This window comes from Lagenorhynchus albirostris, chromosome 11, assembly GCF_949774975.1.
Source record: "Lagenorhynchus albirostris chromosome 11, mLagAlb1.1, whole genome shotgun sequence".
NCBI classification, from domain to species: domain Eukaryota; kingdom Metazoa; phylum Chordata; class Mammalia; order Artiodactyla; family Delphinidae; genus Lagenorhynchus; species Lagenorhynchus albirostris.
This window is the reverse complement of record NC_083105.1, coordinates 97342020-97469810: the sequence shown is the minus strand read 5'-3', so window position 1 is coordinate 97469810 and position 127791 is coordinate 97342020. Positions and strand designations below refer to the sequence as shown.

At 39.1% G+C, this 127791-nt stretch overlaps 1 protein-coding gene, 3 long non-coding RNA genes and 1 other non-coding gene across 9 annotated transcripts; 2 read left to right on the top strand and 3 right to left on the bottom strand.

Annotated features, from left to right (window-relative positions):
* Positions 1-18651: 18651 nt before the first annotated feature.
* LOC132529900 (uncharacterized) lies at positions 18652-27153 on the top strand. The gene is made up of 3 exons (XR_009543611.1): positions 18652-18882; positions 24710-24799; positions 26904-27153. It is a non-coding gene; the product is annotated as an uncharacterized LOC132529900 (long non-coding RNA).
* A 5335-nt stretch (positions 27154-32488) lies between these two features.
* LOC132529899 (scavenger receptor cysteine-rich type 1 protein M130) lies at positions 32489-67607 on the bottom strand. 5 transcript variants are annotated; one of them, XM_060166987.1, is made up of 17 exons: positions 67449-67588; positions 66221-66307; positions 65259-65579; positions 61964-62284; positions 59705-60025; positions 58862-59182; positions 49855-50169; positions 49443-49757; positions 48977-49069; positions 48584-48898; positions 46913-47233; positions 38748-39056; positions 38354-38389; positions 38043-38150; positions 36711-36806; positions 35618-35753; positions 32489-32762 (listed from the first exon to the last, which is right to left on the bottom strand). In XM_060166987.1, the coding sequence occupies exons 1-16, from the start codon at positions 67492-67494 to the stop codon at positions 35737-35739; spliced, it is 3342 nt and encodes a 1113-aa protein (XP_060022970.1). In that variant the 5' UTR covers positions 67495-67588; the 3' UTR covers positions 32489-32762; positions 35618-35736. The 5 variants fall into 5 exon arrangements, with proteins under 5 accessions (XP_060022970.1, XP_060022966.1, XP_060022967.1 ...); XM_060166983.1 differs by having other exon boundaries at positions 35618-35673; XM_060166984.1 differs by having other exon boundaries at positions 35618-35670.
* Positions 38015-39670, top strand: LOC132529901 (uncharacterized). The gene is made up of 3 exons (XR_009543612.1): positions 38015-38160; positions 38396-38548; positions 39380-39670. It is a non-coding gene; the product is annotated as an uncharacterized LOC132529901 (long non-coding RNA).
* Positions 67608-76188: 8581 nt separating the features above from the next.
* On the bottom strand, positions 76189-107371 carry LOC132529897 (uncharacterized). Its single transcript, XR_009543609.1, has 3 exons — positions 107320-107371; positions 105456-105495; positions 76189-76387 (listed from the first exon to the last, which is right to left on the bottom strand). It is a non-coding gene; the product is annotated as an uncharacterized LOC132529897 (long non-coding RNA).
* LOC132530134 (U6 spliceosomal RNA) lies at positions 88548-88654 on the bottom strand. Its single transcript, XR_009543691.1, has one exon. It is a non-coding gene; the product is annotated as a U6 spliceosomal RNA (small nuclear RNA).
* Positions 107372-127791: the final 20420 nt, after the last annotated feature.

The window sequence follows — 127791 nt, the reverse complement described above, 5'->3', positions numbered from 1 at the left end:
TTTATTACGAATTATTACATGGGAGGACTTTTGTAGTTTCTTCAATGCTTAGGGCATTGAGATGCCAGCATTTCAGTGCTGGCTCTACCTGGTTTCTATCAGGAGCTCTCAAGAGACATATCAAGATGGGTCTCTACCCTGGGGAAAAATTTTAAAATATGAATATTTATGTTTGGAGATAAATGTCCATGGTCATGTTAGAATTTAAAATGTCTAAAGGAGAACTGGTTTAGTAATTATCCAGACGGTGAAATATTATTAAGCTATTTAATTATATTTATGGAACAATTTCCAATGACAATAAATGCTAACAATATAATGAGAAGAAAAGTTTAGCAAACTTTTTACAGTTTTTATCTCAAGAAGAAAGTGCCTTGAAAAGAGAATAAGGAAATTCCCAGTATGTTAAATGTATCAGGATTATGTCCCCCCTTCTTTGTCATACTTCTCTGTAATTTACGAATTTTCTTTGTGTGTAATACTTTCATAGAAAAGAAGAGAAAAGAAAACGTCACGGGGAGGAGGGCATCCGTTGCCACCACCTGGGGCTCTGAAGGCCAGTGGTGCAGGGCCCGCGGGCCTGGGAGTGGGCTGGGCAGGCTGATGCAGCAGTTTCTGGAGTGGAGATACAAGAAGGAAAAAAGTCTGGCTGGGTAAATGGCTTAGGAGTTGAGCTAACTTCTGGTTTAAGCAAAATCTCCAGGTTGATCTGCTTTGTCTGTGTTTGGTGGCGTCAAGGTTCCAGGAGGATGCTTTCCTTGCATGGTCAGGTCCAAGCGCCTCTTGAATCCACATCAAATTCAGCCAGTATTTACTGAGCCCCTATCACGTGCCAGGTGCTGTCGGGTACCAGGGATGCAGTTCAGAAGGCAGACAAGGTCCCTGCTCTCACGGCTGATGTACTAGTTGAAGGAGCAACGGAATAAATAAGTAAATAAGCACCTTCAGTTAGTGTGGTCAGGAAAGGCCTTTGTCCTGAGCTGGTCAGAGTGGGAGGGGCCAGCGGGGGCTACTTTTCGTTGTGGTGCGGTGGCTTCTCGTTGCAGAGCATGGGCTCTAGGTGCATGGGCGTCAGTGGTTGTGGCATGTGGGTTCAGTAGTTGTGGCTCGCGGGCTCTGGAGCGCAGGCTCAGTAGTTGTGGCTCGCGGGCTTAGTTGCTCTGCGGCAGGTGGCATCTTCCCGGAGCAGGGCTCGAACCCATGTCCCCTGAATTGGCAGGCGGATTCTTAACCACTGCGTCACCAGAGAAGTCTCCCACTCTCTTCTTTAAATCCTCTCCCCTGCTTCTGTGATATTTTCTCTCCTAAGCTGCTTCCCAGTCTCCTTTAAGTGTCTCTCTGTCTACCTGCTCCTGAGGTGCTGATGTTCCTGAGGCTCTGTTCTTGGCCTTTCCTTGCTTTGCATGGTTCTTTGACGACCTGATCCACACCTGTGGCTGTAACTACCATTTAAATGGTGATAACAGCCCAGCCTAGATCTCTACCCCAGCTTTGGATACATTGCACACTTACCTTCTTTCTCCTCTGCTTGGATGTTTCCCTGCTACCCTAAATTCAACCAATTCAAAACAGGAACTTCATCCCCAACATGGCTCCTCATTTTGTGTGCTCCTGGAGACTTACTAGGAGAAAGCTGTGAGTGGGTCTGGATTCCTCCTCCTCATTTTCCTGTAACACTCCTTAGTCACCCAGTTCTTCAGGGTCTGCCCTCTCAGTAAAGCCCACAAGTGTCTTCTGGTTTTTGTACTTCTGCTATTACTTCTGTTTAGGGGTTTATCCTCTCGTGAATTACTGTGATAGCTTCTTGTTTTTTTCTCATTTCATTTACCCCCAACTCCTCATCATGAAACTGATACACTTCCTTAGACATGACATGCTGTCTCTTCCCTCTGACTTCTCACAGTTTGCACAATAGATGAAAGTTCGATCAATGCCTGTTGAATGAACCAAATACTGTAAGTCCCCTGCATATGAAAGAGTTCCATTCTGAGAGTGTGTTCATAAGTCCAATTTGTTTGTTAAGTCCAACAAAGTTAGCCTAGGTACCCAGCTAACATAGTTGGCTATATAGTACTGTACTGTGATAGGTTTTAATAGTTTTCACACAAATAATACATAAAAAACAGGGCTTCCCTGGTGGCGCAGTGGTTGAGAGTCCGCCTGCCGATGCAGGGGACACGAGTTCGTGCCCCAGTCCGGGAAGATCCCACATGCCGCGGAGCGGCTGGGCCCGTGAGCCATGGCCGCTGAGCCTGCGCGTCCGGAGCCTGTGCTCCGCAACGGGAGAGGCCCGCGTACCGCAAAAAAAAAAAAAAAAAGGACCTATGTAGAAATCCTGTATGTCTAAAATTCACATATCAATTTACTTTGATTAGAGTGAACTTGGATTAAAATTTAATTCTCATATTTATTTTTACCATCATAACTTATATTTTTTTGGTTTTTAAATTTTAGGACAAGAAGGTTTTAAAATATCTTTCAATTTGCAACAATATATTTGAAAGGAATTTAGACCTGGAATCTTTTGTATTTATTTTTAGTTTCTCTTCAACGTTTTCATGATCCCTAATCATTAGCTTATTGTCCATTTGCATTTCTTTTGTAGTTTTTCTGGTAACAGTGCAGGGACCCTGAGGTTATTAAACCAAAGGAATACTTCTTTTATTCTCATCCAAAAACACTTTAGATAAAATTTTTTTTAGAGAATAAGAATGTTTAATTTTTTATTAAGAATTTATTATTTTATACACATCCATATGTATTTAATTTTTTTTCCTTTTTGTCAATGTGGCATTTACTTTTAACCAAGGGATTTGTAATTCAAAGCAATTCAGTGTTTCATTTGAAAAATCCTTTGCAAGTAGAAAATCTCATCATTTTAAGATCTAGTCCTATGAACTAATAGTTCATAGGAGATGTTAATATATTTAATATATTTGGGCAAATTAGAGTGGTGACAATGAAGATTATACTTTCGTTTTCCAAATAGGAAAGTTTTTCTTAAAGAGCTAGTGTACTTAAAGCATTCAGAGTTTGGTTGGATATTTGGATTTTCTTGGGAGATGTATTAATTTTCTTTGGCTGCAAAAAAAACACCCCAAAACTCAGTGGGTTAAAACAACAACAATGCTTGATTATTTCTCATGATTCTGGGAGTTGGCAGTCTGAGTGATTCTGCTGTACTTACCTGGGCCCCCTCATGGGACTGCCAGCTGTCATCTGATGGTCCATCTAGGACTGCAGTGTCCCAGATGTCTGTATAACATGTCTGGCTGTTGGCTACACGTCCTCAATTCTCCTCCAGGTGGTTTCGTGTTCTCCAGTAGACTAGACTGGGCTTCACAGCTTGGTGGTGTCAGGGTGTCAAAAGAGAACCAGCAGGAGTTACAGGGCCTTTTATGACCCAGTCTCTGGGGCTCACACAATCTCACTTTTGCCACATTTTATTGGTCAAGGCAAATCATTTATTTTACAAACTTATAAGTGAAATGCACATTCAAGCATGTGAAGAAATAGACTTTGTCTCTTGATGAGAAGAAGTGACACATTACAGAGATGTGGATATAGGAAGTATGATTTCTTTGAGGACAATATTACAGTGATCTACCACAGTAGCCTTTGAGATTTCTTCCAGGATTTATGTAGACTGCTTAATGGTCTTTCTTACATAAACTTAAATAGGAATCCATAGCAATTGAGACAGTTTCCGGCCTTTAAATTTAAGAATATTCTAGAGACAGGCAAACTAATCTAGGTCAAAGTTTCCTCTAGTGGTAAATGCACAAATGGGTTTTGTTCAATTTATCATTTCTTTTTTTAAAATTAGAAACAAAATTTAAATTGAAGTGTAGTTGCTTTACAATATTAGTTTCAGGTGTACAACATAGTGATTCAATATTTTTATAGATTATACTCCATTTAAAGTTATTACAAAATAATAGCTATATTTCCCTGTGTTGTACAATATATCCTTGTTGCTTATCTATTTTATACCTAGTAGTTTTATCTCTTAATCTGGTACCCTTATCTTGTTTTTGATACCTGTGATTCAGTTTTTATTTTCAATTTACCCATTTCTTTTCTCCAGAAATATATAGTCGCTGCAGATGCTGCTTCTGAATCCAAAGGCTGGAGTTCCCTTGGGGTCCTGAAATCATAGATTCTCTACTAACTCATTTCTTTCAATGTTCTTGGGCCCTCATATAGGGAAACAAAATCCCAGTTGTTCAAACAATAGATGAAAATAATTAAAGTTTGGTCACATTAGCCATTACAGGCAGCCTTGTGTTTCAAAGAAAAGAAAAGAAATAGTTCAGTCAGGGGGAAAATCCCCACCCACAATCTCAGGATAAAACACTTAAACAGCTTGTCCTAGGGTTTCTAGCAAATCACACATTTATCCTACACTTTAAGGCAGTGGGCCCCTTGTCTTCAGGAAAGGCTGCCACCTAGGGTTGTACCTTTTGTTCTCCTCTAAGTTCTATTCTAGTAAAAGTTTCCTAGCAGTTTGAGAACACCTACGCCTGATGCCTGCTGGCTGGCTTAATCTCAAATGTCACAAAGAAAGAAACTGTTTGTTTCAAGTTGAATTAATGTGTATCTAACTTGATAACATTTTCAAATAATTTTGAAATATTTGAAGAGGACAGAGCTTAGATCACTTTTCCTCTAAATTTGACTACACAGTCTTCATCGGTTCAAAAAATATATGTGCTGATGCCACTGACAACATCTGGGAACTGCCACTGTGCAGAAAAAACTATGACTACCACCACTGTTATATATTTGAAGTTCTCTTACCTGCTGATGGTTGTCAAAGCCAAAGTAATTCCAAATTTTTTGGATCAGGTTAAAGGTAAGCACATGTCAGACCAGCTCCAAAACTCAAAGGAAGGTGAACTCATTTTGGAGTCATCATCCTCTGCCTTTTTATTCTTCCCAGTTTAATCAGCCAGTTCAAGGGATGATAGTTTAAGTGAGAACCAATTAATCTCAGTCTCTTTGTTTGAATAAATGATCCAACAGAAGAAGAAAACATCATATGTAGATAATCCAGTAAGAGGAATAAAAAACTGCTAGAGAATCCAGACCATTTGCTACTGCCAACCCTGGATCAACAGCAGATGGCGCCAAAGAACCTTAGTAACAGCTCTGCTACCAGCTCCAAGGTTGCATTCTGCTTCCCACACCATTCACCGAGGATTGCTAAGGAGTGGAGGTCAAGAGCACAGACTCCAGAGTCAGACTGCCTGTCTTCCCAATACTGCATTTGCTCGCTGGGTGACCTTGAATGAGTTTTTTTTTTTGCGGTATGCGGGCCTCTCACTGTTGCAGCCTCCCCCCCTGCGGAGCACAGGCTCCGGACGCGCAGGCTCAGCAGCCATGGCTCACGGGCCCAGGCGCTCCATGGCATGTGGGATCCTCCCAGACCGGGACACGAACCCGTGTCCCCTGCACCGGCAGGCGGACTCTCAACCACTGCGCCACCAGGGAAGCCCCCTTGAATGAGTTTTGAACTTGGTTTTCCTCTTTGTAGAATAAGGATGTTAATAAAGACTCTATCTCACAGGATTGTTGTGAAGATTACATGAATTCTTACATGTAATCACAGGCAGTAGTTTCTTGTACATAATAATCTTTCAGAGTGTTATTTGTTAGTGAATACATAATATAAAAAGAAGTACTGCTGTGACATCAAAAGCATAATATTTAGGAGGGAGAGCAAAAGGTTAAGCTTTTGTATAGGATTGAAATTAAGTTGTTATCAGAATAAATTGACTGTTATAAGTGTCTTTTGTAAGCCTCATGATAACCAAAAAGTAACAACCTACAGTAGATAAACAAAAGGTAATGAGGAGGAGATCAAAGCACACCATTATCCAAAATTATCAATTCACAAAGGAAGATCACAAGAGAGGAAGAAAGAAACAAGGGAACTAAAAAAGAAAAAGGCAAGAAACCAATAGGACGGCATTAGTAATTCCTTACCTATCAATAATTATTTTAAATGTGAATGGACTCAATTCTTCAACAAAAAAAGCAGAGCGGCTGAATGAATAAAAAAATAAAACCCAGCTATATGTTGGCTACAAGAGATTCACTTCAGCTTTAAGGATACATATAGGCTCATTAAATAGATGGAAAATGATATTCCGTGGAAATAGAAACCAAAAGAGAGCAGGGGTCTTATATTTATATCAGACAAAATAGGCTTTATTTCAAAAGCTGTAAAAAGAGATGGTCATTGTATAATGATAAAGGGTTCAGTTTATCAAGAGGATGTAACAATAATCAATATATATGCACCCAACATCAGAGCACCTAAATATAAAAGCAAGTACTCGCACCTCTAAAGGGGGAAATAGATTACACTATAATCAGGAGGCCAAGAATTGTCAATGGGGAAAGGATAGTCTCTTCAACAAATGTCGTTGGGAAAACTGGATAATCACATGTAAAAGAATGAAATTGCACCCCTATCTTAATCCACACACATTGACTTGAAATGTATTAAAGACTTAAATGTAAGACCTGAAACTGTAAAATCCTAAAAGAAAACAGGGGAAAACTCCATAGCATTGGTCTTGGCAATGATTTTCTGGAAGTGATACAAAAGCAGAAGCACAAAAGCATAAATCAAGTGGGACTGCATCCAACTAAAAAGCTTCCGCACAGCAAAAGAGCTATTAACAAAATGAAAAGGCAACTTCTGTGATGGAGGAGTATATTTTCAGACCATATATCTGACAACAGGTAAATATCCAAAATATATAAGGAGCTAATACAACTGAATGGCAAAAACAAAAACAAATAACCTGATTAAAAAACAGGCAAAGGGGGCTTCCCTGGTGGCGCAGTGGTTGAGAGTCCACCTGCCGATGCAGGGGACACGGGTTCGTGCCCCCGTCCAGGAGGATTCCACATGCCGCGGAGCGGCTGGGCCCGTGAGCCATGGCCGCTGAGCCTGCGCGTCCGGAGCCTGTGCTCCGCAACGGGAGAGGCCACAACTGTGAGAGGCCCGCGTACCGGGAAAAAAAAAAAAAAAAAAAAAACAGGCAAAGGGCCTCCCTGGTGGCACAGTGGTTGGGAATCCGCCTGCCAATACAGGGGACACAGGTTCGAGCCCTGGTCCTGTAAGATCACACATGCCACAGAGCAACTAAGCCCGTGCACCACAACTGCTGAGCCTGCACTCTAGAACCTGCGAGCCACAACTACTGAACCCTGTGCACCTAGAGCCTGTGCTCCGCAACAAGAGAAGCCACCACAATGGGAAGCCCGCGCACCGCAACGAAGAGTAGCCCCCGCTCACCACAACTAGAGAAAACCTGTGCGCAGCAACGAAGACCCAGCATAGCCAAAAAAAAACCAAAAAATAAAAAACTGAGTCAGAGGACCTGAATAGACATTTTTCCAGAAAAAGACATACAAATAACCAACAGGTACATGAAAAGATGCTCAACATCACTAATCGTCAGGGAAATGTACATTTAATCACAATGAGATATCATCTCACATTGTTAGAATAGCTATCATCAAAAACACAGGAAAAAAAGATAAGAGATAAGTGTTGGTGAGGATTTGGAGACAGGGAACCCTTAAGCACTTTTGGTGGGAAAGTAATCTGTTGCAGTCACTGTGGAAAACGGCATGGGGGTTCCTCAAAAAAATAAAAATAGAATGATCATATCCAGTAATCTCACTTCTGGATATATGTTCAAAGGAAACGAAATTATTATTTTGCAGCGACATCTGCAACTCCATGTTCATTGCAGCATAATTCATAATAGCCAAGACATGGAAACAACCTGGGTGTCCATCATTGGAAGGATTGTAAGGACTATATATACACATATGTGTGTGTATATGTATATGTGTATACACACACAGAGTGGAATATTACTCAGCCATAAAAAAGGAAATCCTGCTATTTGAGACAACATGGTGGGACTTTGAGGGCGTTATGCTAATGCAATAAGTCAGATAGAGAAAGACAAATACTGTACGATCTCACTTATATGTGGAATCTAAAAAAGCCAAACTTGTAGAAACAGAGTAGAATATTAGCTGACAGGAGCTGGGGTTGGGGGAAATGTGGAGATGTTGGTAAAAGGATAGAAGCTCCCCTTTATAAGATGAATAAGTTCTGGGACTCTAGCGGACAGTATGGTGACTATAGTAACAATACTGTATTATACACTTGAAAGCTGCTCTAATAGAGTAGATCTTGAAAGTTATAACCACAAAATGAAAGATGGTAGTTATTGTACTAATCGTTTTGCAATATTTACATGTATCAAGTTTTCATATTTTATACCTTAAACTTACAAATATGTCAATTATATGTCTAAAAAGCTGGAAAAAAAGAGTTCCTGGTTTTTTTTAGGATGGGGAAATGTTATATTGGGAGGAGCAGAAGCTTCTGGGTATGGAGAGCCTGGGTATTGAGGCTTCGCTGGGCTAAGTCAGGCTGCTCAAGAGGGCTGAGGACCCCATGGATTCGGTGACTATAGTTAATGATACTGTATTGTGTATTTGGACAGTTGCTAAGAGAGTAGATCTTAAAAGTTCTCATCACAAGAAAAAAAACTGGGGACTTCCCTAGCAGTCCAGTGTTTAGGACTCTGCGCTTCCAATGCAGGGGACAATGGTTCAATCCCTGGTAGGGGAACTAAGATCCCACATGCCTCACAGTTCGGCCAACGAATTAAATAAACAAACAAGAAAAAAAAACTGTAACTACAGTGTGATGGATGTTAACTAGACTCATGGTGATCCTTTTGCAACATATACATTCAGTAGTCCCCTGTTATCTGCAGTCTTGCTTTCCCGAGTTTCAGTTACCCATGGTCAACTTTGGTCTGAAAATACTAAATGGAAAATTCCATAAATAAATAATTCTTAAGTTTTAAATTGTGTGCCATTCTTTTTTTTTTTTTTTTTGGCCATGCTACACGGCTTGCGGGATCTTAGTACCCCTACCAAGGATGGAACCTACGCCCCCTGCAGTGGAAGTGTGGAGCCTCAACTGCTGGACCTCCAGGGAATTCCCAAATTGTGTGCCATCCTGAGTAGGGTGATGAAATCTTGCACCTTCCTGCTTCATCCAACCCCGGGATGTGAATCAACCCTGTGTGCAGTGTATCCAGCTGTATGTGCTACCCACCCATTAGTCACTTAGTAGCCATCTCCAGTATCAAATGGACTGTCCTGGCATTACCATGCATGTGTTTAAGTAATGCTTATGTTACTTAATAATGGCTCCAAACACAAGAGTAATGATGCTTGCAATTCAGATATTCTCTTACTGTGCCTAGTTTGTAAATTAAACTTTATCATAGGTACGTATGTATAGGAAAAAACAGTTTATTTAGGATTTGGTACTATCCATGGTGTCAGGTATTCTCTGGGGGTCTTAGAATGTATCTCCTGAGAATAAGAGGAGACTACTGTATACTGAATTATTATGTTGTACACCTGAAACTCATATAATGTTATATGCCAATTGTATTTCAGTTAAAATAAAAGAATCAGGGGATAGAGACAGTGGCTGAAGGGACATGTAGGGTCAGAGACCCTCTCTTCGTGGGTGAGACAAAGTCATTGAAGAACTGTAAGGTGAGGTGTTGGCCTTCTCCTTAAAGGTATTAAAATTGTAAATCTTCTTAGCATGGGGACCAGGGTGGACTGCTTCCTGCAAATCTCACCAGAAAAATATTCAGAAATCCTTGGGGCATCAGGAAATGGATTTGGTCCAAAGCCATGTCGGTTTCAGAAAGCTACAGCCTAGATTCCTCACCCTAGCCTCCCCCAAACTTCCTCACTTTCATCCAGTGAAGTACTCTTAGGGCAGAGCTCTCTATTCTTCACAATTAACTTGTGTTGCAGGGATGGAAACACCCCATTTCTGTAACACACAGTTTATATTATTCTTATTTCTCACTTGACACTTTTTCTACCCTCTTCTAAAACATCTCGAGCTTTTGGTATTGGTGCCATTTGGTACAGGTGTTTCATTGGTTGTGTTGTTTACCCAGGCTGCAGCCTATGGTAGGAAGGAGAAGATTGAGTTTTAGCTATAGTCTGTCCACGATATTAACCATCCCATTCATGGATCTGCCTTCCTTCTACTTGAAGAATACCACTTTCTTTAAAAAAAAATGTATGTTTTGTGATGCGAGGATTTCCACAGGCTTTCTCCTCCACTCTCTCTTATGGGAAAAATTCCTGAAGGAATCATTCTGGTAAATTCATATAATAAAGAATGGTTCTGGATTTCTAGTTGGATTCTACAAACGACTCTCCTCTGGGTTTCAGTATCTTAATCCTTTCTTCCTTCATGCATTCCTTCTCACTCTGAGAAGTTATATTTAGCACCATAATTTTTTGTGCTGCATCTTTCTGACTGCCCTCCCCAACCCTCTCAAGTACCATTCTGCTAACAGTGTGGACAGCATGGTGGTATATTCTTGGTAATTTTTACTGAATGCTTTGGCTAGGCTAAGCTGGTTTCTTGTTACTATATATATATATTACAGTTTACCAATCTTGGAAAAGTCTATATAGAAAAGAGTTAAAAGCCGCTCTGCATTCTACAATTTGGAAAGCCATGCAAATTCATTGTCAAAAAGAACCCAAACTTCCTATATTTGATCATAAGCATCTGTGAAATCCAGAGGATGGAGAAAATCAATTATTAACTTTTCTATAAGGTTGCCTTTGTCTCTGCAGTCTTACTTGGATGGATGCCTAAAAGCCCCTGTTTCTTGGTCCTCTTTCATACTTTCTTCTGATTTCTTTTCTTCCTTTCTCACAGTTAAGGCTACATCCTGCTACACTACCTGAGCTAATGTAGTAACATGTTTGTGGATGACAATTTAATGTCATTTTTAATGACTAATTTCTTTCTACTTTGGGACAGCAGCTATAAGTTACAAATCAGGGAGGACCAGACTTCTTGGGTCACTGAGTCTCCTGGGAATGATTTCTTGACCCAAAGTGGTAATTCTGCAGTTGTTGAGTCTTCAGGCTTAGTGCATTCCTGACTTCATGTGAACTTCTAAGACAGTAGTACCACAGAGCTTGAATTGTTAAACAAGGGTCAAATGAATCAAATGAATCATAGAACTTAACAACACCAAGATTTACTGAAAAGGCAGGCACAAATGGAGAATCTGTCTTTAGAGGGACGTCAAATAGGTAGATATAGCTCCCTTATAACCCTTTCTCACGTTGGGATTCAGATGAGCTTTATGTGGGTGGTACAAATTAGGTCAAAAGAATTCATTTAGATTTGAGGTTTCTTAGTTTTTACACATTGTTAATTAGTAGGTAGTTAGAGCGATTAACTTCCATTGTCTGGTCAGCCATATTCCATAAATCAATCCAGGCTTATTTTTTATCACTGATCTTAATTGAGTGTTTATAGGCTGATAAAATATTTTTAGATAAAAATTTCCTTGTGTATTTTCCAGCTAGCGAATCCCATCAGAAAATTTTTAAGGAGGTCTATTTGAGGTTAACACTGCCCTGATGTCCTGGAACAGGGAATCAGACAATTTACAGACCTGTCATTAACTCTTTCCTTGACAGAGGCATATGGATTTAGGTCAATGATGCCTAAAGAAATAGCGGATACACTATGGAGCTGAAGCACACAATCGTGGTTTTTCATTTCTTGTTTTGTATTTTTATCATATTTATGTGTTAATTTTATTAAGGAGTCAAAAGCTGAATACGGCTTCTTGCCAAAATCGCTAGTATTCTCTTCTGCCTTCTCTGAACACTCACCAAGAATGTCAAACACTTTAAAACACATTTTGTTGGTTTTTTGCTATGTTCCTCAATGTATTTATATGATATCTTTTTTTTTCTATTTTAGTCCGTTTATTTTTTGCCTTTCCACTACTGAAAATGAGGATTTAACACACTTTCTTTCAACTTTCACCTTCTCTAACTCCCAATACCTTCTCTACCTGCAGTTAAACCCTTCCCATATTCCCAGTCTCCAAAATAGTTATAATTTTGGTGGATTCATATTCATCATTTACATTATTATGATTATACACTCTATTTCCAGTTTTTAAGTAGTATATAATGAATTCTTTTTCTGCAGTTTTAATTTCCTTTTTTTTAAAATTTCCTTTTAAATATTATTTTGTTTTCTATTTGATTTGTTTGATACCTTAAACACTGATTTTACCCCCAAATCTGTGTTAATTCTTTAAGTTACTTTACAAGCTATTCAGACACTTATATGTTCTATCAATTTGATCTTTAAGAAATCTTTCCCAGACCCTACTATAATATCATGCACAGCTGTCATTCTGGGATTCTTTTATGCTTGTTCATCCAATGTCCTTGATCTGATCTATACCCTTAATACTCTTAGTTTCTGAGTTTTTAATGCAATAGAGTGAGGGTCATATTTAAATTTGGAGTAACCTTTGTGGTCTGGCTCAACTAGCGTGTCTATCTGGACATAAGACCCCCTTCTTATATGAAGGATGGAATATATTGAGTTTAATAAGCATAGTCTTTTATCAGAAAGTGTAAAATTTGTTTAAAACTTGTCTTTAGAAGAAGAGTCATGTTCTCAGTATAGACATTGGTATGTGGCTGATGAGTTACTGTTAACCATAGTCTTCATTTAACTGTTCAGTGATTCTCAGTGGGTCTTAGTGTTCTCTGTGCAGCAATGTTAATGGTCATTAAGTAGAGGGTTTTGATTTAACAGATTGATCTCTTTAGTGTGTCCAGAATTGGGAATCTCAGTTTTGCATAATTTTTCCTCTCAGTTTTTTAGAAGGATGAATCCAGTTTTTGTGAAGCTGAAGGACGCAACTGTTGTCACCTTTATTTAAATGTTCAGGATATAAGTAAGTGGGAACCTCCAGACTTTACTGAATGCTAACGCTTTTAATCGTTTGGTGTTGAAGTTTTGAGAGAGCAATTTAATCTTCAGGATCATCAATTTTAAATCATTGTTGGGAAATCTGGAAAAGGCAGAGTAATTTGTTTTTTTTGTTTTTGTTTTTTTTTTGCGGTACGCGGGCCTCTCACTGTTGTGGCCTCTCCTGTTGCAGAGCACAGGCTCCGGACGCGCAGGCTCAGCGGCCATGGCTCACGGGCCCAGCCACTCCGCGGCATGTGGGATCTTCCCGGACCGGGGCACGAACCCGTGTCCCCTGCATTGGCAGGCGGACTCTCAACCACTGCGCCACCAGGGAAGCCCAGTACTTTGCTTTTATTAATAGAGGAGATGACTTGGTAGTAAAACATAAAATTAAACTTCCCTATTGTTTATATCTAGAAATGTACATAAACATTTCTTTCTTCTTTGCTTGTTTCTTCAACCACATACTGATTCCATAGTGGTGAGCAGACTTTCTACCCTATTTACACAATCTTTCTCATTTCTCAATGGATATGAGTTATTTATCCTAACTTTTGGGCACCCACAAATAATTAACCCATTTGTAGTCAATAAGAAACCCAAATCAACACTCAGTTTAACAAGGTACATTTCTTTAGTCTTTCTACTCTTTTTACCCTGGTTCCATCACATAATTTTCATAGCCTCTTGTGAAAACTGCTAGACGTTTATTCCTGCATTGTTCTTTTCTTGACTGATAGAGGGTAGAGGGGCAAGAATTTTATCCTACAGATCTCCACTTCATTTTCTTTGATTTAGTTTGGATATTGATTTAGATTTGTAAATTATCTATTTTACCTTATATCTAAATAGAGAAAATGGATGTGGTTTTCTCTATGTTTCCCATTGTCCTAGACTGATCTACCTGACTGTGGCACAGAGATGACTATGGGATCAATGGGTTGGTTTAGACTTAGGTTGGAGGAGACAGTGACAGGAAAAGAGTCCTCACACAGAAGGTGGTGCAAAGTTATTCTTTCAAACTCTCTTCAGAGCAAAAGGATCTTCTGGATCACAATCAAACGGTTTCTCTTTGCTTTATGCTGCTATTATGCTGCAGAGAGTCTGATCCTCATTTAGTAAATAGGTCTTCCTTCTCATTTAATCTTATTGCCTCTCATTGGCAACTGAGTGTTCTCTAACCTGGGTAACTTTTCTATATAATGTAATTAGGGCCACTGCCAAGGGAATAAAACTTAGATCTGGTCCAGAGAATTATTACCACTTGGAGAGATCCAGGCAAACTTTTCTGGCAGGATACACAAAAAGGTAAAAATTGATGTGCAAGGGCTTCCCTGGTGGCGCAGTGGTTGAGAGTCCGCCTGCCGATGCAGGGGACACGGGTTCATGCTCCGGTCCGGGAAGACCCCACATGCCACGGAGCGGCTGGGCCCGTGAGCCGTGGCCGCTGAGCCTGTGCGTCCGGAGCCTGTGCTCCGCAACGGGAGAGGCCACAACAGTGAGAGGCCCGTGTACCACAAAAAAAAAAAAAAAAAAAAAAAAAAATTGATGTGCAAAAAGACTGGGCTCATCAATTAATGAATTTGTCTTAATGCTCATTTGATGGTTGAATGACATTAGAGATTCCAAAAGCTTTGTGTTGGTTAGCTGGAGAGAATGTTGCTTCTGTCTCTCTCTTGTATTTGATATATGTGGTGCACAAGGACAGAATCAACTCTAGTTTTACCATTTCTGGAAAAAGTAATTGTGATAGCAAGATCAGATAACATTCATTCAAGACATGCACCTATTAAAAGACGTAGTAAAAACAAATATACTCTTTCAAATAAGAAATTTATTCATTTTTCAATTTAATTATTTTAAGCAGTGCAAAGTCAATAATACATAGATATTTTCTAGTAGGATTCTACCTCATTAAGTATCTGATAAGTACACCAACCAAGTTTAACTTATTGAATTGATAAATGATGTGAGTGGAAATACTACAACTTATTCAACATTGAGAGAAGTGAGGGAGAAAAAGGTAAGAACTGGGGAGTACGGAGGGCCATTACAGAGATAAGAACCATGTATAAAGCACAAAATTGCAAAAGAATCTGATGTGTTTAGGGAATGCTGGTCAGGTCAATATTGCTTGTTCCTAAAATGGCTGTAAGGAAATAGTTAGTGAGGCTAAAAAAAGAAAGTATTTAAAATTCCAAACATGGAGCTCCATAAACTGAGTTAAGGGCTTTGAGCTTCCTAATGTAGCTTATTGTTCCCCAAATTTTGATTTAAGGTAGAGCATGGGCAGTTTTAAAAAATAACTGTACAGATTGTTTAGAAAATTTTCCATTTTTTCATGGATATCTTTGGTAGCAATGTATGTTTTATTTTTGAACAAAATAAGTTAAAAAGGTAGTAAATGTAAAGAAAATATTGGTTAAATGATTATACAGTTAGAATACAGGTGTGGAGATGTTCATTATGCAGTAATGCAAATAACTGAATTTTGGAAATTTTACTATAGCTAATTATGAACCAATAATGTTTTTTATGCAGGAGAATGGCATTGTTTGGCTTACCTGCCCCTGTTTCCCCAGCTGTCTCTCTCTTTTGATTCAACTCCAGTAAACGTGTGAGGATGGTTTGCGATGGGAAAGAAAATAAGGGCATCCAAATGTGAAAGGAAGAGGCAAAACTGACACTACATAAAACCCTAAAGACTTTACCAAAAAATTGTTAGAATAATAAACTCAGCAAAGTTGCAGGACGTAAAATCTATATACAAAAATCAGTTGCATTTCTATACACTGACAACGAACTGCCATAAGGAGAAATTAAGAAAACAAATCTATTTACAATTGCACCAAAAGAATAAAATATCTAGGAATAAATTTAACCAAGGAGATGAAAGACCTGTACATTGAAAACGCTAAGATATTGAAGACGACACAAATAAATGGAAAGATATTTGGTGCTCATGGATTGGAAGATCTAATATTATTAACATGTCAATACTACCCAAAGCAGTTGCAGATTCACTGCAATCCTTATGAAAACTCCAATGGAAATTTTCACAGATACAGAACAAACAATCCTAAAATTTGCACGGAACCACAAAAGACCCTGAATAACCAAAGCAATCTTGAGGAAGAATAACAAAGCTGGAGGTGTCATGCTTCCTGATTTCAAACTATATTACAGAGCCATATTAATAAAAACAATATGGTATTAATATAAAAATGGACACAGAGATCAATGGAACAGAATAGACAACCCAGAAATAAACCTAAATTTGTATGGTCAATTAGTTTTTGACAAAGGAGCCAAGAATATACAATGGGGAAAGGACAGTCTTTTCAATTAATGGTGTTGAGAAAACTGGACAGTTACATACAAAAGAATGAAACTGGACTACTATCTTACACTATTCACAAAAATTAACTCAAAATAGATAAAAGACTTGATCATAAGTTCTGAAGCCATAAAAATCCTAGAAGAAAAAATAGAAAACAAAAAGGCCTTGACATCAGTCTTCGTGATGATTTTTTGGATTTGATGCCAAAAGCAAAGGCAACAAGAACAAAAATAAGCAGGTAGGGCTACATAAAACTAAAAAGCCTCTGCACAGTAAAGGAAACCATCAACAAAATGAAAAGTCAGCCTATGGAATTGGAGAGAATATTTGCAAACTATCTTTCTGATAAGGGTTAACATCCAAAATACATAAAGATTTATCCTGTATGGGACTCTGTGCTTCCTGGACTTGATTAACTATTTACTTTCCCATATTAGGGAAGTTTTCAACTATACTCTTTTCAAATATTTTCTCAGTCCCTTTTTTTCTCTCTTCTTCTTCTGGGACCCCTATAATTTGAATGTTGGTGCATTTAATGTTGTCCCAGTGGTCTCTGAGACTGTCCTCAGTTCTTTTCATTCTTTTTTCTTTATTCTGCTCTGCAGTAGTTATTTCCACTTCCAGGTCACTTATCCGTTCTTCTGCCTCAGTTATTCTATTGATCCCTTCTAGAGAATTTTTAATTTCATTTATTGTGTTGTTCATCGTTGCTTGTTTCCTCTTTAGTTCTTCTAGGTCCTTGTTAAATGTTTCTTGCATTTTCTCTATTCTATTTCCAAGATTTTGGATCATCTTTGCTATCATTATTCTGAATTCCTTTTCCTCTTCATTTGTTAGGTCTGGTGGGTTTTTACCTTGCTCCTTCATCTGCTGTGTGTTTTTCTGTCTTCTCATTTTGCTTATCTTACTGTGTTTGGGGTCTCTTTTTCGCAGGCTGCAGGTTCGTAGTTCCCATTGTTTTTGGTGTCTGTCCCCAGTGGCTAAAGTTGGTTCAGTGAGTTGTGTAGGCTTCCTGGTGGAGGGGACTAATGCCTGTGTTCTGGTGGTTGAGGCTGGATCTTGTCTCTCTAGTGGGCAGGTCCAAGTCTGGTGGTCTGTTTTGGGGTGTCTGTGGCCTTATTATGATTTTAGGCAGCCTCTCTGCTAATGGGTGGGGTTGTGTTCCTGTCTTGCTAGTTGTTTGGCATAGGGTGTCCAGCACTGTAGCTTGCTGGTCGGTGAGTGAAGCTGGGTGTTGGTGTTGAGATGGAGATCTCTGGGAAATTTTCGCCGTTTGGTATTACGGTGGAGCTGGGAGATCTCTGGTGGACCAATGTCCTGAAGTTGGCTCTCCCACGTCAGAGGCACAGCACTGACGCCTGGCTGCAGCACCAAGAGCCTTTCATCCACACCGCTCAGAATAAAAGGGAGAAAAAGTAGAAAGAAAGAAAGAGTATAAAATAAAGTAAGATAAAGTAGAATAAAGTTATTATAAAAAATAATTATTAAGAAAAAAGTTTTTTTAAAAAGTAAAAAAAAACAAACAAAAACGGACGGACAGAACCCTAGGACAAAAACGGTGAAAGCAAAACTATACAGAGAAAATCTCACACAGAAGCATACACATACACACTCACAAAAAGAGGAAAAGGGGAAAAAATAATATCTTGCTCTCAAAGCCCACCTCCTCAATTTGGGATGATTCCTTGTCTATTCAGGTATTCCACAGATGCAGGGTACATCAAGTTGATTGTGGAGATTTAATCCTGTGCTCCTGAGGCTGCTGGGAGAGAGTTCCCTTTCTCTCCTTTGTTAGCACAGCTCCTGGGAACCAAAGCTAACCAAAGGGGTTAGCTTTGGATCAGGACCCGCCTCTGCGTGTAGGTCGCCGGAGGGTGTCTGTTCTTTGCTCAGACAGGACGGGGTTAAAGGAGCTGCTGATTCGGGGGCTCTGGCTCACTGAGGCTGGGGGGGGGAGGGAGGGGCATGGAGGGCGGGGCGAGCCTGCGGCGGCAGAGGCCGGCGTGACGTTGCGCCGGCGTGACGTTGCACCAGCCTGAGGCGCGCCGTGCGTTCATCCGGGTAAGTTGTCCCTGGATCCCGGGACCCTGGCAGTGGCGGGTTGCACAGTCTCCCCGGAAGGGGGGTGTGGATAGTGACCTGTGCTCGCACACAGGCTTCTTGGTGGTGGCGGCAGCAGCCCTAGCCTCTCATGCCCGTCTGTGGTGTCCGCGCTTGTAGCCACGGCTCGCGCCCGTCTCTGGAGCTCCTTTAAGAGGCGCCCTGAATCCCCTCTCCTCGCGCACAAAGCAGGTCCAGACTTTTCCCCGGACTCCCTCCCGGCCAGCCGTGGCGCACTAACCCCCTTCAGGCTGTGTTCACGCCGCCAACCCCAGTCCTCTCCCTGCTCCGACCGAAGCCCGAGCCTCAGCTCCCAGCCCCGCCCACCCCGGCGGGGGAGCAGACAAGCTTCTCGGGCTGGTGAGTGCTGGTCAGCCTCGATCATCTGTGCGGGAAACTCTCTGCTCTGCCCTCCGCACCCCTGTTGCTGTGCTGTCCTCCGCGGCTCCGAAGCTCCCCGACTCCGTCACCCGCAGTCTCCGCCCGCGAAGGGGCTTCTAGTGTGTGGAAACCTTTCCTCCTTCACAGCTCCCTCCCTCTGGTGCAGGTACCGTCCCTATTCTTTTGTCTCTGTTTATTCTTTTTTCTTTTGCCCTACCCAGTTACGTGGGGAGTTTCTTGCCTTTTGGAGGGCTGAGGTCTTCTGCCAGCGTTCAGTAGGTGTTCTATAGGAGCAGTTCCACGTGTAGATGTATTTCTGATGTATCTGTGGGGAAGAAGGTGATCTCCGCGTCTTACTCTTCCATCTTCCTCAACTCCCCCCTAAATTTAAAAAAGAGAAGCAGCAGAAAATAGAGGGAAAAAATCCCCAGCTCATTCAAAAAGCCTAGTACAATATTAATTTTACTTTTTATGGAGTTATAAACTTGCATAGAGTAAATTTCACAAATGTTAAGTGTACAACTAAAGAACGGATACATAACTATATACCCATATATGTATTTGCTAGATAAAGAATATTTTCTACGCCAGAGAAGGCACTCTCATGCCTGCTTTCCCTGCCTACCACTATATGTACCGACCTTTTGTCACCATAGATTAGTTCTTCCTGTGGTTGAGCAGTTTGAACAGTGAGAATTTCTTTTGGCCTGGCTTCTTTTACAAAATAGTATGTCTGTGAAATTCAAATAAGTTACTACATGTAGCAGTTTTTTAAAAAATTGCTATCTAGTATTCTAATGCAAGTCTCTATCGCTATTTATTTGCATTTTGGACATTGAATTATTTCTAGTTTTTTGCTATTATAAGTAGAACTGGTGTCAGAGCTATATAATAGGAAAGAAAAAATGAGTTTATCTACCGAAATACATATAAAAAGATATTCATATCAGCCACTATTACCCAAAATTGATGAAAGTTTTTCTTAGGAGTATACTCTTTGGAATATTCTGGGTTATAGGGTATAATATGTGTATATTTTGTAGATTTCAACAAATGATTTTTTTTTAAGTGGCTTACCAATTTCTACAGCTACTGGCATGCTATTGTTGGGTCATTTATGTTCATTCTATTGGAAATTGTTCTCTTACAAGTGTCCAACTAATTTTTGACAAGGGTGCCATGAACACTCAATTAGGAAGCAATTGTCTCTTCAATAAATGCTGTTGGTAAAACTTGATATTCACAAGCAAATGAATAAAACAGGACCCCTATATTATATCCTTATACTAAAATTAACTACAAATGGATTAAAGGCTTACATATAAGACCTGAAACTGTAAAAATCCTTGAGGAAAACATAGTGAAAATGTTCATAGACTCTGGTCTTGACACCAATTTTTGGCTGTGACACTAAATGCACAAGCAACAAAAAGCAAAAATAAACAAGTGAACTATATAACACTAAAATGTTTCTGCACAACAGTCTACAAAATGAAAAGGCAACCTATGGAGTGGGAGAAAATATTTGCAAATCATCTATCTGATAAGGGGTTAGAATCTAAATTATACTAAAAACTAAATCTAAATTATACTAAAAACAATTTAATAGCCAAAAAAAAATCCAATTAAAAAATGGGCAAAGGAGTTGAATTGTCATTTTTCCAAAGAAGACATACAACTGGCCAAGAGGTGTTAGGTTGGCAAAATGTTCGTCTGGGTTTTTCCATAAGACGTTACAAAAACCCAAATGAACTTTTTGGCCAACCCAATACATGAAAAGATACTATCACTAATCATCAGGGAGATTCAGATCAAAACCACAATGAGACATCACCTCACACCTGTTAGAGTGGCTATCATCAAAAAGACAAGAGACAACAAGTTTTAGTGAGGCTGAGAAGAAAAGGGAGCCCTTGTGCACTGTTGGTCGGAATGCACATTGATGCAGCCATTATGGAAAGAGTATGGAGGTTCCTCAAAAAATTAAAAATAGAACCACCATATGATTCAGCAATCCAGCTTCTGGGTGTATATCCAAAGGAAATGAAATCAGTATCTCAAAGAGATGTCTTCACTCCTATGTTCATTGCAGCATTATTCACAATGACCAAGATATGGAAACTACAATTAAAGTGTTCATCAACAGGTGAATGGATAAGAGAATGGAATGTACATGTAGAGAATGGAATATAATTCAGGCATAAAAAAGGTGGAAATCCCGCCATTTGTGACAACATGAAAGGACCTTGAGGGCATTATGGTAATTGAAATAAGCCAGACAGAGAAAGACAACTACTTTATGATATCACTTATTTGTGGAATCTAAAAAAAGTTAAACTCTTAAAAATAGAGTTAATGATGGCTCCCAGGGGCTGGGGGAGTGGAAGAATGGAGAAATGGTGGTGAAAGGGTACAAACCCCCAGCTATAAGATGAATAAGTTCTGGGAATTTAATGTCAACATGGTGTCTATAGTTAACAATACTATATTATGTACTTGAAAGTTGCCCTTACACACTAGATCTTAAATGTTCTCAACACAAGAAGAAAGAAAAGGTAACTATGTGAGGTGGTGGAAGCCTTTACTAAACTTACTGTAATCATTTCAAAATATGTACATGTATCAAAGCATTATGTTGTATACCTTAAATTTACACAATGCTGTATGTTAATTATATCTCAACAAATCTGGAAAAAAATTCTAAAGAAAATAAAATATAAAGAGATTCTATTTTTTTAAAACCTTTTTATTTATTAATTATTATTATTATTATTTTTTTGCGGTAAGCGGGCCTCTCACTGTTGTGGCCTCTCCCGTTGCGGAGCACAGGCTCCGGACGCGCAGGCTCAGCGGCCATGGCTCACAGGCCCAGCCGCTCCGCGGCATGTGGGATCCTCCTGGATGGGGGCACGAACCCGTGTCCCCTGCATCGGCAGGGGGACTCTCAACCACTGCGCCACCAGGGAAGCCCAATATCTTTTATTATTTTTTAACATCTTTATTGGAGTATAATTGCTTTACAATGGTGTGTTAGTTTCTGCTTTATAACAAAGTGAATCAGCTATACATATACATATATCCCTATATCTCTTCCCTCTTGTGTCTCCCTCCCTCCCACCCTCCCTATCCCATCCTTCTAGGTGGTCACAAAGCACCGAGCTGATCTCCCTGTGCTCTGTGGCTGCATCCCACTAGCTATTGATTTTACATTTGGTAGTGCATATATGTCCTATACCATTTCCTATACTACTTTAACTTCTTTGTTCCTGTATTTGTTCTTTGTTCTTATTTGTTCTTTGTTCTCCTTAATTACTTATATTTATATTTTGAATCATTAAATGAAACTCCAGATTTAAAATCCCCGGTTTGTTAAAAGAATAAAGGCAAATGCTATATTGCTTTTTTAAAGCCTCCTCACTTAGGATTATTTAAATTGCATTTTTCCTGATTTTTTCCTACACAAGGGGTTATAAACAGACTTTATATGAAAAAGAATAGAAAATTGAACAGAGTTCTGCATAAGGAGGAAAGAGCTTTATTAGGAGGAGAAAGATGTGCTGGAGCCAATGAGTGTTGTTTTAACCCAAAAACGTGAACCTTTCTGTGTGAAGATGTCAACACAAAACAAAACAACACAATCATGTAGATTTTATTACAGTGTAGTTATTAGCAAAGATAAGAGTAAAATAGTCTGGACACTTTTTCTTTGTTTCAGCTTTTAAACATTAGTTCTTACCTTGATAAGTTAAAAAAAAAAACTTAGAGAATTTTAATATCTGAGACTTAGCCAAAAATAAAGCCAATAAAGGCACGTAGGCATCTTCACTTCCTGTTTACATCCCTTAGAATCAGGAAGTCATTCTGATTCTCAACAGATAATTTCCTTTCAGTTGCATTTGCTTAAAGGTTATTTTTCTTCTCTAATGTTCCATAAAGTATTCCCCGATGGTCCAGTCCATAATGACCCTTGCCGTTTCCACCTGGGATTTTATTTCCTCAGTTGGACGAGCAGTATTTAGACCTCATATTTCTTATCCAATCCTGCACTGGGCACATTTTTTGTTCTTAGGCAGTGTCCTGGTATCAGAGATTTCCCTTGGCTGTTCTGTTGAGAAATAGGGGGTTTGTGGACCTTGAGAGGAAACACACACTCATGCAGATGGAGATGAGGCATGAGGGCTCCTGGACATGGTACATAAGAAGTCTTGGGAGCTGGCAAAGACTGTGGAACCACATTAGCATCTTGTCAGTGGGTCTGCACTGGTCAGTCACCTTAGAGAAGGTTGAGTTCAGACCAGGAATTGAGATCATTGTGTGTACGGGGGAGTGGTGGTGGGACAGTGTTCCCTGTGGCAGGGAAAATCTGTCCTTTTTTTGGTTTTTCAATTTAGACATTGTTCTGCTGAGTAAGATTGGCTCTAGGGCTGTGAAGTCTAGGGAAATAGTTTCTTCATTTTGTGAATGGATATGGTTCCGATGCAGTGAGAGGGACATTCTGAATATGTGTAGTAAAATCTACCCTCAGAGGCCCTGGGGCTGGAGCTCACAGTACGTTTTGGGCCTTCACAGAGAGCCCTAAATCAGGAAGCTTTAGGGAAAGAGACGGGCTCTCCTGGGAGTGCAGAGACGGGAGACCCAGGCTCCTCTAACTCTTAGGTCTCCTGTTGCCATCCCAGCAGCCCCTACTGCCCAGCTAAGCAGAGGAAAGTGAGTCCTCTACTTAGGGGTGGCCTTGAGGCTAGGGAGGCACAGGGTGAAAGCAGCATGGGGGGGTCAGTGCTGAGGTATCCAAGTATGGGCCCCAGCAGTGGAAGTAACCACTGAGCGGCCAGCTAGCAGGCCTGCCAGCCTCTCACTACCAGCCCTAGGAGAGCCCTGACCCCAGACCCAGGAGAGAGAGAAGCAGTTCTCCTTGAAAGAATGAAAAACTGCAAACTAGCAACAGAAGGGCTGGGTGACAAATGAGCTGGGCATGGGTGAGGGAGAGAATGAGGAGTTGAGATCTGTGCCAGGCTGGAACACAGGCCCGGGCAGGCAGCAAGGCAGGCAGCACTGTGGGCACTGGAAAGGGCCTGGAGCTGGGGCTCAGCAAGCCAGCTTTCAGTGCCACACCAGCTGCTCACAAGCTGTTTGACCTTGGCCAAGCTAATCTGATTGTCTAATATTTTGGGTTCAGTGGAGCTGTGGTGGAAGTGAAGCTCCCTGAGATTACTTGTTTCTATCTAGCAGTTACAGGACGAGGCTTGGCCAATCCCCATCCAGACCTTCATGAGTCCTATTGTGCCGGAAGCTGTGACTTCATCAGCCTCATCACCTAGGAGGTGAGAGAGCTGGGCCGAGAGTTCCGCGTCCTCAGACCTCCATGGCAGAAGTTGTACCAGGGGCCAGCTTATTCCCAAATGGTGTTCCTTGGCTCTATGCCTTGTTTGCTATGCTCTTTGTATTTTTTCTCTTTGTCATGTTTTCTTCCTTTTTACTTGAGATAGACCAACATGTAAAGAAATGTAAGTACCATGGTGGGCTGTAGGACACAGGCCAACCATAATGAGGGAACGTGTGTATGGAGCGAGGAGAAGGTGTTATTACTACATGTTATATTTTATATAATATATAACATATGTTATATTATATATAATATGTTATATATGTTATATTATATACGCATATTATATGATATATGTTATATATATAATATGTTATAATGCGGGGAACACGAGGAAAAATGTCTACTCTTCTCTGATCCCCAAGGTCTCAATGACCCAGGGCTAAAGGTCTTAGAATTATAATCTTATATGTGATAGAAGTACTTGGGTAACACGGGTCAGGACTGGGCTAAGAAGTCCATTCCTGGTGTACCTGTGGAGTATGAGGAAGTATCAGGGGCCCTGTCTGAGCCTACATAATGCCCAGGCTTAAGGATCTAAGGAACCCTGTGGAACCTGGGGATATATGGAGTTTCCAGATGACCTCTGACCCAGTGTGCTTTGTCTTAGTGTTTCTCCGATGCAGGTATTCTCTGCATAATGCTGTCCATAAGGATAAAGAAAACAATGGCATAAAGATGGATCATCTGGGAAGACCAGGTGTGTATTCTTTGCCCTTCACCTTTGGGTTCATATGGCCATAAGCTGACAGCTCTATAGTTACTCCCACAGTTCACGTGCTAGATATCCGAGAATCCCAAACTCAAATCTGGGCTCAGTGAGACATCCCCCTCGTGTTCTGTTTAGCCTAAGACTTCTGAGTCTTCTCTCTAGCGAGAACACTTTTCAAGCAGATGTCTGCTTCTGAGCTCTCATTAACTCCTCATTACCTTCATAATAAACATAGGTTTATGATGTAGGGACTCCTGTATGTGGAAAGGTTTCTCTTTCTCACCTATCTATACTTGTGATGTTCCTCTTCTTATCAAGGTTCTCCCTCTCGAGTGACTCAGTGATTAAGCTACATTTTTTTTTTTTTTTCATGCTAGACAGTGAAAAAGTGCCTCTTCTCCAGGCACTTGTTAAAAGTTGTCATTGTGATAGGGATAAGTGATGGGATAGATCATCATACAAACACCCTGGGGAGGCTGAAAGTCCATTTTTCTAGGGAACATTCTGACCACCTGTTGGCCCTAATTCCTGCAGATTTTGTATGTCAGGTGACTTGCCTCTCCAGGTAAGGGCAGTTCCTTTCTTCTTCGTGCTGTTCTATGGCTCCCTTGTGACATCACTGGGAGAGGACTCCTTCAGTTCTCTGAATCAACCCTATCACTCCTTCAATATGAACGTCAGATGTCCTACAGATAGTCTGACCAGGTTTCCCTCTCACAAAATTAAAATGCCTGGTCTGTAAAAGGTTATTTTACAGGGTTTCTCTGAGGTAAAATAAAGTAGAACATGGTTTTAATTGTAAGCAACCAGAGCGTCTAACCCAACACTGCCATTATATAAATGAGAATATATACTTTATTGTTGTAGTTGGAAAAGTTTAAGTCAATTGCCCCAAACTTCGCATGAAGTCCCTGTAACTCACAATCATCTGCATAAATGTCTCCATTTCCCTATTTCACGTTGCACTTCACTTCTGCCACTGTCCTTGAGACCCTTGTCTGCCTTCGAGTCCGAAGTCAAAACACAATTCCCCAAGTGATGATTTCAAAGAAGTCAAATTAGTGGCTTTGTCTGAAACTGTTCCTTTTCCAGCAATGAGTGAAGTGGGTATCTCCTTCGTGGAGGGGTACAGGTTTGTCACCTAGGCCTCTCTAAGTGACCAAGGAGAGTACAGCTATCCTTTCTGAGAGTAGAAAATCTGAGTGGGTTCCTATCTCTTTCATACGTCAACTTTGCCCTTTTCAAGGCATTTCTGTGTCCTCACAGAGGCTGGCTAGATCTCGGTTTCTGTGGTTACCTCCCTTCCACCCCTGTTCTCAGTCACTGATGCGGTGTTTCTATGACCATATTTCTCAAACTTGAATATTAGTTCCATGCACGGTCAAACGATTTTTGCACTAATTCTGCATGTGAACCAAAGTATAGAGTGTCTGGTGAAATGCCAGAATATGAACATTTTGTGACATTTCTTACATTACGAGGGCCATTGCCCCTAATATACTAGATTGACCTTCCTTACAGATATAGAGTTTCTTGGGTTAGATGGGGGAGAACATTAATCCAGATTTCTTTAGAAACTCATAGGACCTTAGAGATAGAAGCACGAGAGCTTCAGCCGTAATATTTTTTAATTAGCAGATTAGAAAGCTGTTGTTTTCTTTTTTCTGTGTAAGGTGAAAAGTTGTAAGCCTTCTGGTGAAGACTGACTTTTTTTTATAGCTCATGTAGCAACTCCCTTATATAACAAGCATTATAAAGTTTGGGATTATCTGCATAGATATTTCAGAAGTCAGGACAAGTCACAAAGAAAAGGTTGGTCTGTCACTGAGGACTGACTGTTTCGGAGCTGTGATTTCCTCCTTCCCATTTCTTGTATATTCACCTTGAGAAATAGTAATCTCTTGTTACAAGTTTTCCCCAGACTATGGGCGAAGAGTCATAAAGTCCTGTTGTGACAGGATGGTTCTGAGTGTCTGATGACATACAGAAATTTTTACAGTCTGCATCTCTTCCATTATTCCTGCTCTCTAAAATGAGTGTTCTCATTCTTCTGGGTCACAGGTAGAATCCAACACTTTTCTTCTTGTTTCAGGCTGTCCCCTGGAGTCACCAAGGACAGGAGTTCTTGGAGGGCAGGAAGATGAGATGAGAGAAGATGCCCCACTATTCGTGAGGGTAGCAAGAGAGCCCAGGGATTCTGAGGCTGAGATCTGTGCCCCTGGGCCATCAGTTTGAGAGTGGCTAAGCCTGCAAGGAGTCCTGTGACATCTTATCTCAGATGGGGGAGGTCTTCTGAGACCCTCATTATCTGTGTTTATACTGGAAAAAAAGATAATAAATATTTTGAGGCTCTCAGAAAAGTTCTGTGCTACCAGGAATTTTTTGTTGAACTGATAGCTTCTTACACTCAACTGTTTTTACTCAACTTAAATCTCAAGAGAATTTCCTATTTCCAGGTGAAATCCTAGGCGAGTGACTTACATTATCTTATTCTCCTAAAGCAACATATATAGTCATTCTTGCAGGGGAAGAAAAACTCATGGTCCTTATAAGACTAAGCGGTCACTTAATCCAGGACCATAGCTGAGACTTTTCTCTCTCCATCTAAGATGATCATGTAGCAAACTCATCTGAACATTCTGAAATGTTCTGTCCACATTGCGCTGTTTTCTTATATCAGCGCCATGCTTCTCTCCCATCTTGGAATGGAACATGGTTTCACAGAGACAGATGCCCAGAGAAGGAATTTCAATAGATTTTCTTTTTCTACGCAAAGCTTCATGGCCCCCAAACATTTCTTCTTTATTATCAAGTGAAACTAATTTTTATCGCTCCTCTCCCACATCAGGTTTTCTTTTCATGTAAGTTCCTAGATATAATTCTCCCTCAGCTTTACCTATCATGTTTACCTGTTTACCTCTGTTCACCTCTCTTGACCAAGTGCAGTACGTTCATCCAGATGGGTCTTTAAGGCATCTACTTGGAATCTCTAGTTGGAGAAGCATATAAGGAACTGGAGGAGGGTGGGGAGAGAGGGAGGCGGAAAGAGAAAGACAGGGAGAGAGAGATAAGGAGGAAGCGAAGGGGGCGGGGGAAGGATGGACAGGAGAAGAAAGAGGAGGAGGGGGAGGGAGACAGAGAAAGAAGGAGTTGGGGGAAGGGAAGGAGGGGAGGATAGAGGAGAGGAGGGGAGAAGAGGAGAGAGATACCTGGACTGGAGACATGAAATAGATTGTTCTGAAGTGAAACAAACTGTCAGTAGAAATATTAAAGAAAAATCCGGTGCAACCTTTCAGAACTGTTAGGTGAGGAATTTCCACATTGAGTGGGAAGTTAAAATAGTCTGGGAAAGTCCCTTCATTGTCTAATAATTATAATAATTTGTGATAAAGAGCTGTTGAAATCACAATTCATTTTGGTGTTTGTAAAACTGTGTGGATGTCTATTAAGGTGATATTCAAAATGTCTGTGGGATATTGGTCTTTTCTGTCTGCACCTGTTTCTTTGGGGGTGTGTGTCACTTTCTATGTTTGTATATTCTTTTTCTCTTCATAGGTGCTCCTGCGGTTTCTGGGGGCACATTTCTTCTTTTTTATTTTCCATTTTATTTTTATTGTTCTTTTTTAAATATGTTATTTATTGAATTTTATTGATTGTTCTTAATAGCTTGATTGTATCAAAAGTTTTTGTTTTCTTCATCTCTAGGCTTGTGCGTTTCTTTTGTAGTTTTGTTTCTTAAGTTTCTGATTATTTCTTATTGAGTATAATTTTTTTTCCCCAACCCCCCCTGAGTATAATTCCTTTTACTCTGTCTCTCTCTGTCTCTGTCTCTCTGTCTGTCTGTCTCTCTCTCATTGGTCTACCTGCCCAACAAATTCCTTGTAAATGTCGTTTTATTCTTCATCTTTCACTACTCTGGGGTGAGAGGATACAACTCTAAAGCCTGATTGTCCTGCTCCTGAAATGTAATTTTTCTAAGGGTTAAGTGAATTCAAGGAGACCTGGGGTTCTAAAATCAGGCATCAAACAAAAAAGCCCTGTAGGTATTTAAAGCAGGAAGTGGTTTCCTACAGGAAATCAAGTGCTTACAAAATCCTCATCAGAAAGTTTCAAATACCCCAGGAAACCGCTTCTGAAGGATGCACCAACACCAAGGCTAGCAATTTTCAGGCAAGTGCAAAGGCCCCTGCAAAATTAAACCTCCCCTAAATAGGAGAAACTATCATTGGTGGAATTTACCTCAGCTTCTTCCTGCAAGTGATTGTGGGAAATTGTAAGTCTTCCAGCCCCCGCCATTTAGAGCATAAAAGGAGACAGAAACAGTGAGGAACTGATAATAGGAAATGCAGCTCTGTTGCCTATGTAGTGCAAAGGGGAGCACTCTGTTTACCTTCAGCAGAAAACCTAGTGATCACACCACAGGACTCCTCTAGCTACTTCTGTTTCTTTTCTTCACTGGGATTCTTCAGGGTGCTGGGTCAGGAGGGTTAAACATTGGTCACGTACTATTCTAAGAGTTCATTCTTTTAGAAATTAATTCCAAGAATGGAAACCATCCTCTTAGCTTTCTAAAAGTATACTACCATCACAATAGTTTTTCATTCATTTCCTCCAAATCTTGCTTACTTCAACTTACATATCTTCATGTGTGAGGCACCAACATTCTAGCCTTAATTTCCTGCCCAGGAAACCATTGCTCTTCAAAGATGCTCCCTGGCAAGGAATATGCCTAATCTATTTATTTAAAAACACACATTGCTACCCAATCTCTGGGACCTAAACTGAAATGCAAGATAGCCTTGAATAGATAGTTTTCTTCATGGACAGTGGTTGGTTACTTCCCTTATATTTGTATAAAAAATTTCCAAAGTCAAAAGGAGTTGTTTCTTATGCTAAGGATGCTATGGACTAAAACTTCCAGAAACCCCTCAATTGTCACTCCCTTGATAAAATAATGCTCAATATAGAAATAAAAAATGGATGGTTCCATTGTACTATTAATGTCTTTCCCTGTGATCTTCATATATCATTTAAAATCAACAAACCCACATATTACTCCTTTAGCTACTTATATTAGTATTTTGAGTCATTAATCTTAAAGCTTCAAACATCATTTTTAAATGGAAAGGCAAATATTTATATACTTTAAAAATATCTCACTCATGATTATTAAAATGCTGTCTTCCCCTGATGTTCATACAAGGAGAAATAAACAGACTTTATATGAAAAAGGATAAAAATATTTGAACAGAGTTCTGCATAAGGAGGAAAGAGCTATTTTGGAGGAGGAAGATGTGTTGGAGTTAAGGGACCATTGAGGCTTTCATAGAAATGAAGCTATCTGATTTTACTAAATGTTTCCTTTATGATATATATAGGATCAGGCCTGGCTAATTCAACTGAGACATTCATTAATCCCATTGTTCCTGTGGCTTCATCATCCTGATAACTCAGAAGGTGACAGAACTGGGGCAGAGAATTCCTTTATCCTTATTTGCATCTTCATGTGTGAGTCTGAATCAGGCACCAGTGTACCCTTAAATGTGGCCTTTTGGCTGTATGTCCTATCTGCAATGACCATCCTTTTCAATGTATTTTTCTCATTTCCCCCCCTTTTCAGTGAGGTTAATGAACACATTGTCTCAATGTGGAGCCTAGAAAATATATATATATACAGATATGGAAGGGAGGGGTTCCATTAACATGTGAGGTACTGAAAAATATGTTCCTTACTACATGGTCTGGGGAAACAATTCCTCCTCTCTGGGCTTTAGAGACTTTTCAATGACCCTGGGCTAAGAGTTCTTAAAAATCTCACTTTCATGTATGATAGAAATACCTGGGGGACACAGGTCAGGACTGGGTTAGGAAGTCCATTCCTGGTATACCTGTGAGCATGAGGAAGTATTTGGGGCCCTAACTGAGCTGAGGTTAATGCCTAGGTATAAGGATATGGGAAACCCTATAGAATCTGAGGATCTGTGAAAGAGTTTCCAGATATCTGTCTCTGACCCAGAGAACTTTATCTTAGCTGCTCAGATACAGATATTCTCTGTGCTGTATGTAAGGATAAAGATGACAGTATTATAAAGATGGGCCATCTAGGAAGGCCAGGTGAGTATTCTCTACCCTTCACCTTTGGGTTTTTCTGCCCATAAGCTGGCAGCTCTAGTCAGGTCCACAGTCCATGCACTAGATAGTTTGAGACATCATACACAAATGTGGTCCCAGTGGGACAGCCCCCTCGTGTTCTGCATGGGACCCCCCCGCCTTCCTCTCAGCTAAGCCTCTAAGCTTTCTCTCTGGGGAGAACATATATCAAACTTACGTTTCATTCTGAGCGCTCATTAGTTCCTGTAGGTGGAAATGTTGCTCTTTTTTGTCTGTTTCTGTGATGTTCCTCTTTCTATTAGAAGTTGCTTTCAACTGACTCAGGGGTGAAATCCTCACATTACATGCTAAACAGTAAAAGGAAAGGTGACGCTGAATCTTTTCCAGTCCGTCGTTATAAATTTGATTTTGAAATAGGATTAAGGATAAAAGGACCCAAGCACGTGTAGAGGTGAGACAGCAATACACATTTAGTAGAAACTGTACTTCTAGTTTTGAATTTTGATCTCTTCCCAGGCTAGTGACGTGCTGCTGGATACTCTCGTGATGCTGGGCAGTGGTGGCAGCGAGACACAGCTCCCCATCAGTCACACCGTCACGAGGGCGAACAACCATTCTGCACCCAGACAACAATTCCATTTTTCGTTCTCAGTGCAGCATTCAATGAAGTATGTGAGATATTCAACATTACAAAATAAGCTTTGTATTAGATGATTTTGCCCAACTGTAGGCTAATGTAAGCGTTCTGAGCCTATTTAAGGTAGGCTAGGCTAAGCTATCTTGTTCGGGAGGTTAAGAGTATTAAAAGCATTTCGATTTAGGATAGTTTCAATTTACCACGGGTTTATCAGGAGGTAACCCCATTGTAAGTCGAGGAAGATCTGTCTTTGAAATTGACGAGAGGTGCAAAAGAACAGGGAAATGAGACAAATGTCATGTTTCTACATGATAGTTGCTTTGAAGCCCTAAGTGCTAGAGAAGGGCGCCTGCAGTACTCAAATACTGAGAAAGGATTAGAAATCGAGTTGCATCTAACACTTGGATATTTAACAAGTCAGTAAACTCTAAACAGTCTTGAATTACTATATACCTTTCTTTAAATGTTAACCTTTCTTTATATTAATATGTTACATGGATAAGTGATTTTTAGTAAAATATAAACTTTTACTGTAAGAGTATATATTTATATAGAAAATACATAATTTATGCATTCATTTCAGCTTTAGTTATGCTGCCCTAAGAAACGAGGAAGTGAGCCATTGAGTCTTTGTACCCTTAGCAGGCTTTGCTGTGCATTTTTTGTCAGTGATCAGAGTTACAGTGACAGAAAGAAATGAAAGAACCCAAGAGCGTTATGCGTTGTAGAGATAACCGTACGTTATTAATAAAACCTTCAAAAATCATTAACTTTCCCTTCATTAAAAAAGTATAGGAAAAATAAGTTTGATTTGGTAATAAGAAGAAAATTATTATTTAAACCAAACTAGAAAAAGATACATGCAAATGAAAACACTGTCAAATAAAAATACATATTTATAAAATCCTAAAAAAGTCAGAAAGCCCATTCAGAAATTCATAAAATCAAGAACAAGAAGTAAAGACAAATTCAAATCAGCAATATTCCTTTTTATTTATTTATTAAAAGGGTATTCCTTTTAATACCCTTGAAAGTCTTGCATACAATTTTTAGTAGTCACATTCACCAATTTAATTTTTAGAAATTCATCAGCGGTCTTTGGAATACTAGGAGACAAAGGACTGTACTGTAATCTTCAGTATACAGGTAGATTCTTGCTCATTCAATAGTCCAGGTCTTCATCAAGGTATCTTAAATGCTGAACTAAAGACATAAATAGAAAAAGTGTTACTTTTCTCTTCATACGCACATGCTAGAAGAATTACATTATAATGTAATATAATGTATTACATTACATCTGTCCCTCGGTCTCTTTCTCTCTCTTTCTCTCGCTCTCACAGACACACACACACACACACACATGCTCTCTCACTCACATATATTAAAAATCATACTACTTTCCTGAACAGAAAACTTAAATGCAAAGGTTTTCAAACTTCAGTGTGCGTAAGAATTCTTTCTATTCCAGAGAGCTACAGTGGAGAAATGCCATGTTTAAAAGCACCCCCATGTGATTCTGAAGCAGTGGCTCAGTAGTGATTACTCTTTAAGGAAAAGGTAGTTTAATCATCATTTATTACATCAGAATAATATTCATATAGTTGAGATTATCAATCAAAACTACTCAATGCTCTGTGGTGACCTAAATGGGAAGGAAATCCAAAAAAGAGGGGATATATGTATATGTATAGCTGATTCACTTTGCTGTACAGTAGAAACTAACATAACATTGTAAAGCAACTATACTCCAATAAAACTTTTTTAAAAAGTCATTCACAGTCCTTAGTTTACAATCTGTTAGAATTTTTTAATGTTTCTTTACATGTATACACAGGATAATTTTATAGATGTAAATATTATGTTTAATTGTATTCAATAACATGAACACAAAATTGGAATCATATTATTAAATTTTGTGCATGTTTTTTCCTTTCTTAGTTGGCTGCACTATAATTTTTCCAGCCACGACCCCATTGATTGGCATTCATTTTGTTTCCAGCTTTTGGGCAGTACTAACAAGGCTGCAAAAAGGAACCCTTGTATATTTGTTCTTACATACTAATAGCTTTATCTGTAAGGAAGAAATTTTTAGGGGTAGAATTATTGGATCAAAGGATCTGTGAAGTATTTTTTTTTTTAATTAATAGAAGTTTCCAAATTGCTTTCTCCAAAGGCTACCACACTTCTCATTTCCAACAGCAATGTTTGAAATTACATTTTTCTCTGTATTCCCACCAACAAGAAATATTGGTGCTGTTTTAAATTTTTGTTTGTCTGATTTATATAAAGCAATATCTCATTGTTAATCATAATTTGAATTTCCCAGACATACTGTGAACCTGAGCATTTTAAAAATATTTAGTAGTCATTTAGAATTCATTTTTTGTGAACCGTTTTTCATAACTTTGCCCAATTATTTATTAGATGTTGTCTTTGTCTTAACAATTGGTTTTATGTATATATATATATATATAATAATACTATATATGTTTTGTATACATATATTAACACTTTATCCTGTATACAATTTATAACAGCTCTATGTGTATGTGTATATAAATATATTACACTCTACATTTATATACTTTTAAGAATTCCAAATTTTTTCTGTCTCAATCTGTATTTCTCATGTCATGTAAAATATCCCTAAAAAAACCCCATACTTTTGCCATATATCATTTCCAAATGTGTAGTCCTCCCAAAATCGCTTTAAAAAATAGAAAACGTGGGGCTTCCCTGGTGGCACAGTTGGTTAAGAACCCACCTGCCAATGCAGGGGACACGGGTTCGAGCCCTGGTCCAGGAAGATCCCACATGCTGTGGAGCAAGAAAGCCCGTGTGCCACAACTACTGAGCCTGCACTCTAGAGCCCGAGAGCCACAACTACTGAGCCCGTGTGCCACAACTACTGAAGCCCGTGCACCTAGAGCCCGTGCTCGGCAACGAGAGAAGACACCGCAGTGAGAAGCCTGCTCACCGCAATGAAGAGTAGCCCCCGCTCACCGCAGCTAGAGAAAGCCTGCGCGCAGCAACAAAGACCCAGTGCAACCAAAAATAAATAATAAACTAATTAATTAAAAAAAATAGAAGATGTACCTACTAACTCATTTTACCATCTTTTATTTTTGATGTATAACTTAAATTTTTTGCCTTATTCACTTTTTTTGTTACACGTTCCTCATGAAAGCAAATTATAAAATGCAAATCTGATCCTATCTTGCCCCAGCTTTATCTTCCAAAGCCCACCATCTCCCCAACAGTTCCTAAAATAAAGTATGAACATGAAATACAACAGATAAGACCATTTGTCATTGGGCTTTACCCAGCCTTCCCCGCCTAGCTTCTCATCACTCCCCTCCCTCCACATAGCCTATCCACACTCCCACACAAAGACTGTGAGATCTTTCGTTAAACAATCATGTCATTGTCAATAGCATCTTTTATATCTGTATCTTCAGTGCTCAGGCCACCACTTGTCATCACCAATATGTTCAATATTTTTTTTAACATAATATATTTTTGAATGAAAAACTTACTGTTCCCCAAAGGTGTGATTCTCTTCTATGCCACATTTTGTACATGCTATGTCCTTTCCCTAGAATGGTCTATCTTTCAGTCATGTGATGTTTATCTTGAACATCACATCTTCACAATCTCTCCAAACTGTCTCCAAACTGTCAAGCTTTCTATACTCCTATAGTATCTTATACTATCTTTACCCTAGCAGGCATTATGCAACTGTAGATATGTCTTATCTCTTTTCTGAAATGACTCATTATATCTTTAGAAAAGTTATTTATATTTACTTACCCAGCTTCTCCTTAGCAACATGATGTACAATTGCTATTGCTTAAAATATATGTAACTAAGGGATGGACAAGAGTCATATTTATAAAAAGTTGTTGCATATTCTGAGTATGGATATACATACAAACATAAACATATATATGGAAATACATGTGTATATACATTCTTTCTTTCTTTTTAATACCAGAGGTGTTCTCAATTCTCAAAAGGAATCTGTTTTGAACAATGATGAATAAATTCTTCTCACCCACCTCACTGGGTTATAATTCTCATTTTCCTTTTCATTGTACCTCAGAGTGGTCTCCTTCTTTCATCCAGAAATAGGAAGAGATTTAGACACAGAAATTAGTCCAGCATCATTAAAACCATCTTACTCATTGGAATTTTCTGAAAAGAAGAAAATAATTACTGGGAAATAAATCAGACCTCCCCTCAAGTGCCTTAGAAGCTCTTTGTGACCACCTAGAGGGGTGGGATAGGGAGGGTGGGAGGGAGACGCAAGAGGGAGGAGATATGGGGATATATATATATATATATATATATGTATAGCTGATTCACTTTGTTATACAGCAGAAACTAACACACGATCGTAAAGCAACTGTACTCCAATAAAGACGTTAAAAGCAAAACAAAACAATGTTCACAATTAGGAAGACAAACAGTGTGATTTAAGAGGCACAGAAAGTCTTTCCTACGCCTTATATATATTTCCCTGCGTTAGTTTTGGCAAATACCAAATCCCTTGGATTGAAGAAGTGAGGCAGGTCCCTCTCAGAAGGTAAGGACTATTGAGAAGGCACTGAGCCTTCATAGAGGAAGTGGCTATTGCGATATTTCTTACAACCCAGGAGAGTTACGCTTCCTAGAGGTAGAATTGGTGCTAAATAGAAGTCAGAGGACAAAGAAAGACTTATTATGCAATGGGAAATAAGGCTAGTCCTGTGCATAAGGATGGCTTCTGATGGGATGAAGATATAGAAAGTTTAAACTTTTAGAAAAATGTAATAAATATGTTAGAGAAAGGAAAGTAGCAGGGAGTGGGAATGGAAGAAACTATGAAAGAGATATGAAAAGTTTAACTTTTAGAAGATTAATTTCTGTTTTAATAAAAAGAGGTCCAAGTCATAATATTCTACCACATGGTTCCTCTGTCAGAAATAATCATGGACCTCTTAGCCAGAGGTCTCCTCTTGACTACAGTTTTTATGTTCTCTAAGAATAATTTTTAGTTCATTCCTGCTTTTCTTCCTTTTGTACATCACAGACTTCCTATTATGTCTGAGATTTCGACTGCAGCTACTGGTCTGAACCCCAGGGCTACAGACCCTCAAAGAACTCACAGACCTGAGGAATACTGTAGGTCCAGATCATCTGCCTTCAGGCAAGAATTCATCTCCCGGTATTGAATTTGGTGGACAGAATTCTCTCCTCTTGAGGAAACTGGCAACAGAGGTTGTAGTTTAGGGATCAGAGGGCCATAATAAAACTTTCCTTCCCTATGTGTGCTTTTTCCCAGCAGTGCAAACACAGCTAATCATGACCCATGCCCTAGTCTTGTTTCCATTCCATTCTACTACCAAGCTTTACCCTCACGATGCCACAAACTCAAATGTAATAGGGTGAGGCTAAACCGGGTCTCCAGTTGCCATCTTATAACAACCAGTTTCTTCTCCCAAGGCAGCCAGCAGTCTTCTATAATTCACTGGAGATTTATCTAGCATCTTTATAAAAGTTATCCTTTCCCTTTCACTCTCACTATAAAGTCCTTTTCATCTTTCGTCTCAACAATTTCAAAATCCTATCCTTGTCAGTAACGTGGTTTTCTTTCAACCCCTCAGACATCCCATTGCCAAACAGAACTTTGTAAGAGCCTGCCTGCCTACTTTGCTCCCCTACACTATACTCTTTAATGACTATTAACCTTACTGGGCAACACAGAACTTCATGACTTGTTTCCTCCCTCTTCTTCAACCTTATCAGGAGCTTCTCTCCTTGAACTCAACTTTTACTTCCCCCCAAAACAATAAACGTTCCATCCTTTAAGCTTCTCTACACTTGTACATTTTTTTCTCTTTCCCTGGAATGCACTTTACCCAGTTCTTTGATCTCTGTCTTCAAAATTTGTCTCAAAACTTCCTAGAAGCCTCCAATACTCTCCTTCCCCTTTCAGTAAATTATTCTCTGTGCCCCTTTGCTCCTTATTCGTAATACTGTACAATAATACATTGCAATTTATTTGTTTACATATATATCTCTTCCACTAGACTGGAAATTCCACGAAGACAAAAACACTTGATTATCTGAGTCTGAACCATCTTCAGAACCTAGCACATTTCTTGATGGTACAGTGAAATTAGTAATAAGTATATAGTAGGAGCAAATAAATGTTCGGGCAATAAAGGGGTCATCCTGAACCGTACAAGCATACTCATTTTAAACTATCAATTCTATAATGTCCCAATTATACATGTGGATAATGTATAGCAATCATCAGTACAAGCAGTGCCCCTTTTCTTCTCTGAATTCTTGTTCCCTCTTTTGGGAAACTGCTTAGATCTCTACTAGGTTTCTTCTTTCTGGCCATTTGATACCTGAATCTCATTTTTTTTGGTTTGATTATCCCAAGAAACTTCTTATCCCATAGAAACCTTAGAGACAACATAATGTGGCTCAGACCTGTAAGCCGCTGTCTCTGTCTTCGCTTCTGAATCCACAAGAGGAGTACGGCGAGAGAGGCGAACAGAATGGCCCCAAGGATCCCAAATGCAACAACGGACGAGCGACCTGGGCACAGGTAAACATCACAAGAGGTAATGACGTCGTAGCTAAAAGACCTGGGTCACCAGTTACTATCCCTCTCTTAAGTCAGATACAGGATTGCTGAAGTATATTTCAAACCCTCAGAACTTCTGACCCAAAGTGTCTTAATAAGAGGGATTCTGAACAATGCAGACAATTAGCCCCGTGCTCATAATCCCCTTGGATACCTGTGGCATTTAGTGATCCTTCATTCTTTGCGATTTCTGTAGGAGAAAAGAGGGGAGACTCAGTTCTGGGAGTAATATGTGGAACCACTATGTCTGTTTCCTGTCTGAGGCTTTAGCCTCTCAACCAAGAAAATTACTCCTTCCCACCCAAAACTAGAGGTGCCTAGTTTTTCGTCTCTCTGCACACGGATACATGTAAGTTATGTGCTTGTCCTCGGTGAAGGCCAATGTATAACAACACGTGTTTTCATCATTCTTCAGACTGAAACATACATGATTCTTTCCCCACTAGATCCCTGGGTTGGTCCTTCCAGGCCTTCCATAATGCACTTCACGGCCCACCCTCTCTTTGTTGCCAGCGATTCCAAGCTCAATCGAGACTCCCTGCACTCACCTGAGCACTTCACAGAAGCGTCCTCCTTGTGGCCACAGTCACTGTGGCCCCAGGACAGGGCAGGACAATCCCACAGGGAGGACTCATTCCCCTTGCACTTCACTTCATTGAGCCATATGGGCCCCGTCCCCTGGCCAAACGCCGCCTCTTTTCCTGCCTCCAAAGCTAAGCCACAGCCCAGCTGTTGACACACCACCTGAGCATCGTCAAGGTCCCAGGAGTCATCACATACTGTGCCCCAGGAACCTCCATGCCAGACCTCCACACGTCCAGAACAATTAGTGGTTCCTTCCTGAAGTCTTATTTTGTCTGAAAAGCCAGAGAGAGACACCTAGATCATTTCTGAGAAGATAAAACTCCCAGGAGGTCACAGGGGAAAAGAGAGATTTGAAACTCTTTTAAAAATCTCTGTTTTAGTAAGCTGGGATGAAGTAAGAGAGTGGCATGGACATATACACACTACCAAATGTAAAATAGCTAGCTAGTGGGAAGCAGCCGCATAGCACAGGGAGATCAGCTCGGTGCTTTGTGACCGCCTGGAGGGGTGGGATAGGGAGGGTGGGAGGGAGACGCAAGAGGGAGGAGATATGGGGACATATGTATATGTATAGCTGATGCACTTTGTTATAAAGCAGCAACTAACACACCACTGTAAAGCAACTATACTCCAATAAAGGAGAGAACTTCAAGATGGCGGAGGAGTAAGACATGGAGATCACCTTCTTCCCCACAGATACATCAGAAATATATCTACATGTGGAACAACTCCTACAGAACACCTATCGAATGCAGGCAGAAGACCTCAGACTTCCCAAAAGGCAAGAAACTCCCCATGTACCTGGGTAGGGCAAAAGAAAAAAGAATAAACAGAGACAAAAGAATAGGGACGGGACCTGCACCTCTGGGAGGGAGCTGTGAAGGAGGAAAGGTTTCCACACACTAGGAAGCCCCTTCGCGGGCGGAGACGGGGGTGGGTGGGCAGGGGAAGCTTCGGAGCTGCGGAGGAGAGCACAGCAACAGGGGTGCGGAGGGCAAAGCGGAGAGATTCCCACACAGAGGATCAGGGCCGACGGGCACTCGCCAGCCCGAGAGGCTTGTCTGCTCACCCGCCGGGGTGGGCGGGGCTGGGAGCTGAGGCTCGGGCTTCGGAAGTCAGATTCCAGGGAGAGGACTGGGGTTGGCTGCGTGAACACAGCCTGAAGGGGGTTAATGCGCCACAGCTAGCCGGGAGGGAGTCCGGGGAAAGTCTGGACCTTCCTAAAAGGCAAGAGACCATTGTTTCAGGGTGCGTGAGGAGAGGGGATTCAGAGCACCGCCCAAACAAGCTCCAGAGATGGGTGTGAGACGCAGCTATCAGCGCAGACCCCAGAGACGGGCATGAGACGCTGAGGCTGCTGCTGCCGCCACCAAGAAGCCTGTGTGCGAGCACAGGTCACTCTCCACACCCCGCTTCCGGGGAGCCTGCGCAGCCCGCCACTGCCAGGGTCCCGGGATCCAGGGACAACTTCCCCGGGAGAACACACGGTGCACCTCAGGCTGGTGCAACATCACACTGGCCTCTGCCGCCGCAGGCTTGCCCCGCATTCCGTACCCCTCCCTCCCCCCGGCCTGAGTGAGCCAGAGCCCCCGAATCAGCTGCTACTTTAACTCCGTCCTGTCTGAGCAAAGAACAGACGCCCTCAGGTGACCTACACGCAGAGGTGGGTTCTAATCCAAAGCTGAACCCCAGGAGCTGTGCAAACAAAGAAGAGAAAGGGAAATTTTCTCCCAGAAGCCTCAGGAGCAGTGGATTAAAACTCCACAATCAACTTGATGTACCCTGCATCTCTGGAATACTTGAATAGACAAGGAATCATCCCAAAATAGAGGCAGTGGACTTTGGGAGCAACTGTAGACTTGGGGTTTGCTTCCTGCATCTAATTTGTTTCTGGTTTTATGTTTACCTTAGTTTAGTATTTAGAGTTTATTATCATTGGTAGATCTGTTTATTGATTTGGTTGCTCTCTTCCTTTTTCTTTGTGTATAGATATACATTGCTTTTTCCTTTTTCTCTTTTTGTGAGTGTGTATGTGTATGCTTCTTTGTGTGATTTTATCTGTATAGCTTTACTTTTACCATTTGTCCTAGGGTTCTGCTTTCTGTCTTTTTTGTTTGTTTTTAGTACTTGTCATCAGTGGTAGATTTCTTTATTGGTTTGGTTGCTCTCTTCTTTCTTTCTTTCATGATTATAATTTTTAATGATATTTTATTTATTTTAATAACTTTAATTTATTTTATTATTTTTTTCTTTCTTCCTTCTTTTTCTCCCTTTTCATCTGAGCCATGTGGAGGACAGGCCCTTGGTGCTCCAGCCAGGAGTCAGGCCTGTGCCTATGAGGTGGGAGAGCTGAGTTCAGGACATGGTCCACCAGAGATCTCCCAGCTCCACGTAATATCAAACAGTGAAAGCTCTCCCAGAGATCTCCATCTCAACACTAAGACCCAGCTCCGCTCAACGACCAGCAAGCTACAAGGTTGGACACCCTATGCCAAAGAACTAGCAAGACAGGAACACAACCCCACCCATTAGCAGAGAGGCTGCCTAAAATCAGAATAAGATTGCAGACACCCTAAAACACACCACTGGATGTGGTCCTGCCCACCAGAAAGGCAAGATCCAGCCTTATCCACCAGAACACAGGCACCAGTTCCCTCCACCAGGAAGCCTACATAATCCACTGAAACAACCTTACCCACTGGGGGCAGACACCACAAAAAACGGGAACTATGAACCTGCAGCCTGCAAAAAGGAGACCTAAAACACAGTAAGTTAAGCAAAATGAGAAGACAGAGAAATACACAGTAGATGAAGGAGCAAGGTAAAAACCCACCAGACCAAACAAATGAAGAGGAAATAGGTGGTCTACCTGAAAAAGAATTCAGAATAATGACAGTAAAGATGATCCAAAATCTTGGCAATAGAATGGAGAAAATACAAGAAACGTTTAACAAGGACGTAGAACAACTAAAGAGCAAACAAACAATGATGAAGAACACAATAAATGAAACTAAAAATTCTCTAGAAGGAATCAATAGCAGAATAACTGAGGCAGAAGAACAGATAAGTGACCTGGAAGATAAAATAGTGGAAATTAACTACTGCAGAGCAGAATAAGGAAAAAAGAATGAAAAGAATCGAGGACAGTCTCAGAGACCTCGGGAACAACATTAAATGCACCAACATATGAATTATAGGCATCCCAGAGAAAGAAGAGAAAATATTTGTAGAGACTATAGTTGAAAACTTCCCTAATATGGGAAAGGAAACAGTCAATCAAGTCCAGGAAGCACAGAGAGTCCCATACAAGATAAATCCAATGAGAAACATGACAAGACTCATATTAATCAAACTATCAAAAATTAAATACAAAGAAAAAATATTAAAAGCAGCAAGGGAAAAACAACAAATAACATACAAGGGAATCCCCATAAGGTTAACAGCTGATCTTTCAGCAGAAACTCTGCAAGCCAGAAGGGCGTGGCAGGACATATTTAAAGTGATGAAAGGGAAAAACCTACAACCAACATTACTCTACCAAGCAAGGATCTCATTCAGATTTGACAGAGAAATTAAAACCCTTACAGATAAGCAAAAGCTAAGAGAATTCAGCACCACCAAACCAGCTTTACAACAAATGCTAAGGAAACTTCTCTAGGCAGGAAACACAAGAGAAGGAAAAGACCTATAATACCAAACCCAAATCAATTAAGAAAATGGTAATAGAAATGTACATATTGATAACTATCTTAAATGTAAATGGATTAAATGCTGCAACCAAAAGACATAGACTGGCTGAATGGATACAAAAACAAGACCCATACATATGCTGTCTACAAGAGGCCCACTTCAGACCTAGGGACACATACAGACTGAAATTGAGGGGATGGAAAAAGATATTCCATGCAAATGGAAATCAAAAGAAAGCTGGAGTAAATTCTCATATCAGACAAAATAGACTTTGAAATAAAGACTATTACAAGAGACAAAGAAGGACACTATATAATGATCAAGGGATCAATCCAAGAAGAAGATATAACAATTGTAAATATTTATGCACCCAACATAGGAGTACCTCAATACATAAGGCATATACCTCAATACATAAGGCATATATGCTAACAGCTATAAAAGGGGAAATCGACAGTAACACAATAATAGTAGGGGCCTTTAACACGCCACTTTCACCAATGGACAGATCATCCAAAATGAAAATAAATAAGGAAACACAAGCTTTAAATGATACATTAAACAAGATGGACTTAATTGATATTTATAGGACATTCCATCCAAAAACAACAGGATACACTCTCTTCTCAAGTGCTCATGTAACATTCTTCAGGATAGATCATATCTTGGGACACAAATCAAGCCCTGGTAAATTTAAGAAAATTGAAACCGTATCAAGTATCTTTTCTGACCAAAACGCTATGAGAGGGCTTCCCTGGTGGCACAGTGGTTGAGAGTCTGCCTGCCGATGCAGGGGACATGGGTTCGTGGCCCGGTCTGGGAAGATCCCACATGCCACGGAGAGGCTGGGCCCGTAAGCCATGGCTGCTGAGCCTGTGCGTCCGGAGCCTGTGCTCCGCAACGGGAGAGGCCACAACAGTGAGAGGCCTGCATACCGCAAAAAAAACAAAACAAAACAAAAACAAAAACCTCAACAAAATACTAGCAAACAGAATCCAACAGCACATTAAAAGGATCATACACGATGATCAAGGGGGTTTATCCGAGGAAAGCAAGGATTCTTCAATATACGCAAAACAATCAACGTGATACACCATATTAACAAACTGAAGGATAAAAACCATATGGTAATCTCAATAGATGCAGAAAAAGCTTTTGACAAAATTCAACACCCATTTATGATAAAAACCCTTCAGAAAGTAGGCAAAGAGGGAACTTACCTCAACATAATAAAGGTCATATATGACAAAACCACAGCCAACATCATTCTCAATGGTGAAAAAGTGAAACCATTTCCACTAAGATCAGGAGCAAGACAAGGTTGTCCACTCTCACCACTATTATTCAACATAGTTTTGGAAATTTTAGCCACAGCAATCAGAGAAGAAAAAGAAATAAAAGGAATCCGAATCAGAAAAGAATAAGTAAAGCTGTCACTGTTTGCAGATGACATTATACTATACATAGAGAATCCTAAACATGCTACCAGAAAACTACTAGAGCTAATCAATGAATTTGGAAAAGTGGCAGGATACAAAATTAATGCACAGAAATCTCTTGTATTCCTATACACTAATGATGAAAAATCTGAAAGTGAAATTAAGAAAACACTCCCATTTACCATTGCAACAAACGGAATAAAAGACCTAGGAATAAACCTACCTAAGGAGACAAAAGACCTGTATGCAGAAAACTATAAGACACTGATGAAAGAAATTAAAGATGATACATATAGGTGGAGAGATATACCATGTTATTGGATTGGAAAAACAACATTGTGAAAATGACTATACTAGCCAAAGCAGTCTACAGATTCAATGCAATCCCTATCAAACTACCAATGGCATTTTTCACAGAAGTAGAACAAAAAATTTCACAATATGTATGGAAACACAAAAGACCCCGAAGAGCCAAAGCAATCTTGAGAAAGAAATATGGAGCTGGAGGAATCAGGCTCTCTGACTTCAGACTATACTACAAAGCTACAGTAATCAAGACACTATGGTACTGGCACAAAAACAGAAATGTAGATCAATGGAACAGGACAGAAAGCCCAGAGATAAACCCACGCATATATGGTCACCTTATTTTTGATAAAGGAGGCAAGAGTATACAATGGAGAAAAGACAACCTCTTCAATAAGTGGTGCTGGGAAAACTGGACAGCTACATGTAAAATAATGAAATTAGAACAGTCCCTAACACCATACACAAAAATAAACTCGAAATGGATTAAAGACCTAAATGTAAGGCCAGACACTATCAAACTCTTAGAGGAAAACATAGGCAGAACACTCTACGACATACATCACAGCAAGATCCTTTTTGACCCACCTCCTAGAGAAATGGAAATAAAAATTAAAAAATGGGACCTAATGAAACTTAAAAGCTTTTGCACAGCAAAGGAAAACGTAAACAAGATGAAAAGACAACCCTCAGAATGGGAGAGAATATTTGCAAATGAAGCAACTGACAAAGGATTAATCTCCAAAATTTACAAGCAGCTCATGCAGCTCAATATCAAAAAAACAAACAACCCAATCCAAAAATGGGCAGAAGACCTAAATAGACATTTCTCCAAAGAAGATATACAGATGGCCAACAAACACATGAAAGAATGCTCAACTTCACTAATCATTAGGGAAATGCAAATCAAAACTACAATGAGGTATCACCTCACACCAGTTAGAATGGCCATCATCAAAAAATCTAGAAACAATACATGCTGGAGCAGGTGTGGAGAAAAGGGAACCCTCTTGCACTGTTGGTGGGAATGTAAATTGATACAGCCACTATGGAGAACAGTATGGAGGTTCCTTAAAAACTAAAAATAGAACTACCATATGACCCAGCAATCCCACTACTTGGCATATACCCTGAGAAAACCATAATTCAAAAAGAGTCATGTACTACAATGTTCATTGCAGTTATATTTACAATAGCCAGGATGTGGAAGCAACCTAAGTGTCCACTGACAGATGAATGGATAAAGAAGATGTGGCACATGTATACAATGGAATATTACTCAGCCATAAAAAGAAACGAAATTGAACTATTTGTAGTGAGATGGTTGGACCTAGAGTCTGTCCTACAGAGTGAGGTAAGTCAGAAGGAGAAAAACAAATACCATATGCTAACACATATAAGTGGAATAAAAAAATAAAATGGTTCTGAAGAACCTAGGGGCAGGACAGGGATAAAGACACAGACGTAGAGAATGGACTTTACGACACGGGGAGGGGGAAGTGTATGCTGGGTAGAAGTGAGAGAGTGTCATGGACATATATACACTACCAAATGTAAAATAGATAGCTAGTGGGAAGCAGCTGCATAGCACAGGGAGATCAGCTTGGTGCTTTGTGTCCACCTAGAGGGGTGGGATAGGGAGGGTGGGAGGGAGACGCAAGAGGGAGGAGATATGGGGATACATGTATATGTATAGCTGATGCACTTTGTTATAAAGCAGAAACTAACACACCATTGTAAAGCAATTATACTCTAATAAAGATGTTTAAAAATAAAAGGATTATGATATAAAAAATATGTTTTAAAACTTTGCTTATTTAATGTGTATTTTAAATTTTACTTTTTTTTTTTTCTTTTTCTTTTTTGCGGTACGCGGGCCTCTCACTTTTGTGGCCTCTCCCGTTGCGGAGCACAGGCTCCGGACACGCAGGCTCAGCGGCCATGGCTCACGGGCCCAGCCACTCCGCGGCATGTGGGATCTTCCCGGACCGGGGCACGAACCTGTGTCCGCTGCATCGGCAGGCGGACTCTCAACCACTGCGCCACCAGGGAAGCCCTAAATTTTACATTTTTACAAAATTCATCTTTTATGAAAGTATATGTCCCTCCAGCAAACTGGGTGTATTTCATCCTGGACATAAGAATATTAGTGTGACATGTGAAACTAACACAGCATTGTAAGTCAACTATACTCCAATAAAATTTTTTAAAAAAGAATGTTAGTGTGACTTAGGAAATGTCAAATAGATAAAGTTAACATTGTAAATACATAATGTTAAATTCTCTCAAACTGCCAGGTAGATAGAAATCTTCTTCCAGCTTAAAAAGTTGTAGAATGGGAAAATAATTCAGGATTGATCTTTCTGACTGCTTTATATTAAGTGTAACGAGATACTATTTGAAAGAAAAATGGGGCGATTCAATAGTCAAATGCTGAATTACATATTCTCTTCTCCTCATTTGTTCACAGAGATAGCAACTGAATAAAATTTTGAGAAGACCGTCAGAGTATGATAGTTTTGGGGGAAATGATCACTGATCCTGAGTACCTACAGGCCAAATTAAATACAACCCATTACATTATCCAGGTAGAATAAGGATTAACCAAAGTTTACTCATTCTTGCTTAGTTAGATCAGAAGATGCTAGTGGAGCTACAGAACGGAAGTTTCATACAGTCCAACGGATACTCACTGGCACATGAGATCCAGGTCTCCTCTGAGGGGCTGGCCAGTCTCTTCTTCCATGGAGATGATGGGCACTGCCATAAGGTGTCAGGCCCTTTAGGACACTGAACATTGTCCACCCACATGTGTCCGGACATCGTCTTGTCTGAAGATGCAGGGATGATGCTCCCTTTGTCCGCACAGCCCAGCTGCCTGCATACCACTCCCACCGTGGCTGCAGACATGTTACTCTTGCCAACGCTGCCCCAAACTCCATTGTAAAAAACTTCCAGGTGTCCTGCACAGGTCTCTCTGCTGGTTTCACTGATGAGTCTCAGAGACATGAACTCTGGGGCGAGATAGAGAGTTAGCAGTTTTAAATCTTTTCTGAAGATTCAGAGGACTCTCTCCCTTTACTCTGATGTGAAAATGGATTTAAAAATAGGTACGATACACTAGTAATTTCATTACTAGTAATTCTTTAGAAACTTCTGGATGATTTGGTAGATTTTGTTAAAATATAGTATTTGTTCTATAAATATTTCTGGTTTTCTAGTCTTGGATTTTGTAATTAGAGACCTCTTTAGAATGCCAACAGTGATTCTAAGTTGACTTCTAAATCTTAATCAAAGGCTCAGAGCCTTTTATGAATTACATAGTTTGGATTTTTTTTCTCCCTAAATTACTGTACTTTTAGCTTTCTAACCCTATTCTGTTCATTTTTGGGCAGTTGTCCTTGATAGTTAAAATTTATTGAGATACTCAGCCACTAAAACCAATGTTTTATATACATTTCCTTAAAATGAAATATTTCCCTTTCTGACACTTCACAGTTTTGTTGTGTATGTCCTCTTACCAGATTTACGTCACTGAATGTGATCGATAGCAAAATCTCTTCTGGCGTACAGCATTTGTCACTTCCCTAAGTCAGAGCACTCTTTTTTTCCCATACACTACAACTGAGTACATTCTGTACTTCACAATGCTTTCTAAAATCTTACCATGTATACAAAACAAGAGCAGTGTCCTGTTACGGTAATTTATCTGTCATTAAAAATTACTTGGGCGTGGGGATTATCTTCTTCTCTGTAGAATGTAGCACCAAATGTACTTCTGCTGCCCTTTTTTTTTTTTTTTTTTTTTTTTTTTTTGTGGTACGCGGACCTCTCACTGTTGTGGCCTCTCCCGTTGCGGAGCACAGGCTCCGGACACGCAGGCTCAGTGGCCATGGCTCACGGGCCCAGCCACTCCGCGGCATGTGGGATCTCCCCGGACCGGGGTACGAACCCGTGTCCCCTGCATCGGCAGGCGGACTCTCAACCACTGTGCCACCAGGGAAGCCCCTGCTGTCCTTTTTAATCTACTTTATTAATACAGCTATCGTCAAGTGGTGCACTAAATCCTTACCCAACATCCAGCTCCACATATGTTTATAAAAGAACTTATGATTAGTTTTGCTGTCATTTTCATGATATGCAAACTCACTTCTGAAGTTTTCTCTTTCTGATATAATACTACCTTGCACATGAGGTAGCACTAATTCATCAAATCCACACTTCTGGCAGCCTGAATCTCACAAGTGTTCCCTCTGAACCTGTATTTTAGGGAATTTGCTCAGATTAATATCCTTCACTACCCTTTGCCCCACCTCAGTCCTTTCTTATACAATTATAATCAATTGTAATTATGCAGAACTTACCTGAGCAGATAACTCCTGCATCCTCCTTATGCCTGCAGTTATGCCGCCCCCAGCCATGGGAATGGCATTGCCAAATACGAGATTCTTTTCCATTACAGTTCACCTCATCCAGCCAGATGGGCCCTGTTCCTTCCCCAAAATGAGCAGAACCGATGGCATTAATGGCCCCTCCACAGCCCAGCTGTTTGCACACCACGTGGGCATCATTCAGGTCCCAGCTGTCATCACAGATGGTGCCCCAGGAGCCCTCATGATAGATCTCTATTCTCCCAGCACAACGCCCGCCTCCATTTACCAGGCGAAGTTGACCACTCCCTGCAAAGAGAAAATAAAATATAAATGCATTTCTAAGGATTTTGAGATCATTTTCATAGACTGGTCACTGATTCTTACCTATGCAGGGAACACCACTTTCTTCTGAAAAAAGAGAGCTTGTTGGGTCCGAGGATGATAAATTGCACGGGGGTAGCGTCTGACTCTGGTTTCCTGCAAACACCAAACGTCATCAGTCACGAGAGATACAAAAAGTTGGGGTGAGGAAAGGAGGTCGGCTGGAGTGTTAAATAGGTGAGCTAGGACAAACATAGCTTTAGAGAAAGGTGGATGGGTCAACCAGGCTGGGAATGAGTCAGGTACTCGCAGAAGGCACATGGTTAAGCACTAAATAATGATGAGGCCCATGAGAAGTAAGTTCACTTTCCCTCTAAAAAGATGAAAGAAGTTACTATTCTGGCGCACTCCTCACGATTCCTCAAAACGGATCACTCCCTTTTGCTTCTGTTCTTCGCTACAGTTACGCCCTCTCTTAAGGCACACCGCCGTGGGAGAGGCTCACCGCTGGCTGCCCTTTTCCTCTTACCTGAGCAGATTACAGAGGCCACTTGCCCCAAAGAACACAGCGACGCACCCAGAGCAGTCATGGGACAATCTCCCATGTGCCGCTCAGTCCCAGTGCAGTGAAACATGTGCCTCCAGACCTGCCCGCTTCCTTTCCCAAAAGGTGCTCCTCTTGGGGTAGAAAGGGCAACTCCACATTTAAGCTGCTGGCAGAGGACGTGAGCATCTTCCATGTCCCAGTGAGAGTTGCAGAGAGATCCCCAGGTCCCGAGAATCTTGAGCTCCACTCTTCCCTCACAGGGGGACTTGCCATGAGCCAAGCGAACTTCTGTGTATCCTGAAAGGAGACAGGGCTTTAAAAAGATGTCTGTGACTACCTAACCCTACCCTCTTCACAGTATGGGAACACGGTGAACATGTGCTCTGGGTCTCACTTGAGCAGACTACTCCAACGTCCCTGCTGTGTCTACAAGTCCCGTCTGGGCGGGGTGCTACTGGGCAGAGTGAAAGATGGGACTCGTGCCCCTCACACTGGAATTCTTCAGCCCAGATCTGTCCGTTTCCTTCTCCAAAGTGAGCTCCCCCCAGGATAGAGACGACTGTGCCGCATTGTAATTCCCTGCATAGCACGCTGGCCGCTTCCAGAGAGAAGTCAGAATCACAGACGGTGCCCCAGGTGTCGCCATGTTTCACTTCAACACGACCAGAGCAGGGAATGTCCCCTCCGACTAGTCTGGGTTCCCTGTGGGCTGAAAAATAATATTTCAGTGAGAGACAACATGATTCCAAGATTTTCCTTCATGATGAGAGTGAGGCAGGGAGTGAAAAGTGAGAAAGGGAAGCTATTCTCTCCTCTTGGCTTTTCTGCCTAGAGTTCGGCTTAGCAAATTCCAGACCTCCCCATCCTTCATTTGACCACTTCATCAGAGACAGTTCTGGAACTTTGCCTCCTGGAGCCTGTAATTCCTGGAGCATGATTACTCTTTCCTTTCAGTATTTTGCCTATATTAAGCATCACATTGGAGACCACAGATAATGGGTGTCCATTCTTTCTACTTTTTAGCCCTATATGCAGTCCTTCACCCAAGCGGTCTGCCCCAACCATTTCAAATGGTTCTAGGTAAGGATTTTTAATATATCAACACTTCCTGTTTCCAAAATGAACAGCAGACCTCTTCTTCCCTGTCACACTTGACCCGAGATGCTCCTTTTCCCTGTTTTCTCCTCCTTCCTGCCTGACAGAACCTTTCGTGTGTTCCCCAACCAAAGTTCTATCCTCCTTTCTCATCTTCTCAATGGACATCTTCTCTTACCTGCCAATAAATATGTTTTCATCTATACATTTCTCTTTAAATTTATATGTATAAGCAGATCTACTTGGACATCTGGAACTTAAGGTGTTCAAAATGGAATGAATTATGTACTGACAAGCCCATGATATTCCTTACTCAATTAATGGTATCCAGGACGAAATTAGAATCACCTGAAATTGGACCCCCTTTTTATCTCCCCATAAATCATGGTAATAATGATAGTAGTGAATATTAAAGTGAACACTTATCTTGTGTGTGTGTGTATATATATATATATATATATATATATGGCATTTTAGTAAGTATTTAACAAACATTATTTCATCCTTACAATTGCCTTAGGGTATAACTATTAATAACATTCCAGTTTTACAGACAAGGAAACTAAAACATAGAGAACTGTAGTAATTTGCTAAGGTCGCACAGCAAATTAGTGAAGGGCAAGGATTTGAAGCCAGGCAGTATACTAGAGAGCCTAGAATCGTGATCCCCTACAATACACCGCACATGAAGAAGCCACCAGTATGTGTCAGTCCTCCAGCATACTTTTCCTCCATATTTACAGTAACTTTGATGTAATTTGTCATCATATGTCATGTAGACTTTTTATGTATTTATTTAATTTATTTATTTTGGGCTGCATTGGGTCTTCGTTGCTGCACGCGGGCTTTTCTCTAGTTGCGGCGAGCGGGGGCTACTCTTCGTTGTGGTGCACGGGCTTCTCATTGCAGTGGCTTCTCTTGTTGCGGAGCACAGGCTCTAGGTACATGGTCTTCAGTAGTTGTGGCTCATGGGCTCTAGAGCGCAGGCTCAGTAGTTGTGGCGCACGGGCATAGTTGCCCCGCGGCATGTGGGATCTTAGTTCCCCAACCAGGGATCGAACCCGTGTCCCCTGCATTGGCAGGCGGATTCTTAACCACTATGCCACCAGGGAAGCCCTGTCATGTAGACTTTTGCAATAGCTTCCTAAGTGGTCTCCTAGCTTCTAAATCCTCTTTCCAATAAATCTACACCATGACCAAGAGTGTATTATTAAAGTTCAAATATTTTCACGTAATTTCTTTGTCTTCAAGGTAAGTCGGTGTTTCTTTACTACTTATATAATAATTTATCTTTTTAACAAATATTATTAAGAACCTACAATATTTTAGGCATTGGATGGGCACAGAGTTCAGTCTATCAGTGAGGATAGATAATTCTAATACTACTAATAATAATCATAACCACAGTAGCTAACATGTATTGATCACTTGCTGTGTAATTCCCATGAGGGAGTAGATATTATTATTATCACCATTTTTTTCTTTTGAGGAAATTGCAGCACAGAGAGCTTTGGCAGCTTCCCCAATATCACCCATCTATTCAAATAAGGGGGGATAATAAGCATTGTTTTCTTAGCATACTTGAAAATACTCTATGATGTCACCTGAAAAGCCTTAACATCTATTACTCTACCAATCATACTGGATACCTCAGCCTAAATGTGCTTTCTCAAGCTTCTGTACCTCTGCAGACACTTTTCTCTCTACTTATTATGTATTTCCCAACCTTATGTACCTGGGGAAAAATGACTTCTTTTCAAGGCTGCTCAGTTTCTCATTAATTGCTCTCTCCTTCAAGAACACATAATTTAGTAGAAGATACACATGTTCAAATAATAATTTGAGTCCAAAACTAGATACATATTTTAGATACAAAACTAACAAATGAAGGAGTCACCAGCTCTATTAAATCTGAACTGAGTTTGATAAAAAGATGAGGAGTTTGCCAAGTAAATAATGTGTGATACGGCATTTAAAGAATACAGTCATGAAATAGCATGATGTAATTGAGAAATTATGGATAATTTACCATGGTTGGAATTTAAAACGTAAAGAAAAGACACACCAGAAATAAAGCTGAAGAAATGGGGCTCAGGTTTTAAGGACATTCTTTGCCGGGTTGAGAGCACACTCATCAAGATAAGTGTGAGTTTCTTTTAACATATTCAGCGGTAATTCAAGTTACGTGCGAGATACAAACTATTTCCTTTAATTTATCTTAAAAGAGAGGAAAGAAAGGAAATGCATATGAAATTGGACTTTCTAAAAGGTATAAGTCTTTTAGAGATGCCTGCTGTTAGATATCACTAATTTTTACCATCCCTCAACATTACTATCAGCATGACACAGATATACTATCAGCCCTCGCCAATTTCCTAAAGTGTTCTAGATCTTACTATATTCTCTATTATAGAAGCATAAAATAACTCAGCACGCAAAAATTTCACCACTTATCCATTAAATATGTACAAAGCAAGTTCTATCCAAATTTGAGTTGAAGAACACGTTGCTTTCTAAACACAGCTAAGACTTTAAAGCAAATAATGCCTCTACAACACAAATAATGAGATTCTTGAGTCAAGTCCTTGATTTAATCTTGTTGAATCATTATTTGAGCATGAAATTCCTCCAAGATATCATTAGCTAATATTCATATAATCCTATTCCACTTTTGGACAGACCTAAACCTTGGAATAAAAACAGTTTCTTAGATTGAGCCGAATTCAGCTTTCTTTTAACCTCTTGCTCTCTCATCTAGATCAATCTCGAACAAAATAAAACACAACCAGTGAAAAAACAACCTCCCCCCAACCAAAAAAAAGCAAAAACAAATAACTTTCTCTTTAATGGTGAAAACCTGTGAAGCACTTGAAAACAAGTCCCTTCTGTAAGTATCCTCTTATTTCCTTTGTCATAAAATATTTGAGTTCAGGGCAAAAGAGAAATTCTTCCACCCAGAAATGTCTTGGAGACTGTATCCTCAGCCTTTATTTCATGAATCTGCTTGTAACACATTAATCTGTACCACAGATTGGCTTCCTTATACCATTTACTCTGTGTACATGGTTAGAATATTGGTAATTTACCCCTTTAAGGGATTTTTTTTTCCTGTTAAACCTATGAGTGCATTTTAACATAAAAGCCATTAATTGAATTTTTGTGCCTGGATTTAGCTCCTTTAATCAATAAGTTAAACTTTCCCTGACATCAGTAACTAAATCTGTATCCATTTCTTTCTGTAGAAATGAAGAAATGAAGAAATGGAGAAATGAAGAACAAATATAAGAAATAATTAATTAGAGTTACTTCCTTTCGTTTAGTAATAGATAAAATACACAATATGCTTTAAAGAAGCATTGATACATTTTCATCATTTATTCCTTTCCAGACTCTGAAGAAGTATAAATCATTCTAGTCTCAAAATTATTTTTTAGACTTTAGTAAAATAAAACACAACTCAAATGAACTATTTCTTAGGTTCAGATGTCCTCTACAGCAAATATACAGTCATCACAAACAAAATGTCCGGGATTCAAAGCAATTTTGTGGCCAAAATTCTTAGACTTCTTTGTAGCTGGCTTGTCTAAACTACGTGTCAGGGATAAATTGTTACTTTGTCTTTCTAGTCTTCCAGCTTTACTTAGTTCTGGCCCCTATCAGCCATAAAACCTTGTGCTTTATAAAAGTCTAAGAATTTGAACAGATTATGGAATTTGTAGTTTGAACTTGACAGGCACAGAGACGGTATTTCCATAATTTTTTTCCTGGAAATCTTCTGAAAGTATCAAGTAAATCAAAAAATAAAATTACAAACTCTATTTCTAGAAAAACAAGGAGAGAGCTAAAATCTAGGCCCCAAAATAAGTATTAATAGAAGAGCTTCCAAAAAGCTACAGAAATATAGTAAGAGAGTTTACAAAAGGAAGCAAAGTGCACATACGGCAGATAGCAAACAAAAATATAATTTTGTAAAGAGAGGGGCCCACCTTAAGTTGCAGATTAATGCTATGTGTGATTTCTATTATAGGCGGCTTAATCGAATCCTAAATAATTCAGAATGTGTTATCGTAAGTGAGGTACTCTAGTAATAAAATCTAAATTTTGGATGTGGTTGAATGGAATTCATGGGCAGAATATACTAATGACTCAGATATTGTAGGCCGGAAAGCTAATAAGTCATGTTATCCATGGTAAGATATTTGGACAAATGTCACCTTGAAAAGAAAACCACGTGCTTACTAAAGCCGAAAACTTTGAGAACATACTGGGAAAAGTGTAAAAAAAGAAAAGTATACTTTTATAAAGGTATAAAGAAAGAAAAATAGCAGAATGTTGACATGGCATGAATCCTCCTTGCCACTTTTAACACTTGAGAGAGAGGTAAGCTCAGTCTAGAAGAAGCTAGACTGCAAGAAGAAATGGAAGGATAAATACTAATTTTGTGAGGGAGTGGCCAATAAATTAAGAGGAAGGGCCTGGTCACAGGACAGATCAAAGTATGTAATTGATTCTTTGTTGCTACCTTCACATGGCATTGGGTTAAAGCAAACAGACTAGAAGCCTACTAAGTTTGGAGAGAATTTTTTGCTCACTTTGAGGGCAGCCGACATCGGCTAATGATTACTCAACCCTAAAAGCGATCCAAGGGTCCCTAAATCAGTATCAGCAGAGAGTGGGTTGTGAAAGCTGTGCAGCCCCCGGACAGGTATACTCTCCAAACTGAACTTAGAATTGACTATGAGAAAGACGCACTAGGAAGTACTGCCCTGAGAAGAGCACCTGGGCTCATGAAGGACAGCGCGCAGAGAGCAGTTTCTCAGAGGGCAGAACCTGGTCTATCTAACTGGCTCACCAACACATTTCGTCACTTGCAGGGCAACTCATTATCCTTGTCCAGTAGCATTTGATAAATTACTGCAGAAGAACAACTCTAGGTGTTTCTTGGTGACCACAGCACCACCCAAACAGCCTTAAACTTCTTACCTATTTGACTTATTTTAAATGAGAAAAAAAATGTTTTTTTCTTTAGCCACTCAGGTGGTATTTCTTGTAGTTGCCGCTGAACTTCACACTAATTAAATAAAATAAATTAATAGGAAAATAGACAACCCTTTCTAAATTTAGAAGGAAATTATCAGACATACAAACATGCTTACACATTCCCAAACACATGCAAAGGCCCCATAAAGGTCATAGAGTGAAATATGTTTTCAGTTGTAGCATATTACACGACAATAAATATTATGTCATATATAATTATGACAACATAATAACGCATAATATGACTAAGTTAAGGTCAAATACATCTCCCATTTCAAAAAAGTAACTCTATCAGAGTCCTTTTCAACATAAATCCCAATTCTATTATGAGTAAAAGTGATGCACCTGGAACAAAATTATTTGTAAAGGTTGAAAGTAAGAGAATAGAAAATAAAGCAACAGGTGAGATATTAACATCAGACAAATTTGATTCAGAACAAAAATTTGGGGGGAATTTCCTGGCGGTCCAGTAGTTAGGACTCCTCGCTTTCACTGCCGAGGGCGCAGGTTCAATCCCTGGTCGGAGAACTAAGATCCCACAAGCTGTGTGGCATAGCCAGAAAAAAAAAATTGTTCAACCATAAAAGATGGAAACCTTATAATACTAAAAAGAGCAATTCACAATGACCACATAACAGTCATAGGAAGTTCTGTGTCCCAGATTCACAGAGCATCAATTCATCAATTATACGATATAGCTACTGGTACACTCAGTGGAAAACCTACAACCTCAAATGGTTATATTAATAAACAGGAAAGAATCAAAATTAATTAAGCATCCAACTTGAGAAGTTAAGTCTCATATCGGGCTCCCAGCCCAGGGATCCTGCACCAGGAAGACAAGCGCAGAGGTCCTGCACCCCCAGAACGTTTGGCTTTGAAGGCCAGCAGGGCTTACTTTTGGGAGAGCCGAGGGTTGTGGGAAATAGAGACTCCACTCATAAAGGACACACACAAAATCTCACCCTCTCCGGGACACAGGGCAGAAGCAGTAATTTGAAAGAAGCCTGGGTCAGATCCACCTGCTGACCTTGGAGAGCCCCCCGGAGAGGCAGGAGGTGACTGGAGTTCACCCTGAGAACATAGACACTGGCAGCAGTCATTTTGGGGAGCTCATTCTACCACAAGGATACTGGTGTTAGAAAAAGTCATTTTTGGAATCCTCTCTTCAGCTTATTAGCACCAGGACTCAGACCCACTCACCAGCCTGTCAGCACCAGTACTGTGAGACCAACCAATTTATCAGGCAGCAACACCCCTCCCCCACTACTGCCCCTACCAGCAGGCAGGCTTCCTTGAGACATCCTGAGCCCACAGCTACCCTGGAACATGGCCCTGCCCACCAGAGGGCCCAGGACCCAGCCCCACACGACCGTGGGCCGGCACTAGCGTAGGGACCACTAGGGCCCTGCAGCCAGAGCCCCTGGGACCCGGCTCCACCCACCAGAGGGCTGGTGCTGGCCCTGGGACAAGCCTTATCCCCCAGTGGACAGACCCCAGCCCTAGGACCACCGTAGCCCCACAACCTGCCTTGTCAGGACACAGCCCACCCACCAGGAGGCCAGTACCAGCACCTCTGGGACCCTGGCCCTGTCCATCAGCAGGCCAACACCAGCTCTGGGATTCCTGGGCCCTATAGCTGGGACCCCAGGACCTGTCTACCTTCCAGTGGCTGGCATTAGCCCCAGGACATGGCTTCATGCATCAGTAGGTGGGCACCAGCCCCAGGATCCCTTGGACATTGGTCCCACTGACAAGCAGGTGGACACCAACTCTGAGACATGTTGGACCCCTCAGCCATCTGCCCCAGGAACCAGCTCCACTCACCAGCAGGCCAACACTAGCTTTGGGACACCCCAGAACCCACAGCCAGCCATGTCAGGAAAAAGCTCTACCCACCAGCAGTATGACACTAGATCTGAGAACTCTGGCTCTGCAATCACCCATTGTAGAACCTGGCTCAACCCACAGTGAAACAGCACTAGTCCTGGGACACCCCTGGTCTCTGCAGCCAGCTACCCCATGCCAAACACATCAGAAGGACTTGTGCAGTCAATATGGGGGGCAACCCTAGAGCATATAGCTCTGGTGACCAGAGGGGAGTGTGCTGCTGAAAGCATAGGACATTTCCCACAAAAGGCCATTTCTCTAAGTTTGGGAAATGTAACCAATCTACCAGATATGTAGAACTGAAAACAGCAAGTTAGGCAAAATAAGGCAACAGAGGAACATACTGCAAACAAAGGAACAAGATAAAACCCCAGAATAAGAACTAAGTGAAGTGCAGATAGGCAATCTACCTGATATCAAACGCAATGGTGAAAAGCTGAAAGCATTTCCTCTAAGATCAGGAACAAAGGCAAGGATGCCCACTCTTGCCATTTTTATTCAACATAGTATCTAAAGTTCTAGGAACAGCAATCAGACAAGAGAAAGAAATAGAAGGAATCTAAACTGGAAAGGAAGAAGTAATACTGTCACTGTTTGCAGATGACATGATACTGTATATAGAAAGTCCTAAAGACGCCGCCAAAAAACTACTAGGACTCATCAACAAATTCAGTAAAGTTGCAGGATACAAAATTAATATACAGAAATCTGTTGCATTTCTATGCACTAACAATGAACTATCAGAAAGAGAAATTAAGGAAACAATACCATTTACCATCACATAAAAAAGAATAAAATAACTAGGAATAAACCTACCTAAGGAAGCAAAAGACCTGTACTCAGAAAACTATGACACTAATGAAAGAAATTGAAGATGACTCAAACAGGTGGAAGGATATACTATGTTTCTGGACTGGAAGAATCAATATGGTTAAAATGACCATACTACCCAAAGCAATCTACAAATTTAATGCAATCCCTATCAAATTACCAATGGCATTTTTTTCACACAACTAAACAATAAATTTAAAATTTGTATGGAAACACAGAAGACCCCAAATAGCCAAAGACAATCTTGAGAAAGAAGAACGGAGCTGGAGGAATCAGGATCCTTGACTTCAGACTATACTACAAAGCTACAATCAACAAAAGAGTATGGTACTGGCACGAAAACAGACACATAGATCAATAGAACAGGATAGACAGCCCAGAAATAAATCCATGCACCTATGATCATCTAATCTATGACTAAGGAGGCAAGAATATACAATGGAGAAAAGACAGTCTCTTCAATAAGTGGTGCTGGGAAAACTGGACAGCTACATGTAAAAGAATAACATTGGAATGCAACTTAACACGTTGATTGAAAGTCTTACCTGAGCAGGTAACTCTGGCTTCATCATAGTGATCACAACTAAGTCCACCCCATTGCCAATTCTTGCAGTCCCAAAGAGAAGTTTCATTTCCATTACAGCTGCTTAAAAACAGCCATGTGTTTGTTGCCTTAATTTTGGAATAAACTTGATAGGATGTTTTGAGTGCAGATCCACATCCCAGCTGCGTGCAAACCACATCAGCTTCTTTCAGTCCCCAGCCTCTGTCACACACTTTCCCTATCAATTTCTGAATTTCCACCTCCACTGTCCCAGCACAGTGACTGCCTCCACCTTTAAGTCTCAGTTCCAGATCTGATCCATCTGCAAAAGAAACATAAACTTAGGCCATAGATACATACGGAGGTTAGCTCCCAAAGGGTATTTTAAAAATCTTCTTCCTTCCCAGATACTGAGACACTGAAAATTCTGGCTTACCCATCTCCTGGCTTTTTGAAGAGTCAGTATAAACCATGAATTTGGTTAGAAATGGGATTACAGTTTCAAAACTTAATAAAAATTGTCAGTGACTAAAAAATACGAGCAAATCAGATATAAAGAAAAGACTTATATCATTTTGTCTTTTGGAGCTCCAGGTAGATTTAGAATTTGAAATGTGGTCCCTAACAGCAGTCGGAAAAATTATTATAGAAAATAGAGTCAGACAACCCACCAAACTAGTCATATAAAGAATGTGTTAAAGATTCTTCACAACAGTAAAAGAATTCCCAACAAGGAAATTATTAGATATTTCTCTCTCTCACATCTCACACCTATTCCTACTCCTAAAGAACACAGGTCCTTCCTCCTCTGTTTTTCTTTTTGTTCTGTTTTGTTTTAACTTACCAGAACATATCACACCAGCATCTTCATTATGATTGCAATAATGCTTTCCCCATTCTTGGTGTTTACATTGCCAGAGAGCAGACTCATGTCCATGGCAGGAAACACTGTCAAGCCAAATGTGTCCAACTCCTTCACTGGCGTTGACTCGACCAATGGCAGTGACGGCAGTTGGACATCCCAGTTGCTTACATGCCACAGCGGCATCGTTACTATCCCAGCCATCATCACACACTGTCCCCCATTCTCCTTGGAATTTCACTTCTAATCTTCCTGAACATTCAGTGACTCCATCTACCAGTCTCAGGCTCAGGTCTGCTCCCTCTGTAAGAGGGAAACAAAACAAGTCAGTGATAAAGAAACAAGAACGAAGGCGCTCTAAACAGCTGTACCTGAGATGAGTTAAGGGGGGAGATATAAGGAGAGATAGAGAAAACAGTGATATATTACCACTGAAAATCGTTAAAGATGGAAGGAGGAGTGGATCAGGCAAGAAGACAGGACTTTCTACGGATTGGAAGTTTGGGACTAGCAGACGCAAACTATTATATATAGAACGGATAAACAACAAGGTCCTATTGTATAGCACAGAGAACTATATTCAATATCTTGTACTAAACCGTAATGGAAAAGATCAATCAATCAATAAAAATTAAAAAAACAAAAAAGAAGACGGGGCTTTTCACTACGGAGAGCATGCATTATAGGAAGAGCTCCTAACAGGAGGCCCAGGGACTGAAATTTATCTAGAGATTCGCTTGTTTGATCACCACAGATTTTTCGTTGGAATTGTTTGGTTTTTTCCCTTTTAAATATATGTTTGCAGGTGTCTAGGTGGGACCTACACACTCCTGTTTGCCTCAATACTCAATACTCACTTTTGCCTCTGACTTCATTGTCTACCCAGACTACCTGGTTTGTATTACATGCCTGACCCCTTTCTGACCACTTCTGTAGTTTAAACGCAAAGCAAAGAGAAAAGGGACCTCACCATTACTACTTTGAACTTCCCCCAATCAATATTCCTCAAAGAACAGAACTTGATTCTAAGTAATATCCTATAATAAATAAATTGCTTTTTTCCTCAGGCAGTTTTGGTTCTTGTTGTCACAGTGCTGTTTATTGTGATTACTCAGGATGTATAAAACACACTGAGAAGAAACGTGCTGATTGGGGACCTAGAAAGATTTTGATGGGTAAAGGGAAACAGAAGGTACATACTGCGTTTTTTCTATGCCAAATCCCTTTCACTTTCTTCAGCTAACAGAATCCATCTTTTCTGTAGGAATCCCATCCTTTGTGGTTTAGACTATAGATGGTCACATTATTCAACAAGAAAAAAGCCAATTTGGGAATTCCCTGGCTGTCCAGTGGTTAGAACTCCGTGCTTTCACTGCTGTGACCGGGCTTCGATCCCTGGTCGGGGAACTAAGATCCCGCAAGCTGCGCAGTGCTTGGATGGAGCCAACTGTACCTCCTGGATTTCCCGCTTTTCTGAGTCAGTATTATCTCATTTTAAAGTTAGTTTGGATTGAATTTCCTTCATTTGAAAAAAAACTACCTGGTGAATACAGGGACATTTTTACCCTAGTTATATTTTCCTAAATATTCCCTGGGGTTCAAGACTTACTAGGTCTTCAAACTCGGCACTCAAGTGAAGAAAGGAGAGTGACAGTCTTGTACACGCAAAGCCATGTCCCTGTCCCGTAATCAAGCGTGAAACATGAAAGTTTCTAGACAGACACAGTGCCTGCTCATAACATAGCACTAGCATAAATGAGGTTTTAATAGGAAACCAATTTTTTTAATCATTTGATTCTGTGAATTTAAGAAAAGGTGGGTTTAAGAAAGGGTGGGTCAAAATGGCTAAAGAGGAGACTTTTGTAGGTAGAGGGTGAAAAAGGGGGTGCTCTGAAACATACAGAAAGCAAAATTTTAACCTGTTTTTAACAGTTAACTTTTCTTTTTCTTTCATTTTTTTTGGAGGGATGGGGGGAGTGGACTATTCTCTAAACACTTCCTTCTACCCTCTTGACTTGGATCTCAATTTCACTGTCATCATTCCCCCCTAACCTACTTAACCTAATTACAGTTAAGGTAAAAATTCCACAGGTATCAGAACTGCATCCTGAAATGAGGTAATAATAAGGCGATAAAAGAAGCAGACTTCATTATGTTTTTAGGAGTTCAGCCTTTTGAGACTTTTGTCCCCTTTTTTTTGTCCTCTCATGGAGAACAGAAAAAGCACAGGCCAGTCCTTACCTAAGCAAATCACTCCAGCATCCTCAGCGTGATCGCAGTTATGCTTTCCCCATCCTTCATGTTTGCAGTTCCAGAGAGCTGACTCAGTTCCATTGCATACAAGGTCATCAAACCAGATTGGTCCAGAACCTTCTCCAAAATTAGCTGAACCAGAGAAACTGACAGCACTTCCACATTCAAGTTGTTTACAAACCACAGAAGCATGATTTATGTTGAAGTTATCGTCACACACTGTGCCCCACTGTCCTTGGAATTTGACCTCTATTCTTCCTGAGCAGCGGTTTCCTCCATTCATCAGCCTCATCTCCAAATCAGATCCATCTAGAGCGGAGAAAAGACTAGAATTCAGAAATAATATTGATTCAGAAGTGATTTTAGAAAATAATATTCCTCTAGTCACTTGAGATTTGATCCTATCCTTAAAAATGATGCTTCATTTTGGATGCTGCCCCTGTTCACACTTTGGAGAATTTTAATCTTTTGAAAACCAACCAACAATTAATCTGTAAAAAAATCTTTTACAGATTAAACTTCACTTTGTGCTTTGTTTTGTTTCCTTCCATTACTGAGGCATAATAAACACTTCTATGTAGAAATAGATACGTTTGCCTCAAAGTATTTATTTAAAAAGCTTGAAAAAATAAAATGTGTTCATACTACAAAGAAGCAAAAATGAAAATCCAGTCATTTGTTGAACAGTTAAAATTTTTATTTTCATCTTTTTTTATGACCATCAGTTTAGAGCATGAATGATTGTTTGAAGTTGAATTTGAAATTAGAAAACAGGAAAAAGCAAAAAAATGCATAAGCATGCACGATAGTTTGCAAAAGTGGTATACAAAAACATTAGACAGTAGGACTTCTCTAGGAGCACAGTGCTTAAGAATCTGCCTGCCAATGCAGGGGACACAGGTTTGAGCTCTGGTCCTGGAAGATTCCACATGCTGAGGAGCAACTAAGCCCGTGAGCCACAACTACTGAAGCTGTGTGCCACAGCTACTGAAGCCCGCATGCCTAGACTCCGTGCTCCACAGCAAGAGAAGCCACAGCAATGAGAAGCCCGCACACTGCAACAAACAGTAGCCCCTGCTCACCCCAAGTAGCAAAAAGCCCATGCACAGCAATGAAGACCCAATGCAGCCAAAAATAAATAAACAAATTTTTAAAAAACATTAAAAATTGGGGGAAAAAAGTTAATCAAGATAATTTATTTCTTACCAATTTTTTTCTGAATCAAAGCTTTCTTTTCCCTCCCCCGAAGCACCTGCTACCATTTTTAGCAAAGAATGGCTTTTTCATAAGGAAAATTCTCTCTATAAGCTATCCTGAGATTTTCTATGATGACTAAAATACCTGAGAAAAAGAGACTTGGGATGAAATTTTGGGACACCTAAAAACCAGAAACTGTTGGTGGTTGAATAAAATGCTTAGAAGTTCTTTTCTGAAACAGTAATTCAATTTTAAAAGCACTGAACTCCAGACAAGGACCTCTACTCAACAAGATTTTGTATCATGAATAATAATAATAGCTTACAATCAAAATGTGCATATGCTGTTCCAAACATATTACATATGCTATCTTTAGTCTTCACAACAACGTTAAGCATTATGTGTCATTACCACTATCTCTACTTCACAGATAAGCAAACTGAGGTTAAATAATTGACACAGGATCCAACACCCAGAAAACAGTAGAGACAATGTAAAAAAACCCAAACAAACAAAAAGCAATCTAGCACCAGAGTCTATCCTCTTTACTATTATGCATGTGATAATAATAGAATTTCCCAATAATAGAATTTCCCAAGTAGATGCTCTGAGGATTGAGCACTGACCAGGGTAGAGAATCTCAGAAACACAGACTCTGAAACCTCAGAAATATGAATTCAGAAACCTCATGAAACTCCTGAGTCCCTGAGTGGCTACACATCCCTTTCTATTATTACACGCCAGTTGGAGGTTTAGGTGTATAAACTTCAAAAACCAAGTTTGATTAATGTCCTCCTTATATAAAGGATCCTTATGTAAAGGTATGAAAACCAGAACATGAGTTAAAAGTACTACACTGATGTCTTAGCTTCAACAGTCAACTCTATAGACAGCAATAATTATAGTAAGAGTCTGGCAAGATTTATTAGCATTTTTAACTTTGCCGTAGATGTTACAGTTGTTATTTCTTATCTTTCCCTGCAAAATGATTAACAATAAAAGACAAGAAGAGAAGAAGGGGGAAGAGGAGAAGAATGGAGGAAGAGAAGGAAGAAGAAAGAGAAATGAGTTGTCTAGGTAACGAGAAGCAGTGAGCCAAGAGGAAACTAATGTTAATTTTTAACACCTATTACCTACCAGTGTACCAGCAGCTTTACGTGTATTATATCATTGGGTGCTCAGAAACTGAAGTTTAGAAAGATTTAGCAACTTGCTCAAAATAATAGCATTAATGAGCAGCTGAGCAATTTTCTAGATACTAGCCTGTGTTGCTCCCATTACACCACCATGCCTGGATAGAGATTAGTCCTTTCTAAAATCAGTCCTACGGAGGAGATGATCTCTCCTAGAAAGGCTGGGTGGTGATAAAGTTGCATAAAGGTCAACGACATGAGCAAAGAGAAATTGGAAGCCCGGGAATCTGAACTGGGTCAGAAACATGACCTTGGGATTTGTCAGCAGAAATGTCTGGGCTATTGTAAGGACAAGTGAGATGAAACTTTTATAAATTAAAACTAAAACTACCTTGTAATAGTAAATGAATAGCATTGTACAGTGGAAGAAGCAATTCTACTTTGCAAAACATCCTTCCTCCAACAAAAAAGGATTAGTGCTAAGAATATTTATTTCCTGATAAAGTTGATTATCAATTAATGGGCAAAAGGGTCATGATTTATGGGCCAATGCATGAAAGCTGCATTTTACGGGGAAAGGGGACAAGGAATTAACTTAGATATTATGATATTTTTATGTAGAAGTAGAAAGTTATCGTAGGATTACTTAATATGAAATTGAAGCTAGTCGTTTCCTCATTGATTGTAGTACTCAGAATCTCTTTTGATTTTTTTTAAAATATGGGCTTTGTCATGTGTTTTCTGGTCTTTTAGCAATGGATTGGGTAATTTTATACGTGGACTAGATTACTTACAGAAAACTGGCTCCCATAGATTTTTTTTAATTGTTAACCCATAGATTGTTAATTGTTAACCCATAGATTGTTAATTGTTAACCCATAGATTTTAATTTAACCCATAGATTTTTTTTCACAAAGCATTTCATGTTAAGGCTTGACTTACGCAAGTCTTACCTGAGCAGGTGATTCCAACATCCTGTTGGTGAGTACAGTTATGCTTTCCCCACCCATCATGTTTGCAGTCCCAGAGAGCTGATTCATTCCCTCGACAAGAAACATGATCCATCCAAATGCGTCCAGAGCCTGCACTGGAATTAGCCCATCCAGTGGCTTTGATAACTGTTGGACATTCCAGCTGCCTACAAACAACGGAGACTGCGGCCAAGTCCCAGCCATTATTACACACAGTTCCCCACTCCTCCTGGACTTTCACCTCCACTCTCCCAGAACACTTGTTTTCACCAGCTGTTAGCCTCAGCTCCTTCTCTGTTCCTCCTGTAACAACAGGTAAGGGCAGCAATCGGTCAAGATCCAAAGAGCAAGTAGAAAATTATTATTCTTTCGATTACTTATTTATTTTTCAAAGCCAGATTCGAGAAATATTTCTGGACCTATCCATGGTACAACAGGAGAATGTTATTTCATTCAGTATCTCAGGCTTCAAATTAAGCAGTGACATAAACCCAGTAAATCTGGGTAATCCAATACTGTACGATCTCTTTATTTAATGGCTGATATTCTTTGTAACGTCAATCTATATATTCTCATGGATAGTTTACTATAAAAAAAGATATTACAAAATTTTATAGGGATAAGCTATGTAAGTTTCTCCAGGATCCTAAGATCTGTAGAAAGAAGGCTGAGGGTGAGGATGAAAAGGCCAGTTGTAAGGAATTTAGTGCCTATTTCACACATATATGGAAAATACCATGAATTTTTCAAATGCTAGTTAAAATCTAACTGAAACTTATTGACTCAAATGGAAATTGAAATGGAGATATTTTCCTATTATCTTCTACTTTGAAACCATGAAGCATGTTTTTAGATGCTATTTAGCCTTCAGGAGAATTATTTGCTTTTTAGTGACTCTTGCCACAGTGGGCTAAGGTTGTGAGTAAATTTGACAGTGTACTCACCAAGAGAACTGGTGACCAAACAGGCACTGAGAACTGAGACCACAGCAATAGCGAAGGGACTTAAGCGGGCAGAACATCTCCTAAATTCTGTGAAAAGACGAAAGAGAGCAAAAGTAGAGTCTTCCCAAAAAGAGGCTTTGGAGGAGACAGATAGTTTCAGAGGTTTGAGGTTAACAAAGAAGGTCAAACCAAGACAGAATATCCTTCCCCCTAAACGGCAAGGCAGGCAGGAAAAATTTGTACCCAGGATCATACAGCCTCAGTGAAGTAGCTTTGAAAACGTTCATGTTTATAGGCAGTCTAGGGGTGAGGAATTAGAAGAGAGTTGGGGATGGGAAAAGCATTGCAAGATTGAGCCTTAAAACCTGGAAAACTGAAAAGGCATTGATGAAACTTAGAAGCGGGCAGTTCTCCCTTCAGGCACAGAGCAATATTCAACCACGGATACCCTTATCTCCAAGCCTACCAGATCCACATTATTAGATGGCAGGTTCCATGAGGGAATGAATTATATCTATCATGTTCACCAGTTTCACCAGTACCTGGCACAGTGCTGCTAAATAGTAGTTGAACAATACATTGGAGGAAAAAGTGACAAAGATCATATTTGAAAACCCCACTATTGGGCCTTATCTCCAAGAATAGCATAAAATGCTCTATCACTCAATTCTCCTTCTTACTCTCACCCAACAGTAATTTAAAAGTAAAAATGCTATGACAGTCACTTCTCTGCGATAACTCACTGAACTGTGCATGTATGACCTATGCTTTCATGTGGTATGTTATACCTCAGTCTAAAAGCTTGAAAAAAAAAGAGTAAGAATGCTAAATAAGTTTAATGCATCCACATAGGTTACGAAGTAGATTTCAACACTCAGGCGTGTTATTCTACATGTCCTCTAGGGAATCCACTTTCAATCAATACGCATTCCTCCTTGTTCTATTTTTCTAACAACCGTTAGCTTCAAACTCAATACAATTCAGTTAATTTTAGTTCCTTACTTAATTGCACCTCAGCAGTTGTACAGACTTGATGCCAAATCTAATCCTTATCTCACATCTTCAATTTCGAATCTATGGGAGATAAAACGTACTGCCTTATAGGCTTATTGCCCTTTGCCTATAACTTACCCTCCTGATGCCCATCACTATTAAATCAGATCCACTGACTTCCAGAATATTGCTACACTCCATTAAAGGGTAAATAGAACAAATGAGAAGCTTTTACCAGTAGATCCAGAGTTTTCATGTAGCACCATTCTGAGTTTGTCCATTCCAAAGTTTTATGATACTTAAGTCTTCTTGTATTATTCCCTAGGAATGTTCTCCTAAAGAAGAGGACCACTAAGAATTCTAAAAATCATTTCACATCCACAAAAAAACAGGAAGACTTCATAATGGAGGTGGAGTCAACCAGAAAAGGGAAGTAATTAAAAGAGCGAGGTTCTCTTTCGTGCTCATGTTTTCTTCCATTTGGGACATGAAACAACCAAAGAAAACTGAGAAACATTCACTACAGATTTATAAAACTTAAAGGGGAAATATTGACTCATATACTGTTGTTATTGAATTGAATATTTTAAATTTCTGCACCCTGTTTTGGACTAATATATTAGAAGCATAAAATAGCTATTGTTTTGTAGTTAAATTATGTCAAAAAATTAAAGTAAAATAGGCAAAATATAATTAAATCACTAAAGCTTGATTGTTATAACAACTTTTAATATTATTTGCATAATCAAATGTGTCTAATGAATAATTTTGTGCGGATTACCTATAGACAGCACTTGCATTTCTTTTCTTTCCTTTTTCAAAATTTTTATTGGAGTATAGTTGACTTACAATGTTGTGTTAGTTTCAGGTGTACAGCAAAGTGAATAAGTTATAAATATGCATATGTCCACTCTTTTTTAGAGTCTTTTCCTGTATAGGTCATTATGGCGTATTGAGAAAAGTTCCCTGTGCTCTACAGTAGGTCCTTATTTGTTATCTATTTTTTATATAGCAGTGTGTATATGTCAATCCCCATCTCCCAGTTTGTCCTTCCGCCTCCCCCCACCCCCACTTTCCCCCCTGGTAACCATAAGTTTGTTTTCTACATCTGTGACTCTATTCTGTTTTGTAAATAAGTTCATTTGTAACATTTTTTTAGATTCCACAAATAAGCGATATCATATGATATTTGTCTTCCTCTATCTGACTTACTTCACTCAGTATGACAATTTCTAGGTCCATCCATGTTGCTGCAAATGGCATTATTTCATTCCTTTTTCTTTTCTAATGGGATGAAGCAATAAAATTAGCCAAGACTGTTACAAATTCTACAAATTGTGAAATAAAAATTTACAAGACTTGATTTTAGCTCTAAATAAGTCAAATTCAAGTAAGAGAAATACATCTAATAGCAATAATGAACATAGTTTCAAAGCACAGTGTGAAAAATAAAGAACAAGTCATACCAACTAGAAGACAGGAACAAACAGTTAGAAAACTCTTTTCTGTGATAAGATGCTTAAATTGTATCCTAAAGTATGAGAACCACTTTGCTAAAAGGAAAAAAGAAAGGGATTTAAGGTATAAGAAACAAAAAAAATAGAAATAAAGACAATTCTCACTGGGTTTTTTTCTGCATTAGGAATAAAGGAGGTTGAATAGTATTTTTTTTCTAATTTTTATTTTATACTGGCTTATAGTTGATTTACAACGTTGTGTTAGTTTCAGGTGTGCAGCAAAGTGATTCAGTTATACATATACATATATCTATTCTTTTTCAGATTCTTTTCCTATATAGGTTACTACAAAGTATTGAATATTGTTCCATGTGCTATACAGTAGGTCCTTGTTGATTATCTATTTTATATATAATAGTGTTTATATGTTAATCCCAACCTCCTAATTTATCCCTCCCTCCCCCAACTTGTCCCTTTGGTAACCATAAGTTTGTTTTCTATGTCTGTGAGCCTATTTCTGTTTTGTAAATAAGTTCATTTGTACCATTCTTTTTAGATTCCACATATAAACCATATCATATGACATTTGTCTTTCTCTGACTTCACTTACTATGATAATCTCCAGGTCCATCCATGTTGCTGCAAATGGCATTATTTCATTCTTTTTTATAGCTGAGTAATATTCTATAGTATATAAGTACCACATCTTCTTTATCCATTCATCTTTTGGTGGACACTTAGGTTGCTTCCATGTCTTGGCTATTGTAAACAGTATTGCAATGAATATTGGGGTGCATGTATCCTTTTGAACCATGGTTTTCTCCAGATATATGCCCAGGAGTGGGATTGCTGGATCATGGTGGCTCTATTTTTTTAAGGAACCTCCATACTGTTCTCCATAGTGGCTGTACCAATTTACATTCCCACCAACAGTGTAGAAGGGTTCCCTTTCTCCACACCTTCTTCAGCATTTATTGTCTGTAGATTTTTTGATGATGACCATTCTGACTGGTGTGAGGTGATATTTCATTGTGATTTTAATTTGCATTTCTCTAATAATTAGTAAAGTTGAGCATCTTTTCATGTGCCTGTTGGCCATCTGTATGTCTTCTTTGGAGAAATGTCTACTTAGGTCTTCTGCCCATTTTTAAATCAGGGTTTTTTATGTTTTTTTTTTTTTATGTTGAGCTGCATGAGCTGTTTATATATTTTGGATATTAACCCCTTGGTGGTCATATTATTTGCAAATATTTTCTCCCATTCAGTAGGTTGCCTTTATGTTTTGTTGGTGGTTTCCTTGGCGGTTCAAAAGCTTTTAAGTTTAATTAGGTCCCATTAGTTTATGTTTTTATTTCCATTATTCTAGGAGATGGATCAAAGAAGATATTGTTGCGATTTATATCAAAGAGTGTTCTGCCTACGTTTTTCTCTAAGAGTTTTATAGTATCCAGTCTTACATGTAGGTCTTTAATCAATTTTGAGTTTATTTTTTATATATGGTGTTAGAGAGTTTTCTAATTTTATTCTTTTACAAGAAGTTACCTGCTCAGGTAAGACTTTCAATCAATGTGTTAAGAAGTTGCATTCCAATTTTATTCTTTTACAAAGCTGTCCAGTTTTCCCGGCACCACTTATTAAAGAGACTGTCTTTTCTCCATTGTATAATTTTGCCTCCTTTGTCATAGATTACTTGATCATAGGTGTGTGGGCTTATTTCTGGGCTTTCTGTCCTGTTCCATTGATCTACATTTCTTGTTTTTGTACCAGTACCATACTGTTTTGATTACAGTAGCTTTATAGTATAGTCTGAAGTCAGGGAGCCTGATTCCTCCAGCTGCATTCTTCTTTCTCAAGATTGCTTTAGCTATTCGGGGTCTTTTGTGTTTCCATACAAATTTTAAGATTTTTTTGTTTCACTTTAAAAAGCTGAAATAATTCATCACCAGTAGACCCACACCACAAGAAATGTTAATGGAAGTCTTTCAGGCAGAATAAAAATGGTATTAGATAGAAATACGGTTCAACACAAGGAATGTAGAGCACCAGAAATGGTAACTACATAGGTAAATATGTGGTTTTTATCATATTTTTAAAATAATTGATTGTTTAAACAAGAATAACAGCTATACAAGGTGAGCTTATAACAATGTAAAAGGAAAATGTATGAAAATAATAACACAAAGGGTGAAAACACAAATGAAAGAATATTATTATAAAGTTTATTTACTCTATGTAAAGTAGTCAAAGGCAGACTATGGTGAGCTAAAATCGTATACTATAAACCTAAAGCAGCCACTAAGATAATAAAACAAAGAGTTACAGCTAATAAGCCAATAAAGTAGATAATATGAGATCATAAAAAATAATTAATCCAAAAGAAGGCATAAAAGAGAGGTAAAATGAACAAAGAATAGATTGGAGAAGTAGAAAATAAAGAGCAAGATAGTAGATTTGTACCCAACTGTATCTATAATCACATTAAATGTAAATAGAGCACACCCAATTAAAAGGCTGAAATTGGCAGACTGGATTAAAAATCAAAATTCAACTATATAATGTCTAAATAATATAAAGAAAAAGTAGAATAAAAGTAAAAGGTTGGAAAAAGACATGCCATGCTAACACCAATTTAAAGGAAGACAGAGTGACTATGTTAAAATTAGCACAAAGTGATTTCAGAGAATAAATATGTCCAGAAATAAGGAAAATCATTTCATAATGATAAATGGTGCATTTATCAAGAGTACATATCAATCCTAAATGTTTGTGAAATTAATGTCAGAGCTTCAAAATCCATGAAGCAAAAACTTACAAAACTGCAAGGAGAAATAGAAAATCCAGAATTATAGTAGGAGGTTTCAAAATCTCTCTCAACAATTTGTAAAACAAGTAGGAAGAAAATCAGTAGGAATAGAACTGAACAACACTATCAATCAACATAACCTGAACAACATATATAGAATATTTCTTCCTATAACAACAGAACTTACATTCTTTTCAAGTGCCTACAGAACACTTCCTTAGATAAGGTTTGGGGGCATAAATAAACTCTCAACAAATTAAAGTAATTCAAATCGTACAAAATATCTTCTCTGATCACATGCGAGTAGAAATCAATAACAGTAATATCTTTGGAAAACCTCAAATATTTGGAAGCCAAAATAGCTCACTTTTAATAATCCAGTGGTCAAAGAAGAAATCCATTTTGAGTTTATTTTTGTGTATGGTGTTAGGAAGTGTTCTAATTTCATTCTTTTACATGTAGCTGTCCAGTTTTCCCAGCACCACTTATTGAAGAGGTTGTCTTTTATCCATTGTATATTCTTGCCTCCTTTATCAAAAATAAGGTGACCATAGGTGCATAGGTTTATCTCTGGGATTTCTATCCTGTTCCATTGATCTACATTTCTGTTTTTGTTGCAGTACCATACTCTCTTGATTACTGTAGCTTTTTAGTATAGTCTGAAATCAGGAAGCATGATTCCTCCAGCTCTGTTTTTCTTTCTCAACATTGCTTTGGCTGTTTGGCGTCTTTTGTTCTTCCATACAAATTGTGAATTTTTTTGTTCTAGTTCTGTGAAAAATGCCATTGGTAGTTTGATAGGGATTGCATTGAATCTGTAGACTGCTTTGGCTAGTATAGTCATTTTCACAGTGTTGATTCTTCCAATCCAAGAGCATGGTATATCTCTCCATCTGTTTGTATCGTCACTGATTTCTTTCATGAGTGTCTTATAGTTTTCTGCATACAGGTCTTTTGTCTCCTTAGGTAGGTTTATTCCTAGGTATTTTGTTCTTTTTGTTGCAGTGGTAAATGGGAGTGTTTCCTTAATTTCTCTTTCAGATTTTTCATCATTAGTGTATAGGAATACAAGAGATTTCTGTGCATTAATATTTTTTTTGTGGTACGCGGGCCTCTCACTGTTGTGGCCTCTCCTGTTGTGGAGCACAGGCTCCGGACGCGCAGGCTCAGCGGACATGGCTCACGGGCCCAGCCGCTCCGCGGCATGTGGGATCTTCCTGGACCGGGGCACGAACCCGTGTCCCCTGCATCGGCAGGTGGACTCTCAACCACCACGCCACCAGGGAAGCCCTCTGTGCATTAATTTTGTATCCTGCTACTTGACCAAATTCATTGATTAGCTCTAGTAGTTTTCTGATAGCATCTTTAGGATTCTCTATGTATAGTATCATGTTATCTGCAAACAGTGACTGCTTTACTTCTTCTTTTCTGATTTGGATTCCTTTTATTTCTTTTTCTTCTCTGATTGCTGTGGCTAAAACTTCCAAAACTATGTTGAATAATAGTGGTGAGAGTGGACAACCTTGTCTTGTTCCTGATTTTAGTGGAAATGTTTTCAGTTTTTCACCATTGAGAACAATGTTGGCTGTGGGTTTGTCATATGTGGCATTTATTATGTTGAGGTAAGTTCCCTCTATGCCTACTTTCTGGAGGGTTTTCTTTTAAATCATAAATGGGTGCTGAACTTTGTCAAAAGCTTTTTCTGCATCTATTGAGATGATCCTATGGTTTTTATTCTTCAGTTTGTTAATATGGTGTATCACATTGCTTGATTTGCATATATTGAAGAATCCTTGCATCCCTGGGATAAACCCCACATGATTATGGTGTATGATCCTTTTAATATGCTGTTGGGTTCAAAAAGAAAAAAATCAAAACAGAAATTAAAAAATATTTAGGAATGAATAAAAATGAAAATACAACACATCAAAATTTGTGGGATGTCACTAAAACAGTACTTAATGGGAAATTTATGACACTAAACACCTACATTAAAAAAGAAGAAAGGTCTCAATTAATGGCATCAATTTAAGAAACTAGAAAAAGAAGAGAAAATTCAACCCAGTAAGTAGAAGTTAGAAATTACTAAAAATCAAAGCTGAAATCAATGAAATAAAGAACAGAAAAATAGAGAATATAAATGAAACCCAAACCTGGTTCTCTGAGAATGCGCATAAAATGGTTAAAACTAAAACTAGCCTGATTAGGAAAAAGAAAGGCACAAATTGCCAATATTAAGAATGGGAATCACTGGAAATTCTACAGAATTAAATGAAAGTAAGGGTATAGTATAAATCAGTATAAATACTCTTTGCCAATAAATTGACAGTTTATATCAAATGGACAAATTCCTTAAAAAGCACAAACTACAAAAGACCACTGAAGAAGAAACAACCTGAAAAAATATAAACTTACATCTAATACATATATATGTATATGCATTAAAATTACTAAAAATCTTCCCACAATGAATATTCCAATTCCCATTGGCTTCACTGGTAAATTCTAAGAAATATTTAAGGAAAAAAAAAATTCTAAACAAACATTTCCAGAAAATAAAAAGTAGTGACTACTTTCCTACATGTTCTATGAGGCCAACATGACTTGATATCAAAACCAGAAAAGACGTTATAAGGAAGGAAAATTACATATGAATATCTCTCGAAAACATATATGCAAAACTCTAAACAAAACATTAGCAAATAAAATCTAACAATATATAAAATGATAATATTTCATGACCAAGCAGGGTTCATCCCAGAAATGTAAGGTTAATTTAACATTCAAAAATCATTATACACAACTCATTAAATTAAGACACTTAAACAGAAAAATAATTCAATCAACTTGATAGATGTAAAAAAGCCTTTCACAAAGTGTTATATCAATTCACAATAAAAACTCTTAGTGAACTAGGTACATAAAGGGCACCTATGAAAAACCTACAGCTAAAATCATACTTAATGCTGAAAGACTGAATGCTTTCTCCTTAAGATCAAAAGACAAAAACGTTCATTTTAATCATTTCTATTCAACATGGTACTGGAAATACTAACCAGTACAATCAGTCAAGGTAAAGAGCTAAAAGCATCCATATTGAAAAGGAAGTAAAACAGTCTTGTTTTGCAGATGACACAATCGTCTGTGTAGGACGATTACAATCTAATATAATAGAATCTACAAAAAGACTACTAGAACTAGTAATTGAGTTTAGCAGGGTTGCAGGATACATGATCAATATACAAAAATCAAGCAACAAAAAAATCAGAAATTGAAATTGAAAAAATAAATTCCATTTGTAGTAGTATCAAAATTATACAAAATATTTAGGAATAAATTCGACCAAAAATGTGAAAGTCCTATACACTCTAAACTACACAATATTCCTGAAAGAAATTAAAGAAGACTTAAATAATTTGAGAGGTATACTGCGTTCTTGGGTTAGAAGATATTATTAAGATTTCAATGCTTCACAATTTGATTTCTAAATTCAATGTAACCAGAACCAATATCCCAGTGGGCATTTTTTCATAAAAACTGGAAAATTGATTTTAAATTTTATTTGGAACTGCAAAGGGTCTAGAATAGCCATAACAAATTTGAAAGTGATGAACACGTTGGAGGATTAACACTAGCCTATTTCGAGACTTATTTATAGAGCTGCCATAATGAAGACACTGTTGTATTAGCATAACCAACACATATATGGATGACTGATTTTTGACAAAGTATATAATATTGTCAACAAATGGTGTTGAACAATTGGCTATCCAAATGCAGTAATGTAAATTTCAATCCTTAAGCCATATACAAAAATTAACTTAAAAGGGATCACAGACATAAATATGAAACCTAAAACTACACAACTTTAAAAAGAAAACAGAGGAGAAAATCTTCGTGACCTTAGGCTAGACAAAGGATTCCTAGATACTACAGTCTTAATGGAATTTAAATGACATAAGCACTTTCAAAAATAATTTGGCAATTATTTTTTGAACACTAAACTTCTAATGTTTTACTTAAGAAAAATGGTAACATATATCCATTTAGTGACTTGTACATGAATGTTTGCACCACTTTTATTTGTAATGGACAAAAACTAGAAACAAACCAAATGTCCTTCAACTGGTAAATGGGTAAACGAACAGTGGGACTACTACACAGCATTACAAAGGAATGAACTGTTGATATGTGTTACAACAGCCATGAATCTTATACTTTGCGATCTTATTTATATAGAATTCTGCAAAATGCAAACTAATCTATTGTGACTGGAAGGAGTGGTTGCTTAGGGATAGATTGGGAAGGGTGAAAAGGAGGGATTACACCAAGGGATAAAAACGACACAACTTTCGGAGGGTAATTGATATGATCATTGTCTTGATTGTGTTGATAGTTTCACAGGTACACACCTGTTTATCAAAAAAAAAAACTTTAAATATGCGCAGGGTGCTTTGTGACCGCCTGGAGGGGTGGGATGGGGAAGGTGGGAGGGAGGGAGATGCAAGAGGGAGGAGATATGGGAACATGTGTATATGTATGGCTGATTCACTTTGTTGTAAAGCAGAAACTAACACACCATTGTAAAGCAATTATACCCCAATAAAGATGTTCAAAAAAAAATCTTAGTGAGCTTTTTAAAAAATAAATAAATAAATTTATTTATTTTTGGCTGCATTGGGTCTTTGTTGCGGTGCGCGGGCTTCTCATTGTGGTGGCTTCTCTTGTTGTGGAGCATGGGCTCTAGGCGCGCAGCCTTCAATAGTTGCGGCACACAGGCTTAGTTGTTCTGCAAGAGGCACGCAGGCTTCAGTAGTTGTGGCGCACGGGATTAGTTGCTTTGCGGCATGTGTGATCTTCCCGGACCAGAGCTCGGACCCGCGTCCCCTCCATTGGCAGGCAGATTCTTAACCACTGCACCAACAGAGAAGTCGCAGTGAATGCTTTTTGATGGAGGATAAAGAAAAGGGAAAACTCCACCATTGGCCCCATCTTTCAGGTTTACAGCAATACATGGTGCAAGGCAAACCCTTCAATGAGAACCATTTTGGGGAAAACTGAAGATGTGAAAAATTTTGAGTGGACCTGAAAGTTAGAAGATAATTTGGTAGGAAAACTTGTATATTTTTATATGGGCTTGTGCATGGCAAAAGGAAGAAGGAACAGGAATACAGAAACAGATTTTGGAACTCATTTTGGATTTTGGAACAGATTTTGGGCTTGTTAGCAAAGTCCTTGTGTCCTTTCTCCCATTTATTCCTTCTCTAAATGAAGTAATTAGCTTTGTTAGATCACCTAGTGTTTTTATAATGAAATAAACTTCTGTATTGCTGTTTTAAAAAATCTCTACATACAAATTGCAGATTTATAGTATTATTATACAAATCATGGAACACACCCATGCCTTACTCAGCTTTCCACCACCCAATTGTTGAGAATATCTGTGTTCTCTTTCTAATTTGCCTGAGTTATAGTCTCTTTGTAATGCTGATCAATTCTTCTTTTTTTAGGCGCTACCAATCACTGAATAAACAGTCCATTAATTATCTAGTCTTCTGTTGCAGTTCATGGAGAATGGTCATCTAGACCTAGCTATCCTTTGTGATAGAGTGCCAGGACTCCCTTGGTTTCAAATTCTTCAACTATTATTTTTCAACTTTTCTGGAAAGTTCTTCGCCCCTCATATCTGATTTTTTTTTCCCGTCAAAACCCCAGAGTGCAATGTGTTCTGATTCCTTCGTGCTCTTCACCTTAATTAACTCAATATCGTCATTTTTCTCAGATTATTTTCCGTAATATTCTAGCACATTAAGTACAAATTTAAGCTTCACACTTGTAAACTCATCATTTACATTGAACATATAAGGTGTGGATGGTGGTATAATGTGATGCTTGTTGTGTACAAATAGTTCATTACAGGCTGCTTATTGACTAATAGTTGGCTTTCATTCCATCATACACCGATTTTCTTTTCCCCCAATTCTAGTAAATGGACTTCTACTATTGTTCATGCTTTGTGATAGTTTTTGTCATGTAACAATTCCAGTAATTTGTTCCAGATGATCCACTTATGCTTCACTTACTATCTTGATTTCCTCTCCAAATCAATGAGTGCTTCAAAACTGGGGGTCCTGCCTTCCAACAGATATTTATGAGATAAAAGAAATATGTTATCTTTGTACCATTTTATCACCAGCCACAGACTGGATATCTTTCTCTCTACTCCATCCAACAATTGCTATGGCTAACCTACCTAATATCACACTTTTATGGTTTACAGCTGGCCTAGATTACACCCATATTGAGTATAAATTGTTTTTCTCTACCAAGTTACGTTATGGATGCCCCTCCATATTCACTATCCCCTTGAAAATGATCATTTGCTTAGCCTTGCATTTGTTCTTTAAGCTAGTCAAACACAACTACACTTTTTGTACACAGCAATTATTGAATACTTTATGGATAATCTGACACTGACCTTTCTTCTTGTTCTCAATCTTTTCTTGCTCTTTTCCCACCACACATCCTGTAATATAAACTCTTTGCTTTAACTCTAGACTCTGATCTATTCCTGGTAGCTGAGATTTCATGCTCGTACTTGACATTCCTCAGCATTTGATATTTGAGTTTCCCAAATTCTTCAGCAAAGACTTGCAATCCCAGCTTTTCCTTTTTAAGAGTTCTTTGTGAGAAAGCAGTTTTTGTTCACAATTTGCTTTTCCTTTCATCCAGTTGAACTCAATACAATATGGTTTCCACTCCATATTTTATATTTTTGCATTTAATAAACAAATATATTTAAATGTCTACTTGTATTAAATACTGTTAGTTTCTTGGGATACATTAGGAATTCATTCATTCAAGGCATCTCATTTCATTGAGCATATAGTCTAGGAGGGATGGTAGACATAAACATAAGCAAATAAATTGTTCTATGTGATACAGAGGGCAAGAACATAGCAAGTGGACTTACCCTCTTACAACCAATTCTAGAGGGTTTGTATGACATCCTAGGGAAAGTGTCCTATAAGGTGAGCTCTGAAGGATGAGTTATATAGCTACCGTAAGAAAGCAGAAGGTTCTCCAGGCAGAAGGGAAAGCATGTTTCTAGTTCATGAGGTAAGAAATAGACTGTTTCATTGAAGGAGTTACAAATGCAGTATGGCTGCAACATAGAAACTGAGGATGAGATTGGCATTTGATGAGTTTAGAGGCAGGGCAGGGACAGATCTCCCAGAATACTCAAAGCCATGTTAGGAACTTTTTCTTAAGGGCATAAAGAAGATCCTGAGTGGTAGCCAACAAGATAGTAATACGGTCAAATTTCTATTTTCAACAATTACTCTGGCCACATTATAAAAAGAGCTTGCAAAAGGGCAAAAGTAGATGTAATAATGCAAGATAGGAGGCTTTAATGATGCTCAGTAATAAATGACATGTGGTATGGATGTTGGATGTAGTGGTGGGTTCAACAACATTTCATTATTCCTAGAAATAAACGACTGACTGACTAACTAAATAAGGTGTACTCATGTACAGATAATGACGGCGTGCCACAGCTCAAGGATATCAGTGATTCTATTATGTCTTCTTGAGATCCAAGAATAGAGGGAGAAGAAAACACGTGGATATGGGCAAAATACATTCTGGTAGTCTAAAAGATACACTTTGATGATTGATGATGAAGGGGTGAAAGAATTCAAGATTATGGATTGCACAACAGATAAGGTTATCATTAACTATGATAAAGACACTGGATGGAAAAAGGACAGATTTGGAATGAAAGGTAGCAAGTTCAAAACGGGGCGTGTGACATTTGAAATCTCTTTGAAACATCCAAGAGGAGGCAATGAGTAAACAATACATGTGCAATTAAGAATCAGGGAGGAGAAATCTGGACTGGAGATGTAAACTTGGGAGTATGCGGATGGCAACTGAAGACACAGAAATCAAAGAGGTCACTTACCACGAGAGTATGGGTAATGATGAACATACAAGAAACTCCAGTCTGGAGTGGTTAAATAAAGCAGAAAATGTTTTCAAAAAAACAAAGATGAGAAATGCTCAGGTATATACGAGAAAATCCTGGAGAATGAAACACTATACCCAAGAAAATATTAGAAACAAACAAACAAAAAGAAAATAGTCCATGTGTCAAATAATGTTGACATATCAAATCAAATGATATGAGTTTTTTGATTTGTGATGTAGAGGTCAATAAGGAATTTGGTGAGAAGCACTTCCGTGAAGTGATTTTTTTTTTTTTTTCTGTGAAATGTGAGAAAGTGACGTAGCACAGATTGTGGTAGAATGAGCCTAATGACAGAACTGAGGGCCCAGGTGAGGACTGAGATCATTTTCAATGGTTCCTATCTGTTCATTTTTTTCAGGAGTGATCACAGCCAGGGGAGATAAGCTGGAGCAGAACAAAATCCAACGACAGTGTCTCTCTGGGTCACCCACTCAGAACTTCCCCACCATTGTGTAACGATTCATCATTCTTACTCATCTCAGAAGCAATTACACCGCAATCCTACAAGAAAGGGGCCACTTCCCATTATTCCCATCCCACTTTTTTTTTTTTCACCAGACCATTGTGTAAATATTTGCTTCTAGCCCCTGTGAAAATGTTCTAAAGAAATGTGATAGATGACAATTCTCTTCTTGTGCAACTGGCCACTGCAATTTCCAGGAACAGATACAGTAAAAGTTTGACTGAAAGGAGAGTTAAGGGTTAGTGGTTTCAAAACCAGGAATAGTATGTATCTTGAAGGAACATAAAAAAGTTCAACTTGTATTGTCTTAGAAATTAGGCAAGAAAGATAATTTTTTACTTAACTGGACACTAGACAAGTGAAGAGAAAAAAACAGCAATGTAGCGCAGATGAAAGCCCTACAGCGTTGTTAATTTCAGTACTCTATTGACATAGCACATGCATCTATGGCTCCAAGAAACAAGAAATGATTTATGGATTTAACCGATCCCCTTTTCTGAGAAGTAAAGGGAATCACAGTCAACATGAGGTTGAATTCAGGACCTTCTCGGTTGAACTGATAAGATGAGAAAGGAGAAGTGTGAGCCCTGCTATTCTGCTACAGTACCTGAAAGTTCATTCAAGTTTCTTGCATCTTAAAAAACACCTTTGTAAATCTTCCTGCATATTTGAGGTTTATACTGGGCATCGCAACACTGTAAATCTTAGTTCTCAGTATGTGAGAAACATATTCTAGAATGTTTTGACTGTTTACTTTTATTTTTCATTTAGAAAAATAGTTCCACTGATTTTTATTTGATTTTTCTCTGATTTCAGCCCCTTTCAAAATTTTCCAATCATACATGAATTTCTGTCTTCTAGTCACTTTTTGCCAAAGCATTTCCTACGATTTACTTTATGACTATGTAAGAAATACATTTCAACAGTTTTTACTAGAATTACTTTCAGATGTTGAAAATTTCACCTTTGGGTGAGAAGATATTTATAAAATTTAACCAACTGGATCAAAGGATTATTGAAATATGTATCAAAAATTTACTTCTTCAAACATAAGAGTAAAATGTGTATGCACAGAAAGCAACTTGACCTAGGGGAAAACTACATCTGAATTATGAACTATTATGGTGAAAAAACTTAATGAGATGATTCTTAGACAAAAACGCAAACATCATATGAGAGAGTAATTGCATATGAGCTCGTTAAGATCTGTTAATAATCAATCTAGCAGAAATTTCTTTACCAGATAAATAGGTAATAGCATGTGGAACTCCCAGGGAAGGTAAAGAAAAACATAGTTCTAAAAATGTCAAGATTTGGGAATGAAATACTAGGTAAAACTGTGTCATTAAGGCCCATAAGGAAAATTGCAAGAGATAGAAAAATATCAACAGACATGTAGAATATGAATCTTAGGATAAATTATCAAAAACAAAGTTTAGTTTAACAAAACAAGTCACAGGATAAAGCTAAAAACCACTCCAATGTAAGTAATTTTTTTGAGCCTGGCACATAATACTGGGCACGAAATGAAAATATGTTTACTGAGTAAATGAATAAAAGAATATATTGTAGTTTCCAAATATTTTGTTTAAAAGTTTTTTTATACAGTCTCTCATTTGAGTCTTGTTCTAAGATAATGTCTGCGTATACCATGGAGAAAATGTTCATTTAATGGATCTATTAGTCCATGTAATTTAGCTAATGCAGCTCAGTGTATACCAGATCTGTCGTAAGTGCAAAATAAAAATAAATATGATCCCTGCCCTCGAAGAATTTGCTATCTAATTTAGAACTTAGAGAGTCACCAAAAGAAAGTTTTATGAGAGCATTCAAAAAGCAGAACTTATTAACTCTGCTCTTGGTACTCTACTTGGAGGTTCAAAACAAATTCCAGTCCAATAATGTAAGATAACCCTATTTTAACTAATTATATGAGTACATAAGTAATAAATGGAAAATATTTACGCTGAGGATATTATTCTATTAGAAGTAGACCCCAGAGACCCTCCCAGATAGTAGAATTTCACTGCATTTCTTTTTTTTTTTTTTGCGGTACGCGGGCCTCTCACTGTTGTGGCCTCTCCCGTTGCGGAGCACAGGCTCCGGACGCGCAGGCTTCGCAGCCATGGCTCACGGACCTAGCCGCTCCGCGGCATGTGGGATCCTCCCAGACCGGGGCACGAACCCGTGTCCCCTGCATCGGCAGGCGGACTCCCAACCACTGCGCCACCAGGGAAGCCCCTCACTGCATTTCTAAAAGTGTCTTCCGAGCTGGATGCTTTGGCTTTCACAGCTGGATTATTTTGTGGTCAGGTTGCACACAATAATAAACTCAAGCATATACGATTTAAATTTAAAAGAATAAAAAAGCAGGTCATTTTAAAATTAGGTCCAATAAACAGTGAAGGTATAAGAATGATCAAAGTGGGGGGGAAAATAGCAGGCTGACCAAATGAGAGAGGATTAGGACACAGGACAGAGCAAGCATCCCCTTGAGTATTAAAAACAGAAACATAGGATATGAGGCAGGAGTAGAGTCCAGTTGTAGCCATTAGGCAAGAATGCAGGAAAGAGGGCACTTCCTTTGGTTTATTAAAATTTGCTGGTGCTGTTATACATGCACAAAATAGCAGGACTGCCAGTATGAGGGGGCTGCAGAATAGGATATCCAGAAGAGAAAGCAGACATTGCAGAAGTCTTTTTCCTTTCCACAAAATCATAAGGTCTGGGAAATGGGTATCAAAATTGGAAAGAATTAGACTTCTTCTTTTAAAATTAAGGACAAGTTACTCTAAAAATCAGATATTGAACATGAGGAAGGAAAACCTATTCCCAGGGACAAAGAGGAATACTAAATATTGAATCCTGACATCAAAAGAACAAAGAGAAGGAAACTAAGGCTTTTGTGAAAGGCAAGCTAATCTCGTCTGCTAACAGTCACAAATGACTCATTCTTTACTCAGGTAATGTGCTGTACATTTCATTTACTCTTGCCCGCTACCTTGTGAAATAATTAATAATTTCTTCATCTTGCAGATAAGAATACTGAGACTTAAATAAGTTAAATGGTTTACCCAACATTGTTTATTATGTAGAAGAACAAGGATTGACACAGTGACATTTTTACTCCATGCCCACTTTCCTTTCCATTTAAGCATATCCTACTTCAGAGTTAGAAAACTCTTTGAACTCTTTATCAAGAGATCCCAGAAATCCTTAAGGGAAAGCAAATCATACAATGTCTTTCCATCATGAAGAACATAGTCCCAGAGGCCAGAAACTTGCATTTGGGATGAAAAAATTGGAAAGAAGGGAAAATTTGAACTTCAAGCAAAACTTAAATCCTTAATAAGGTGCCGGTACAAGTGGGCAAATATAACTTGGTGGGGTTCTGAGATATTTGTATCTTTTTTTATTGTTAATGTTCCCAGTGTAAGGATGTTGTCACTTATTTATGGTAAAACGAATCATTTCTCTTATTCTTTCTAGAAAAAAGAAAAGAGTAGTAAGTTAGGTGACAACCAAAATTATTCTTCCTGTTGAATTCCAAAAGTGGTATGTGAGCTATGTTCATTCTGGTAAAGTTGCTTTATATTTTGTCAGCATAGAGAGGAATGTTTTCATAAATGGATTCTTTTTGAAAGAGTGTAATGTTCTTCCCTTTCTGAAAGCAGCTGTTGCAAAAACCAGGAACATCACACCCAGTTACTTGCAGAAAACCTCAGCCTTTTATATCCATAAGAAGGGTACAAAGTGTACACAGCACAGACTTCCCCCTGTGTTTACTATTAAACACTTAAGTCCAAGATATTTACGAATTCACTCATAGGCATAGATCCAGAGGAAACAAGAGGACAAGTATGCAAATGTAAATATGCATAGTCATTTAGGATAGTGAAAGTTTTCAAGTAAGCATATGTCTAACAAGAGACAATTGTCAATAAAATTTAGAACATCCATTCAATGGAATTGTATGTAGCTGTTAAAAATAATAATTCACTTTCTATGTACTGACTGGGAAAATCCATACTATTTTATAAGTGAGAGAAGCAGGAATATTATGATACAATATGATAAAATTTTACAAATATCTGAAAATACTTGTATTTGTACACATACATCTATGCATATACTTAAAGCTCTTAAGTGATAAAACAAAAATTGAATTGTATTTAATTTATGACTGATCTATACTAAATATTTTATTTTTATATTAAAAGTAAATGAGTTTTTTTTTTTTTTTTTTTTTTTGCGGTACGCGGGCCTCTCACTGCTGCGGCCTCTCCCATTGCGGAGCACAGGCTCCGGACGCGCAGGCTCAGCGGCCATGGCTCAGGGGCCCAGCCGCTCCGCGGCATGTGGGATCCTCCCGGACCGGGGCACAAACCCGTGTCCCCTGCATTGGCAGGTGGACTCTCAACCACTGTGCCACCAGGGAAGCCCTAAATGAGTATTTTTTATAACATCATGTGGCTCCCTAACTACTATAACTTATTGATTTGATTACTTAGGAAATATTTACTGAACACCCGGTAGATGCTAGTATCTGGGATAGTTGGTATGAATTCATAGATGAACATGACACCATGAACAAGAAAATCAGCAACTACAGCAGAGTCTGGCATAGGTTTTGATGGCAGTGTACACGCATACTATGAGAGCATGGTAAGTATCTCCTAACTCGACATAAAGGGGATCAAGAAAGCTCTGTCTTGGTCTAAATCTGTAACTGCATCAATAATCGTCACTCAGATAAGGGAGGAAATCTTTCCATCACAGGTATAATTAGTGCAAAGACTTTGAAGCATGTGAAAATATGACACACTAAGGAACCTGGATGAATAAAATATAGGTTATCTAAAGATATGGAAGGATTTACATTTGGAAGTTAAGGAGAAAAGGACAAGCAAGCAGTCTTGGCTTTGTATGGAAGATAACGGGGATTTAATGAAAGAGGTTAGTCAAGAGGGAAATAGGGTTATATACGAAAGACAGAATGATCGCTCAGAAAGAGAACAAAGAACAATATTGAAAGCAGGCTGTGTATCCCAAGTGGGCACAAAATACCCACACATCTAAAGCTAACTTTCCTTTTAATACCCAAACATCTGTAATTTGAGACTTTCCCCTGCGATCTATCAAGGAATTCAGTCCCGGTGCCTAAAAGTTCTCAAACTTTCGGCGGATGTTTACATCTTTTGATCACCTCTCAAACTACCTCTCCCCCTTATTTAGGATTACTTCTGTTCTCTTGTCCATGTCTCTTCCTAATATTACTGCAGATAGTTCTTAAATAAAGATTTAAAGAAATCATTAGGAAAACAAAACTGAAAACTTAAAATTGAGTTTCAGATAGTACTTTCCCTTGTGTCCATTAACCTTGACCTGTCACAGGGCTTCCTCTAACATTCTGTCATGTTTCTGGAACTTGTTTCTACTCAAATCAGATGTCTCGCTCTAATATTACTTCTTTACCAGGTCCCAGGGCTTCAAAGAGTAAGAAACATAAAAATAGTAATAATCCATCATAATTTAGCCAAATAATAATCTTGACACACATTGAGGATGATTATTTTGCTTTGTTTGTAGAGCTTTCCTACTAATTTCAGCTACTTGTCTTTAGCTTTTATAATCAGAGGTCCATTAATGGGTTTGTCCAAACAAATGAGCCCCTAAAGATGACTTCTGCAATTCCAAGAATGTTGAAGTAACTAGAGACGGCTTTTAAATAAGTATTTTTTGCTGTATTTGCTACACAAGTAATTCAAGAAAGAAAGGTTAAGGATGAGTTGAAACAGGTGTGGTGCACATTGAGAGGAGACTGTAGCTAACAGATATTAGAATAAAGAAGAAAATAGACTTGGTTACGGATAAGAGTGATAATGGAATGGTGTGGATGACTCCTAGGTTTTCTGCCAAGCAACTAGGTCAGAGAGGAAGAAATTTTGAGAGATTCGACATTGACTGCAATGATCGGTACACGAAAATCATCCGAGTATGGATAAAAAGAAAGAAGAATCATTCATATAGATCATGACCTGTCAATCAGCTCAACTTATAAATACACAGAGAAACAAGTGCCTAGATAGTAACCACCAAAGGTCAGTGGGTAAAAAACAAGCCCTAAACAAACGAACAAAAAAATAATTTACTGTAATTATTGTGTGACAGCTTTTATGATCAAGATAAATGACATCTGTTATGTTGACCACCAGATCAAAAACTTGACTTAGATGCTAGGAAAAAATTGTTAGAGAACAAGTACGACCAGCCACCAAGAAATGTGCCAAAATGGACTGCTGTGTAACTCTGAATGGAGTATTTCTGGGGACCGATTCGAATTCAGGTTCAAACTCAGCTCTAATTCTTTGAGCACAGCCAACTCCATAAAGAAGGCAATCTGAAACTGATATTAAAAGTTTTCAGCGGAACTTTTCTAACCAAAGTAATACCAGGCATTACAGGAGGTAAACAGGGAAAGTCCATGGGTTACCAATATGGCTTCTAGGTTTTCACTGTCAGATTTTTTTAACACATCTTTATTGGAGTATGATTGCTTCACAGTGCTGTGTTAGTTTCTATTGTACAACAAAGTGAATCAGCCATATGCATACATATATCCCCAAATGCCCTCTCTCTTGAGCCTCCCTCCCACCCTCACTTTCCCACCCCTCTAGGTCATCGCAAAGCACAGAGCTGATCTCCCTGTGCTATGCGGCTGCTTTCCCACTAGCTGTCTATTTTGCATTTGGTAGTGTGTATATGTCGATGCTTCTCTCACTTCACCCCAGCTTCCCCCTCCCCACCCTGAGTCCTCAAGTCCACTCTCTATGTCTGCATAATTATTCCTGCCCTGCCACTAGGTTCAGCAGTACCATTTTTTTTTAGATTTCATATATATGCATTAGCATACGGTATTTGTTTTTCTCTTTCTGACTTACTTCGCTCTGTATGACAGACTCTAGGTCCATCCACCTCACTACAAATAACTCATTTTCATTTCTTTTTATGGCTGAGTAATATTCCATTGTACATATGTGCCACATCTTCTTTATCCATTCATCTGCCAACGGACATTTAGGTTGTTTCCATGTCCTGGTTATTGTAAGTACAACTGCAATAAACATTGTCGTACATGACTCTTTTTTAATTATGGTTTTCTCAGGGTATATGCCCAGTAGTGGGATTGCTGGGTCATATGGTAGTTTTGTTTTTAGTTTTTGAAGGAACCTCCATACTGTTTTCCATAGTGGTTGTATCAATTTACATTCCTACCAACAGTGCAGGAGGGTTACCTTTTCAACACACCCTCTCCAGCATTTATTGCCTAGATTTTTTGATAATGGCCATTCTGACCAGTGTGAGATGATACCTCATTGTAGTTTTGATTTTCATTTCTCTAATAATTACTAATGTTGAGCAGATTTTCATATGCCTCTTGGCCATCTGTATGTCTTTTTTTTTTTTTTTTTTTTTGCAGTACGCAGGCCTCTCACCGCTGTGGTCTCTCCCGTTGCGGAGCACAGGCTCTGGATGTGCAGGCCCACAGGCCCAGCCGCCCCGCAGCATGTGGGATCCTCCCGGACTGGGTCACGAACCCGCATCCCCTGCATCGGCAGGCAGACTCCCAACCACTGCGCCACCAGGGAAGCCCTGTATGTCTTCTTTGGTGAAATGTTTATTTAGGTCTTCTGCCCATTTTTTAATTGGGTTGTTTGTTGTTTTGATATTGAGCTCCATGAGCTGTTTGTATATTTTGGAGATTAATCCTTTGTCAGTTCCTTCGTTGGCAAATATTTTCTCCCATTCTGAGCATTGTCTTTTCATCTTGTTTATGGTTTCCTTCGTTGTGCAAAAGCTTTTAAGTTTCATTAGGTGCCATTTGTTTATTTTTGTTATTATTTTCATTACTCTAGGAGGTGGGTCAAAAAAGAACTGTGGTTTATGTCAAAGAGTGTTTTTCCTATGTTTTCCTCTAAGAGTTTTATAGTGTCCGGTCTTACAGTTAGGTCTTTAATCCATTTGGAGTTTATTTTTGTGTATGGTGTTAGGGAGTGTTCTAATTTCATTCTTTTACATGTAGCTGTCCAGTTTTTCCAGCACTACTTATTGAAGAGACTGTCTTTTCTCCATTGTATGTTCTTGCCTCCTTTGTTATAAATTAGGTGGCCATATGTGTGTGGGTTTATCTCTGGGCATTCTATCCTGTACCATTGATCTATATTTCTGTTTTTGTGCCAGTGCCATACTGTCTTGATTACTGTAGCTTTGTGTTATAGTTTGAAGTCAGGGAGCCTGATTCCTCCACCTCCATTTTTCATTCCCAAGATGGCTTTGGCTATTTGGGGTCTTTTGTGTTTCCATACAAATTGTAAAATTTTTTGTTCTAATTCTCTGAAGAATGCCATTGGTAGTTTGATAGGGATTGCATTGAATTTGTAGATTGCTTTGGATAGTATAGTCATTTTCACAATATTGATTCTCCAATCCAAGGACATGGCATATTTCTCCATCTGTTTATGTCACCTTTGATATCTTTCATCAGTGTTTTATGGTTTTCTGAGTATAAGTCTTTCACCAAAAATATGGAATGCTTCACAAATTTGTGTGTCATCCTTGTGCAGGGGCCATGCTAATCTTCTCTGTTTCATTCCAATTTTAGTATATGTTCTGCCAAAGCAAGCACTCACTGTCACAGTAAAGGTATTTGATGGAAACACCACCAACTTTCAGTTCTTCTGACAAAAATTCTTGGAGTCGTCCTTGTTTCCTCTCTTTCTCCCATACCTTATATCCAGTTCTTTGGGGAATCCTATTTGCATTATTTTAGAAATATATCTCCATCTGTTACAATGACCCTGGTCAGAGTCATCATTATCTGATGCCTCGAATCCTGCCTCAGCCTTCTAACTCTCTTTACCCCTCCCTAGTATCTATTCTAAACAAGATAGCTAGAGTAAATCTTTTACAGTTTAAATCAGATCGTGTCATTCATTTACTTGAAATTCTCCAAAGGCTCTCTATCTCACTCAGAGTAAAAGCTGAACTACTTAAAGTGGTCTGCAGGGGGCTGACCAGCTCCCACCACCACCGCCCTCCTTACTTCTCTGAATCTACTTCAATTCCTTCCCCACTCATTAATCTTCACCCATATTGGCCACCTTGCTATTCCTCAAGCACACCAAACATAGGCTTGTCTTGGGACCACTGTACTAGTTGTTTCCTTTGTCTTGAACATTAATTCCCTCACCCTCTTCAAATCACAACTCAGACAGCTTCTCAGCGAGTTATAAAAGGTTGCTTTTAATCTATATAACTTTCACTTTCTAACATACAGTATAATTTACTTACTTATTTGGCATATTTTTTCCTGGCTATCAGTATTTCCCTTCCCCCACTTGCCACATCTGAATATATGCTCCATAATGAGGAGAGAATTTGTTCTCTGATATATTCCCGGCACTTAGAAAGCTACTTGAGTGGAAGGAGGGATAAATTAGGAGTTTGGGATTAACAGATATACATTACTATATATAAAATAGATAAACAAGGACCTACCGTATAGCACAAAAAACTATATTCAATATCTTGTAATAACCTATAATGGAAAAGAATCTGAAAACAGGGCTTCCCTGGTGGCGCAGTGGTTGACAGTCCACCTGCTGTTGCAGGGGACACGGGTTCGTGCCCCAGTCCGGGAAGATACCACATGCCATGGAGCGGCTAGGCCTGTGAGCCATGGCTGCTGAGCCTGTGCATCCGGAGCCTGTGCTCTGCAATGGGAGAGGCCACAACAGTGAGAGGCCCGAGTACCACAAAAAAAAAAAAAAAAAAAAAAAAAAAAGAATCTGAAAACAAATGTATATATATATATAAGTGAATCACTTTGCTGTACACCTTAAACTAACACAGAATTGTAAATCAACTACACTTCAACAAAGAAAAGAAAACTGCTTGGTACATTTTCTGAGTAGACTAATGAGATTCAATTATAACTTTTCTTAATAGGTTAGTGCCAAATATTCTAATTAGTATCATTCATAACAGTCTGCCCAGTATACAAAACAACTGATGCTGTTCATTGTTATTATCACTTGGTTGGGAGTGATGGGGAGATCCATGTAACACTGCACCTTACTTCACTTTTGGAACATTATCAATTAATTAATTAATTTTGATAGGTAAGAAGTGGATTTATTTAGAGAGACACACATTCCATAGACAGAATGCAGTCCGTCTCAAAAGGTAAGAGAGGCCCTGGGAGAAATACACTCCACAGAGTATGGACCATCTCAGAAGGCGAGAGGCCCTGAAATATGTGGTGGTTAGTTTTTATGGGCTGGATAATTTCATAGGCTAATAAGTTGTAGAATATTCCAACTGTTTTGGAGAAGGGGTCAAGATTTCCAGGAATTGGGCCACTGCCCACTTTTTGGCCTTTTATGGTCAGCCTTGGAAACGTCACAGCGCTGGTGGGTGTGAACGTCATTATTTTAATTTTATTATTAGTAATATCCTTTGGAACCTTCTTCCAAAAATATTTATCTACAGACATTGTCACTAGTCGAGACATTTTAGGCCCTGCACCCTTACGTTCTCTACATAGTTAACAAACATTTCACGCATGGATAAAATATGAATTCAATGAAGAGTTGTTTCTATAAGAGGGAATCATCTCGGAAAAGTGAGTGACTAAAAAGATGTTATTGGATTAAATGTGAATAGAAATTGAAAAAGATTAGCAAAAAACCTAAAAATCTATACAGACCCTACATACAGATTGCTTGAAAAATGTGTTTAAGCTCTGACTCTATTTGAAAGAATCTAAAACTGGTTATCTTAGACTCTATAGATGTAAGATTATTCCAGAATAAGGAGGCAGAACTATAGTCAGTGAAACCAATAAAAAAGGAATAGCCTTGGCCTGATATCAAAAAATGGGGGAAAAAAATTGGAGAATGAATGTACATTTACATGTTATCAATTGGGTACATATATTCTCACACATTTTATTTTCTCAGTCATCTGAAAGTGAAGTAGAAAACATACTGTTCATTTTCTCCTAAATATCTCCATAAAACAGAGAAGTATTTCCTGTTGTGTGTGTGTGTGTGTGTGTGTGTGTGTGTGTGTTTTCTAAAAAATAATAACATTCTCTTTCACAAACACAGTACAATTGTGAAAATCAGGAGAAATGTACAAAATCAGGAGATTAACATGAGTACAATTCTCTTATTTAATCTACAAACCTCAATCATATTTTGCTAATTTTCTCAATAATGTCTTCTGCAGCAAAAGAAAATCCCAGACCAGGTGTTGCTTTGATCACTTGCTTAAGTGATGTCTCCCAGGTTTCTCCACTGTGTACTTAAGTAATTTGTGAAAAGATGCTTGGAGAATATATAAATATTCTCTTCACCCACTCTACTACCACCGGGTCTATTATGCAATGTCATTTTATTTAGTTGCCATGTCTGTTTAGTCCCCTTTAATCTGAAGTAGTTCTGCCATCTTTGTCTTTGAGTATATTATTTTTTTCTTATTAGTTGTCTATTTTATACATATTTGTGTATGCATGTCAATCCCAATCTCCCAGTTCATCCCACCACCACCACCCCCCACCCCCGCTTCCCCCCTTGGTGTCCATACATTTGTTCTCTACATTTGTGTCTCTATTTCTACCTTGCAAATCGGTTCATCTGTTCCATTTTTCTAGATTCCACATATATGTGTTAATATACGATATTTGTTTTTCTCTTTCTGACTTATTTCACTCTGTATGACAATCTCTAGGTCCATCCATGTCTCTACAAATGACCCAATTTCATTCCTTTTAATAGCTGAGAAATATTCCATTGTATATATCTAGTACCACATCTTCTTTATCCACTGTCTTTCAATGGGCATTTAGGTTGCTTCCATGACCTGGTTATTGTAAATAGTACTGCAATGAACATTCGGGTACATGTGTCTTTTTTTTTTGCGGTACGCGGGCCTGTCACTGTTGTGGCCTCTCCCACAGGCTCCGGACGTGCAGGCTCAGTGGCCATGGCTCACGGGCCCAGCCACTCCGTGGCATGTGGGATCTTCCCGGACCGGGTCACGAACCCGTGTCCCCTGCATCGGCAGGTGGACTCTCAACCACTGCGCCACCAGGGAAGCCCTGTTAAACATTTCTTGAATCTTCTCAATTTTTGCCTCCATTCTTTTTCTGAGATCCTGGATCATCTTCACTATCATTATTCTGAATTCTTTTTCTGGAAGGTAGCCTATCTCCACTTTGTTTAGTTGTTTTTCTGGGGTTTTATCTTGTTCCTTCATCTGGTACATAGTCCTTTGCCTTTTCATTTTGTCTATCTTTCTGTGAATGTGCTTTTCGTTCCACAGGCTGCAGTATTGTAGTTCTTCTTGTTTCTGCTGTCTGCCCTGTGGTGGATGAGGCTATCTAAGAGGCTTGTACAAGCTTCCTGATGGGAGGGACTGGTGGTGGGTAGAGCTGGGTGTTGCTCTGGTGGGCAGAGCTCAGTAAAACTTTAATCCCCTTGTCTGCTGATGGGTGGGGCTGAGTTCCCTCCCTGTGGGTTGTTTGGCCTGAGGTGACCCAGAACTGGAGGCTACAGGCTCTTTGGTAGGACTAATGGTGGACTCCGGGAGGGCCCATACCAAGGAACACTTCCCAGAACCTCTGCTGCCTGTGTCCCTGTCCCCATGGTGAGCCACAGCCACCCCCCGCCTCTGCAGGAGACCCTCCAATATTAGCAGGTAGGTCTGGTTCAGGCTCCCATGGGGTCACTTCTCCTTCCCCCTGGGTCCTGATGCACACACTACTGTGTGTGTGCCCTCCAAGAGTAGACTCCTTGTTTCCCCCAGTCCTGCTGAAGTCTTGCAATCAAATCCCGCCAGCCTTCAAAGTCACACTCTCTGGGAATTCCTCCTCCCGTTGCTGGACCCCCAGGTTGGGAAGCCCGACGTGAGGCTCAGAACCTTCACTCCAGTGGGTGGACTTCTGTGTTGTAATTGTTCTCCAGTTTGTGAGTCACCCACCCAGTGGTTACGGGGTTTGATCTTATTGTGATTGTGCCCCTCCTACTCTCTCACCATGGCCTCTCTCCTGTCTTTGGACGTGAGGTATCCCGTTTGGTGAGTTCCAGTGTCCTCCTGTCGATTATCGTCCAGCAGTTAGTTGTGATTCCGGTGCTCTCGCAAGAAGGAGTGAGCACACGTCCTTCTACTCCACCATCTTGAACCCATTTCCTGTGAGTATATTACTTTTGAAGAATGTGTCTGGCAGTTACTTTGTAAAAGTTTTTCTGATTTTATAATAATTAACATTCAATTATGATACACGCCATCATTTTTTAAAGTACAATGCACTTAATTAAGAGGCTTTTCTGATAAAATTGTACATTTATGTTTAGTAGTTATTTACCAACAATTCCTGTGATTATGATCATTTTATTTTGATTGTGCACTAATAGAAATGTTAATAACAACAAATCTAGAAGAATTAGAGTTAGGCATTTAAAAAATCCTTCTCAATGTATTATATCAGAGACAAAGAATGTCAATTAGTTCCACCGTTGATAAGGCTAACTTTCATCCTCTGGTTAAAGCTTCAGTGTATTCTAGGACTGAGTAAATATGCTGGGAGACAGATTTCTCACTATGAGAGAAGAGAGTTAAAAGTATGGAAGAGAGCCATTAAAGTGAACCCTGGGATACTGAATTGGATTTGGAAGTATCAGTATGAATTCATAGATTTTAATAGACAGATAAATAGAGACACGGAGATATAGATGTGTGTGTGTGTGTGTGTGTGTGTGTGTGTGTGTGTGTAAGTGGCTCTGACTGATTTGAGAACCTAAAAGCAATGACACCCCAGAAGCAGTAAACTCATTTAGTGCTGAGATATTAGTTTCTAAATACCATTCTCTACAAAAAGAACCAGGATTCCTTAGATAAATGGCTGATTCCAGCCTGGAAGAGAAAAGCCTATATTTTTTTTCTTTCATTTCCATTTAAAATTTTATTTTACCTCAATTTTTAATTCTAAATAAAAATTCTGGGGGCTTCCCTGGTGGCGCAGTGGTTGAGAGTCTGCCTGCCGATGCAGGGGACACAGGTTCGTGCCCCGGTCCAGGAGGATCCCACATGCCACGGAGCAGCTAGGCCCATGAGCCACGGCCACTGAGCCTGCGCGTCTGGAGCCTGTGCTCCACAACAGGAGGGGCCACAACAGTGAGAGGCCCGCGTATTGAAAAAAAAAAAAATTCTTCTGCATTTAGTTGTGATTACATTTTTTTAACACAGAAACAATCAAAACAAGATAATTGTACTGAAATGTCGGTGTATAATTATTAAACATTAAAATACAAATTTATTGGAAAAGCTTCTCTTAATGAAATAAGTTTGTTTGAAAAATTGTAGCATGTAACACATATATATTGAATCTAAAGAAAAAAAAGGTCATGAAGAACTTAGGGGCAGGACAGCAATAAAGATGCAGACCTACTAGAGAATGGACTTGAGGACATGGGGAGAGGGAAGGGTAAGCTGGGACAAAGTGAGAGAGTGGCATGTACATATATACACTACGAAACGTAAAACCGATAGCTAGTGGGAAGCAGCCGCATAGCATAGGGAGATCAGCTCGATGCTTTGTGACCACCTAGAGGGGTGGGATAGGTAGGGTGGGAGGGAGGGAGATGCAAGAGGGAAGAGATATGGGGACATATGTATATGTATAGCTGATTCACTTTGTTATAAAGCAGAAACTAACACACCATTGTAAAACAATTATACTCCAATAAAGATGTTAAAAAAATTGTAGCATGTATTTATAAATTATAAATGCTATTTATTACCATAATCTGTAGAATTCAGCATGAATTCCATCTTAATTTTTTATAGATAAAGATGCTGAGAGGAGGAGCTTCAAATGGCGGAAGAGTAAGAGGCAGACATCACCTTCCTCCCCACAAATACATCAGAAATACACCTACAGGTGGAACAACTCCTACAGAACACCTACAGAACACTGGCAGAAGAACTCAGACCTCCCAAAAGGCAAGAAACTCCCCATGTACCTGGGTAGGGCAAAAAAAATTGAAAAAACAGAGACAAAAGAATTAGGACAGGACCCGCACCAGTGGGAGGGAGCTGTGAAGGAAGAAAGGTTTCCACACACTAGGAAGGCCCTTTGTGGGTGGAGACTGTGAGTGGTGGAGGGGGGAAGCTTTGGAGCCACAGAGAAGAGCGCAGCAACAGGGGTACAGAGGGCAAAGCAGAGAGATTCCTGCACAGAGGATCGGTGCTGCCCAGCACTCACCAGCCCGAGAGGCTTGTCTGCTCACCCGCTGGGACAGGTTGGGGCTGGGATCTGAGGCTCCGGCTTCGGTCAGTTCCCAGGGAGAGGACTAGGGTTGGCTGCATGAACACAGCCTGAAGGGGGCTAGTGCACCACAGCTAGCCAAGAGGGAGTCCAGGAAAAAGTGTGGAGCTGCCGAAGAGGCAAGAGACTTCTTCTTGGGCTTTCCTGGTGGCTAAATGGTTAAGAATCCACCTGCCAATGCAGGGGACATGGGTTCGAGCCCTGTTCTGGGAAGATCCCACATGCTGTGGAGCAACTAAGCCCATGCGCCACAACTACTGAGCCTGCACTCGAGAGCCCACGAGCCACAATTACTGAGCCCACGTGCCACAACTACTGAAGCCCGTGCTCCTAGACCCCGTGCTCTGCAATAAGAGAAGCCACCGCAATGAGAAGCCCACACACCACAACGAAGAGTAGCCCCTGCTCGCCGCAACTAGAGAAAGCCCACGCACAGCAAAGAAGACCCAACGCTGCCAAAAATAAAATAAAAATAAAAAATAAATAAATGTAAAAAAAGAGAGAGAGAGAGAAAGACTTCTTCTTGCCTCTTTGTTTCCTGGTGCACAAGGAGAGGGGATTAAGAGAGCTGCTTAAAGGAACTCAAGATATGGGCGCGAGACGCGGCTATCAGCGCAGACCCCAGAGACAGACATGAGACGCTAAGGCTGCTGCTGCCGCCACCAAGAAGCCTGTGTGCGAGCACAGGTCACTCTCCACACCAATCCTCCCGGGAGCCTGTGCAGCCTGCCGCTGCCAGGGTCCCGTGATCCAGGGACAACTTTCCTAGAACGCACGCTGCGCCTCAGGGTGGTGCAACGTCACGCTGGCCTCTGCCGCCGCAGGCTCACCCCACATTCCGTACCCCTCCCACCCACCCCCAGACTGAGTGAGCCAGAGCCCCCGAATCAGCGGCTCCTTTAACCCCGTCCTGTCTGAGCGAAGAACAGACGCCCTCCGGCGACCTACACGCAGAGGCGGGGCCAAATCCAAAGCGGAGCCCCTGGGAACTGTGAGAACAAAGAAGAGAAAGGGAAATCTCTCCCAGCAGCTTCAGGAGCAGTGGATTAAATCTCCACAATCGACTTGATGTACCTGCATCTGTGGAAGACCTGAATAGACAACGAATGATCCCAAACTTAGGAGGTGGACTTTGGGAGCAACGATAAATATATATTTTTCCCTCTTTCTCTTTTTGTGAGTGTGTATGTGTATGCTTCTGTGTGTGATTTTGTCTGTATAGCTTTGATTTCACCATTTGTCTTAAGGTTCTGTCTGCCCTTTTTTTAAAATTTTTTCTCAATAATTATTTTTTAATAACTTTATTTTATTTTACTTTATTTTATTTTATCTTATCTCCTTCTTTCTTTCTTTCTTTTTTCTCTCTCTTTTATTCTGAGCTGTGTGGAGGACAGGCTCTTGGTGCTCCAGCCAGGTGTCAGGGCTGTGCCACTGAGATGAGAGAACCAAGTTCAGGACACTGGTCCACAAGAGACCTCCCAGCTCCACGTAATATCAAATGGTGAAAATCTCCCAGAGATCTCCATCTCAATGCCAAGACCCAGCACCATTCAACGACCAGTAAGTTACAGTGCTGGACACCCTATGCCAAACAACTAGCAAGACAGGAACACAACCCCGTCCATTAGCAGAGAGGCTGCCTAAAATCATAATAAGGCCACAGACAGCCCAAAACACACCACCAGACATGGACCTACCCACCAGAAAGACAAGATCCAGCCTCATCCACCAGAACATAGGCACTAGTCCCCTCACCAGGAAGCCTACACAACCCACTGAACCAACCTTAGTCACTGGGAACAGACGTCAAAAACAATGGAAACTACGAACCTGCAGCCTGCGAAAAGGAGACCCCAAACACAGTAAGTTAAGCAAAATGAGAAGACAGAGAAATGCACAACAGAGGAAGGAGAAAGGCAAAAACCCACTAGACCAAACAATTGAAGAGGAAATAGGCAGTCTATCTGAAAAAGAATGATAGTAAATATGATCCAAGATCTTGGAAATAGAATGGAGAAAATACAAGAAACGTTTAACAAGGACCTAGAAGAACTAAAGAGCAAACAAACAGTGATGAACAACACAATAAATGAAATTTAAAATTCTCTAGAAGGAATCAATAGCAGAATAAGTGAGGCAGAAGAACGGATAAGTGACCTGGAAGATAAAATAGTGGAAATAAGTACTGCAGAGCAGAATAAAGAAAAAAGAATGAAAAGAATTGAGGACACTCTAAGAGACCTCTGGGACAAAATTAAACACAACAACATTCGAATTATAGGGGTCCTAGAAGAAGAAGAGAAAAAGAAAGGGACTGAGAAAATACTTGAAGAGATTATAGTTGGAAACTTCCCTAATATAGGAAAGGAAATACTCAATCAACTACAGGAAGCACAGAGAGTCCCATACAAGATAAATCCAATGAGAAAAACGCCAAGACACATATTAATCAAACTATCAAAAATTAAATACAAAGAAAAAATACTAAAAGCAGCAAGGGAAAAACAACAAATAACATACAAGGGAATCCCTAAGGGAATCCCTATAAGGTTAACAGGTGATCTTTCAGCAGAAACCCTGCAAGCCAGAAGGGAGTGGCAGGACATATTTAAAGTGATGAAAGGGTAAAACCTACAACCAAGTTTACTCTACCCAGCAAGGATCTCATTCAGATTCAACGGAGAAATTAAAACTTTTACAGACAAGCAAAAGCTAAGAGAATTCAGCACCACCAAACCAGCTTTACAACAAATTCTAAAGGAACTTATCTTGGCAGGAAACACAAAAGAAGGAAAAGACCTACAATAATAAACCCAAAACAATTAACAAAATGGTAACAGAAACATACATATCGATAATTACCTTAAATGTAAATGGATTAAATGCTCCAACCAAAAGACATAGATTGCCTGAATGGATATAAAAACAAGACCTGTATATATGCTGTGTACAAAAGACCCACTTCAGACCTAGGGACACAAGCAGACTAAAAGTGAGGGGATGGAAAAAGATATTCCATGCAAATGGAAATCAAAAGAAAGCTGGAGTAGCAATTCTCATATCAGACAAAATAGACTTTAAAACCAAGACTATTACAAGAGACAAAGAAGGACGCAACATAATGATCAAGGGATCAATCCAAGAAGAAGATATAACAATTGTAAATATTTATGCACCCAACATAGGAGCACCTCAATACATAAGACAAACACTAACAGCCATAAAAGGCGAAATCGACAGTAACACAATCACAGTAGGGGACTTTAACACCCCACTTTCACCAATGGACAGATCATCCAAAATGAAAATAAACAAGGAAACACAAGCTTTAAATGATACCTTAAACAAGATGGACTTAATTGATATTGATAGGACATTCCATCCAAAAACAACAGAGTACACTTTCTTCTCAAGTGCTCATGGAACATTCTCCAGGATAGATCATACCTTGGGTCACAAATCAAGCCTTGGTAAATTTAAGAAAATTGAAATCATATCAAGTATCTTTTTCGAGCACACGCTATGAGAGTAGAGATCAATTACAGGAAAAAATCTGTAAGAAATACAAACACATGGAGGCTAAACAACACACTACTTAATAACCTAGAGATCACTGAAGAAATCAAAGAGGAAATCAAAAAATACCTAGAAACAAATGACAATGAAAACATGACGACCCAAAACCTATGGAATGCAGCAAAAGCAGTTCTAAGAAGAAAGTTTATAGCAATACAATCCTACCTCAAGAAACAAGAAACATCTCAAATAAACAACCTAACCTTACACCTAAAGCAATTAGAGAAAGAAGAACAAAAAACCCCCAAAGTTAGCAGAAGGAAAGAAATCATAAAGGTCAGATCAGAAATAAATGAAAAAGAAATGAAGGAAATGATAGCAAAGATCAATAAAACTAAAAGCTGGTTCTTTGAGAAGATAAAAAAATTGATGAACCATTAGCCAGACTATAAAGGAAAAAAGGGAAAAGACTCAAATCAATAGAATTAGAAATGAAAAAGAAGTAACAACTGGCACTGCAGAAATACAAAGGATCATGAGAGATTACTACAAGCAACTATAGGCCAATAAAGTGGACAATCTGGAAGAAATGGACAAATTCTTAGAAATGCACAGCCTTCCAGGACTGAACGAGGAAGAAATAGAAAATATGAACAGACCAATCACAAGCACTGAAATTGAAACTGTGATTAAAAATCTTCCAACAAACAAAAGCCCAGGACCAGATGGCTTCACAGGTGAATTCTATCAAACATTTAGAGAAGAGCTAACGCCTATCCTTCTCAAACTCTCCCAAAATATAGCAGAGGTAGGAACACTCCCAAACTCATTCTACGAGGCCACCATCACCCTGATACCAAAACCAGACAAGGATATCACAAAGAAAGGAAACTACAGGCCAATATCACTGATGACCATAGATGCAAAAATCCTCAACAAAGTACTAGCAAACAGAATCCAACAGCACCTTAAAAGGATCATACACCATGATCAAGTGGGGTTTATCCAAGGAATGCAAGGATTCTTCAATATACACAAATCAATCAATGTGATACACCATGTTAACAAATTGAAGGAGAAAAACCATATGATCATCTCAATAGATGCAGAGAAAGCTTTTGACAAAATTCAACACCCATTTATGATAAAAAAACCCTCCAGAAAGTAGGTAAAAAGGGAACTTACCTCAACATAATAAAGGCCATATATGACAAACCCACAGCCAACATCATCCTCAAGGGTGAAAAACTGAAACCATTTCCACTAAGATCAGGAACAAGACAAGGTTGCCCACTCTCACCACTCTTATTCAACATAGTTTTGGAAGTTTTAGCCACAGCAATCAGAGAAGAAAAAGAAATAAAAGGAATCCAAAACAGAAAAGAATAAGTGAAGCTGTCACTGTTTGAAGATGACATGATACTATACATAGAGAATCCTAGAGATGCTACCAGAAAAGTACTAGAGCTAATCAATGAATTTGGTAAAGTAGCAGTATGCAAAATTAATGCACAGAAGTCTCTTGTATTCCTATACACTAATGATGAAAAATCTGAAAGTGAAATTAAGAAAACACTCCCATTTACCATTGCAACAAACGGAATAAAAGACCTAGGAATAAACCTACCTAAGGAGACAAAAGACCTGTATGCAGAATATTATAAGACACTGATGAAAGAAATTAAAGATGATACAATTAGATGGAGAGATATACCATGTTCTTGTATTGGAAGAATAAACATTGTGAAAATGACTATACTACCCAAAGCAATCTACAGATTCAGTGCAATCCCTATCAAACTACCACTGGCATTTTTCACAGAACTAGAACATAAAATTTCACAATTTGTATGGAAACACAAAAGACCCCGAATAGCCAAAGCAATCTTGAGAAAGAAAAACAGAGCTGGAGGAATCAGGGTCCCTGACTTCTGACTATACTACAAAGCTACAGTAATCAAGACACTCTGGTACCGGCACAGAAACAGAAATATAGATCAATGGAACAGGATAGAAAGCCCAGAGATAAACCCACGCACATATGGTCACCTTATCTTTGAGAAAGGAGGCAAGAATATACAATGGAGAAAAGACAGCCTCTTCAATAAGTGGTGCTGGGAAAACTGGACAGATGCATGTAAAAGAATGAAATTAGAACACTCCCTAACACCATACACAAAAATAAACTCAAAATGGATTAAAGACCTAAATGTAAGGCCAGATACCATCAAACTCTTAGAGGAAAACATAGGCAGAACACTCTATGACATAAATCACAGCAAGATCCTGTTTGACCCACCTCCTAGAGAAATGGAAATTTAAAAAAAATAAACAAATGGGACCTAATGAACCTTAAAAGCTTTTGCACAGCAAAGGAAACCATAAACAAGACGGAAAGACAACCCTCAGAATGGGAGAAAATATTTGCAAATGAAGCAACTGACAAAGGATTAATCTCCAAAATTTACAAGCAGCTCATGCAGCTCAATATCAAAAGAACAAACAACCGAATCCAAAAATGGGCAGAAGACCTAAACAGACATTTCTCCAAAGAAGATATACAGATTGCCAGCAGACACATGAAAGAATGCTCAACATCATTAATCATTAGAGAAATGCAAATCAAAACTACAATGAGGTATCACCTCACCACCGTCAGAATGGCCATCATCAAAAACTCTACAAACAATAAATGCTGGAGAGGGTGTGGAGAAAAGGGATCCCTCTTGCACTGTTGGTGGGAATGTAAATTGATACAGCCACTATGGAGAACACTATGGAGGTTCCTTAAAAAACTAAAAATAGAACTACCATACGACCCAGCAATCCTGTTACTAGGCATATACCTTGAGAAAAGCATAATTCAAAAAGAGTCATGTATCAAAATGTTCATTGCAGTTCTATTTACAATAGTCAGGACATGGAAGCAACCTAAGTGTCCATCAACAGATGAATGGATAAAGAATATGTGGCACATATATGCAATGGAATATTACTCAGCCATAAAAAGGAACAAAACTGAGTTATTTGTAATGAGGTGGATGGACCTAGAGACTGTCATACAGAGTGAAGTAAGTCAGAAAGAGAAAAACAAATACCTTATGCTAACACATATATATGGAATCTAAAAAAAAAAAATGGTCATGAAGAACCTATGGGCAAGACGGGAATAAAGATGCAGACCTACTAGAGAATGGACTTGAGGATACGGGGAGGGGGAAGGGTAAGCTGGGACAAAGTGAGAGAGTGGCATGTACATATATACACTACCAAACGTAAAAATGATAGCTAGTGGGAAGCAGCCGCATAGCACAGGGAGATCAGCTCGGTGCTTTGTGACCACCTAGAGGGGTGGGATAGGGAGTATGTGTCGGAAGGAGATGCAAGAGTGAAGAAATATGAGGACATATGTATATGTATAGCTGATTCACTTTGTTGTGGGGCAGAAGCTAGCACACCATTGTAAAACAATTATACTCCAATAAAGATGTTTAAAAAAATGCTGAGAAATCTTGTTCAGATAAATAATGGAAATAGAAATGGAGAAAGTTTTGTTATAGCAATGCCATTTGATTTGTTGAACTCCTTTTAAGGTATATTTCAAAAATCATGTAATGAAATGATACATGCACCCCAATGTTCACTGCAGCACTATTTACAATAGCCAGGACATGGAAGCAACCTAAATGTCCATCTACAGAGGAATGGATAAAGAAGATGTGGTACGTATATGGTACAAATGAACTTATTTACAAAACAGAAATAGAGTCACAGATTTAGAAAACAAACTTATTATGATGAGAGGGGGAAGCAGGGGGCAGGGGGGAGGGATAAATTGGGAGATTGGGATTGACATATACACAATACTATATATATAATAAATAACTAATAAGAATCTATTGTATAAGCCAGGGAACTCTACTCAACTCGCTGTAATGACCTATATGGGAAAAGAATCTAGAAAAGTGTGGATATATGTATACGTATAACTGATTCACTTTGCTGTACAGCAAAAACTAATACAACATTGTTAATCAACTATACTCCAATAAAAAAATCATGTAATGAAATATGATTAATAATTATTACTAATGATGACTCAGTCAACCATTCTAACAGATACTCCTTCAATTTTGTAACCAAGCAGGACCCTACGAGACCTTCCCAGAATAGACCCCGACCCATGTCCTCTGCCTGTTTTTTGTCTATAGAAAAACTTTAGTGAAAGAATAAATTTAATCAGAGAAGTGAGAAAATGCAGAAAGGAAAACAGTCAAGCAAGACAAAATAAAAATACTTCAGCCGTTCAAAAAAGTCAAGGACTTTTAGTTCTTCCAAGGACTATAGATAACATTCTGAGCCATGTCCTTTGAGCTGTTTTGCAGATACTGAAACCCCTACCAGGTGGAAGAAGTTAACTGCATGCTTCCCAGAAGCACCTATAGCTATGAGTCTATGACTAAGGAGAAAAATGATTTAATACTGTGTGGCCACAATATTCTTTAGACTCTGGAGAAAACTGGTTAAGATGAAACTCTCTTGAAATTCCAAAACTTGTTCTCTTGGCATGTGCAGTTAGAGAAAGCTGGCATGATAAAAATTTTTTTTTTCAGAACACTGACACTGAGAGGACAAAAATATTCTTAGGAGAAAACTTGAAGTTAACTCTTATCATGTCCTTGAAGTATAAACACAGCCCACATCGACGGAGACAACCACCTTGGTTCAATTAGTAGAACCTAAACTGAGAAAAAAAAAAAGAAGACAAGAGGCATATATAATGGCCAACAGCTCCTGTTATGTATAAAGTTAAAATCCAAATATAGAATAATACAAAAGGCAGGGGGAGGACATGAATGGGGGTCTATTCTGGGAAGGCCTCATAGGGTCCTGCTCCGTTACAATTTTACTAAAAGCAAAGAAATGCAAACATTCGTTCAAATGTAGCTGTCACCTACAAGTAGAGAAATTCTCTTTTAAAGCTGAACCAGTATTTCATGTTATATTAATTGACACACTGGAGTTTACTACACTCCAGGGAAGTGCACCTTGATCAAACTGAGAGGAAAGAAAGATATATTTCTTTCTTTTGTGAGGTAGAGAAAGGCAGTTGTGATGGGGGAATTTGGAAGGGAGAAATTTTAGCAAAATTCATATGAAATTGAAGATCTGGGCAATGATTCCCTTTAAGCTCTCTTTGCCAGCACGACCTTTGGAAATACCACCAAAGATACAGGTACTCAAGTCTGAAAACTGCTGAACTAGATCATAGGTAAGGTCCTTTTCGCATTCTAATATTTCATGAAATATAAACTTCAGGAGGGACTTTCCTGGTGGCCCAGTGGTTAAGACTCTGCGCTTCTACTGCAGCGGGGCATGGGTTCGACACCTGGTCAGGGAACTAAGATTCCACATGCTGCATGGCCAAAAAAATTAATTAATTAATTTAAATAAATAAATAAATAAATAAATAAATAAACTTCAGGAAATTTGGAAGAGAGCAACTTTTTCCAACCACTGGTTTGAAAAACACGGGTTTGTTACAGTAGAAAAAAATATTTATATCAGTAAATGAGGTAACTGAAATATCCTTATTTCAATTACTGTTGTTGAAAAAGTTAGTAAAAATTATAAAAATATTTTACACTTTAAGGGGAACAGTTTGGGAGCCTTCAAGTGGGTATAGGTAGCAGTGAGATTGGATCAAAGGTAATGTGATGAAGTGGATCTGGAACATAGTTGACAAGGATGTTAAAAGTTGCTTATTATTGTTGAAAAAACAAACAACCCAATCAAAAATGAGCAGAAGATCTAAGTAGACAATTCTCCAAAGAAGACATAGAGATGGCCAAAAAGCACATGAAAAGATGCTCAACATCACTAATCACTAGAGAAATGCAAATCAAAACTACAATGAGGTATCACCTCACAACGGCCAGAATGGCCATCATCAAAAAGTCTACAAACAATAAATGCTGGAGAGGGTGTGGAGAAAACTGAACCCTCCCACATTGTTGGTGGGACTGTCAACTGGTAAAACCACTATGGAGAATAGTATGGAGGTTCCTTAAAAAACTAAAAATAGAACTACCATATGATCCGGCAATCCCACTCCTGGGCATATATTCGGAGAAAACCATAATCCTAAAGGATACATGCACCCCAATGTTCATTGCAGCACTATTTACAACAGCCAAGACATGGAAGCATCCTAAATGTTCACTGTCAGAGGAATGGATAAAGAAGATGTGGTACATATATACAATGGAATATTACTCAGCCATAGAAAAAGAATGAAATAATGCCCTTTGCAGCAACATGGATGGACCTAGAGATTCTCATACTAAGTGAAAATAGTCAGACAGAGAAAGACAAATATATGATATCACTTATATGTAGAATCTAATTTTTAAAAAGAGATACAAATGAACTTATTTATAAAACAGAAACAGACTTACAGGTATCCAAAACAAACTTATGGTTACCAAAGGGGAAACGGGGCATGGGGGGATAATTCAGGCACTTGGGATGAACACACACATACTATTATATATAAGATAGATAACCAACAAGGACCTACCGTATAACACAGGGAACTCTACTCATTATTCTGTGATAACCTATATGAGAAAAGAATTTTAAAAAGAGTGAATATATGTATACATATAACTGAATCTTTGTGTACTTCGCTGTACACGTGAAACTAACACAACACTGTAAATCAACTATACTCCAACAAAATTAAAAATTTTAAAAAGTTGCTGCTGCTTATTATTATTTGGATATAGTAAAATTATTCTATACACCCAAAATTTGAAACTATAACCATTAGCAATTGAAGAATTTTAGCTATCAATGGGCCTATATTTTTTATAACTTGATTTAGGTTGCATGAATTTAGACATTGTGATACATAATTTTAAAATATTTTTTGGAGGAAGGTGGTCAAAAGGTACAAATTTTCAGTTATAAGATAGGTAAGAACTAGGGATGTAACGTACAGCAGGATGACTATGGTTAATACTGATGACGCCAGGTATGAAAGTGGTTAACACAGTAAAGCCTGAGAGTTCTCATCACAAGGAAAACAATGTTTTCATTTTCCGATTTTTTAATCATATCTGTATGAGATAATGGATGCTAACTAAATTTATTGTGGGACTCCTTTCACAATATATGTAATTCAAACCATTATGCTGTATACCTTAAATTTACACAGGGATATATGTCAATTATACCCCAATAAAGCTGAAAAATATTGAATAAAATAAAAATATTTTCTGGATTATATTAGAGGGAAACATTAATTTGTGAATAAAGATTTTGGTATTTTTTGAAATATATCATTAGACAATAATAACATTCACAAATATTTTTGATGATTGTAACACACACATTATGTTAAGTGAATAAGAAATATGTATCTTTACTAAGAAAGTATAACTTTTGTCAGAATTTGTTTAAAAGGGGATAGATATATACGGTTATACTAGTAGTGAATTAGACTGAGCTCGCATTAATTGTCTAGTCTTCTTTTGCCCTTTATGGAGAATGGTCATCTAGACCTAATTATCCTTTGTGATAGAGTGCCAGGACTCCCTTGGTTTCAAATTCTTCAACTATTATTTTTCAACTTTTCTGGAAATTTCTTTGCCCTTCATACATATTTTTTCCTCAAATCCCCAGAATGCAATGTCTTCTGACCCCTTTGTGCTCTTCACCTTAATTAACTCAATATGTCCTTTTTCTCAGATTATTTTGCCTAATGTTCTAGCACATCAAGTATAAATTTAAGCTTCACATTTGCAAACCCGCCATTTACACTGAACGTATAAAGTGTGGATGGTGGCATAATATGATGCTTGTTGTGTAAAAACAGTTCATTACAGGCTGCTTATTGACAAACAGCTGGCTTTCATTCCATCATACACTGATTTTCTTTTCCCTCAATTCTAGTAAATGGACGTCTGCTATTGTTCGTCCTTGTGATAGTTTTTGTCATGTACCAGTTCCAGTCATTTGTTCCAGATGATCCACTTGTGCTTCACTTACTGTCTTCACTTCCTCTCCAAATCAATGAGTGCTTCAAAACTGGGGGTCCTGCCTTCCAACAGATATTTATGAGACAAAAGCAATATGTTGTCTTTGTACCATTTTATCACCAGCCACAGACTGGATATCTTTCTCTCTACTCCATCCAACAATTGCTATGGCTAACCTACCTAATATCACACTTTTATGGTTTACAGCTGGCCTAGATTACACCCATATTGAGTATAAATTGTTTTTCTACCAAGTAACGTTATGGATGCCCTCCGTGTTCACTATCCCCTTGAAAATTATCATTTGCTTAGCCTTGCATTTGTTCTTTAAGCTAGTCAAACACAACTACACTTTTTGTACACAGCAGCTATTGAATATGTCATGGATAATCCGACACTGACCTTTCTTCTTGCTCTCAATCTTTTCTTGCTCTTTCTCCATGTTTCCCGTAATATAAACCCTTTGCTCTAAATCCGGACTCCGATTTTATCCCTGGTAGCCTAGATTTCACGTTAGTGCCTGACATTCCTCAGTATTTGATATTTGAGTTCTGCAATATTCTTCAGTTAAGACTTGAAATTTCAGCTTTTCCCTTTTAAGAGTTCTTTGTGAGAAAGCAGTTTATGTTCACAATTTGCTTTTCCTTTCACCCAACCACACTCAATACAATATAGTGTCTACTCCACATTTTATGTTTTTGTATTTAATCAACAATGACTTACCTGATGGTGTCTGAAAGAACTAGAAAAAACATGTATGAACACCATGCATCCTTGATCTCAGGATGTTAGGACTGTCCAGAATGTGTAAGTACATTTCCAGTCCCACAAGCTATCAGGAGCCCATAAGAATAAAATAAGAGTCTTGAACAATATGTCCAAGATCAAACATCTTAATCTGTGTAAGGGTGACATAATCAGCCTCCTCCCTTTTCTCCTAATATTTCTGGTATTTGTCTAGTGATGGGCAGTTAAATGAACTAGAAACAGAGATAGGATTTAGTAAAACGTGAATATTGACCAAAGGATTTTACTCATACAAACATTTGTCAAGATCAACTGCTCAGATCTAAACTTCAGCTGAAATGAAGTTAGCTGCCATCATGACTTGTCCTTGTTAAGACTTTGATGCTTCTAATTACTGATCCGGAATAGAAAATGAATTGGGGTGTGGCCACATCCCTGTGGGTGATGGGAATGTATTATAATTTTCAAAGTATCCTATAAGCTGAAAATGTCAAAAAACAGACATACATAGGATGGCGTTCTACTTAAATTCTGAGGAGAAAAATAGATAACCTATAATCCAAAGGAGTAAAACAACACTGGACTCAGATTTACCTTCTGCAACAGATGGCAATGGATAGAGAATAAGGAATTGTTGAAAGAAAATGTTTATGTCCCATTAATTCTACCCAATCAAGTCATCTGTCACATGTGAAGACGGCAGAATATTTTAGTTACGTAAGGTTTTAGAATATGTACATTCACACACAAGGTCCAAAATCATTTGATAAAGAAGAAACATAAGTAACTAATTAAGAAAGATATAGGAAAGCAGAACAAGGAGCAAAGCAAAGGGAGACAGAAGAAAATGTGTGTCAGCAGGACTACTGAGTAAGCCCTTTTGGAATCAGCAAAACTAAGCATGGGAGGAAATGCTGAGTTTTATTATTCAGGAGAATTTGTGGTTGGATTTTTCACCTCTTGCCATGCTCTTCTTCCTTCCCCAGTCCTCCTTCCCTGGCTACTGTCTCTAGGGTTAGTGAGGGAAGGAGAAAGTAAGCATGAAGGGGAAGTAAATGTGGAAGGAATGAGGAAATGCAGTCAATGCAAGGGCTATGACCTCTTCTTAAACAGAGAAAGGAAGTAAAAACGTGCAACTCTGAATTACAGCAATTAAAGTGAGGGCCGTAGTGCATTCAGGAAGGCTCATATGGTTTGGAAGGCTATGATTTGGGGTTAAAAGACTATCAGTTTTTCCTGTCACTTTTTTCCTCTTAAGACTATGTTATGGAATACTGTTTAATTGACCTGGCTTAAAAGTTATTGGTCCTTACGTAGTGATGGAAGATAGAAAAAGGATGGTAGCAAGAGTTGAACATAGGAAAAAAAAAAGAGTTGAACATAGGGTCGAATTGAGACCTTCAGGGTATTATTCCAAGATCTGAAGACATGGTGTTCTTTCATATACATAATTCAAAATAAAAATATAGTAAACTTTAAAATATAAGGAAGTTCAACAAAATTCTGGGTTATTTCCCAACAATTACTCCTTCAATGGTTTGTTCTCATTTAAAATATGAAAAAGTTTTCTCCAATTGCATTTGAATGCAATAACTTGGTGGTACCCTAAGCACATGCCTAGTCTTTCTGTTAGGTAAGCCTTTACTGGGATTGTATCTAAAAACTTGTGCGTGCGTGTGTGTGTGTGTGTGTGTGTGTGTGTGTGTGTGTGTTGTGTGTGCACAGCTGTAAATCTCTTCCTTGATTCCCATCAGTGAAATTCATACATCCTATTTAGCAACCTCAGCTGCTTCATAATGTTACTTTCTCCAGGATTTCCTAGACCTTTTCCTAGGCACTCCCTTAGGTTACGCCTTTATGTTCCTATTTCATGCACCCTGTCCTCTTAGGTATCTCCAACTGCTCTCTCTCAAATATGTCATATTCCTGTTAGTTTATAACACATCTTGAATTTATTCTTTACAGCTTGTTTACCTCTATCTTCAGTCTTCTAGACCTATAAAACCTTGACTTATCAGTGAAGGTAACTTGTTTCCTGCCTCCTTTTGCTCTAAGCCTTAGACTGTTCTGTGTCTGGGTCTCAATGAGAGAGTTTGCCTCGTCCTATGTTTGTGCTCCTTCCAATTATTCCTGCCTTCTAGAAATGCTGGTAAGCTTAAATGAGGCACTGATTATAAAGTGCTTACTACACTGTCTGAGAAAGATTAGACAAGCATTAAAATTTGCTTCTGGTTGTTTGCCATGGAGTTAGCTGGCAGAGATTGAGGTGAATGTGAACGTTTTACGCTATTAATACCCACCCCAATTTTGTTTTATTCCCACTCACACATTGGGTTTAAGGACCTATGGTCAAACTATAAAAACTAAATAATGGTAATTCCCTAAGGGAAGTGTTCAAATATAACTTTTGCAACATCAATAATGAAAAAAAATACACTCTGAAAATTTAAGAAATTTGTTACAGTTTGTTGTTACAATTTAAGCAACAGCAACAAACTGTAACCTCTGTCCTCGTGGAATGTGTATCCTAGCTAGGAGAGATAACCAATAATCAAAATCAATTAGTAATATATATATTATAATATATATATTATATATATATTATATTAGATGGTGATCAATATTATGATATTAGATATTAGTAATATATATTAGATATTAGTAATTAGTATTAGATATTAGATATTAGTAATATATAATATTAGATGGTGATCAATATTATGATATTAGATATTAGTAATATATATTAGATATTAGTAATTAGTATTAGATATTAGTAATATATATTATATTAGATGGTGATCAATATTATGGAGTACACATTGCGGAGCTTCAAGATGGCGGAAGAGTAAGACGCGGAGATCACCTACCTCCCCACAAATACATCAGAAATACATCTACACGTGGAACAGCTCCTACAGAACACCTACTGAACGCTGGCAGAAGACCTCAGACCTCCCAAAAGGCAAGAAACTCCCCACGTACCTGGGTAGGGCAAAAGAAAAAAGAATAAACAGAGACAAAAGAATAGGGACGGTACCTGCACCTCTGGGAGGGAGCTGTGAAGGAGGAAAAGTTTCCACACACTAGGAAGCCCCTTCGCGGGCGGAGACCTCGGGTGGCGGAGGGGGGAGCTTCGCAGCCGCGGTGGAGTGCACAGCAACCGGGGTGCGGAGGGCAAAGAGGAGAGATTCCCGCAGAGGATCGGTGCCGAGCGGCACTCATCAGGCCGAGAGGCTTGTCTGCTCACCCGCCGGGGCGGGCGGGGCTGGGAGCTGAGGCTCGGGCTTAGGTCGGAGCGCCGGAGAGGACTGGGGTTGGCGGCGTGACCACAGCCTGCAGGAACTAGTGCGCCACGGCTGGCCGGGAGGGAGTGCGGCGAAAAGTCTGGACCTGCCAGAGAGGCAAGAGACCATTGTTTCGGGGTGCGCGAGGAGAAGGGATTCAGAGCACCACCTAAGTGAGACCCAGAGACAAGCATGAGACGCTGAGGCTGCTGCTGCCGCCACCAAGAAGCCTGTGTGCGAGCACAGGTTACTCTCCACACACCCCCTTCCGGGGAGCCTGTGCAGCCCGCCACTGCCAGGGTCCCGGCATCCAGGGACAACTTCCCCGGGAGAACGCACGGCGCGCCTCAGGCTGGTGCAACGTCACGCCGGCCTCTGCCGCCGCAGGCCCGCCCCGCACTCCATGCCCTTCCCTCCCCCCCCACCCCTCGCCAGCGGCCTGAGGGAGCCAGAGCCCCCGAATCAGCGGCTCCTTTAACCCCATCCTGTCTGAGCGAAGAACAGACGCCCTCCGGCGACTTACACGCAGAGGCGGGGCCAAATCCAAAGCGGAGTCCCCGGGAGCTGTGAGAACAAAGAAGAGAAAGGGAAAACCTCTCCCAGCAGCCTCAGGAGCAGCGGATTAAAGCTCCACAATCAACTTGATGTACCTGCATCTGTGGAATACCTGAATAGACAACGAATCATCCCAAATTGGGGAAATGGACTTTGGGAGCAATGATTTTTTTTTTCCTTCTTCTCTTTTTGTGAGTGTGTATGTGTATATGCTTCTGTGCGTGATTTTGTCTGTATAGCTTCGCTTTTACCATTTGTCCTAGGGTTCTGTCTGTCTGTTGTTGCTGGGTTTTTTTTTTTAGTATAGTTTTTAGCACTTGTTATCATGGTGATTTTGTTTGGTTGCTCTCTTCTTTCTTTTTTGTATTACTTTTTAAATTTTTTTAATAATTATTTTTTAATAACTTTATTTATTTTTATTTTTTTCTCCCTTTTATTCTGAGCCGTGTGGATGACAGGGTCTTGACAGATAGAAATTGATTAGAATAATCTTGTTTCAGAAATTTTTAAGGAGGAAAAAAATCCCTTCATAAAGACCTGTCAAGCTGAAGGATAGATCACAAATAAAATTTGTACATTTGGGAGAAATTGCAGCCTGTTGTTTTGGGCAATGTTTACCTTTGAGATTATATTTCTTAAATGATTTTGGATTTTCTAGATGTTTTGTGCAAACTGGACGTTGGGTAATAAAATGGTAAAACAAACAACAACACAGTGGATTGGAAAATTTTTCCACATAAAACATTGAATTGTTGGGTGGAAGTTTGTTGGAACAAAAGATTGAAGCATTCAGGTTTTAGTTAAAGAAGAAAAGTAGATATTTTGATTTTGTATTAGAATTCTAAATAAGGGTTCTAGCTACCAGTATAATGCTTCTTAACTATTTCTCAACAATAGATCTTGCTTTGCAGAAACAAGCTTTTATTTCTCCCCTTTCCTCTGTGCATCCTTTCTTTTTACACAATCTGTACCCATGAATGCATTGAAGCCCATTTCAACTATTTCCAAGGGAGTTATTGGGTGTGCCAGAAATTTAAATGCATTACTAAGGTTGTAATTTTACTACTCAATGAAATATGAAAACTGAAAATAAGTGAAGTACCTTCTCGAGAGATTCAAGATGGCAGAGGAGCAGGTGGATGTGGCGTTCATCTCTCTCCATGGATGCATCAGGTATACATCTATAGATGCAACAATTCTCACAGAACACCAGCTGAAAACTAGCAGAAGACCTTGGACACTGGAAAGGGCTATAAAGATCCCTGCATAACTGGGTAGGACGGAAAAAAGAAGAGAGAAGGAGGAGGAGAGGAAGCAGGATGGGACCTGCACCCCAGGTGGGGGAGCTGAAGCAGAGGAGAGATTCCTGAATTTGGGGAAACCCCTCTCTGATGGGGAAATCAACTGGGACAGAAGAGAAGCATTTGAGGCTGTCAGAAGAGAGTAAAGTGTCCAATCTGTGGCAGACGGGACAGAGTGAGAAATACACAGATGGTCCATACCGTGGCCCTATGTGCGCCAGATTGGGACGAGTGTTCACTGGTGCGCAAGGGGGCTGGGAGCTGGTGTGTGGGGACTGGAGAACAGGCCCAGAGCAAGAACTTCTGTTGACTGTGGGGAGATGGACTGAAGGGATGGGAGGGAGGAAATCCAGCAGGGATGCCTATGGAGGAAGACTGGACTGCCATGGAAGCAGGGCGCTATTGCTGAGTCACAAGCAGGGGGAGGAGCCACTATTGTAACCTCTCTCACCCCACATGCCAGCGCCTGCTGATGACAGTAAAAGAAGCCCGCTCAGGCCTGGGTCTTGCACGCTGGCTGACGGGCGCCAGCAAAAGCCCAGCCAGGGCTGACCCTCACGTGCTTTACTCCAGGTGCCAGAAAAGGCCCTCACTAGGGCCATATCGCTTACACCCGTGGCCTACGGCTTCCCTGCACATTTGGTACTGCCGGGGGTCCCGCAATCCAAGCAGCCATACCACCTCTGCACCTGGTCCTCGCAAGGGCAGACCCAAGAGCTCCAAGGCAGCCTCAGGACCAGACTCCTGTGGGTGAACCACACACAGAAGTGGGGATAAAACCAAAGCTGAACCCCAGGGACAGGGCGACTAAGGAAGAAGATTGAAAAGCCTTCCAGGGCTTCCCTGGTGGCGCAATGGTTGAGAGTGCACCTGCCGATGCAGGGAACGTGGGTTCATGCCCCGGTCCGGGAAGATCCCACATGCCGCGGAGCGGCTGGGCCTGTGAGCCACGGCTGCTGGGCCTGCACGTCCGGAGACTGTGCTCTAAAACAGGAGAGGCCACAACAACAAACTGTAACCTCTCACAGCAGTGAGAGGCCCGCATACCGCAAAAAAAAAAAAAAAGAAAGAAAGAAAGAAAAGCTTTCCATCAGCTGTACAAGCTGCAGATTAAATCCCCAAGATGAGCTAGGTAGACCCTGTGTCTATGGAATATCTGAGTAGACAGTGAGCCTTCCCACAAATGAAAATGGTCTAGCTCTGGCAACTATGGACTATGGGGGCAAGCAAACACAGGAATTGGGCCAGATCAGAGTCTGCGTAGTCCGCACAGGGCCCACAGCAGGTCCAGAGACCGCCCAGAGGCAGAGGAGAGCCTCTTGGGGAGGTGGAGGTGAGCTGTGGCTCACAGTGTATGCAAGGACACTTAGAGTAGAGACCCCAGGGAAACATAATTATTACTATTAATTTTATTATGCTTTGATTCTTTCTGTTATTGGTTCTGGCTTTTTTTTTTGGTTTCTTTTTCTTCCCTCCTTTCTTTCTTTTTTTGTTTGTTGTTTTGTTTTATTTTATTTTAGTCTTTTGGGATTGCCATTTTTATGACTTATTTTTTTATATATATTTCTTTTTAACTTTGCTTTTCTGTTGTTCTGTGTTCTTTTCCCTTATTTTTTGTTCTTCTTTCTCTTTAATATATTTTTCTTTTTATATATATTTCCATATTTCTACTTTGCTTTCCTGTTGTCCTGTTTCTTCCCTTTTTATTCTTATTACTATTTTTAAATCACTTTTATCAGTTTGTTCCGTTTCCTTGCTGTACTCTTCAGTTGGCGCACTGCTTTGGTTTTGCTTTTAGGTTATGTGTTTTGCTAGTTTTAATCCTAATTGATTTTGTTTTTGAGTTCTTCTATTTGTCTGGTTGTTCTCTTGCTTTTTTTTAAATTTTGCTCTGTTTTTGTTTCTTTTATGTAAGTGTGTGTTTCCTTGCTAATGTTTTTGTTTGATTTTTTTTTTTTTACCATTTCTCGGGGGTTTTGTTTGTCTTTTTTATTTCTTTTTCTTTAATATATTTTCTATTTTATTATTTTTATATTTCTATTTCTGTGTGGCTTTTCTGTTGTTATGTCTTCTTTCCCCTTTCTCTTTTTCTTCTCTATTTTTTCATCATTTTAATCTGTTTGTTTTGTTTCTTTGTTTCATTCTTCAGTTGGCACTCTGCTTTAACTAAAAACTAACTAACCAACTGCTTTGGTTTTGTGTTTTTGTCAGCTTTCTTCTTAAATGTTTTTGTGTGTGTGTGTGGTACGCGGGCCTCTCACTGTTTTGGCCTCTCCGGTTGCGGAACACAGGCTCCGGACGCACAGGCTCAGCGGTCATGGCTCACAGGCCTAGCCGCTCCGTAGCATGTGGGATCCTCCCGGACCGGGACACAAACCCATGTCCCCTGCATCGGCAGGCGGATGCTCAACCACTGTGCCCCCAGGGAAGCCCTCTTCTTAAATATTCGATTTCATTCTTGGGTTCTTTTTTTTGCCGGGTTGTTCCCTCGCTTTTTGATTTATTTGGTTCTGTTTTTGTTTCTTTTGTGTGTGTGTGTTCTTCCTTGTTTCTGTTTCTGTTTGTTTGATTGTACTTTTTACCATTTGTCTGGGGTTTTGTTAGTCTTTTTTTTTTTTTTTTTTGTAATCCCCTTTATTGCTGGGATGAGTGACTTGCAGGGTCTTGGTCCCTCAACCAAGAAGGGACACAGGAAGTCGGGCCTGAGGCTCTGGGGTGAGAGCACTGAGTCCAGAAGGCTGGACCACTAGAGAATTCCTGGCCCCAGGGAAGCTTAATCGCTGAGAGCTCTCACAGAGGCCTCTATCTGAATCAAAGACCCGGCTCCACCCAGCTGCCAGCAGCTCCCAGTGGTGGGTGGCTCACACCAAACAACAAAGAAGACAGGAACACAAACCCAGCCATCGGCACACAGAATACCTAAAGTCATACTGCACTCACAGACACCCCAAAACACACCACCTGACACGGCCCTGCTCATCAGAGGGAAAAGACTCAGCTCCACCCACCAGAACGCAGGCACCAGTCCCTCCCACTAGGAACCCTACACAAGCCACTGGACCAACCTCACCACTGGGGGCAGAGATCAGAAGCAAGAGGAAATACGACCCTGCAACCTGTGGAAAGGAGACCTCAAATACTGTAAATTAGACAAAATTAGAAGACAGAAAAATATCTTGCAGGCAAAGGAGCAAGATAAAAGCCCACAAGACCAAATAAATGAAGAGGAAATAGGCAAACTACCTGAAAAAGAATTCAGAGTGATGATAGTAAAGATGATCCAAAATCTTGGAACTAGAATGGAGAAAATACAAGCAACATTTAACAAGAACCTAGAAGAACTAAAGAGCAAACAAACAGTAATGAGCAACAGAATAACTGAAATTTAAAACACTCAAGAAGGAATCAATGTCAGAATAACTGAGGCAGAAGAACAGATAAGTGAGCTTGAAGACAGAATGGTGGAAATAACTGCACAGAGCAGAATAAAGAAAAAAGAATGAAAAGAACAGAGGACAGTCTCAGAGAGTTCTGGGACAATATTAAGCGCACCAGCATTCGAATTATAGGCGTCCCAGAAGAAGAAGAAGAAGAAAAAAAGAACAGGTCTGAGAAAATATTTGAAGAGATTATAGTCAAAAACTTCCTCAACCTGGGAAAGGAAATAGTCAGTCAAGTCCAGGAAGCACAGAGAGTCCCAGACAGGATAAACCCATGGAGAAACACACCAAGACACATGTTAATCACACTAACAAAAATTAAACACAAAGAAAAAATATTAAAAGCAGCAAGGGAAAAGCAATAAATAATATTCAAGGGAATCCCCATAAGGTTAACAGCTTATCTTTCAGCAGAAATTCTACAGGCCAGAAGAGATTGGCAAGATATATTTAAAGTGATGAAAGGGAAAAACCTACAACCAAGATCACTCTACCCAGGAAGGACCTCATTCAGATTCAATGGAGAAATCAAAAGTTTTACAGACAAGCAAAAGTTGAGAGAATTCAGCACCATCAAACCAGCTTTACAAAAAAATCTGAAGGAACTTCTGTAGGCAGGAAACACAAGAGAAGGAAAAGACTTACAAAAACAAACCCAAAACAATTAAGAAAATGGTAATAGGAACATAAATATCAAAAATTACCTTAAATATAAATGGATTAAATGCCCCAACCAAAAGACACAGACTGGCTGAATGGATACAAAAACAAGACCTGTATATATGCTGTCTACAAGAGACCCACTTCAGACCTTGGGACACATACAGGCTGAAATTGAGGGGATGGAAAAAATATTCCATGCAAATGGAAATCAAAAGAAACCTGGAGTAGCAATACTCATATCAGACAAAATAGACTTTAAAATAAAGACTATTACAAGAGACAAGGAAGGACACTATATAATGATCAAGGGATCAATCCAAGAAGAAGATATAACAATTGTAAATATCTATGCACCCATCATAGGAGCACTTCAATACATAGGCAAATGCTAACAGCCATAAAAAGGGAAATTGACACTAAAACAATAATAGTAGGTGACTTTAACACCCCACTTACACAAATGGACAGATCATCCAAACAGAAAATAAATAAGGAAACACAAGCTTAAATGACACATTAGACCAGATGGCCTTAATTGATATTTATAGTACATTCCATCCAAGAACAACAGAATACACTTTCTACTCAAGTGCACATGGAACATTCTCCAGGATATATCACATCTTGGGTCACAAATCAAGCGTCAGTAAAGTTAAGAAAATTGAAATTGTATCAAGCATTTTTTCTGACAACAATGCTATAAGACTAGATATCAATTACAGGGAAAAAAAACTGGAAAAAATACAAACACATGGAGGCTAAACAATACACTACTAAACAACAAAAAGATCACTGAAGAAATCAAAGAGGAAATCAAAAATTACCTAGAAACAAATGACAATGAATGGGCTTCCCTGGTGGCGCAGTGGTTGGGAGTCCATCTGCCGATGCAGGGGACGGGGGTTCGTGCCCCGGTCCGGGAAGATCCCACATACCGCGGAGCGGCTGGGCCCGTGAGCCATGGCCGCTGAGCCTACGCGTCCAGAGCCTGTACTCCGCAACGGGAGAGGCCACAGCAGTGAGGGGCCCGCGTACCGCAAAAAAAAAAAAGAAAAAAAATGAATATATGTATACATATAACTGAATCACTTTGCTATACAGCTGAAACTAACACAACATTGTAAATTAACTATACTCCAATAAAATTAAAAATTTTTAAATGTGCTGCTGCTTCTTATTCCTTATTTCTCCTCGTCTCCCTCCAGACTATTTTGAGTGACTTTTTTTGAAACTTAAGTCAGATTGTATCAGTCTTTTGCTCAAAACCATGTAATTGTTCCCCATTTCAGTCTGACAAAAAACCAGTGTTTACAATGGCCTCAGTCTCCACATGATGTAGCCACGTAATTTCCCCCTCCTCCACTCCCCCTTTCCCCCACTGCACTCCTCCTCTACGACCCTCTTTGGTATTATCCACATCCTGCTTACTTCTGCCTAATTTAACCACTTGTTAGCCTCTCTGCCTGCAATGCTGTTCCCCGTATATTCACATGGCTAACTCCCCAGCAACTTTCTCCCAATTACTGCAAAATCCACTGATGATTCCTGCCTGTAGCAATTATTAAAACTGGAGATTGATGCAAAACCACAATTTTCTAATTCTGTCATTCCTTGCATATTTATTAGCTGGCATTCTTCCGAAAGGAAGAGCTCCCCTGCCCTTTTCCTCCTCCCCCTATACTCTGAGTAACATTATGGACTCATAGATTCTTTTTTAATTTAATATTTTATAATCCATTATGGGCTTTTTTATGCTTAACGTTTTTTTTTGGCCACACATCTTGCCGGATCTTAGTTCCCCAACCAGGGACTGAACCCACGCCCTCCACAGTGAAAGTGTGGAATCCTAACCATTGGACTGCCAGGGAATTCCCTTTGTGCTTAACATTTTCCCAATTTGGCCAGCACACGCCCCTTCAAGTCGCTTCTCTTGCCCTTTTAACGTCTCCATTGGTCTTTGAACACAGTCTTGCTTTCTGGCACACACACAAAACAAAGATGGACCAGGCACACCTTGTGCCTTCCCTGCCTCCGACCTAGAATCATCCATTTCTCCAAGAACGCCTACTTCATTTTAGTGGGAAGTGATGCATCTAAGGATTAAGTGTCCTTGCCGTCTAGGGAAACACTATCTAGAGACTAAGTATCCTCACCATCAGGGTATCACTGGACTTTTTTTCTTTAAGAACTCTTTATATTAGTTCTCTATGTATAGTATATTTTGCAAACATTTTTCTCTCATTTGCCTTTTATCACTAGTTATAGTGTTTTAGTATGTGTTATGTAGTATATATTTTAAGTTAGAATTAGTCATAGCTAAGTTCTGACTTGGGATATAGAAAACTTCACTTATGTTTTCTTCTTGTACTTGTACGGTTTTATTTTTTGTATTTAGATTTCTTACCTATTTGGAATTTATTCTGGTGTTTGACTTACGGATCCAATTTTACCATCTTTCCAAATGGCTACTTAGTTCTTCCAATTTCATTTATTGAAAACTCAATTTTGAGTTGATGCTTTTATGTTTTTATGTACTTGTATTAATTTCTGAATTTTTGTTTATTCCATTTGTCTGTGTGTCTACTTTTGTGTCAGTATCACAGTGTCTAAAATACAAAGGTTTTATAATGTGCTTTAATATCTGGAAGGACTATTTCCCATTCATGGCTCTTTTCTAGGAGTTCTTATGTATTCTAGCAAGTTTTTTGCAATATAGACTGTAGAATCAATCTGTTTTGTTCAAGGGAAAAAAAGTATGCTATTTGTGTTGAGATTGTGGTAAATTTCTACATTAATTTAAGGAGAATTGACATTCACAAACAAGGGATATCTTTCCATGTGTTCGTGTCAACTTCCAAGAAAGTGCTAAAGTTTTTCTCATATTGATTTTTCACGTATCTTGTTATTTTATTCTTAGGAATTACATCTTATTCATTGCTGTCTTAAATGGTGCTTTCTCTTTCATTGTACTTCTAATTGGTTATTTGTATATGTATTGCTTTTGTATATTAATTTTCTATTCTACTATATTACTAAACTTTTTTATTATTTGCAGCATTGATTTTCTTAGATGTTCCTGGTATATTACCACATTATCTGCCAATAGAGATAGTTCTATACCTTCTTTTCCCATTGTCATGTTTCTAGTTATTTTCTTTTTTAAAAAATTGCTTTGGCCCATATTTCCAATACAGTGTTAAGCTGTAATGGAAATAGTGAGCATTCTTGACTTGTCCTTGACTTCAGTGGGAATTTCATAGCATTTCCCCTTTAAATTGGACTCTGGTTTCAGGAATTACCAATTCATATTTACTAAGGTTTTTATTAGGAATGAATATTGAATTTTGTCAAGAACTTTGAATGCTGAAGGCATTTATGGAGATAAATATAATTTTTCCTTTTGATTAAAAACAGAAAATAGGGTTTGAGACATCAGATATATATAAAATAGAGTTTAAGAGGCATGGAATGACTATCTATTTTACAACCCCAAAAAGGGAAGATAGAGACTAGGGGGTAAAATATTTGAAACAATATTGTTTGAGAACTTTCCTGAAATAATAAAACTTAATTCACATATTTAGAAAGGCCAGAATGTCCTAGACAGGATAAAAAAAAGAGAAAAGAAAAGGAGATCCACATTTAGTTATAGTTTTGTGAAATCACTGAACCAGAGAAAAAGAGAAGTAAAAATAGCAATTTCATTACAAATCAGGTAATTGCAAGTTAAAAAAAAATACCATTTCATAATCTCAAAGTGACAAAATGAAGAGCCTGACAATGACCAAATTTTGAGAAAGATGTGATGCAATGCAAAATTTTATAAGTAACTATTGATAGTTCAAATTCTTACAAAAAGAATTTAGAAAATAAATTGATATTTCCTGACAAAGAAATACCTTATGATACAGAAATTCCACTTCTAAAGAAATGATATATATATGCACCAGGGGATTTATACAAGAATGGAAGAAACAGCAATCTTTGCAATACGAAAAAAAAGAAACAGTCCAAATTTCTGTTGCGAGGAGAATTCACTAGTTACTGCTATATTCTTATATAGTGAGATACAATATGTAACAATGAAAAAGGATGAAATACAACTATACTGTATCCAACCACATGTATAAATCCTTAAAATAGGCTTAGGAAATACAACAAGTCACATAAGAACACATGCTATATAAATATTTATATAAAATTGATAAACAGTCAAAAATTCAACAACATACTATTTGGGAATGGAGAACTACTTTAAAAATGAAATGATTAACACAAAATTTAGAGCAGAGCTTCCCTCTAGAGAACTGCAGGGAGCAGAATGTTCATGGGAGAGAGCGTACAGGGAACTTCAAATCTATTGCTATTTCTTAAGCAAAGTGGTCATATAAAGGTATTTATATAATAAAAAGCTATATGGTATATGGACATTATTTATACTTTTATTATAATATGCTATAAAAGAATAAATTAAGACGCTGTGTAAAGGATCATTGGATGATGGGTTATTCCCCATGAACCATGCATCAATTACCATACAGCATACCCATTTACAATCCATTTCAACTTTTGAACAATTGGTTTGAAACACCTCTTTGATGAATATTCACTTAAACACTTGGTTGAGCTCCTGCAAGAAGGTGAAATGCATGTCATTTATTGGAAATATTTCTGAAAATATTCTATTCCTTCTGTCGATTCCATGCATTACTACTATGTTGATGTACAACCCCAACACAGAAAGATTTGTCCTAGAAAACATGACCTTACATTCATATACTAGTGCTGATCTTCCTCCCAGTTTTTTTTTTTTTTTTTTTTTTTTGCGGTACGCGGGCCTCTCACTGTTGTGGCCCCTCCCGTTGCGGAGCACAGGCTCCGGACGCGCAGGCTCAGCGGCCATGGCTCACGGGCCCAGCCGCTCCGCGGCATGTGGGATCCTCCCGGACCGGGGCACGAACCCGTGTCCCCTGCATCGGCAGGCGGACTCTCAACCACTGCGCCACCAGGGAAGCCCCTTCCTCCCAGTTTTTTAAAACTAAGCTTCTCTCCCTTTTTAAGTGGTATGTTCTCGTGAACAAGTGAACACGAGAGTTGTAGAAACTTTCCAACACAACTTCTACAACACAATCGTTTCCATTATCTTCAGGTCGTAAACTGTGACTATAATTTAGCTTATTTACATCGGAGCAGATTCCAGTGGAATATTTGCTCCTTTTTCTACCAATTTTATGGCCAAATAGAAGCAACTAAGTCCAACATAAAGTGGTGAACTATATCTTATTTTTTAGTTAGGAATCTATTTTGCTAGGAAAAGAAAAAAGATGGGTGATCACTGAGAACTGAGATAGGCTAAGAATATCTTTGATTCACTGTTCCCTAGTCTTGCAGTTGCACTGTGTTCGATATTATATGCAAACACAATTCCTCTCAAGATCCAGAACGCTGAATGACATATAACTCCTGTCAAAAAAAACAAACCAAAAGTCAAGCAAACAGAAACATTTACCTAAAGGAGGGGGGGTTGAATTTGAACATTGGTCTACCCGACCCCAGTGCTTTCTTCACTGTGACTTGCTGCCACAATGATAGGGCCACTTGATTAAGGAGCAACTGTCATTGTTTAAATGGAATGCATTTATTTCATACCACCCTTTGGAATATTTCCAAATAATATTTCCATATTATTGCTCATTTCATATCAATGATGCCACTTTAAAACTAATTCCTTTACCTTTTGCGAGGAATTTGTTCAGGTAATTTTTCTCTTGAATTCCAATCTGATCTTAGTCGGATCACATAGTACTTGGGGAGAAATATACAACCCAATAAACCAACACTGGAAGCCAAGATGGAAAATGTTCCCAAAGGCACAGTGGCCTTTCCTTTGGTGCTCAGATATCTGGGTATGAAAGAAATCCACACACTACAGAAAACCAGCATGCTGAATGTGATTACTTTTGCCTCATTGAAATTGTCTGGTAGCTGTCTGGCCAGAAAAGCAATAGTCAAGCTCAGAAGGGCTAGAAAGACCAAGTAACCCAGAACACAGTAGAAGGCAGTAGTGGACCCCTTGTTACACTGCAGGATGATTAGGTCCAACTCTGATTGTGTGTCAATGTCAGGAAAAGGGGGAGAAGTTCCCAGCCAGATTGTGCAGATACATACTTGAATGAGGGAACCACTGTAGATGATAGTATTTGAGTATTGGGTCACCATCCATATTTGCAGGGTGTTCCCTGGTTTCATCGCTTTGCAGCCTACAAGCACAATGAAGATCTTTGCTAAAATAGCAGAAATAACCACAGGAAATATAAATAACTCCAAAGAGCGTTTGTCCTAGGAGGCAGGTAACGAGGCTAGGACAGCCAAGTAAAAAGCAGAGGAAGCAAAGTATTAAGGAAACGAGAAAGATATAACCGACATTTTGATTTTTGCTCTGACAGTGGGTATGTCTCAGTACCGGATAAATTGGCCTAAAGTCAGAGCAGTAAGGACAGAGGAACTATGGCCATAGAATCCAAAACAGCTCCTAGAAGATATTCATGGGACAAAAAAGGCTCTAACCTGGAGGAGGCACTGCTTGCTTATTTACATATTGGTCTTCAGGATACTGATACATTGATCCATATCTGAAAGGGATACAGCTTGATTTATTCTAGTCCATCAGTCATTTCCCAAATATATGTATAAAGCAAATTTATCTTGGACAGAAACATATTTGAATTCTGAGGTAAATGTACCTAATAACATTCATTAGATCGTAACATTGAAAAATAAGTAACCACCTCCGTTCATGGGAGAGATATCACCTATTATACATTTAAATCCAAAAATATACAGAAACAGTGAGTTGAATTGAACAATAAGAGAGCCAAAAATTTAGAAAGTAACAATGAAGGAAAACCACAGACTATATAACATCATATTTGATAATGTATGAAAGGAAGAGAGAAGACCTTCTGAGGCTTCTGGACTTTAATTTAATTAACCTAGAAAATAGATAGTCCTAATGTTTATTGAGTATCTATGTTATAGTAAGTGCTTTCTTTAAGGTTATATCTTGATTTTGATAGCAGTTTTACAAGGAATTTTCCATTATTTAGTGTTTAAAGAATAACAATGGAAGGAAGACATTTTAGAGGTAAATATTTTGAAGAAATTTCAAAACAAACAGTGAAGTGTTAAGTTTTATGCATTAAGATCTGACCTCATTCAATCTGAAGGACAATTACAAATGGTACATTTTAAATTAGAAAGACAATTACATATACAAATGTAGGTTTACATTCTACAAAAATTTTACCAAAAATATTGATCACTTCTACACTGTTAATCTCCCTTCCAAAAGAGGGATATAAATCAGTTTCTTTTAGGAACAATGACTTCTTCATAATCATTATCAAAACTTACTAGGTTTGGTGTCACTTCCACTCATTCTCCCTCTTGCTTTCTTATGCTTTCCTTTAACATGAACCTCTAGGGACTGGAGAGTCCAGGAAGAAGAACACAGGAAACCTAACTTCAGGATAGGGGGATAGAGAAGAAGTATCATTAAACAGACTACTACAATAGTATGTGGAAATATTTTAATAAGTATATTGAGGATGGTAAGCAGCTAATGAAAAGACAATGGGCCATAATAACAAGATTGAAATTTATCTTAAAAGACTTTTTTACATATGCCTGTATTGTGCCTGGAACTATTTTCACTTTGCTCTTTAAAAGCTGGTTCCATTCCATCACTGAGATTGTTGCTTAAATATCAACCACATAGAAACACCTTCCCTGACTACTCTGTCTACATCAGCTATCCCATGCTAATTCTCTATCATAAGACTCCATTTTTTCTTTTATACCACATAACACAATTTATAATAACATGTTTCCTTTTTTGTTCATGTGTTAAATACGTACTCCCTTCAATATGCCATAACCTACATGAAAGCAGAGGCATGCCTTTTGACAACTACTGTGTCCCCAGCACTTAGTAGAGTTACTACAACTAGGAAAGGCATAACAAATATTTGTAAATAAATAACTAGGCATATGTCATGGATTCAGTATCCACTGGGCCCCTGGACTGGCAGGATTGCTAGTGGACTGTGGCTAGGACAGGCTGGAACCAAGTATAAGTCTATTTCAGGATCTCTGGAGGCACAGATGGGCATGTCTGCCTCCAGATCACTGGGCCCACAGGACTGCTTGGGGACTATGGCTAGCAGGGTCTATGGCCCAGTTACAGGGCCATTTCAGAATCTACAGTTGGACTAAGTTTGGCAGACTTGTCCAGGGGCTCCCAGACCATGGCTGAGAGGGGCTGGAGCCAGGTCATGGGCCACTTCAGGGCCCATAGCCATTATCATCGTCTGTGGGCACGGATAGGTGTGACTCATCCCAAGCCCTTTAGTGTATGGTGCCGGGGGAAGGACCAACGCCAAGTGATGCTATAGCCGAGTCCACAGGGATACAGAGCCTTTCTGGGTCAGCCCACCTGGGCATGGGCCTGCATACTCAAAATGGCCCTCATCAATCTTGACCAAGAAAACTGGGGCATCACAATCTCCTACCTGGATCCCAAAACTTCCACAAAGACACTTTTGTCTGTGGATGGCTGCCCAGTTATTGCTGCTGAGGGGGGAAGGGGTTCAAGAAGAAGACCTCCTGTTCTGCCATCATGCTGACCCCACCTGCTTGCAGTACTATGTTAAATAGAAGTGATAGGGGGCAACCTTGCCTTGTTCTGGATCTCAGAGGGAAATCTTTCAGTTTTTCACAATGTTCACTTTTCATATATGGCCTTTATAGTGTTGTGGTAAGTTCCTTCTACACATAATTGGCTGACAGCTTTTATCATGAAACAACGTTGAATTGTGTCAAATGCTTTTTCTACATCTATTGAAATGATCTGGTGTTTTTTCTCCTTCATTCTGTTAATGTGGTGTATCACATTTATTGATTTGCATTTGTTGAACCATCCTTGCATTCCAGGCATAAATTCTACTTGATCATAGTGCATGATTCCTTTAATGTGATCTTAGAGGGAAAGCTTTCCGTTTTTAATCATCGAGTATGACGTTAGCTATAGGCTTTCCATATATGACTTTTGTAAGAGTGAACTTGTCGATATGTAATTATATCTCAATAAAGCTGTGATCTAAATTTTAAATAAATAGCTTTCTGTAAGCATTAAAGAATCAATATTAAAGAAGAATATTAAAGAAGAATCCTACCCCCAGGAAAAGATTTAAGAATACCATATAATGGGAAAGTTCTCTAAGCCATATGTTTCTGCAATAATAAATCTGAAATACAAAAGGGGCTATTTATTGTTGGAGGAAAGGATTAGAAATTTCAACTAAGATGCTTTAGAGTGAATCTGCTCTAAGAAAATGAAATGAGTCTCTGCATGCTATTGGTGAGGCTTCAGACTTATTGCATGTCCATATTTCTTTTGCTCAGTTTATAATGAAAGATTATTTATGAGGTTTACGAACAAGAGTATAGTTAACATCAGAGTCATAGTTAAGTCTTCTGCATAAAAACTTATCCCAACAATCTAAGGACTGACTTGCCATAGTGTCGTTTTATTCACATTGTAAAGCCCTCTGGGAAAAAGTTTAAAATGCCTATTTTAAACGTTTCATTTAACAATCAAGCATCCATATTGTCTGTAAAAAATGTCCTGAGAAAACTGAGGTGATTCAAAAATTGAGAGACGTCTTTAAAAACAGGAATTTGTCTAGATAACTGAAAATGACAATGCATCTTTTAAAAATAATTCAGTTTTGTTAGTTGAATAATTTGTTTATTATAATTAAATAATTAATATATTAATACAAGGTTTCTCAACTTTGACACTATTGGCATTTTGAATTGGATAATTCTTTGATTTGCTCCTTTGCATCATAGAATGTTTAGCATCATCCCTGGTCTCTACCCATTGGATGCCAGTAGCACCCCTCTCTGAGATGTAATAACCAAAACTGTCTCCAGACATTACCAAATATCCTAAGTGGGAAGGGAGCCAAAGGACCACCAGTTTAGAGCCACAAGACCATAGGTTATTTGGTTAATTGAAACCTGATGTCATCCAACCTGTATTAAAGATTTTAAAAACAAATAAAATCTTGATACAATTGTATTTATTTATTCTTTCAATAAAAAATATTGAACACCTATGAGGTCTGAACTGTTCTATGCTCTAGGAATACAGTGATGAACAACCAACTAATTCTATGTCATGTGGAGCTTATACTCTAATGGAGGGTGGTGAAGTTGTTCTTGGGAAAGCTTGACACATTCTCTACAATTTGGTGATAACTTATAAAGAGAACTTGTACCTTTTGAAGGCAGGAAGCTGCTGGAGCTGTCTATACCAGCAAGGGAGAGTGTTTCATGATGTAGCATGCCTGAAAAGAAGAGGAAGAAGAAGACCCCTGGTTTCCTTGACTCCATATGAAGGCCCTCCAGAGTGTAAACAAGAAGAAAGGAGCCACATGGCTGCTCAGACAGCTTCCAAGTGAGGAGATTTCTCACCTTGAGCTATGGGTGTAAAATTCATTTCTTTGAGGCAGTATTAGGTGACAGAAACAGAAACTGAAACACGCCTCCAAGAAAATTAGGTGCCAAAACTACACGGTATACCACTAGGGTGCAGCGGAACCAAAATCAGCCTAAGCAAATGCTTCTTCACCAGGAATCATTGGCCAAAACCATAGAATGACCACTCTCCTCTCTGTTTCTCCTCCGTGTGCCCTAAAACAGAGGCCAAATGCAGAAGCCGGAAGGAAGGAGCTATTTCAAAGAGGAAATGTATTCAAAGAGCAGAACACATCCTCCTTCCTTTGCTGCAGATTCCTCAGGCCATGGCCTATGCCT

Bases quoted from the DNA above. Each gene is read 5' to 3' on its own strand.
- LOC132529899 (XM_060166983.1), bottom strand. From the start codon at position 67,494: ATGGACAAACTCAGAATGGTGCTACATGAAAACTCTGGATCTACTG. The intron at 59,183-59,704 runs GTAAGTTAAAAC...TTTCTTTTGCAG, and splicing joins TGCTGGTGTGATATGTTCTG to ATGGATCAGATCTGGAACTG. The intron at 36,807-38,042 runs GTCTGAGCCACA...CTCTGTTGCCAG, and splicing joins ACAGAGACAGCGGCTTACAG to TTTCCTCAAGAGGAGAGAAT.